The following is a 144,179-nucleotide window of genomic DNA, read 5'->3' on the forward strand; positions in this document are numbered from 1 at the left end:
ATATATGTAGCACAATCATTGGATGTCTGTGTTATGTTACTTTTTGTAATAGATTGACCTATGACCAATTGATAAAACATCTGTCAATCAAAAGTCAACAATAGTAACCACAGATTTAATACCATTACTACAGCTAATTGTGAATTTACTTTGTCCATCAATCTATGGTAAATGTTTACATTGGCAACTTAACCATATTACTCTATGCTCGTCTTATATTGTCATAAGCGTTTTTAATCTACTACTACTGTTTGAATGAGTATGTCATGTATGTTTGTGCTTAAATGCCCTTATTATTCATTTAAATGGCTGTTTTGAGGTGTTTAGTTTATATAATAAAGAATATAAAAATTCAGCTCAACACCTCTCATGGGGGAAATCCCCATAAATTGTGAAGGTTGGCAGGTCTGGTACTTTGCTATACAGTGTTTATTACTTTAATAAGTTTCAGCAAGGTTTTGATTGCAGACCGTGATATTCTCTGTTACACAATGTAAATTTATTCAGTTTTTTAGCCTTATTTAAGCCTCTGGCTATTTAGAGATTGACATATTGTTTAACCATATGTACAAAATGATGTATATTGTTGATGGTTTATCAAATAGATATAAGAAGATGTGGTATGAGTGCCAATGAGACAACTCTCCATCCAAGTCACAATTTGTAAAAGTAAACCATTATAGGTCAAAGTACGGCCTTCAACACGGATCCTTGGCTCACACCGAACAGCAAGTTATAAAGGGCCCCAAAAATGACTAGTGTAACAGTAAAACCATTCAAACAGGTAAACCAATGGTCTAATCTATATAAAAAACGAGAAACACTTATGAACCACATCAACAAACGACAACCACTGAACATCAGGTTTCCTTTATATACAGTACTGTTGACCACTAAGACCAGATGTCTTTTTTGTGTTGTTGAGTTGACGTACAATGTATACCCCATGCTAGTTAAAATTAAAATATACAAATGTAAATACATCTGTCAGAAGACAGTGTCTTAATGAAAAAAAAAAATGTACATGTATAAAAAATGAATTAACTTCTGAATATGACATGGCTTCTTTCCCTTTAGGGATTCAATTCCTTTTCATTGCTTGCAAAAGAGAAAGCACAGGCACTGGTATCTCTCTTTTTTAAAAATTAATTTACCTACATGTATATACCTTAATATAATACGGGAGCCTCGTTGGCAGAGTGGTCTAAGTAGTCGAACTACTGTGTCACTAGCCTGTATAAACTTTTGTTATGAGTTCGAATCCAGCAGGTGGACTCAACTTCAATCTTAATTGACTAGGATTGTCAGTTTTCCTTCCAAAGGTTGTGGTTCTCTCTGCGCACTTCAACTTCCTCCACTAATAAAAGCTGACTGCCACTAAATAGCACATTAGAGCTTATAGTGGCGTTTAACACCAATCAATCAATTACATGTATATGATACTGGCAAGTGTTTTATTAAGGTACATGTATTATTAGTGTATACATGTAATTTTTTTTCAGACAAGTGCCTGTGAGATGAGGCCCGGAAAAATCCTTGGAGAGACTTGATGTGTTTAAAGAAATACATTGTAAATTGATACATGTACATTTAGACCAAAAATAAAATTAAAATTGTTTGATGTTGCCTACTAACCCACATAAAAAACAGCCTACCCGAAAAAAAATTACGACATTTCAAAGTTTTTTGGGGGCTCTAATCATGTCTTTTTCTTGTCTAAAACATGTGACTTATATCATGTATATGTTGATCGATGGCAAAAAAAATCCCTACCTACCTACAATGTACCAAACCCTACAAGGCATGGGTAGGCAACATCAAACAAAGAATTTGTTAAGGGTGGCCTGTATAAAGTTCACAGAGACAAATGTAATTATTTCAATAATCTAATTTTGGTACAGGAGTCAGAAGAATTCAAGAAACCTTCATCATTTTGTGTTATTCAACAATTTATTTGAAAAAAGTTCAAGATTGACACTTGATGAATTATACTTATATATATATATATATATATATATATATACGTGTTCTTGATCAGTTGAAATTCTTGTATGATACATGTACATGTATATCTTTCTGTAAATGTTTATGTGACTATCATGACTATTCAAGTTGGTTCAAGGTACGCAAGAAATGAAAGTCACAACAGTATTTTATTTACCCTATGAATTCAGGTTTACTCAATTCAGGAGTAAACTCACTGATGAGGCAGATGGTAATGTTTTTGTATATAATTAACTATCAGAAGGCTGAATATATGTCTCTTCATTCATACTTATTCTTGTCACTCTTGCACCGTAATAGTCAATTATATAATCTGATCCGTCAGAAGGCATAACTACTTGAGCTGCAATTAGCAATATGTCTACTAGCTGTCCAAGAAAGAAAAATCCAAGTGTTGAAAATTTCAGAAGTCCTATCGCTGGATATCCAAGATAAAATCTGTCTATTCCAAACATTCCTAAAAAGACAGACAACAGAAGCGCTGTTTCAAATGAATGTCCATTTGTCCATCGACATGAGACATTCTTGTAAAATCCAGGAGTTGTTCCATTAAAAGTCACTTCAGCTCCACCATATTTTGATGATTTACAAGTCACATTCGCTGCTGGCATACATTCTACTGGAACAGTTTTTGTTGTTTTATCACAATTCTCTTCACTTTGAGTTTCTATATCTACAATTGGCTCTTTGCATACATACTGACCCAGTTGCAAATTTTCACAAGGCAAAGCTTCCTCAAAAGATATTGCATATATCACATTTGTATAAAATAGAGTCAACATGTGAATTGTCAACACACTTGTCAAATACTTTAGGACATATTTTAGGTAGTTCATCTTTATTTGTCACATAACTAGTATTACTATTAACTAGGCATACATAAGATATCACCATATGAGAAAGTACTTCCAATTTCGTTGTTGTTTGTTGACAAATTTCACAGGAAATGGTACAGAGTTGTCTAACTTGGAAAATATTACGCAAAATAATCCTGTGTGTTTTATTCCTAAAAAAGATGATTTAAAATGCATTTTCTTTTGTCTGTATCTCGAGATTTAAGGAAATGAATTTCAGGAATGCTTTTTTGCAAAACAGTCCTTTCTTCGCTATAAAATATTTATTCATTATTATTTAATCGGATATACCTACGCAGGTGTTGTTGGTCACCTTTCTAAAACGTGCATAACCAACTTTTTTCTTCGAAAAAGCAAACAAATTATGTCTTCAAGTTCAAGAAGATATTTCTTCGGATAATGATTCTGATCTTGATATACTAGCAATAGAAGCTTGTAATAAGATGAAGAAGTTGTTAGAAAAATCAAATAACACTGGGAAAAAGAAACAAATGACCCTAACTCGTGATAGGAAAATGAAATGTGACACTTTAAACGAAAGTGAGAAAGCAAAATCTAGTCAAAACCTTTTTGACTTTGTAATTGATAAAACACCTCTAAGGTATGAGAATGAAGAAGTCACCAAAACATTACAACCATCTACAGAGACTGATGACAAAACTGAAGAGAGTTCAAGTCTTGACTCAAACAAGGCAAAAAAGAAAGTGTAAGACATTTCATTACTTACCTTTAACACTTTTATTTCATTTCATTGTTAACCGAGATGCACATTGAAACGATGATATGTGACTGGATTGCTTCCCTTCAGTATTAGATACTTAGCTATATATACATGATATATATAGTCAGTCATACATGTAAGTGGTTAAGCTAAGGAAGTACTTCTTTAGCTCAGTCAGTTAAAGCACTGCCTTGTAACACAGAAGTCCCAGGTTCGAGTCCCAGTGGAGACAATGTGATTTTCTCATAAGAATCATTGAGAATCATGCTCTCCGGTTATATTTGACGCCCAACTAAAAACCCATGGTGGTTAGAGAGGTTTTCAAGCTAGGGTATGTGTTATTAGAGTCATTAATTGATAATGGTATGATGACTCTTGGGGTGGGGGAAGTTTGACAGGATTGCTTCCCTTCAGTAGTAGATACTTAGTCAGCCGTTGAGCTAAGGAAGTGCTACTTTAGCTCAGTCGGTTAAAGCGCTGCCTTGTAACACAGAAGTCCCGGTGGAGACAGTGTGATTTTCTCATAAGAATAATGCTCTCCGGATACAGATATATATGTAAATACTAAGTCTGATGTAAAAAAAGAAAAGTGGGAGATACATAATAATAATTTCACTTATTTGTTCTTCAATTTTTATCAAATTATCAGTTGTGGTTATCTGTTATTCATTTAGAAATGTTTGTGTGGTGGCTGCCAACTAAATTAATTATTATTGAACTGATCAAAACAATATTCATGACTGTCACTTTGTTTTTTAGTCAAATAGCAAACAAAAATTATATGTACGTGTATAAAACCAGTTCTGAACTCTTAAAAAACTATCTTTTTTATACTGCTGTTAATCTCAGATTTGGTGACTGACTGTCAGGACTTTCAGCTGCAGGGTCCTATGCTAAAAATTTAAAGTGGACTAATCAGGGGGAGATAATTGTAAACTGGATATAACTTTCATTAAAATTTTAGGTATTCGTTATATTATTTTGTAAAGGGGCCTGGTGTACTTTTTTCTTTGTTTTTTATATATGTTTCATTTTAATAAAGTACATGTATGTTCTTTGATTAGGAAAAATTGTACAATGAATATAGGGACATTGTCATGATTAAATGCTACTATATAGCTACATGTAATATTAATCAGTTATATTTAAATTTTAGGGGAAGTTTATCATCAAGTTTACAGACAAAAATACAAATATCTGATAATTATTTCCAAAAGACATCTGATAACAAATCAAAGAAGAAAACTAGATCCAATGTAGCAGATTTAGATGAGGTATGTATTTTACAGGGTTTTAAAAACATTTATGTGTAGTTGACAGACAATGTAATGGATGTATTGTTTGTGATATCAGTGTTCTCCCCAGGATTTTTTTAAGGCGCAAAATTCAAGGGCGCATAACTCTTTTTTTAGAGTGAACGTTTGTGATCTGAAGCAATAAGTCATAAATCATGACATGCAATATGAATTGCTTTGTGTTATGTGTTTAATAATGCAGAGTATTAATGAATTACAAGAATATATATATGAAATAAATTGATTTTAAACACAAGAGTTATTTATATTCAGTCAATTAAAGAAGTCTAAATATAAATATTCATCTCTACTCTCTGCTCCTTCTTGGGATATTGTTTCAAGATAGTGTTATTTTGTTGGACAGTCTGTTCCTCAACTTTGTCTTTATTCTCTTCAGGGTTAAAAATGAAACCCCAACTCACAATAACTTTTGCTTATACCCCATTTAACATTTCTAAGCCATGAAAACTCAGTCAGCCACTTGTCATTGAAACCAGAAACATGGTGCTTGCTTTTATCAATTGCTAAAACTTGAGCTTGGTTGGGATTAGGAGAAGCAACAAAATCTGCTCATACTGACAGTGTAGACGGAGGTGTATTCCCCTTTTCATTAGAAGTCATTGGTCTGATAAAAACTTCTACTTCCATCATCTACCTTTTGCTTATAATTCACCCCTTTGTTATTTGCAGAGAACATGTTCATTCAGAATTAATAAAATCGAATATGGTAAGATATTTGGTATACAACTTTTTAAAACAAATTTTTTTTATAAATGAACAGCTGACCAGTTTCCGTAGTTTCACATTACGCTTCCGTGCGTATTATTGTTTAATCCTATTTTTGGCAGATAGATATAAACAAAACTTTACAAATTCGTTAAAGTCAAAACCATTGAAATTATTTACCAGTGACATTATACAGAAGCTGCAGCGATTCTGTACCCGTGTTGATTGTCACATATTTCCCGACGCACGGATTCACGATCGATGTTCAATGATCATTTTATTTCTAAAAATATGACAGTTTCAGATCTAGACGAATTTACCTTGCAAGCAACATTTTTTTCACTTTCTATTAAAGTTAATCACTCCTCGTTATCTTTAATCAAACTTTATTTTAATTTGTTCAACTACTAATACTTTCATTCATAGTTTCCATCGTAAATATCTTTAGCAATGTGTATTCAACACGTTCATTGGTCGTGTTTAAATAGATTCTTCTTCTCGACCAATGAAAAAAATTTGTTATATAAATTGTCAAGTGATCACACACACGTTGCGTAAATACAATGTATTTGCGATCTATTTCTTCAATTTCTGCACTGAAGTTTTTAAAATTTTTAATTTTCTTCAAAAAATATCTATCTTCTTGATGATCATTTACGCTATTACCTGATAAGACTGAGATAAGCGTGGCTCAGGTAAAACTAATTATCAGTTATTGCGTAACACTGACCGACCCATCAGCGGTGATCAGTAACTTGACAATTTTAACCAACATTTATAATGAAAATGTGAAAATTAACTCGCTGCGGGATCAAGTATTAAGGGACAGCGGCCAATTAAGACGCTGCAGGATCTACAAAAATATTATGAAGGTGCTGCGGCACCGCAGCGTCATATCGGCCTGGGGAGAACACTGGATATCCTGATTTATTGTTATAAGTATAATAATCCAAACAAAAGACCTATTCAGATATATAGTGTTACATTTAAATACCTTCATTTTTTTAGGGAAACTTATGGATGTTGATTTCAAAATGTCTTGATTTTTAAATGCAGTTTCTTCTTTTATCATGTTTATCATGTTTATGCTAAATTCTGTTGGCCATATAATATATCAGCCAAGAAGCTTAATAACCTGATAATCAGTGTGTTTGATCTGTTTTTCATTGCTAATGCTATTTTTTGTTGTTTCATGTTAAATTCAGAGAATATATATGCTTGTATTTGTTGAAAACAATTTTATTTGATTGGACTATCCATTATTGCAGTATATGAATGGATTGAAGTTAAAACTTAACACCTTTAATAATACCTAAATGACTACCAGTCACAAAATATTGGGCACAGTGATCATGGTGATACACAAAAGCTTTTAATAACAATTTGTGAAATACAACTTGCAAATTATTGTAAGTTCAGAAATTTATGCAATATTTTGATTAAATGATGGCAAAAATTGTGACAGACTAGATTTAGCAAAAACGAAAACTTGCGTTTAAAATTGTGATGGTATAATTTCTTAGAGCATTTCCTGAAATTGCAATAATGTATCTTGCATTTTTTTATTGTTCAATAATGAGTCCTGTCGCATAGAAAAATTTAATCGAAAAAGGGGACACTTTACAAAGCAAAAAATAGAAATTTTAGAGGGTAATACAGGCCAAATACTTATTCTAAAATGAGATTGGACTAGTATAAAAGGTATTTAACTCGCTAAAATGCAGGAAAAATGACACAATGTAAGATAATCAAAATCAAGTGTTTGCAAAGGCTTTTCCGTGCAATTACTTCAAATCATCACAGAAATCATTTTGAAACGATCGGTACATATCAAAACATACATAATAATATAAAAATAGCATAACTTACAGTGTGGTGGACAATAATACGACAGAAATTGATCCAAAGTTCTCAAGCGAGCAAGCATGTGTTGTGTTAATAAAGGGAGATAATCACACAAAAAGTATCTATGGAAAGCATGTTAAAAATATGCCAGAACATGTACCAATATTCCCACAACATAATAAGTTTTTATACCCCTTTTATGGACACATTGATATTTTCATAGTTACATAAAAGAAGAATTATAACAAGTTATTAGATTAATTTGATTTTGTAATTCTTCTCTGTTGTTACAGGTGATGAAGAAAAGTGTAATAACTCTAGATTTTGTAATTCTTTACTGTTACAGATTATGAAGAAAAGTGTTATAACTCCAGATTTTGTAATTCTTCACTGTTACAGGTGATGAAGAAAAGTGTAATAACTCCAGATTTTGTAAATCTTCTCTGTTGTTACAGGTGATGAAGAAAAGTGTTATAACTCCAGATTTTGTAATTCTTCTCTGTTGTTGCAGGTGATGAAGAAAAGTGTAATAACTCAAGATTTTGTAAATCTTCTCTGTTGTTACAGGTGATGAAGAAAAGTGTAATAACTCCAGATTTTGTAATTCTTCTCTGTTGTTGCAGGTGATGAAGAAAAGTGTTTTAACTCCAGATTTTGTAATTCTTCTCTGTTGTATTAGGTGATGAAGAAAAGTGTTATAACTCCAGATTTTGTAAATCTTCTCTGTTGTCGCAGGTGATGAAGAAAAGTGTAATAACTCCAGATTTTGTAAATCTTCTCTGTTGTTACAGGTGATGAAGAAAAGTGTTATAACTCCAGATTTTGTAATTCTTCTCTGTTGTTTCAGGTGAGGAAGAAAAGTGTAATAACTCCAGATTTTGTAATTCTTCTCTGTTGTTGCAGGTGATGAAGAAAAGTGTTTTAACTCCAGATTTTGTAATTCTTCTCTTTTGTATTAGGTGATGAAGAAAAGTGTAATAACTCCAGATTTTGTAAATCTTCTCTGTTGTTAGAGGTGATGAAGAAAAGTGTTATAACTCCAGATTTTGTAATTCTTCTCTGTTGTTACAGGTGATGAAGAAAAGTGTTATAACTCCAGATTGTGTAATTCTTCTCTGTTGTTACAGGTGATGAAGAAAAGTGTTATAACTCCAGATTTTGTAATTCTTCTCTGTTGTTGCAGGTGATGAAGAAAAGTGTTATAACTCCAGATTTTGTAATTCTTCTCTGTTGTTGCAGGTGATGAAGAAAAGTGTTATAACTCCAGATTTTGTAATTCTTCTCTGTTGTTGCAGGTGATGAAGAAAAGTGTCATAACTCCAGATTTTTTAATTCTTCTTTGTTGTTGCAGGTGATGAAGAAAAGTGTTTTAACTCCAGATTTTGTAATTCTTCTCTGTTGTTACAGGTGATGAAGAAAAGTGTTATAACTCCAGATTTTGTAATTCTTCTCTGTTGTTAGAGGTGATGAAGAAAAGTGTTATAACTCCAGATTTTGTAATTCTTCTCTGTTGTTACAGGTGATGAAGAAAAGTGTAATAACTCCAGATTTTGTAAATCTTCTCTGTTGTTACAGGTGATGAAGAAAAGTGTTATAACTCCAGATTTTGTAATTCTTCTCTGTTGTTGCAGGTGATGAAGAAAAGTGTTATAACTCCAGATTTTGTAATTCTTCTCTGTTGTTGCAGGTGATGAAGAAAAGTGTCATAACTCCAGATTTTTTAATTCTTCTTTGTTGTTGCAGGTGATGAAGAAAAGTGTTTTAACTCCAGATTTTGTAATTCTTCTCTGTTGTTACAGGTGATGAAGAAAAGTGTTATAACTCCAGATTTTGTAATTCTTCTCTGTTGTTAGAGGTGATGAAGAAAAGTGTTATAACTCCAGATTGTGTAATTCTTCTCTGTTGTTACAGGTGATGAAGAAAAGTGTTATAACTCCAGATTTTGTAATTCTTCTCTGTTGTTGCAGGTGATGAAGAAAAGTGTTATAACTCAAGATTTTATAATTCTTCTCTGTTGTTGCAGGTGATGAAGAAAAGTGTTTTAACTCCAGATTTTGTAATTCTTCTCTGTTGTGTTAGGTGATGAAGAAAAGTGTTATAACTCCAGATTTTGTAAATCTTCTCTGTTGTTGCAGGTGATGAAGAAAAGTGTTTTAACCCCAGATTTTGAGAAACAGTTTTCACTGACACCTTATGAAGAAAGTGTTAGACAACAGAAAAAACAAAGACGGGTCAGTTTGTTTAATATGTATTGCAAAGACTTTAAATCACAGTTCTAGCCATTCAATATATAGTGATTGATAAAGTTCATAGAGTATCAGTCTTAAGGATGTACTTTAAAGGTGAAATTAAAAAAATCTAGAATTTAAATTTAATACTATAAGTCAGAAGAGCATTAGTTAAGGAACAAAATAAGCTAACAATATTGATAGGTTATGGAGCTCCTTTTCGAGATATTTGATTTAAAAAAAATTGTGGGAAAAGGCTGACTCAGACTTTAACTGTATATTTGCATTGGTATTATTTGGGTCTCAAATCGAAAGAAAAGAAATCTATAATCTGCTTAAATTTTGGTAAATGACCTTTTATGAGCTATTGAAGTCTTATATGAAAAAAAAATGGGTGTTATGGTGCAAAATATTTTACCCTGTATCATGAGAAAACAACCAAGGAGTCCAAACATCTGACACAAATTCCTAAACCTGACCTAAGTACATCCTTAAGACAGAAGTTGAAATATAATACAAATGAAAAAAGAAGTTCCAATTTTTAAAAATGAAATTTAAAATAAAAAAAATCAGATTTAATTCTACTGAATGTACTTGGTATTTGTTGATGACTGCAAAATGAAAAATAATTAAAAAAAAAACAACACTGCAGCTAATGAGGACTCATGTTTCTACCAAACCATGGTAAGTAGTCAAACCAAGCTCACTCCGGATTGTATTACTTACTTGGTAGACATGATAAATACAGATAATTATCTCTTTATTATTAAATTATGATAAGATTATGATACTTTTTAGGTTAATAACAATATAGGTAAACACTGTGCTCACTAAATAGAGTGGACTGGGTGGACAAAGCTAGCAGTTTCCTCCACTCTGTTCCAATTTCCACTGAGGATGAATGAAAAAGAGCACATTCAATTTTAAGCAGTAGTGTAAAATGTTCAATTAATATGAATTGATTTTTGTTGCATTCATTCAACTTTTAAAGTAACAATGTTAATCTACAGTGAAGTGAAACATTAAAATATGAAAACTAGCAAATTGATATTATTTCTCAAGATTATATATCATATATTATATCATGTCTGCATGATTTCCAAACACAACCTTTACAAATCATGTTAAATTGTGTTTTTTTTTTATATCCTGTAAACTTTCGAAAAAACTGAAATAAATTTGAAATGAAAATTAATTTGCAGAAGGAGAGAGAGAAGACAAAGGGAAAGAACTGGTATAACATGGAAGCACCTGAAATGACAGAAGAGAAAAAAAATGATTTGATGGTTGTCCATATGAGGAAAGCATTGGATCCTAAACGATTCTATAAAAATAATGATACAGTGTCAATACCTAAGTATTTCCAAGTAAGTGTAACATAATTTATTTACCTTAATTTGTTAAATTACACTTTCTGTTATCATGTTTATGGAATGCAATAAAACAATGTAGTTTCCTGATAGAATTTTGGTATTAAACATATCAATGAATTTGCTGCTTTATAGGGCTTGGGATAAATTGGAGCATGGTGGGTTTTTTAGACGGCTGTCTGCTTTTAGGGACCGTGTATAATCCTATTTTCTTCAAGATCTCTAATTTTTTGTGGCTTTACATTTCAGTCTTATCAAAATATGCTCTGCATCTACTATCATTCATATTCTTATCATATTTATCATGTCCGTCATTATAAACAGAAAATGCTCAGCGTAGTTAATTTATTTAATTTACATTTTCAGCTTGGAACAGTAGTAGAAAGTTCTGCTGATTTCTACCACTCGAGGGTTCCCAAGAAACAGAGGAAATCTAATATGGTAGAAGAACTTCTAGCTGATGCTGAATTTAGAACGTAAGTGTTGAATTTAAAGTACTTTTATTTTCCAGACAAACAAGCAGACAGATTGGAGGAACCCCTATCACTATATGTCGCCACTATAGAAACAAATAGGGATAAGGTGTATTTAAACTGAAATGAAACACTTATTCTACAAATGTATACAAAACATATAAGACATGATTAATGAAACACAGACATTTATGGAGGAATGAAAATACAAATTTATCTGACAGTATAATTAACATTTTTTTAATTTTTATTTTATAACTGAATACATATTTGTTTTTCCAATAGGTACAACAAGAGGAAGTATGTTGAGATACAAGAACAGAAAAGAAAAGCACAAGGTCCTTACAAACACATGAAAAGACTCAAGAAAAATAAAAGATGATCATTTTATATAATAGTTAAATTTTTATATGAAACTTATTGTAATATTATATATACTATGGTTATATCTGTCATTGTCCCAAGTTTAACATGAAACACATTGATATCTAGGGAGAAAATAACAAAAAGTACAATTAGAAGCTTTCAGGCTGCACTATGATGTAATTTCGTTTATTTAGAATTTGTCACATTTCTTTAAATGGAGTTTGGTTCTGGTTATGTTTCACACATTCAGGGTGGGGGGGGGGGGGAGAAAGTTCATCAAATCAGAGATCGGGTTGTCGAATCGTTTCCTTGCTCACAAATTGTTAATTATTTGCCTTACAAGTATTTGTCATATATAGCCAATTTGGAAAGGGGGTCTCACATACATTTTGTAGTTAGTCCTGTTAGTGGTCACCACACTTGTAGGAACATATTAAACAGGAAGAATTAACACCTAATGTGGCTTCCCAGATTGCAGGGATATTAAAGTGAGGGACCCACATATAATATTGCTTTTCATGTGATAAAGTATGCATTATATAATTTTATTATTTTAAAAAGCTTTCTGACCAATTTAGGTTTAATTTAAATTGTCTTATGGAAAACCACATGGTAAAACGATAAAAAGAAATTAATAATAATAAAACATATTTAGTCACAGAATTTCAAAGTCATTTCAACAAAATTAAGCCTATCTAGCAGTTCGATCATATTTGTTATGTAGAATTTTATTATATTGACTCCCCTCTTTTCCAATACAATTATGTAAAGGAATATATATATATATATATCCAGTTTTACTTTTTACTGTTTTCATACTTTAAATGGGTTTTAAGATAATGACACTTCTATCCCAGCTGTTGATCTAATATCTGTCTAATATAAATAACCAGACAATGTTGTCCGTTATTTAGGTGATCCCCAGTATTTTCCCGCGAAATGATCACATGTGTCATGGTTGTCAACAAAAGGAACATGTGGTCAGGGAATTCATTTGTTTTCTGGATTACTGCTTTTATTGATTTAGTTAGGATATAAACATTCCATTTAATGTACAGTCGAACATTTGCATTTATAGAATACCGGTAGTTTGCAAACAATTTTTACTTTTCAAAGAAACTAGGTCATGATCGTTCATTGGTCCTTGTTCAACCATGCGAGACCATGTAAATAATGTAATCAGCTGTCAGTGTACATCCCTTGAGGCAATGTTCACACCAATTAACAATAATTAGATTTCTTAATTGCCACTGACATGATATTTGGATTAGGGATATCTGAAATTTAACTTCAATCTATTGAATTTTCAAGTCTGGCGAACAGTAAAATAGGCGTGGCGCTGGGAATTTTAGTGTGGTGCTAGAAATTTAAGCGTGGTGAACCGCCACGCTTAAATAGGTCATGGTGATCCCTGGAACTTCAAATCAGAGCTTCCTGAAATTTGTTATCAGGCTTTATGTGAACATGCTTTACTGTGTTTTTCTTTTTCAGATTTAAAGGCTTTCAAATGGAAAGCATTGTCAAGAACCTTATTCCATGGGACTTTTGCCTGGGGTCTTTTTTTTTTCTGAGAAACCAATATTGTAGTAACCAACTAAAAACTGTAAGCTGCTACACCCTACACAAATGTGATGAACATTTCATATATGACCATTATGTGTTAGAATATATAAGTTTCAGAAAACAGGAGGTTGATGAGTGATGAATCATGATGACATGAAGCCTGATATTAAATTTCAGGAAGTTTTTATACGACCACAAAAGTTTGCGTATTGGTATGACATTGGTGTCCTCGTCGTCGTCATCTTATGACACATTGGTTTTCGCACTCTAACTTTAGTTTAAGTGAATGGATCTCTATGAAACTTTACCATTAGGTTCAATACCACAAAAGGAAGGTTGGGATTAATTTGGGGGTTATGGTACCAACAGTTAAGGAATAAGGGGCCAAAAGGGGCCAAAAATAAGCATTTTTGTAACTTCCAGACATAACTTGTGTGTTAGTGTATGGATCTCTCTGACATTGTACCACAAGGTTCCATATCACAAAGGGAATGCTGGGATTGATTTTGGGGGTCATTGCCTCAAAATTTTAGGAATTAGGGGCAAAAAAAAGGGTAAAAAAACAAGCATGTTTCTAGTTTCATGACAATAACTTGTGTGTAAGTGTATGGATCTTTCTGAAATTGTACTACGAGGTTCCATATCACAAAGGGAAAGCTGGGATTGAGTTTGGGGGTAATTGTCCAAAACATTTAGGAATAAGGGGCCAAAAATAAGCTTTTTTCTAGTTTCCAGACAATAACTTGTGTTCAAGTCTATGGATCTTTCTGAAATTGTACTGCAAGGTACCATACCACAAAGGGAAGGCTGGTATTGATTTTGGGGGTAATTGCCTCAAAATTTTAGGAATTAGGGGCCAACAAGGGGCAAAAAACAAGCATGTTTCTAGTTTCATGACAATAACTTGTGTGTAAGTGTATGGATCTTTCTGAAATTGTACTACAAGGTTCCATATCACAAAGGGAAAGCAGGGTTTGAGTTTGGGGGTAATTGCCTTAAACGTTTATGAATTTGGGGCCAAAAAACAAGCATTTTTACAGTTTCCAGACAATGACTTGTGTTCAAGTGTATGGATCTCTCTGAATTTGTACTGCAAGGTACCATACCACAAAGGGAAGGCTGGGATTGAGTTTGGGGTGATGAATCATAAGGGGGTTCAAAAAATTGGGGGGGGATTTTTGTTTCCTTTTTTTCCTTTTTTTTTTTAAATTTTCCATTTTAAATTGTTTTTTTCTGATTTATATATAAAAGCAAATAATAATGATATGGTTTGAATAGGTTAATTAAAAAAAATTAAGTTCTAAGACCACATTCATTCCGTGTCAGAAACCTATGCTGTGTCAAATATTTAATCACAATCCAAATTCAGTTCTGTATCAAGCTTGAATGTTGTGTCCATACTTGCCCTTACTGTTCAGGGTTCGACCTCTGTGATCATATCAAGCTTCGCCCAACGGAGCATTTTATTATTTGTAGTTCGGAAGAAACATGTAACAAAAATTTCCTACTTGACCATTATGTATAAGACTATATGAATAATCAGTAAACAGGAAGCTGACAAGCCATAAATCTGAAAACGCATCATACAGTAAAGCATGTTCACATGAAGCCTCATAACAAATTTCAGGATCCCAAAAAACAAATGAGAAGAAAAATGGCCATTTTGAGTTAGAATAAATAAGTATTTGGTAAACAGGAAGTTGACATAGTCCAATAGCACTAATTGCAAAAGTTTACAGGCTGTTTTTATTGTGAAGTATGGTTTTATTAAAATAATGCTCAAACTTAACTCTCAAGTTACATTCAGATCGTCAGTAGGTTACAATCAATAGACATTTTGATTAAAGGAAATGAAAGGTATACAGGCTCCTGACATAGGACAAGCACATAAAGAATATGGCAGGATTTAACATGTTCAGTTCACTGTTCAACTGAAAGTTCTAAAAATCAGTATACTAGTTGTTATTTTACCGCTAGCTATGAACCCTTGATAAGAAAAAGCAGGGGGTATATAGCTTTATATGTCCTTTTACGGGACGTATTATGGTATACCGTTGTCCGTCCGTCTGTTCGTCTGTCCGTCATCAACATGTCGGACAATAACGAAAAAAGGCTTTAATTAATTTGCATGAAACTTTGGTGAATTGTTTATATCTTTTGATGTGAGCTGCCTTTCGATTTTTATAAATTTTTGAATACGTTTCCGAGTTATGGGGTTTTATTCATTGAAAAATGGGGATTTTTCAGTTTTCGGACAAAAACTCGAAAAACTTTCACCAATTTGCAAGAGACTTTGATGAATTGTTTATATCTATTGATGTGAGCTCCCTTTCGATTTTTATGAACTTAAGATTCCGAGTAATTGGGTTTTATTCATTAAAAAGGGGGATTTTCCAGTATCGGACAATAACTCAAAAATGCTTTGAGCATTTTTTTATGAAACTTTGTTGAATTGTTTATATCTATTGACGTAAGCTCCCTTTCGATTTTTATAAATTTTAGATTTTACGTTTCCGAGTATGGGATTTTATTCATAAAAAAGGGTGATTTTCTAGTTTTTAGACAATAACTCAAAAGTACTTTGAGCAGTTTTCATGAAACTTTGGTGACTGGTTTATATCTATTGAAATAGCCTCCTTTTATTTTTTTTTTTATAAATTTCTGATATGACATTGAGGAGTTCTGGAACTTTATCCTTTGAAAAAGTGATGGGCGTAACATGCTCTCATGGCGCAGCTCTTTATTGACCAGCCTGTCGGTCAGTCAGTCAGTTAATTTCATTTCAAGAAGACAACTTAATGTGTTTGAGCTTTTGATTTTGGCATTTGATAATGAACTTTCCGTTTTGAGTTTTCCTTGAAGTTCGGTATTTTTGTTTTTCCACTTTTTATATGACACAATCGATAAAATTAAAGACTGTGAAAACATGCCTCTAGTGAGTTGATACACAGCTAGACACATCGTATAGGTCATCCACAACTTGCGAGTTTACTGATATAGTGTCGATTTCACTTCCTCGTATCTTTTATAGAAGAGTTTTTTTTAAGGAGAATACCCCTGTGTGAATCTAGTCCATTTAGTGCGAACATGCACGAGCGTCACGTATATTGAAATATTTTAACACAATACGATGGAACAGAGGGTATTTAACTGCAAATAACATTCACGGTACCATTTGTTTTGCATCAGTTGCGCATAACGACAATTTTAGAAAGTCTCTTCTGTGATGTTTTATGCCAACATATTTGAGCTCAATTCCGAATACAAACGCTGAAGAGTTGATAAAACCAGAAAGACCTTACGAAAAAAGCCTGACCCGGATAAGGAAAAATTTTCACTAGTCTCATAAGGACAAGGAGTGTGTATAATGATGAAAATACAAGTCGACATCAGTTCTAGACAACATCGATACATTATGTCATACATGCATAGTCGTGTAAGTAGGGGTTCACTTTAAGATGAAATTAAACCATAAACTCTACACGCATAAGCAGTTTTCATAAGGGGTAACAGTTTAAAAAAAAAAAGCGGAAGATACCAAGGGAGCCTTCAAAACTCATAAGACGAACTCGCTAGCCAATATAAAAATAATGAGATGTGGCTTGATTGTCAATGAGATAACTATCCACCAAAGTTCAAATGACCATGATGTTAGTAATTATAGGTCACCATACGGCCTTTACCAATGTGTAAAACCCATTCCATATACCGAACTATAAAAGGCCTTGACATTTAAAATGTGAAACAATTCAATCGAGAAAACTAACTGTCTAATTCAAAGCAATTTATTATAAGTAAACCAAATAGGACAGACATGCATGAACGATAAACACTGATTTACATGCTCCTGACTTTGGACAGACAAATAAAGAATGTGGCGGGGTTAAACATGTTATGAGCGCTTAATCCTCCACATAAGCTGGGCAGTGGTGTAACAGAACAAAATAAGAGCAAACTGGAAAAATCAGCTGCATATTGCTTAACTCAATAGATCGGTCCGAAGAACAAAAACAAGTTACATAAAAACAATAAATCCCACCAAAGAAGCCAGTTTTATTATTTTGTAAGCCAGGCGCTTAATTCGTCTACAAAAGACGTCCCAGTGACGCTCGAATAAAAAGTTAAAAGAACAAATAAAGTACGAAAGTAAAGAGCATTGAAGACTAACGATTCCGAAAAGTTTAGCCAAATATAGCTAAGGTAATATATTCTTGGGGAAGAAAATCCTAAGTATTCAAACAATTCAATGTCTGGTAAACACTTAATTTATTAATATTACCATAGACACAAAACACCGATATAAGAGTCCTCGCAGTTACTGAAATCTAGTTCAAAGTCAATTGCACCTTATAAACCATGTTCTCCCAGTCTCAAGTTTAATATTCACCTAAGCATATACAATTTACAGGTAGTGTTAATTTAGATCAATGGAGGGTCAGTTTATTTTTAAATCTTTTTAAAGTTTCAACATTTCACAACAACACAAAAATTAAAGGTTAATCCCGTCACTAAAAATAGAAGAGATTTTCCAGTAAACAAATGGGTATTGCATGTAGCAATTAGGAGGACAAAACACGAATACGTGTTTTAATTATACTGGCTTAGGAACGAAATAAAAATGTAGACAGAGACAGACCGATTGATTTTTTTTACAGAAACGAAAAAGACTAGGGACGAAATATAGAGTACCATCAGGAAAGTGAAGAGCAAATATTTGATATCAATGGAATAAGCTTATAAACAGAACAAAAAGGTCGACTCTGACGTGAAGAGGAAATATTTGTTAGAGAGTGGATAGACACAAGGGCGAAACAAAACGTACAGAACAGTTTTGTTGTAGAATGTGAAACAGTTTAGGTACGAAACAAAAAATTTGATAGGAACGCAAAAAGTCAATATTTGATGGAAATGGAAAAAATGAGCAGGTCTTCGAGTTTAATGTCAAAAGAGAGTTTTGAATCAGCGATTGAACTAATGCCAACTGACAGAAGCACAGATGGAAATGGTCGATGTTTTTCAGATGAGAACCAGGATTGTAAAATTAACAAAAAATCTGGTGGAAAGAATAGTCATGTATTCAAAGACCACAAATGTTGTTTGTTAATTGCTACTATCGTATTTATCATGTTTATAGTGTTTCTGAGTATCTTCATCATCATAAATTACAATCGCTGTGAGGTATATATAATTGACTACAATACAGATAATTTATTATTGTGTTTCAAATTAAATGATTCGGTAATAGCAATAGTTATATTTGTTTGTTTCAAGTAAATAAGAATATTCTTTTTTGTTTGTTTAATACTTTTTGCCAATGATTCTATTCGTGAAAATTGTAGTTTTGCAATATATATATATGAATATTTGTACTGTATATCTACGATAATCATTATTTACACTAAATTGAAATATGACAAAGCTATTTAAAACGTGGTTAAAGTATGATTCTATCCGTTTAATGAGATATTAATTTTCACATTACAGCCAACTCGTGAATATTCTTTTGTTTCCGGAAACTGCACTAACTGTACAAAAGAAAATAAAACAGAGGAAAAAGGTATTTGATTTAAAACTAAAAGCACTACTACAACATTTTTGAATTATGATGTGTATACCCCGTTTATCGATGTGTACGCATGACATAAAACATGGCATGGCCAAACAAAATATTTGGAAAAGAGAATACAAAGATTTCCTTTTACTAGTTTTACAACTTTATTTTTCATCAGATTGTATGGGTTTTGTTTCGAGTTCTTATAAAAATCACCTTAACAAGGAATATAAGATATACAGAGCGCACTTTGGATTAACCTAACATTCGAGCTTTTTAATTCTATTTCAACTTAAACGCGTTCTTATAAAAACTTCAATCTACAGCTTTGAATTAGATTTTTGTTTACTGTAAATTCAGAAATTTTTGCGATGCTTTATTTTTGCACAAATTGTGACGGAATTGGAATTGTCAAAATGTAATTTCGTATTTTAAACTTTGATACAATTATTTGTATTCTTCATTTACTGAATTGAAACAAGTTATCTCGGAATTTTGTCCAATCTTCAAAAACCGCAATAATAATTGCACGCAAAAGTTCTGAATTTCAAGGTACCTTTTGTTTTTTTATGTTTCCATCTACGATAAAGCGTCCAACAAGTCGCAATTTAACAAGTAGCAATTCTGTTTTTAAAGTCAGTTTGAAGGGATGGTTTTCATTCTGATTTATGAGAGGTTTACATTGTATGCTGTTGTAGAAAAAAGTAGCCGACAATCGCTCAATTGCATGTAAATTTGTCATTTCCCCGTCGATTTTTCACATTTAATGGATTCAAAGCTAAAAGCTATAGAAATTCAGATACACATTTGGTTGGTGTCAAATAACTCAAAAGATCGGTCCAATGCAAAAAACCAACTAACATAAAAAACAATAAAACCTATCAAAGATGTCACATTGATGAATTTGTACGCCAGACGCGCGCTTCGTCTACAAAAGACATTTCAGTGACGCTCGAATAAAAAAATGTTAAAAGACCAAATCTAGTACGACGTCAAAGAGCATTGAAAACAATGATTCCAAAATGTTTAACGAATTGTAGCTAAGGTGATCTATTCCTGGGGTAGGATATCTTAAGTATTCAAACAATTCAAAGTTTTGTAAACAGTTAACTTATTTATATTACCATAAACACAAAGAACCGATATAAGTGTCCTCGCAGTTATTGAAATCAAGTTCAAAGCCAATTACACCTAATAAATCCAAGCATACAAAATATACAGGTAGTGTTGATTTAGACCAATAAAAAGGTTCATTCTATTTTTAAATCATTTTTAAAGTTCCAACATTTCATCAGACAAAAATTAAAAGGTTAATCCCGTCACTAAAAATAGAAAAGATTTTCCAGTAAACTAATGGTATTGCATGTAGCAATCAGGAGGACAAAACACGAATACGTGTTTTGATTATACTGGCTTAGGAACGAAATAAAAATGTAGACAGAAACAGACATATTGATTTTTTTACAGAAACGAATAAGATTAAAAAAATGATTAAACATGCAAATATCCCCGAGAGGGACAAAAACTAGTTACAATTGATTGAAAAGTAACAAAGAGTGAAATAGATTTTATTAGATTGCATTTCATCAGAAATTCACACTGAGATCACCCCATTGATTGATAGAGTATTTGATCTTTTATTAACTGCTGATGGGTAACTGCCACTTTTTTGCCGCACAATGAAATCATCTATTCACGGTCTTCCATGTCATTTCATTCTTTGCTTGAATATATGTGTTACTTGTTAATAAATCAATGTATTCCATTGTTATGTTCTTTATCTTATGTTCTCTTCAGAATCACCTAGCAAAGAAGTCAAAGATACAGAATTTCAAGTTACACTTTGGGACTCATCGATGACAGTTATTATAAAAACCCATGAAACGCTATCTCTCCAACTCAGTCGATATGACGACGACACCACAATGATGATATGTAGAAATAACAGAACGTCGTATGAGCTCTTCTGTAACTCCCAAGCGAAACGTAATTGCCAGTCTGTTCCTGTTCCTGTCAATAAATCAGTTACCATCAGAAATGAAACACAAGATGAACAGATCATATTTAATATTGTGGCAAAATGTATAAATCAAAAAGTTGGTATCAAATGGATAAATATTTAGCCTGTAATTGGCATGTATTTTCAAAAACGTTATTAGGTTTCGTCATCTTTCTGATTTGAAAAGAACTAAGCAATGTTACTTTAGAATAGTTTTTAATGATGCATGAATAGGTGAAGATGTTAAACTTCTCGGAAAATCTATTTTACTTAATATTGAACTAGTTGTGGGATCCCAATTTAGATCACTCCATACTTGTCTGTCTTTACCCAAACTTGTGAGTTTATCATATACGCATGCTTGCTTTTCCCTGTGTGGATGAATAAAACCAACCAAGAGGGGAGGAATTCATTAAGAAGACACATGCGTCTAGTTAGTTGTACGAAGATATTTTCATAAAACATGTTTTCGAGGTTCGGATATTTTTTTGTGAATTAATCTCGGAGTACATTTGTTTTTGAATTGTAAACATCCTATCTGATACTACTACTTAGTTTATAACTGCATGCAGCTGGTGGTATATTTGTAATTTCCAGCTTATATCAATTGGCCAGTATCCAGTGTTTTCGTCGAGACATTATGAAAATTCTAAGTTTTTATTAAAACTTTTAATTTAGAAATTTATTATTTTTACTATAACCAGAGTTACAAATGTTTGCAGTGTTTAGTCCCTGTTCCTTAAATGTTTTGTTTCACAGAAATGTTTTGTATCGAGCGTACCTGTCGGAGGTAATCTGAGAAAAATTTTCATGCGCATGAAATTCAATATGATACTTTTTTGATTTTCTTTGACATGTTGTTCTAAGGGAGTTTTCCTGATTGTGTGACCGTTTACAAATTAAAAAAATAATTAAATCATTCTTCTATCCTGTATTCTTTTCTTTTTTCATTGAGAATTTCGTTGGAAAAACTCCAATTCGTACTTATACTAAATTTGTTTTGCTGTTTCACAAAAAAAAAATCACCTAAATCGTGTTGATAATTTATATCACAACTGCTTAAATTAAAAGGTTTACTTAACTAAAGTGTGTCTAGCGAATTATTGCGTGAATCTTTATTAACTATAACAGGAGTATATGACACTAGATATAGTGATGAAGTTTCAGTGACCGGATCAATTCACTTTCAAACTGATAAACATCAAATTGTTATAAATTTGGTTCACGCCTAGACAGATTGAACAAACATTCGAAAAAAGGAATTATTGCCAGAGTGCAAAGCAAATGCATGAACGGATTGATAGTGTTGTTAGCCTAACACATTTGAAAATATTTGATCAGAGACACTTAAAGACAACAACACATTGAAAGAGTATATACATCCAAGTATTCATACCAAATCTGAAGGATTGGTTATACTTGGATGATGTATGTCATTTTATATTATCGTCTCATATGTTAATTTAAAACTATATTTAAAATAGTTTGAAACGGAATCTAATCAAAGGGATGAAGGTGTAAAAAAATGCTAGAAACAAAAATCATCGAAGGTATAAAAGAAATGTGTTGTTGCTTGTCGTTTTCAAATGAAACAAAAGACGAATATTAATATTTTTGTAGTCTTTGACTACACTGTTACCTTATTTGCAAGTAGAAGACCGTTACACTTTTTCGTGAATATATTACTTTTATTTTCCTTCACAAATTATGCTATAATGTGGAAACAACTTTTAATGCCCAATTTATTTCACAGGGTCATTGAAATGTAAATATAATGTAAAACTGTCAACACTAATTTTGCAAATTATAAACCTATCTGTATTAGTATTTTCTTTTTGTGTTTTGTACATCTGTCATGTTGCTTTTGCTTAGTATCGGCTGAAAACTGTTGTAATGTTTTAAAAGATAAATTTGGTATTTTTTTCTAAAATCAAGCTTAAAATCCTTCAGGCAAACCGACCTTAGATGAATTTTGCAACCTTTTTAATGCTCTTCTAAGTGTGAACCTCTTAAATATTTTGTTTTGTTTTTAATCTGGCGCCCCAAATTTAAATATCCTAGGTTATTGAAGTAACACGTTACGTTTAAGTTTACATAGTTGTTTTGTTATCTTCTATCCAGAATTTTGTTAGCACTTTTTGTCTTGAACATGCACATATACAGATACGTTTATTCCTTGAATTGAAATCTATCGTTTGAACTTGAAGTATAGATAATACAGGATGAAAGGTCTGCTTCATCTTTTGTTTATATTCCTCTTTATTCGAACGAACTGTCAAAGCATATGGTTTTACCTACCTTTATTAAAAATATAAAAATCTACTAACGGAAGCTTTATCCTACCAAAACACTACTACAGAAGGTTACGAGGACGAACGACATAATTCTCGAATACTGTAACATCATAAATTGTTGGATCGCTACAATATCTACAATATCTATATATCAACCTATAAGTAACATTTTAGCTCTGTAATATCAATCTGACATGATTAACGGTTTTGTAGTGTTCCTGGCTTAGACAATTGCTTTACCTATTCCAAGATAGTTCTGATAAATAACGGCTTTTGGGGGATTTGCTTGGACCATGGAAATTGCCGATCCAGACTTCGGCAAGTTAAAGTCTCCGAATTGTAATACATCCAAGTCAAACACATAAATCAAACACCATTTAATTCCTTATCAAATTTCCATACCTTTTATTCACAATTATGAAAAACAAAACAATCGAGGGTTCGATGAAATTAGCTTTTGTTACGGAAACGAATGTTGTATGATTTATCTGCTTGCTAATGGATTTGTAACGATTTAGACAGGAACATGCGGACCCAGGTTTATGGTAGGCAAGTTTGATGTTTTCTATGAGCAATGCGTTCAAAGGCTGCGTCAGAAGTCAGACCAAATTTGATGATGCATATATAAAAGGAAATGATTACCTCCACATTACCCTTCCGGAGTACTTGAGATCAATTCGGATTTTTGTGGTGTTCCTTTTGCTCTTTAGTTTTCTGTGTTGTGTTTTGTGTATTGTTGTATGTCTTTTTGTCTTTTTTTATTTTTTGCCATGGATTGTCGGTTTGTCTTCAACTTATGAGTTTGAATGTCCCTTTTGTATCTTTCGCCTATTTTTTAGACATACCAGTTTTATAACTAAGTATTTGTAATACAACAACTACCTCTTCTTATATTTCATGGAAAAATATCTAGGAAAAATACTAGACTGCAAAGTTGGATAGAAACCATACACAGTGAGGACTTTATTAACTTTTGTATCTCAGCTTGTGTTATTATAATGCACATAGGTGCGTGTGGATTAAATCATATACTAAAATTTTTGTACTTGCATATTACTTAATACTAGCCTCACCTGAATATATAGAAAAAGAAGATGTTGTATGATTACCAATGAGACAACTCTCCATAATAGACCAAATCACACAGAAATTAACAACTATAGGTCACCGTACGGCTTTAGCATAGTATAATAGTATGAATACATTGAAAATTGAAATTGAACAAATGAAACGATATCAGGTTCATGTTTATGAAACATCAACATAGGGCGAATATATCAAGGGTAATAAAACGCAGTAGTAGGGAATAGGTTATATCACCATGACCAAAGGAGAAAAGTAGAACAATAGTTAGCTGAACACTAGATAGAAAACAAGAGATGAAGAAACATGGAGGTTAAATCAACCGCCCGTGAAGGAACTTCTAGTAATGACAGCAATCGTATAACTCGTCTTAAAATTCGAAAATATTCCATGTGCCATAACAAAGATAGATGACAGGTCTCTTGTCTAACCGTTATATATTTCCTAATTTATAAACTATCGGTAGATGCAAGTTTTGTAACCCTTTTACATGTTTGAAATAAAAATAACCTTTTTTTGGACAAATGTTAAACAAGACCAATACATATAGAAACAACATATACATTGAAAAATAAAGTAGCCCAAATGCTATACAGAAAACTAAAGCAAAAGCAACAAAACCCCTTTAAGTGGGATCAGGCTTCCCCTAATAAGTTTTGGCTCCACCAGTTGTGAAGATCGGTATCTATGATGCGTTTGCTTGCTCATTTCAAGAAAAATCCGTCTAAAAGTCTCATTCGGTGATGTTACAATCAAAGAAAAGAGGCCTGGATGGCTTTTGAAAAATATCAGTGTTCAGCTGTGACATATCAAACAGAAATCCTGAAATATCGTAACAACTGATAATTATTACTCCATATGCTGGGTTTCTTGAATGTGAGTACCCAACAAGTAAACTTCGAGATGGAAAATCAAAGTCATCTCTTTTATATCAACCGACCTTTATTTTCGACTTTTAGATTCAAGTCAATGTATGAAGCTGACTGAAGATTTCTGATTTCTTTATTTTAAGTTCATTTAAATAGATGCGATTAACCTTAATATACAAAGTAAATTAAAATTACATTTTATAGATTTGGTGCGTCCGAAGCGCATTTCTAAATATACCTTCATCAAGAACGTAAAAGCTTACATAATTAAAAGCAAAGGCTATATTGCAAAACAAAAGATAGCAACATTAAGATCAACATTGAGGGAGTCCTAACCAAAGATTTTTAATAATTTCTCAATTTTCAAATTTCTGATTTTGAGAAAGGTATGTTAAAAAATCATTTCAGAACCGAAGCACAGACTAATAAGCTGACGATGTCATTTGTGACTTGGAGGACTAAAGAGCTGAATCAGCAGCGGTATCGACCCGGTAATAGAAAATGAAAATAAACACCACTGTCCAAAGTGTAGGGCGCCCACTAACATGTTTAACCCCGCCACATTCTCTATGTGCCTGGCCCATGTCAGGAACCTGTAATTCAGTGGTTGTCATTTGTTGCTGTGTTACATATTTGTTTTTCGTCATTATTTTGTACATAAGTTAGGCTGTCAGTTTTCTTGTATGATTTTTTTTACATTTGTCATTTCGGGGCCTTGTATAGCTGACTATGCGGTATGGGCTTTGCTCATTGTTGAAGACCGTACAGTGACCTATAGTTGTTAATTTCTGTGTCATTTGGTCTTATCATTGGCAATCATACCACATCTTCTTTTGATGCGTCCGATGCTTTCTTCTTGATAAACTGTGAACAAAAAAAACCCGCTCCATTGCAAGAATTTGAAATTCAAGAAAGTACAAGTACTTGAATACATTAGGAGCTTTGTGACCAAAAGTGACATATAATGATTTGAAAAAAGTTAATCAACCGTAAAGTTCATGCTCTTTACCTGTATCGTTTCAATATGTAATTGACGTACACCTAAAATATCATCCCCATGATATTTTTGACCCCAAATTATAGCTGATTTTATATCCACTTTTTTAGCCGACCTTCATTTCAGAATAAAGAAGTACATGTCATATTTTTGAGGCAATAGGTTTGTTAAATTGGTTATGTACAATTCATCTTCAAGTTCTTAATAAAGGCTTCATAGCTATTTGAAAATCTGCGACACTTGACCTGAGAATTTGGGAGACTGGAACCATTAAAGTCTTAAAACAGTCAATTATCTTTATGGCATCAACAATTTTATTTATTGTGACTTCAACATTTTACTGGAACCTTTGTAATCTCTAGTAATGGCGGACAAATATCAATAAGGTATATTCAAACTGAGATGAAACACACATTCTATAGTTGTGTACAAAACATATAAAACATAATAAATGAAGCACAGACATTTATGGTGGAATGAAAATACAATTTTATCAGCATAACATTTTTTTCACTGAAAACATATTTGTTTCTTAACAGGTACAACAAGAGGAAGTATGTTGAAATACAAGAACAGAAAAGGAAAGCTAAAGGTCTATACAAACACATGAAAAGACTGAAGAAAAATAAAAGATGATCATTTTATATAATAGTTAAATTTTTATATGAAACTTATTGTAATATTAAATGTACTATGGTTATATCTGTCATTGTCCCAAGTTTAACATGAAGCACATTGATATATAAGGAGAAAATAACAAACAGTACAATTAAATTTATAGCTTTCAGGCTGCACCGTTATGTGATTTCATTATTTAGAATTTGTCACATTCCTTTAAATGGAGTTTGGTTCTGGTCATGTTACAGACATTCAAAATTGTCTGTCATTTATATTTCACTCTCATATCCATTCAGTAATGTAGAACATGGTTTGTAAAACCCGGTTTGAGAATATCTGTTCTATGCTTGAGTGACTAAAGATAGAAAAACATAGATGAAAATTATCATAGGATACCCTACTGCCTTCGACAATGAGCTAAACCTATGCTATATAGTAAGCAATAAAAGATCCCTGTATGCACAATGTAAAACAATTAAAAAGAGAAAACCAACATCTTGATTTTTATATCCCTGTCTGGTGGAGGGGTATACTGTTTTACCTCTGTCCATCTGTCCTTATGTCAATCTGTCCCTTGAATTTAGTCACATTTTTCTGAGTAACTATAAATTATAGTTTTCTTCAAATTGATATCAGTCTTCATTGGAACATACTTTACAGTATGATGTGATTTCAGATTCATCGATCCTAAATTTCCTGTTTTCCAAATACTTCTATATTCTAACACATAATGACCATGAAATTTTACCACCCTCATTAGAGCGTCCTGAAATGTGTTATGAGGATTCATGCGAACATTTGCTTCACTGTAAGATGCGTTTTCAGATTTATGGCTCATCAACTTCTGTTTACCGATTATTCATATAGTCTTATTGTCGAGCCTGCAACTTCTGTTGCAGATAGCTTGGCATAGGGATAGTGATCTGGCAGCGTCAACAGCGGCGTTAACTAACTATTTAAAAGCTTTATATTTTAGAAGGTGGAAGACCTGGATGCTTCATACTTTGTATATAGATGCCTTATGTTATGGAGTTTCCGTCTGTCATATGTCCAATGTCCTTTACCTCATTTTCATGGTTCATGACTACTTGAAAGATTTTTTTTAATGTTAATTTCTCTCTTATTATGAGTAATACGATAACTATATTTACAATATGCGTACCTTGCAAGGTCCTTCTGCCCGTCAGACAGTTTTCATCTGACCTCAACCTCATTTCATGGATCAGTGAACAAGGTTAAGTTTTCGTGGTCAAGTCCATATCTCAGATTCTATAAGCAATAGGTCTACTATATTAGGTGTATGGAATGATTGTAAGCTGTATATGTCCAACTGGCAGGTGTCACCTGACCTTGACCTCATTTTCATGGTTCAGTGGTTAAAGTTAAGTTTTTGTGTTTTGGTCTTTTTTTTTAATACTATATGCAATAGATCAACTATATTTGGTGTATGGAAATATTTGATGATGTACATGTCAGTCTGGCAGGTTTTATTTGACCTTGACCTCATTTTCACGGTTCATTGCTCAGTGTTAAGTTTTTATATGACCGCAAAAATATTTTGCAGTCGTATATTGGTATGAAGATGGCGTCATTGTCGTTGTCGTCGTCGTCGTCGTCCGAAGACACATTAGTTTTCCCACTCTAACTTTAGTTTAAGTGAATGGATCTCTATGAAATTTTACCATAAGGTTCAATACCACAAAAGGAAGGTTGGGATTGATTTTGGGGGTTATGGTACTAACAGTTAAGGAATGAGGGTCCAAAAAGGGGCCAAAAATAAGCATTTTTGTAACTTCCAGACATAACTTGTGTGTTAGTGTATGGATCTCTCTGACATTGTACCTCAAGGTTCCATATCACAAAGGGAATGCTAGGATTGATTTTGGAGGGTATTTGCCTCAAAATTTTAGGAATTAGAGGCCAAAAAAGGGGCAAAAAACAAGCATTTTTCTAGTTTCATGACAATAACTTGTGTGTTAGTGTATGGATCTTTCTGAAATTGTACTACAAGGTTCCATATCACAAAGGGAAAGCTGGAATTGAGTTTGGGAGTAATTGCCCCAAACGTTTAGGAAAAAGGGGCCAAAAATAAGCATTTTTCTAGTTTTCAGACAATAACTTGTGTTCAAGTGTATGGATCTCTCTGAAATTGTACTGCAAGGTATCATACCACAAAGGGAAGGCTGGGATTGATTTTGGGGGTAATTGCCTCAAAATTTTAGGAATTTGGCTCCAAAAAGGGGCAAAAAACAAGCATTTTTCTAGTTTCATGACAATAACTTGTGTGTAAGTGTATGGATCTTTATGAAATTGTACTACAAGGTTCCATATCACAAAGGGAAAGCTGGGTTAGAGTTTGGGGTAATTGCCCTAAACGTTTAGGAATTTGGGCCAAAAAGGGGCAAAAAAAACCAAGCATTTTTCTAGTTTCCAGACAATAACTTGTGTTCAAGTGTATGGATCTCTCTGAAATTGTACTGCAAGGTACCATACCACAAAGGGAAGGCTGGGATTGAGTTTGGGGGTGATGAATCATAAGGGAGTTCAAAAAATTTGGGGGTGATTTTTTTTTTCCCCTTTTTTTTTCTTTAAAATTTTCCATTTTAAATTGGCTATTTCTGATTTATATATAAAAGCAAATAATAATGATATGGTTTGAATAGGTAAATTAAAATTTTTTAAGTTCTTAGACCACCTTTATTCTGTGCCAGAAACCTATGCTGTGTCAAATATTTAATCACAATCCAAATTCAGAGCTGTTTCAAGCTTGAATGTTGTGTCCATACTTGCCCCAACTGTTCATGGTTCAACCTCTGCGGTCGTATCAAGCTGCGCCCAGCGGAGCATTTTATATGTTTTGGTATGTTTTTCTTAAACTATAAGCAATAGGTCAACTATATTTGGTGTATGGAACGATTGTAATGTGTATATGTCTGTATGGCAGGTATCATTTGACCTTGACCTCATTTTCATGGTTCATTGGTCAATGTTAAGTTTTCATGGTTAAGTTTGTTTCTTAGATACTATAAGCAATATATTTCAACTATATTTAATGCATAGATTGATTGTAAGGTGTACATGTCTGTCTGGCCTGGTTCACCTGACCTTGACCTCATTTTCATGGTTCATTTATCAATGTTAAGTTTTCCAGGTTAAGTTCTTTTCTAAGAAACTATAAGCAATAGGTCAACTATATTTGGTGTATGGAATGATTGTAAGGTGTACATGTATTTCCGGTTTGGTTTATCTGACCTTGACCTCATTTTCTTGGATCATGTTAAGTTTATGCGATCTTGTAGTAAAGCTTTATATTTAGGACTATCAACATAAAATCAATGGCCAGTAAAGCAGGCAAGACATTTCAGCGTATGCACTCTTGTACATAATACATAATGCTCAAGAGTGAAATTTTTGTCACATGTTTCTACAAATAAAAACTTCTTGAAATTTAATATTAGGCTTCATGTCATCATGATTCATCACTCATCAACTTCCTGTTTTCTGACTTCTTATATATTCTAACACATAATGGTCATATATGAAATGTTCGTCACATTTGTCTAGAGGGTAGCAGATTACTGTTTTTAGTTGGTCACTACAATATTGGTTTTTGGGAAAAAAAGACCGCAGGCAAAAATCCCATAGAGAAAAGCTCCTAGACAAGCTAGACAAAAGCTCTCCGTTTGAAAGCTGGTCTTTTTATTTAGTAACATAGTCCTATAGCACTAATAAACTGCAAAAGTTTACAGGGTGTTTTTATTGTTAAATATGGTTTTATTAAAATAATGCTCAAATTTTACTCTTAAGGTTGCACTTTGTAAATACAGCTGTTTCTCAAACCACGCCTCTTTTGTGGAGATATATAATATATATAGATATTTTGGTTTTGTTTACTTACTTGTTCCCAGATATGATCTCTATTTTTCATCTCATAGAGACATAACTTGGAATGTTACCAGTATAAATACACAAGGATAGCGGCTAAATTAAATTCTGAGGAAGACCCAAAGTGAAGGGAAGGGGTAGTACAGAATTTTAGTATAAGTTTAAACTCTTGGAAGTTTGGGGAATATAAATGTTGAAAATATGCCGCACAGCCCTATGTTTTGACCTTTGAAAAAAATAGTAGTGCATATGAACTTTCCATTCTAGGATATAATTTTTTACGAAATGTCATAGTAAAAGTGGCACAGTTTTAGCTGTACAAGGAGTTCCTTTGGGAAATTGCATTGTCTATATTTACAGAAGTGCAACCTTTAGTTATATTCAGTTTTTCAGTTCAGTAGGTTACAAGCAATTGAAATATTTATTTAAAGAAATGAAAGGTATACAGGCTTCTGACATAGAACAAGCACATACAGAATATAGCAGGTTTAAACATGGTCAGTTCACTGTTCAACTGAAAGTTCTAAAAATCAGTTATCTAGTTGTTATTTTTCCCCTAGATATGAACCCTTGATAAGAAGAAGCAGGGAGTATATAGTTTTTGACCAGTCTGTCAGTCAGTCATTCAGTCATTTTCGTTTCTGCATGCCAACTCAGATGCTTTATGTAAGATAGGAATCTTATATGAATGTTTTGTCACATATAATGAAAGTAAGTTCTCTATAAATTTTGGTCAATATGTCAAAGGTCAAGGTAATAGTTACTAAAAATAGACTGAATTTTTTGAAAAATTGGTTTCTGGATGCTTAATCAAATAATGGAATTGCAGCCTAACTTTGATATGTTGTCACATATAATGAAAGGAAAATCCCTTTGGATTTTATGATACAATGTATACTATGGTGAAGTCAAAGATGCTAAAAAACCCTAAAAAAAGTGGATTTAAGATGTATTATATGGGATTGCATCCTTACTAAGATGTAGACACATATACTTAGAAGAATGAAGAGAAAGCTCCCTTCGGATTTTCAATTACCTTAGTCTAAGGTCAAGGTCATACAAAAAAAAGATTTGTATGAGACAATATTGATGTCTAAAATCATGATTTATATTAGGGTGAGGGCTACATGTATGTGAACTGCCTGAAATACTGGTAATTCTTTGAATTTCTTTAGACTTATTTTTTCTTTGTTGACTGCATAGTAAATAAGAAAAAAGATATGAATTAATGAAGTTCTTTATTTGTTTTTAGCTCACCGGGCCAGAAGGGCCCCATGTGAGCTTATGCAATCACTTGGCGTCCGTCGTATGTTTCGTCGTCGTTGTCGTAAACTAATTCAAGAATCTTCTCCTCTGAAACTACTAGACCAAATACCTTCAAACTTTAACTGAATGTTTCTTAGGGTATTAGTTTATAAATTGTAACCGAAGTTTTGATCCATCAACAAACATGGCCACCATGGCTGAAAATAGAACATAGGGGACAAAAGCAGTTTTTGGCTTATATCTCAAAAACTACAGCAGCTAGCGCAAAAGTGAAAGGGAGTTAAAGAGATAAATGGGTCATGATCTATATGTTATGAAATTTTCAGACAAGTTCGACAACCCATTGTTGGGTTATTGTTGGACATTTTAATTAAATTTTACTGTTTTTTGTTATTTTCTTTAATATTATAATAGATAGAGAGAAAGTATAAATGGCAATAAATGTCAGCTAAGTAAGATCTACAAATAAGTCAACATGATCAAAATAGTCAATTGACCCCTTAAGGAGTTATTGCCCTTTTACATTTTTTGTGAAAGTCTAATTACTTCGTTTTTCAAAAATCTTCTCTTTAACTACTTTGCCAAATACTGAAAAAAACTTTAATTGAATGTTCCTAGTTATAGATTGTATTCGGGAATTGATCCATTCAAAAACATGGCGGCAGCTTCTAAAATAGAACATAAGGGTCAAATGAAGTTATTGGCTTTCATCTCAAAAACTAAAGCAGTAAAAGCAAAACTGACATGGGTGAAAGTGTTAAAGAGGTTTAGATCTACCTATCAAGTAATATTCAGACCAACAGGACAACTTGTTGTTGGGTTACTGTCCAGAAATAGTTAATTTTTCGGAAATTTTACAGTTTTGGGTTATGTATTATCTTTAATATTATTATAGAAAGAGAGAAATTGTAAATGGCAAAATTGTTCAGCAAAGTAAGATCTTCAAATAAGTTTATGCCTGAAACTGAAATTTCAGGTGAGCGATATCAGGCTCTCATGAGCCTCTTGTCTTGTTTATCGTCATGTTAATATACATATTTGATTTACCATCCTTAAACAACTTTTTTTCAAAACGTTTGCTCTCCTTTTAGTAATTCTGATTTTGACCTTAGATGAAATGACCTGAAGCAATTGAGAAAGTCCTATAATTAAATGTAAGATAACCGTCTCTTATATAGTATTGTATTTGGCATTTGGAAAACCCTTTATGCACAAAGAAAAATATCAAGTGTGTTGGAATGTTGATAACATGAGACTTCCAAAGGCCATATCACTACATGATCCTACATAACGCAGATGTTCGCAACATTTTACTGCATAATAGGATTTTCCATGCTTTATCTTTTATCTTTTTTAGCTCACTTGGCCCTAAGCCAAGTGAGCTTTTCTCATCACTTGGCGTCCGTCGTAGTTGTCCGTTAACTTTTACAATAATTTTCTGCTCTGAAACTACTGGGCCAAATTTAACCAAACTTGGCAACAATCATCATTAGGGTATCTAGTTTAAAAAATGTGTCCGATGACCCGGCTTTGTGCCAAGATGGTCGCCATGGCTAAAACTAGAACATAGGGGTAAAATGTAGATTTTGGCTTATTTCTCTGAAACTAAAGCATTTCGAGCAAATCTGACTTGGTAAAATTGTTTATCAGGTCAAGATCTATCTGCCTTGAAATTTTCAGACAAATCAGACAACCCGTTGTTGGGTTGCTGCCCTTGAATTGGTAATTTTAAGAAAATTTTGCAGTTTTTGGTTATTATCTTCAATATTATTATAGATAGCGATAAACTGTAAACAGCAAAAATGTACAGCAAAGTAAGATCTACAAATAAGTCAACATGGTCAATTGACCCCTTAAGGAGTTATTGCCCTTTATAGTCAATTTTTAACATTTTTTTGTAAATTTAATTAAATTTTTTATAAAAATCTTCTTCTCTAAAACTACTGATACAAATTTAACCAAACTTGGCCATAATCATCATTAGAGTATCTATTTAACAAAAATATGTCCGATGACCCCGCCTACCAACCAACATGGCCGACATGGCTAGAAATAGAACATAGGTGTAAAATGCAAGTTTTGTCTATTATTTTTTGAACCGTTATGAATAGAGAAAATCTGCAAGGAGCAAAAATGATCAGAAAAATGAGCTCTACTAATTGTCCATATACGTCAAAACTGTTAGACAAATTCTTATAGGAGTTATTGCCCATAAATGACAAATTTTACCATTTCTTTTTCATTTCTGCCTATTATGAAAACTATGATATTTAGAGAGAAACATTTTTTTCCGTTATGCCTTATATGATTTAAATTATAATAGATAAATAAACACTTTAAATCACAAAAATGATCAGCAAGGCAAGATCTATTAAAAAGTCAAATTTTGCCGATATAGTTAGTAGACTGTCACTCTTCATAGGAGTGATTGCCCTTAAATGAGGATTTTTTTTAACCTCTTTTGTGTTTTCAGCAAAAACTAAAGGAGATAGAGAGAAACTAAACAAACTAAAAGATCAGTAATACAAGATCAACAAAATAGAGATTTTTGTCATGAAGTCTATTCTCGTCTACAATGTTGGAGAGTGTCCTTTGTTTGATATGAACATAGACCAAGGTGAGCGACACAGGTTCTTTAGATCTTCTGGTTTTTATTATTATCATCATTTAATGCTGAGGTTGCTAATAGCCATAATACTACCAAGCAAATTCGTAGATTGTGATCTTCATGCTGGGGATGAGACCCATATGCATATCCTTCGATGCAAACTTTTATAAAGAATGTTTAATTCAACATATTGTATTGATAATATTAATCAATTTACTGCACATGATGCGTATTTCGACAAATCTTGTCTCTGAAGTAATGCTAGAGGCAAACATTTTTGAAAATCCGAAACTTAATGCAAAAGTTGAAGAGCTATTTAAACAAAACAAAAAATACGAAGAGTAATGCCAAACCAGCAGCAATTCAAAGCGATGAATACCATTCTGATAATATAGATATGTGTAAAGGGCATGAAGTATATAAATAAAGGCAACAGTAGTATACCGCTGTTCAATAGTCATAAATCGATTAAGCGAAAACAAATTCAGGTCACAAACCAAAACCGAGGGAAACACATCAACTATAAGAGGAAAACAACGGAATAACAGAAACATTGAACTTCTACAAAAACAATTTAAACGCCAACAAACATAGAAACGGACTCTTCAATATTTAAATTCCATTAGGTTTAACCAACGTTTATTTGTTTTTGAAAAAAATAAAACATATCCTGATATATATTGCTTTATATGAACTGTTGTGCGTTCTCATAATCATACAGGGGCCTCGGTCGCCGAGTGGTCTAAGTAGTTACTACTGTAATCACTAGCCAGTCAACACTGAGGTTGTGAGTTCGAACCCCGCTCGTGCGGATGCACTCGACTCCAATCTTAATTGACTAGGATTGTCAGTTGTCCTATCGAATGTCGGTGGTTTTCTCCGGGCACTCCGTCTTCCTCCACCAATAAAAACTGGCCGCCACGAAATAGCACAAAAGCGGTGCTTAAAAGTGGCGTTAAAACACCAAAAATCAAAAATCATAATCATACATCCTGTCGATACTGTTTATTTATATTTTGGCATTGTACAAGGTCATGCATGTGGTTCTAAGACTGTTCATGACGTCTTTACACTAAATCTGTGAGATGTCTACTGAACGTAATTTACGCAAAGAAATGAGAAAAGTAGTTTTCCGAAGTTCAAAATATAAATCGGCTAAAAAGATATTAATCAAGGTAATACACAAAAACTGAGGGAATGGCATACATTTCCAAATAGGAAGGAGATCGAATGCGTCGACATGATAAACGTCTCTTGATATGCATGCTCCCAAACTCAGTCAGAATAAATGTCACAATCGGGAATATTTGTATTCTTTTCTTTCATTTTTGCTTATGTGCTTTGTCTATTTAGTGTCTATATGCCTTTTTAGTTTTCTTTGTGACTGCTGTACCACAATTTGTGACTTTTTCACCAATTATGTTTGTTTTTTTTTGCTTACACATTGTTGCTTATATAAAGGAAATCTATGCGACTGTCATACATGTAAGAGGTTTAGCTAGCTATAAAACCAGGTTTAATCCACCATTTTCGACATAAGGAATGCATGTACCAAGTCAGGAATATGACAGTTGTTTTCCATTCGTTTGATGTGTTTGAGCTTATGAATTTGCCATTCGATAAGGGACTTTCCGTTTTGAATTTTCCTTCGAGTTTGTTATTTTTGTTAATTTACTTTTTTTGACACAATCGATAAATTTAAAGACTGCGAAAACATAACGCTAATGAGTTGAGACGCAAACACGTCGTATTGATCATCCAAAACTTACGAGTTTACTGCTTTAGTATCGATTTTACTCGCGCTTCCTCGCATCGTTTTTAGAACAATTTTTTTTTAAGGAGAACACCCTGTGAATGTAGTCCATTTAGTGTGAACATGCACGAGTGTCACGTATATTGAAATATTTTATCCCAAAACGATGGGACAGAGAGTATATAACTGCAAATAAGATTCACGGTACCAATTTTGTTTCATCAGTTGCGCATTTCGACAATTAATGTCTCTTCTGTGATGTTTTATGCCAACATATTTGAGATCAATTCCGAATACAGACGCTGAAGAGTTGATAAAACCAAAACGACCTTACGAAAAAAGCCTGACCCGGACAAGGACAAAATTTCACTATTCCCATAAGGACTAGGAGTGTGTAGAAGGATGAAAATACAAATTGTCATCAGTTCTAGACTAGATCGCTACATACATGCATAGTCGTGTAAGCAGGTGTTCACTATAAGATATAAAATTAAACCATATTCTCTACACGCATAAGCAGTTTTCATCAGGGGTAACAGTTTAAAAAACAGGCGGAAGATACCAAGGGAGCCTTCAAAACTCATAAGACGAACTCGCGAGCCAATATAAAAATAAGGAGATGTGGCTTGATTGTCAATGAGATAACTATCCACCAGAGTTCAAATGACCATGATGTAAGCAATTATAGGTCACTACACGGCCTTTACCAATGTGTAAAACCCATTCCATATATCGAACTATAAAAGGCCTTGACATTTAAAATGTAAAACAATTCAATCAAGAAAACTAACTGTCTAATTCAAAGCAATTTTTTATAAGTAAACCAAATAGGACAGACATGCATGAACGATAAACACTGATTTACATGCTCCTGATTTGGGACAGACAAATAAAAAATGTGGCGGGGTTAAACATGCTATGAGCGCTTAACCCTCCACATAAGCTGGGCAGTGGTGTAGTAGAACAAAATAAGAGCAAACTGTAAAAATCAGCTGCAAGTTGCTTAACTCAATAGATCGGTCCGCAGAACAAAAACAAGTTACATAAAAACAATAAATCCCATCAAAGAAACCAGTTTTATTATTTGTAAGCCAGGCGCTCAATTCGTCTACAAAAGACGTCCCAGTGACGCTCGAATAAAAAGTTAAAAGAACAAATAAAGTACGAAAGTAAAGAGCATTGAAGACTAACGATTCCGAAAAGTTTAGCTAAATATAGCTAAGGTAATATATTCCCGGGGAAGAAAATCCTAAGTATTCAAACAATTCAAAGTCTGGTAAACTCTTAGTTTATTAATATTACCATAGACACAAAACACCGATATAAGAGTCCTCGCAGTTACTGAAATCTAGTTCAAAGTCAATTGCACCTATTAGATAAACCATGTTCTCCCAGCCTCAAGTTTAATATTCACCTAAGCATATGAAATATACAGGTAGTGTTAATTTAGATCAATAGAGGGTCAGTTTATTTTTAAATCTTTTTTTTTAAAGTTGCAACATTTCACAACAACACAAAAATTAAAGGTTAATCCCGTCACTAAAAATAGAGGAGATTTTCCAGTTAACAAATGGGTATTGCATGTAGCAATCAGGAGGACAAAACACGAATACGTGTTTTAATTATACTGGCTTAGGGACGAAATAAAAATGTAGACAGAAACAGACCGATTGATATTTTTACAGAAACGAAAAAGACTAGGGACGAAATATAGAGTAACATCAGAAAAGTGAAGAGCAAATATTTGATGTTAATGGAAAAAGCTTATAAACAGAACAAAAAGGTCGACTCCGAGTGACGTGAAGAGAAAATATTTGTTAGAGAGTGGATAGACACAAGGGCGAAACAAAACGTACAGAACAGTTTTGTTATAGAATGTGAAACAGTTTAGGTACGAAACAAAAAAGTTGATAGGAACGCAAAAAGTCAATATTTGATGGAAACGAAAAACATAAGCAGGTCTTCTAGTTTAACGTCAAAAGAGAGTTTTGAATCAGCGATTGAACTAATAACAACTGACAGAAGCACAGATGGAAATGGTCGACATTTTTTAGATGAGAACCAGGATATTAAAGTTAAACAAAAATCTGATGGAAAGAATAGTAATGTATTCAAAGACCACAAATGTTGTTTGTTAATTGCTACTATCGTATTTATAGTGTTTCTGAGTATCTTCATCATCACAAATTACAATCGCTGTGAGGTATATATAATTGACTACAATACAGATAATTTATTATTGTGTTTCAAATTAAATGATGCGGTAATAGCAATAGTTATATTTGTTTGTTTCAAGTAAATAAGAATATTCCTTTTTTTTTTTTTATACTTTTTGCCAATGATTCTATTCGTAAAAATGATAGTTTTGCAATATTCAATATTTGTACTGTATATCTACGATAATCATTATTTACACTAAATTGAAATATGACAAAGCTATTTAAAACGTGGCTAAAGTATGATTCTATCCGTTTAATGAGATATAAATTTTCACATTACAGCCAACTCGTGAATATTCTTTTGTTTCCGGAAACTGCGCTAACTGTACAAAAGAAAATAAAACAGAGGAAAAAGGTATTTGATTTAAAACTAAAAGCACGACTACAACATTTCTGTATTATGATGTGTATACACCGTTTATCGATGTGTACGCATGACATAAAACATGACATGGTCAAACAAAATATTTGGAAAAGAGAATACAAACATTTCTTTTTACTAGTTTTACAACTTTATTTTTCATCAGATTGTGTGGTTTTTGTTTCGAGTTTTTATAAAAATCACCTTAACAAGGAATATAAGATATACAGAGCGCACTTTGGATCAACCTAACATTCGAGCTTTTTAGATCTATTTCAACTTAAAAGCGTTCTTATGAAAACTTCAATCTTCAGCTTTGAATTAGAGTTTTGTTTACTGTAAATTCAGAAATATTTGCGATGCTTTATTTTTGCACAAATTGTAACGGAATTGGAATTGTCAAAATGTAATTTCGCATTTTAAACTTTGATACAATTATTTGTATTCTTCATTTACTGAATTGAAACAACTTATCTCGGAATTTTTTCCAATCTTCAAAAACCGCAATAATAATTGCACGCGAAAGTTCTGAATTTCAAGGTACCTTTTGTTTTTTTTATGTTTCAATCTACGATAAAGCGGCCAACAAGTCGCAATTTAACAAGTAGCAATTCTGTTTTTAAAGTCAGTTTGAAGGGATGGTTTTCATTCCGAATAATAAGAGGTTTACATTGTATGCTGTTGTAGACAAAAGTAGTCGACAATCGCTCAATGACATGTAAATTTGTCGTTTCCCGTCGATTTTTTCACATTTGATGGATTCAAAGCTAAAAGCTATAGAAATTTAGATACACATTTGGTTGGTGTCAAATAACTCAAAAGATCGGTCCAATGCAAAAAACCAACTAACATAAAAGACAATAAAACCTATCAAAGATATCACATTGATGAATTTTTACACCAGACTCGCGCTTCGTCTACAAAAGACGTCTCAGTAGCGCTCGAATAAAAAAATGTTAAAAGACCAAATCTAGTACGACGTCAAAGAGCATTGAAAACCAGGATTCCGAAATGTTTAACTAATTGTAGCTAAGGTGATCTATTCCTGGTGTAGGAAATCTTAAGTATTCAAAGTTAAGATATTGTAAACAGTTAACTTATTAATAATATTACCATAAACACAAAGCACGGATATAAGTGTCCTCGCAGTTACTGAAGTCAAGTTCGAAGCCAATTACACCTAATAAATCCAAGCATACAAAATATACAGGTAGTGTTGATTTAGACCATCGAAGGTTCATTCTATTTTTAAATCATTTTTAAAGTTCCAACATTTCATCAGACAAAAATTAAAAGGTTAATCCCGTTACTAAAAATAGAAAAGATTTTCCAGTAAACTAATGATATTGCATGTAGCAATTAGGAGTACAAAACACGAATAAGAATACGTGTTTTGATTATACTGGCTTAGGGACGTAATAAGAATGTAGACAGATTTTTTTTAAGAAACGAATAAGATTAAAAAAATGATTAAAAATGCAAATATCTCCGAGAGGGACAAAAAACTAGTTACAATTGATTGAAAAGTAACAAAGAGTGAAATAGATTTTATAAGATTGCATTTCATCAGAAATTCACACTGAGATCACCCCGTTGATTGATAGAGTATTTGATCTTTTATCCACTGCTGATGGATAACTCCACTTTTTTTGCCGCACAATGAAATCATCTATTCACGGTCTTCCATGTCATTTCATTCTTAGCTTGAATATATGTGTTACTTGTTAATAAATCAATGTATTCCATTGTTATGTTCTTTATATGTTCTCTTCAGAATATCCTAGCAAAGAAGTCAAAGATACAGAATTTCAAGTTACACTTTGGGACACATCGATGACAGTTATTATACAAACCCATGAAACGCTATCTCTCCACCTCAGTCGATATGACGACAACACTACAATGATGATATGTAGAAATAACAGAACGTCGTATGAGCTCTTCTGTAACTCCCAAGCAAAACGTAATTGCCAGTCTGTTCCTGTTCCTGTCAATAAATCAGTTACCATCAGAAATGAAACACAAGATGAACAGATCATATTTAACATTGTGGCAAAATGTATAAATCAAAAAGTTGGTATCAAATGGATAAATATTTAGCCTGTAATTTGCATGTATTTTCAAAAACTTTATTAGGTTTCGTCATCTTTCTGATTTGAAAAGAACTAAGCAATGTTACTTTAGAATAGTTTTTAATGATGCATGAATAGGTGAAGATGTTAAACTTCTCGGAAAATCTATTTTACTTAATATTGAACTAGTTGTGGGATCCCAATTTAGATCACTCCAAACTTGTCTGTCTTTACCCAAACTTGTGAGTTTATCATATACGCATGCTTGCTTTTCCCTGTGTGGATGAATAAAACCAACCAAGAGGGGAGGAATTCACTAAGAAGACACATGCGTCTAGTTAGTTGTACGAAGATATTTTCATAAAACATGTTTTCGAGGTTCGGATATATTTTTGTGAATTAATCTCGGAGTAGATTTTTTTTTAATTGTAAACATCCTATCTGATACTACTACTTAGTTTATAACTGCAGCTGGTGGTATATTTGTAATTTCCAGCTTATATAAATTGGCCAGTATCCAGTGTTTTCGTCGAGACAGTATGAAAATTCTAAGTTTTTATGAAAACTTTTAATTTAGAAATTTATTATTTTTACTATAACCAGAGTAAAAAATGTTTGCAGTGTTTAGTCCCTGGTCCTTAAATCTGAGAAAAATTTTCATGCGCATGAAATTCAATATGATACTTTTTTGATTTTCTTTGACATGTTGTTCTAAGGGAGTTTTCCTGATTGTGTGACCGTTTACAAATTAAAAAAATAATTAAATCATTCTTCTATCCTGTATTCTCTTCTTTTTTCATTGAGAATTTCGTTGGAAAAACTCCAATTCGTACTTATACTAAATTTGTTTTGCTGTTTCACAAAAGTTTGTAAAAATTACCTAAATCGTGTTGATAATTTATATCACAACTGCTTTAATTAAAAGGTTTACTTAACTAAAGTGTGTCTAGCGAATTATTGCGTGAATCTTTATTAACTATAACAGGAGTATATGACACTAGATATAGTGTTGAAGTTTCAGTGACCGGATCAATTCACTTTCAAACTGATAAACATCAAATTGTTATAAATTTGGTTCACGCCTAGACAGATTGAACAAACATTCGAAAAAAGGAATTATTGCCAGAGTGCAAAGCAAATGCATAAACGGATTGATAGTGTTGTTAGCCTAACACATTTGAAAATACTTGATCAGAGACACTTAATGCCAACAACACACTGAAAGAGTATATACATCCAAGTATTCATATCAAATCTGAAGGATTGTTTATGCTTGGATGATGTATGTCATTTTATATTATCGTCTCATATGTTAATCTAAAACTATATTTAAAATAGTTTGAAACGGAATCTATAGAAATGTACTAACGGAAGCTTTATCCTACCAAAACACTACTACAGAAGGTTACGAGGACGAACGACATAATTCTCGAATATTGCAACATCATAAATTGTTGGATCGCTACAATATCTACAATATCTATATATCAACCTATAAGTAACATTTTAGCTCTGTAATATCAATCTGACATGATTAACGGTTTTGTAGTGTTCCTGGCTTAGACAATTGCTTTACCTATTCCAAGATAGTTCTAATATATAACGGCTTTTGGGGGATTTGCTTGGACCATGGAAATTGCCGATCCAGACTTCGGAAAGTTTAAGTCTCCGAATTGTAATACATCCAAGTCAAATACATAAATCAAACACCATTTAATTCCTTATCAAATTCCCATACCTTTTATTCACAATTATGAAAAACAAAACAATCGATGGTTCGATGAAATTAGCTTTTGTTACGGAAACGAATGTTGTATGATTTATCTGTTTGCTAATGGATTTGTAAAGATTTAGACAGAAACATGCGGACCCAGGTTTATTGACGGCAAGTTTTATGTTTTCTATGAGCAAAGCGTTCAACGGTCTGCGTCAGAAGTCAGACCAAATTTGATGATGCATATATAAAAGGAAATGATTACCTCCACATTACCCTTCCGGAGTACTTGAGATCAATTCGGATTTTTGTGGTGTTCCTTTTGCTCTTTAGTTTTCTGTGTTTTGTTTTGTGTATTGTTGTATGTCTTTTCGTCTTTTTTTATTTTTTGCCATGGATTGTCGGTTTGTCTTCAACTTATGAGTTTGAATGTCCCTTTTGTATCTTTTGCCTATTTTTTTTAGACATACTAGTTTTATAACTAAGTATTTGTAATACAACAACTACCTCTTCTTATGTTTCATGGAAAAATATCTAGGAAAAATACTAGACTGCCAAGTTGGATAGAAACCATACACAGTGAGGACTTTATTAACTTTCGTATCTCAGCTTATGTTATTATAATGTACATAGGTGCGTGTGTATTAAATCATATACTAAATTTTTTTTACTTGCATATTACTTAATACTAGCCTCACCTGAATATATAGAAAAAGAAGATGTTGTATGATTGCCAATGAGACAACTCTCTCTCTCCATAATAGACCAAATCACACAGAAATTAACACCTATAGGTCACCGTACGGCTTTAGAATAGTATAATAGTATGAATACATTGAAAATTGAAATTGAACAAATGAAACGATATCAGGTTCATGTTTATGAAACATCAACATAGGGCGAATATATCAAGGGTAATAAAAACGCATTAGTCGGGAATAGGTTGATATCACCATGACCAAAGGAGAAAAGTAGAACAATAGTTAGCTGAACACTAGATAGAAAACAAGAGATGAAGAAACATGGAGGTTAAATCAACCGCCCGTGAAGGAACTTTTAGTAATGACAGCAATCGTATAACTCGTCTTAAAATTCGAAAATATTCCATGTGCCATAACAAAGATAGATGACAGGTCTCTTGTCTAACCGTTAAACATTTCCTAATTTATAAACTATCGGTAGATGCAAGTTTTGTAACCCTTTTACATGTTTGAAATAAAAATAACCTTTTTTTAGACAAATGTTAAACAAGACAAATACATATGGAAGCAACATATACATTGAAAAATAAAGTAGCCCAAATGCTATACAGAAAACTAAAGCAAAAGCAACAAAACCCCTTTAAGTTGAATCAGACTTCCCCTAATAAGTTTTGGCTCCACCAGTTGTGACGATCGGTATCTATGATGCGTTTGCTTGCTCATTTCAAGAAAAATCCGTCTAAAAGTCTCATTTGGTGATATTACAATCAAAGAAAAGAGGCCTGGATGGCTTTTGAAAAATATCAGTGTTCAGCTGTGACATATCAAACAGAAATCCTGAAATATCGTAACAACTGGGAATTATTACTCCATATGCTGGGTTTCTTGAATGTGAGTACCCAACAAGTAAACTTCGAGATGGAAAATCAAAATCATCTCTTTTATATCAACCGACCTTTATTTTCGACTTTTAGATTCAAGTCAATGTATGAAGCTGACTGAAGATTTCTGATTTCTTTATTTTAAGTTCATTTAAATAGATGCGATTAACCTAAATATGCAAAGTAAATTAAAATTACATTTTATAGATTTTGTGCGTCCGAAGCGCATTTCTAAATATACCTTCATCAAGAACGTAAAAGCTTACATAATTGAAAGCAAAGGCTATATTGCAAAAAAAAGATAGCAACATTAAGATCAACATTGAGGGAGTCCTATCCAAAGAGTTTTAATAATCTCTCAATTTTTTTGATTTTGAGAAAGGCATGTTAAAAAATCATTTCAGAACCGAAGCACAGACTAATAAGCTGACGATGTCATATGTGACTTGGAGGACTAAAGAGCTGAATCAGCAGCGGTATCGACCCAGTGATAGAAAATGAAAATAAACACCACTGTCTAAAGTGTAGGTTGCCCACTAACATGTTTAACCCCGCCACATTCTGTATGTGCCTGTCCCATGTCAGGAACCTGTAATTCAGTGGTTGTCATTTGTTGCTGTGTTACATATTTGTTTTTCGTTTATTATTTTGTTCATAAATTAGGCCGTTAGTTTTCTTGTTTGAATTGTTTTATATTTGTCATTTCGGGGCCTTGTATAGCTGACTATGCGGTATGGGCTTTGCTCATTGTTGAAGACCGTACAGTGACCTATAGTTGTTAATTTCTGTGTCATTTGGTCTTATCATTGGCAATCATACCAGATCTTCTTTTTTATATTTATCAATATGATGCGTCCGATGCTTTCTTCTTGATAAACTGTTAACAAAAAAAAAAAACCGCTCCATTGCAAGAATTTGAAATTCAAGAAAGTACAAGTACTTGAATACATTAGGAGCTTTGTGACCAAAAGTGACATATAATAATTTGAAAAAATTAATCAACCGTAAAGTTCATGCTCTTTACCTGTATCGTTACAATATGTAATTGACGTACGCCTAAAATATCATCCCCATTTGGCAGTTTTGGCTTAGACCACTTATATAGCGTATAAGTATGATTCATTAAACTAGCGAATTGAGTATTGTGTTTTCATGACCAAGTCTAAATACGTCAAGAGCAAATTGTTCTATGAGAAAGTAAATGACACTATCCTGATTTGCAACGTTTAAGTTGTATTTTGCCAAAATGTATTGCTAAGCTCTTCATGTGTATCCTTTCAAACATTTTAAAGTATACATGTATCCATGATTTTTATTTCAGGCGTTTCTGATGAGGATTATATCACAAACTATAAAGATTATCATAACACACGTTTTTATATTCCCTTTGGATAGTTTTATATGTTTACATTAGTAAGACCACAAAAACAGCACAATCTACTTTATTTTTATCATTATCAATACTATAACTATGATTATATTATTCATCATCATCATTGTTATCATAATTATCATGATACAGAATGAAATAATAAATGGGGAATGTGTCCATGGGACATAGATGTTGATGCCCCCTGGCCCAATTGCATATAACTTTATAAAGGGACATACCTTATGAACAGTAAAAGTGACGCTAGCCAAATTCGTACTTGGTCTGAGTTTTTTGGTAATAAGCATTGTGTATAAGTTTCATAGCATTTGGTTGAGACAAACTTAAGTAAGAAAACAGAAACGAAAAATTCAGCATTTTTTCCATTTGTAAAGGGCATAACTCTAGAACGGCAACAGTGACGCCACCAAAATTTATACTTGATCTGTGTTTTGTGGTTATTAGCATCGTGTATAAGTTTCATAACATTTGGTTGAGGCAAACTTAAGTTAGAGAACGGAAACGAAACATTCAGCAATTTTTCCATTTTTAAAGGGGCATAACTCTAGAAAGTTAGAAGTGACGCACCCAAATTCAAACTTGATCTGTTTTTTTGTGATAATAAGCATTGTGTATAAGTTTCATAGCATTTGATTGAAGCAAACTAAATAGAGAACGTAAACCAATTTCGGGACGTACGGACGTACAGACGGACAAGGGTAAAAATTAATGCCCCCTCTGCTACGGTGAGGGCATAAAAAACATCAACGATAATTAAGTAACTATTCACTTTAAAAATAATCTCGTTTTTGGTAAGCGATGCAATTACTTTAGAAGATCGTGATTTTCATTCGCATGAAATGTAATGATAACAAAGGTAAGAAACATAATATTACCAACAATAAGTATCTTGAAGTTCTACCAAGGGTAAATGGCAAAACATTGTGTCTCAGTCTCATTTTCTAATAAAGTTGATTTTACCTGTTTTCGTTGTAGTTAAGTTTTTTCCTGGTTATATTTTATTTTTAGCTATTGGAGTCATTAAAAAACTCATCATAGAGACTTTCAAATGAGATCATGATAAGTCCTCTTTGAAATACGATTATATACCTATATGGAGTCATTTTCTTTCAGAAAGATATGTCTTTCTTTTGGAGAAACAACCCGAATAATACCAATTTTCACTTAAATGTGCTTCAATGACTACTTATGTAGGATATTATTTTTCCTGATAAGATGCAAACTAAAGATTACTGAAACATTAAAATAATTTGATACTTATCGCGTGTTGTTGACAATTGAGTATTACTTTTTAATTTTCCATCTCTAAAACAGGCTTTAGACAAAAACAATCTTTCCACTGAAATACTTGAAAACGCAACGTCAACGCACATTTTAACTTTGGAAACAATATAATGTGAAGTTTTGTTAAATTATTGCTACAATTAAGGGACATTATGTGAGATAATAACGCAAAACTTTTCATAACACTTTTCAACAATCCAAATTTTATTACATTCGGGTGTAGGATTTTTAAAACTTATCGATTCATAATGTATTGGAAATTGTACTTTGATATATGGATGTCCGTTTTTCCTGTTACATGCCTTTTACGATTTTGTGACCTCTTCATGCCAGTTTTTGATTTTTTTACTTTTATACATACACTTTTTTCTCCATCAAATGACCAAATATTCTTATTTTCAATAGTGAAACAGCCACGTACTTTATAATGGGGGTAATAATATTTTATCCGGATTCTCTATTTTTGACGAGAAAAAAATGTATGGCCGGACAAAACAGGAAAAAAAATACTTAGAAAAGTTCTTTAGAAATTGTTGAAACATTAATTTCCACCTTTTCATGTGCCTGTCCAAAGCCAGAATCATCGTCCGTAGAACGTTATAATACGTCATAACTCAAAGGCACATATATCCTCGAATTCGTTCCGTAAACACATCATTCAAAAACTACCAGTACAATATGATGTCGTACATATACAAATAAATAAAGATTAAAAAAAACCGTCCTAATTTGTCTGTTTGTTAGCTGGTATTTTGACGGATATATTTGTCATCTGTAGGAGATTATTAATCAACTTTATATCTTCTAGTGAATATTGCTAATAGCCGACGCCATTGTTCGTCAGGGCATTTTGGAAATAACATTAACTGTACTTTCGTGAGGAATGCAGGTTTGTTTTCCAATGCATCAAACTGGAATAAAAAAAATAAATAAAAGATAAATAAAAGAGAATTGGGAACAGTTTTGAATCTTTGTGTATTAATTACAATTTTCAGTTTTTAAGTTCAATTATGAAGCAGATTTCGTAAGATTAGATAGTATACTTTAGCCGTAATATCCATATGCAAACAATTTAACGAATTAGTTCTTCATCAAATGCACTATGACTGCTAGTATCTATACTTGAGACAGATAAATACAGCTGAAAAAGTCAGTACAACCATGTTTACTGTTCTTATGTTCTAGTAGATAGATGAAGGCATATATACAATTTATCTGTACATTATAAGAGAGAATGAGTGATAAATCATATTTGGTAAAATTCTTGCATTTAAAGATTTTTCTTTGCCTAAAGACTAAGAAATAGAAACATATGATACCAAGCGTTTACTTAATAGAATAACAGTCACAGAAAAGCAGTCAATGCCATGGACCGAAAAAAAAGATGAAAAGACAAAAAACAGTTCAATACACAACATAGAAAACTAACGACTGAGCAACACTATCCCAACCAAATACCGGATTTAATTTCAGGTACTCCGCAGGAGTAAGCCAAAAAAATGCTGAACGAGAGAAACTTTTGTCTTGCTATAACAGCCCACTCTGTTAAGTTTTAACATTTTTATCAATTTATTTACATTCTGCTCAAACAATTTTGAAGGCAATGCTAAACTTTCTGTTTGATTTTATGGCGAGTTACAAAATTTTGGAAGTTATTTTAAAATTAGGAATACATCTCCCTCATGCAAAGTTCTGATTCCTTGCCCGACTTTGGCTATACTTTTTTGTCCTTTTTAGTTTATAGCTCTTCATCTTTTAATAAGCTTTGGATTTTCATATACGTTGGCCTCGAGCATTACCGAAGAGACATTGTTTGTCAAAATGCGCATCTGGTGCAGAAAAATTGGTACCGTTTATGTTATTAGTGAACCTGAACTGCTAGATGTGGTCATTGGGCGTAATTTTAAAAGTAGAAAGCAAGTCAAATAAAAGAAAGTTTAATTAGATATTTGATATTAACATATTCATAAAATCTCAATCATATCCGTATTAAATTACAATCATGTCGAAATATATTTATGGGTTCAAATCAGATATGAGGTCAATTACTTTTGAAAGTAATTAATTACATTCAATTACAATTCAAAATCTTCATTTAAATTACACATTACATTTGACTTTTTTTACCAATGTAATTAATTACTTTCCAATTTGTTGTAATGTAATACATATCATACATTGCTTAATAGTAATAACAAATGAGATCTACAGTGAGTATTTTCAAATTCAGCCAGTATCAAAGAGGAGTAAAAGTTAGATACCTGGTGTGTTATGGGAAGAAAGAAAAAACATTCATTAAATGACATTAATCTAAAGTGCACATAATACTTTGTTCATTAGGACTAGAGGTATGGTTTAGCTTAATTCTCAAAATGATAAAAAGCCTTACTTAATATTTTGAAAATATAGAAAATTTTGTTTTAATTACCTATTGAAATTTTATATTTTAATGTATTCATTGAAAATGATACAAAAAGAGAGCCATAATTTTAATATTTTGAAATGATTTTTTATCTTGATCACAACTTATTAAAATTATTTATTCTAAAGAAATGATTTAGAGAGCCTGACTTTTAAAAAAAATATACACTAGTTTTAATCACAATTAATTAATTTAAAAAAATCATGTACCAAGAGGTAAATTTATCTCTCTGTAATTGGCTTAGCACCTGTTTGACATGCAAACATAACTGTTGTAAAAACAGTCATTATATAGTTTATAATAAAACAAATAGCCAGAGGTTATATTTATTGATTAACTGTGTCTGAATATACATTCAGAATATAGCAAAATGCTCTCGACCAATGAAATTGTAGGAATTGATGCTTCTTGATTGTAAGGAATGAATGTAAATCATTTTCTTAGTAAGGGATTATCCTATTGTTTAGGCCTATTTACAGTTCAAATCAAAGAGTTTCTATAAATAAGTTACAACTGCCTCGAAGCACATTTATCAGCTTGAAAGGATTTGTGATTGAAACTGATTAATAAAACATTAATTATGAAAAAAAAATAACAAAATAAATAATTAAGAATATTTTAAAATAACTTTATATTACTAAAAAATAAACTATACCAGAGCAATGCAAAAAAAGTAAAAAAAAAATTTGGAAATTAAATAGAACTAAATATTTAGCTAATATGCTTGCCAGAACTCAGATTTCTGGATCCGCGTTTGGTAAAAAAAGTAATTTCAAGTATTCTGATAAAAAAGTAGATAATCTCTTTCTTTATGATTAAGGACGAGCGTTAGTGTTTTGTTTTCACGAAGAAAGGGATAATCAGTCTCTTATAAACTTAGAACTTAGAATATTGTAAAGTGCTCAAGGCTCAAATGATCTCTTGATTGGTTTTATTCAATAATTTGTTTCATTGTCAGTGCAATGTTTATAATTAATGGATGACTCCCTTTGTAGGTATTTCAATTATATATTAGTCTTACTGATGTGAGGACTAACTTTTAGTTTTTGAAATTCAAATAAATTGTGTTTTAGACTTAAGTTGACAAAACAGTACAATGAAATGGTAGAAATTTTCGTCATTGTGAGTATAAGTGTAAATTATGTTTTGAAATTTTCCTCGGAGTTCGGTAATTTTGTTATTCTACTTTTTAATTAGGAATAATTGTTTAGTTTATTTACAGTTCTATTTAATTAATTCAAAATTAGAGTTACAACTAAGTTCCATTCCACAAACAATTTTATTCCAGCGTTTTACATCAAATACAACTTAATTAACTAAAATTTAACAATTATAAGAAAATGTTTTTTTTTTAGAAATTTAAAAGTTACATTTGTTATTCGATTTCATGTATGTACCGGTATACTGGAAATGACTATTCCTACTAACTGCGGATACAGTAATCTGATTTTTGGGAAGCGTATCAGCTAAAGATTTAGGTTAAATCTAGTTTTAAAAGTTTTTTGTTTTCCTTTTCTTCTTTCACACTCCTTTTTTAATGTTTTGTTTTGTAACTTCGAAGTTCTAAATATTCACATACTAACACAAACGATACCAATTATACTGCACACGCAAACTTCAAACGTATTTTGATTCTTTTTGTTTGTTTCAAAATTCGCTTTTCAATTGATCATTCTGTAATTTTGATAAATGTGCTTAAGGCAGTTGTGACTGATCTATATACATTCTTTGTTTTGAACTGTAAGTAGGCCTAAACAATAGGATAATCCCTTACTAAGAACATGTTTACATTCATTCTTCACAATTAAGAAACACAAAATTCAACACTTTCATTGGTCGAGAGCACTTTGCTATATTCTAACATCAACTAATTCATAAATGAAATAAACAAAAAATAAGTCATGCATTTCTCATAAACATTGCACTAACGATGGAACTAATTCTTGAATACAACCAATCAATATTCTAAGTTTGTAAGAGAATAAGTATCCCTTTCATCATCTCGCTAACGCTCGTACTTAATCATAAAGAAAGGGATTATCATTCTCTTACATATACGTAGCTAACAAGCTAATTAAGGTATAAGACAGTGAATTACTAATGGTTTCTTTTAAACACAAATTATGGCATGTTTCTACAATCTTTTTTTCCTTCTTTTTTTGTTGTTCATTCAATACAAAATAAATAATCTCCCATGGTTGTGTAATTACAGAAAGTATACTGTGTAGGCTTTGCTTAGTCAGCTAACTACATTTACTAAGGTCATGGCTTTTCATCATTTTTTGAGAAAACACAAGATTCAATCTTTCTGATCCAAAATTTCAAATGTAATTGAGTTGTAATTGAGTTGTAATTGTCAATTACAGACAATTTTGGTTTTGTAATTCATTTCTTTCTATTACTTGTAATTGGAAAATGCTCAGTTACACATTACATTCAATTACTTGAGAAATTGTAATTAATTACGGTCAATTACAATTACATATTTCAATTACCCCATGTCTGGTTCAAATTTACGGGTATTATATCATAGTTAAATGAGAAATATTCCCAGAAGATGTATAAAGTATTCCTTGTTTGTTGAGCGAATTTAACCGTAGAGCATGTTTTTGTTTCGAAGTTATTTTTGTGTTTTAATATGATTTATTGAATCTTTGAAATTAATCGGTGTTTTGTTTCGACGTTATTTTTGTGTTTTAATATAATTCCTTTAGTCTTTGAAATGAATCGCTCTTTTGCCTTTCTTTATATGAAACTGTAGTGCGTTAAAAATGATTTTTTTCTCCAACTCCATAATGCATTTTATTTGAAAAGAAGTAAATGTCTGCATTATTTATAAATAATGGAAGTCGAAAGTTTTATGAGAATCGTATTCTAGTCCCAAATTAGGTATAGAGTCTCGCTTAAGTCAAATATTGATATTATATATAAAATATATAAATAAACATATAAATAACCGATAACCATCAAATACCCCATTTCTAAAAATAGCTTTTATATTATGTAAACTTTCACTTTTATATAGCACCCGGAATTAAACTGGTAAGCAAATTCTTCTTGACAAATCTGGAATTTATTGTACAGATTAGTTTCAAAATTGATTCAGTACCATTTAAAAAGAAGTAAAAAGGAGCGATTGACAAAGACCATATACAAGAAATTATTAACTTGCGTGTGATGGCTTCTCCTTTGGACGATATGACAGATCAACCGAAAGAGGATGATGAACATTCGTTAGAAAATTATACGACAGAACCCGAAAGTCATATTTCACAGAAAGGATATGATGTATTATCAAGTGATATAGCAGAAAACAATAAACTTCTACCACAAACTGAACCGGACAAAGAAGCAGAAGTTGAAAAACATACAAGCTTTCTCTGGAAATACATGAATAACCATGCAACCCATGATCGAAGTAATGAACCACAACCAGAAAATAATTCAGAGTCAGATATTTGTAGCAAACCTTTGCGGATTGTTAATAGGAGCGAAGCCAGTTCTGTTACTGTTCAAAAGAACTTGGAACCTGAAAAAACACGACCTTATATGAAATACTTTATTTGGTCAATCATCTGTGTCTTTGTAGTAGTGGTATTGGTAATAGCAACGGTCTTTATAACAATTTTAATTTATAAAGAGGTAGGACTTTACCTTTATGTATAAACTAACTGTATGACAAAGCAACATAGTCAGCGACAGTCAGACATTCATTATTTTCTTTTTTAATGATACCCCGTTACAAAAAAAAAGATAATTGAAACTGTGGACATGTAGAAAACTATCATAGTGCTTGCTTTTATGATTAACAATGATGTGATGATTGGTTGTACACCCCGTTACAAATATTTATAAATGGAAAAATTTCAATAGCTAATACTTTCACTTTAATGATATTGGGATAATTAGATGGTTTGTTATTGTTTTCTATTTATTTTGCTTCATTTATTTATTGTTTTATAATTTTTATTATTATCATATATATTTTTCTACTAAATGTGATATAATTTTTTTTTATTTATCTTTTTTTTTAAACAAAATGAAAACTTCGTTTGATTGGAACATTTGTCTGTAAATATGAGAAATTGCTCGTACTTTTTCAGTGTTGTCAGGAAACGCACTTAGCGGAAGGTACTCGGGAAGGACCAGTTTGCCAAGACCTAAATAGTACGTATATATATATGGTTTATCGGTTTCGCGTTTTATTTAAAAACATATATGTCTGAATGAATCTTAAAACATTTTACATAGAAAGAGATACAAGGAAAATTTTTAAAAAGTTCATTCATATTGTAATGTAAATCAAAATCTTATGAATGAAACAAAAATATTGAAAATGTATTGATTATGGCCAGAGCGTCTTTTTCCATTATTTTCCATTCCAAAACTAATATTTTTTGTCGCTGTTGGACGAAATCGTTTTTTTTTATGTTCATATGAACAAATGCAAGATCAACGAAAATAGCACTCTAAGATTTGGTGTGCCCGAAATGCTTTACTGGATTCAACTTCACCAGGAACACTAAAACCAAATAGAATGAAAGCCAATTATGTATAAGCGTTAAATACTTGAGGTGCTGAAAGACAAAAAGAGACCAGGAAGATAGGTTGTTCATGATAATACTTCTCTATCTATTTTTTGACTGGGAAATTGAAACTTCAAAGGTGGTGAATCCTGTAAAATAAGAATAACAAACAGTACGAATAATATTCATAAACGATTTATAATTTTTAACACATACATTCATAAAATGTTTTAAAAAACTACAAATTGCTCAGTAAACGTTTCCTTTCTCTTTTGTCTAAGACTAGAATGTTAATCGGTGCACACCCAACAGATTTCGCACAAGTTTGAATTCTAAGTTCACAAATTCAAACCTTTTGAGAAGAATTTTAAGAATTAAACAGATAACACACAATTCTGAATCTTGTGTTCACAATAGTTATTGAAATACGTATACATCAAACATTTAAAATTCATGTGGAAGATAGATTTTGACAGTACAATCTATTAATCATAAAATGATGGCGATAACATGGGAGATATTCAGTTTTGATTTTTTTTAATAATCTTTGGAGAAAATCTTTTAATCTTATGTACACTAAAATATGTTATAATTTTTCTGTTGCAGTCCGTTTTTAGTTCCTCAACAAAATCTGATTGGAATGAATGTGTGATGAAAATAAATGTTTTTTGACTTTTACCCGCTTTTTGTTACTTTTTGTGGTCATATGAGCTAAATGTATCCCCTGTTACATATCGTCCGTTAACTTTCACGTTTCCGTCTTTTGCACAATTTAAGCTTGACAGGATTTGCTAGTAGTGTTCGTAGCCAATGCATTGAAAATATTAAGTTAAAAAGTTCTATTATGCTTTATTACTATTTTTGTGACAATATGTTTGGACAAACAACGTTTTGCATCGAACGATGTATTGTGAGAAATAACGTCACCTACAGATTTATGAATTGCATATGCATTCCAATTAAACTACTGTGATGTTATAATAAATAGTTATTCACCTAAAGCGCTGTATTTTTTAAGTGACCATGTGTGGTTCTTTTCGGCGTACCGGTCATCAGCTGACTGTGTCAATTCGCTTTTATATTACTACACCGATGCCTCATAGATATAAAACAAACAAATTACATGTATATTTTAAAAAGCGAAAATATCTGTAATTAATATTAATTGTTTAAACAATACCGTTGCACACAATAAATTGCAGGATAAAGACAATAAGTGTATAGTGTCTTTAAATATCAGATGTATTTGTACTCAGCTCAATTCTATCCACACATAAAGATACGGCTCACTTTAACATGGAACATATAACACAGGCTGGCTGATATCTTCCGTGATTCTTTTTTCTAGTATAATAGACAAATATGGTTAAGAAAAATAACTAGAATTTATGAAGATTGTGAAGTCATATCGCGTGCATATGTGTAACCAATGAAAATGGGTTAAGAGCTAGAATGACTCGATTGACGAATTATCTTGGGCCTGTAGCTTTTTGAGATAGGGCGATGCATAAGATGTACGGAAGGCATACTTTTGATAAAAACATATCTATATACATGTATCTCGAAATTGAGAAAAATACATTTGTCTATGCAGCAACAATATTCTCGACAATTGTATGTAAACCGGGAGGAAACCAAGCTCGTGCAATAACTTATAAGAATATTTGGGTAGGCGTTCCAGATATAGGTAATCCAATTAAGCGCTTCAGACGCCTGCAGTTTATAGAGTGTTTTCCTTTAAGGTGGCTGAAGCGTCTTTATTAAAATCCATAGAATTTTTTAATAATTTGTCAAAATGAAGTTTTTGTCATGCTTTTTTCAAAAATAATATAAAAAATTATGGGTCACCGGACTTTTTTTCACGCTACAGGTTGTGCAAAACTGTCAGATTTGTATAGATTATGCATGGAAAATCCAATTTTGTGTGATAAAAAGAAAACTACATGATAGAATTTTAAGATAAAATGTGAGAAGATAGCTCTTGTAACATGCTTTCAGATAAGAAAAAGAAAGAATGGGGTCACCGAACTTGTTTTCTTGCTACATATTAAAATAGGTAGATTCACAACACTTTGTATTATAAAATTACTGTATCTGAGTTATCTCCCCTATTTTGGCAAAGTTGAAAAAAAATGAATCAAACACAAATATGGTGTTTTTTTTTAAATTACAGCCGTAAATATGATGAAACACAGAATTTTCTAAATTTACATCAAAAGTCTTACACATGATTTACAAACTACTCTCAAAATTTGCACATTTCATTTAAGATCTAGACCATCTGTTATCTGCTAATTCAAAATCAAAGATGGAAGAAGACACCCGAGCCACCTTAAAGAACACATTATATGAAAATAGTAGACAATGTTTATGACATAGTATACGACGGTCTTGAAGGATCATACAATCGATGTATAATGAATAAAAGTTCAACGTTATTAAAATTGACAATTTAAAGACGATATTACCTTGCTTTCACTTGCACTAATAATTCTTATCAAATGAAGGGCCTCAGTAATCGATTATAATGATCATTAGTTTGTCAACCCAGAGGTTTTGAGTTTGAACCCCGCTCGTGGCAGGTGCGTCCGAATTCAATCTTAATTGACTCGAATTGTCATTTTTCCTGCCGTCGGTCAACACTTCTCTCCATGTACTCTGACTTCCTCCACAAGTTGAAAAACAATCCACAGCATAGCCAAGAGTGCGGAAAGTTGCGTCAAACACCGACAATATATTAATTGGCGATTTTTTCAAATATAATTAGATTCGTTTAAATCCCTTAATCATAGTTTGAATCAATAGTTTATTCCTGTCAATTAAATTCTTATTAACGAATACATTGAAAAGCAAAATTGAGGATATACTCATTTTTATCGTACAACGTGGCACTACAACGGTACAAGTAGTAACGTCACTGAGGATACAAGTATCGTCAGTAAAAAGTTTGACGTTTTTCGAACTTGAACAAGATTCAGCATGTTATCAAGCACGTTTGCTTAGGACTTTTTATGTATCAGTAGGTTGGTCTTTCATTTTTCAATCATATATCAATTTAAAGAAAAACTATGTAACTAATGAACAAGAAGAATCTAATGTCGTAAAATTCTTTTTTTATTTTTATGATTTTTATTAACAAATTTAGTTTTGTTTTAAGCATCATGTTAAAAATGTCTTGTATCTAAAAAAAATTAACAACTATCCTCATTTAAAAAAAGTGATCTATCAACAAGCAGTATTCACATTTGAAATGAAAACAATCTGTTGAGTAGTTTATAATGTACAGTTTGCCTGAATAATTGTTACCCCAAACAAGAGCATATTTCTTGCTATATTTCTGCATTACCTTGATGTTTAAAAAAATCAATAATAAAATGTTATCATTTTGAAGTTTACCGCGAATATCCCGACAATCCTTAAAACGGAAATTGTTGTGTAAATTAATTAAACTGCCCGTTAAAAGTGAGATTAAATTTGTTTTCTCTTTTATAGTTGTTTTATCATTTTGGAACGACAAATTGAATATAAGTTTTCAAGGGAAGAATGAAATATCAGTCTACCAGATTGACTATGAAGGAAATGGAGCCAGCAAAAAAAAAGTATTGTGTAAACATGGAAAAAGAGCCTTTAGTATCTCGTGTGGTGAAGAGGAAAACAATTCATGTGTTTCGATCCCTGAATTTCCTGAAGAAAATTCAACAACATTTTTTTGCACATTATATTTACGGCATCGATATGCAATGCATACAGAAGAAAGCGGATTTAAGATTTAACATCCCAAAAAAAAATTTCACCCAGACAACATCGAAAAAGGCGCAAATGAAATAGTTACAGTATTGGCTTGTGTGTGACTTTCTGCAATTTGTGATTATATTATCACTTTTCGTAAACAATGCAATAATCAGAAAATCATATGTAATAGGTATATCAAAGATGGCTAATCGAAAATAACTTAAACTTACTCGATCGCTAGTAGCGCTAACAGAAATCAATCATAAAGGTAACTGTTTGAATTGTTCATGTACTCTGTGGATCCATTACTAATTGAAAATGTTCAGTGTTATAAGGTGAGGTAAAATTTTAATTGTATCAGTATTAATTGTAAATATTTCGAAATAGAAAAAAATGTCTGCATAGGATTAAAAGATGTGAGTTATTTTCGTTTGGGCACAACTTTTGCATTATACTGTGAAGTGATTAAAAGTATCACCCATAACCTATTGCAGTTCCATTGACCAAAAATTCTTCCAAATTTCCATAGAAGAACCAGAGACAAGTCATAATTGTTAGAGGTGCAAAGCGGAAAAATAGATCATACTTACAATCCTTCTAACATTTTAAGTCTAATTATCCATACGTTTTCTTTTAAAATGTCTTCTATATTAGCGAAAAACAGAAACCAATTAAATGTTCAGTAATATATATGTGGAGTTGTCTCATTGGCAATCATACCACATCTTCATTTTTATATTGGTATATGTTGTCAATAAGTTTCGATAGGAGATAATCTTATATCATCAAACTCTCATTTCATATGAGAAAGATTGGAGATAGATAAGACTGTCTCTGTAAAAATGTACAGATATTTGTAATCAGCGCTTAAATAATAACAGCGTTCCATTCAAACCTATTAGGATTGTAAGTATGCTTTAGTTATAACATTCCGCAACTAACATTGATGGTTTGACTGTTGTTCTTCTACAGCAGTATGGTGAAAGTTCTGACCAGTTTCCAATTACATTCAGCGTTTCAAACTTCAATAAATGGAGAGGAACACTTATAATCAAGTCACTGCAATAACAAATTGACAAAGAGGTAAGAGGTACAGGTAAAAATGTTTAAGCCAGAGTCAAAATTGACAAGCTGCTTATTCCCTCTAGACTGATAAGAATATACCCAAAAATGAAATAATATTCTATAAAGGTTTTTCAATGATTTGAAATGTATCCATTACATCGAAAGGCTATTAAGTTCTAAATAATGTTGTAAAAGACAATCTGAATAAATTGAAACTTGTAATTTGTGTAATTTTTAGCTTGCATGTGTAAAAACTAGTTTTATCCGACATATGTTCATAATTAGTAACATCGTCAGAGGGTGTCGGTTGTCAAATTCTAATTTTGTTTTGTGGCTTCATATTGCGTCACTCAATAGATATAGATATACCAACAAGAATGGATAGTTTTTGGTTAAGGGTTATTTGCTGTAATCAACCAAAAACTCTAATAATATGAATTTTTGACAGCCAAGGTTCCTCAAGATGATGTTCAACAAACCTATAGGGAGGCTGAGCTAAGTTTGCTGTTAATATAAAACTCAAGTTGAGCAAAATGTCATTTATTCAAAATTGATCATTAATTAAGAATGACATATTGACAATAGCAATAGTAGCAAATAAATGACAATGACTTTAAAAAGCAAAGGTGGGGTTTAGAAAAATGCCCCAACCAGTATATCATATATTACAGTAACAAATAGTTAGAAATGGTATACCGACTTTGGAACATCCAGAAGAGAAACCGACTATTAGATCTTTTAAACGAATATATAAAAAAAAAGAAGTTCATTGTCTTTGATTTTCAAAATTGTGTGAGATTCTTTTCATTTAGAACAACAAATACACAGCTGCTGATAGAACGTGGATTGTGGGCAAATATAGAAAGGTACAACCAATTATGTAACTTATGTACTAAAATACAAAGTTTGTGATGAGCCTACTACATATTTTAATGCATAGCTTTCGGTAAAGAACAAAAGATACACATCAATAATTATTTTACTAACAGATAGAACGCAATTGAATTTCTAGAAATAATGTCATGTAATCAACTATCAATTTTAAAGGAAATTTGTATGTATTTCAAATAGTAAAATAACAAAAATACTGAACTCCAAGAAAAATTCAAAACAGAAAGTCCCTTAACAAATGGCAAAATCAAAAGCTCAAATACATCAAACGAATGGAAAACAACTTGCATATTCCTGACTTGGTACATGCATGTCCTTTTGTAGCAAATGGTGGATTAAAAAATACACTAATCTTTTTTTTCTCAAAAAAATGATGAAAAGCCATGACCTTAGTAAATGTATTATTATATATCTTAATATATGTGAGAGAATTATAATCCCTTTCTTCATGATTAAGTACGAGCGTTAGCGAGTACTTATCAGGAAGAAAAGGATAATCATTCTCTTACAAACTTAGAATATTTTAAAGTGCTCAAGGCTCAAATGATCTCTTGATTGGTTTTATTCAAGAATTTGTTTCATTGTCAGTGGAATGTTAATAGTTAATGGATGACTCCCTTTGTAGGTATTTCAATTATATATTAGTCTTATTCATGTGAGGACTTACTTTTAGTTTTTGAAATTCAAATAAATTGTGTTTTAGACTTAAGTTGACACAACAGTCCAATGAAATGGTAGAAATTTTCGTAATGCGAGTATAAGTGTAAATTATGTAATAATTTAATTAGGAATTATTGTTTTGTTTATTTAACAGTTCAATTTAATTAATTCAAAATCAGAGTTACAACTAAGTTCCATTCCACAAACAATTTTATTCCAGCGTTTTGCATCAAATACTATTTAATTAACTAGAATTTAACAATTATAAGAAAATGTTTTTTTTTTTATGAAATTCAAAAGTTACATTTGTAATTCGATTTCATGTATTCAGGGGTTCAAATTAACATTTAGTACTGGAAGGTCCAAGACCTTTGAAACTCCAAACTGAAAGGTCCACAACATAAATCCCAGGTCCTACTTTATTTGAAATATTTCATAACTCAGTAAGATTAATGTGTTTTGGTCTTAGGTTACCTTGTTTAATTATATTTGAACTGCATGCAATATGTTGTTAAGTTTACAAATATATTGCCAGGCAACCATATAAATGTAGCACTAAACTGTCAGTGTCACTGTGGTATAACATGTATAATAATAAATGATGTAATTGTCTTACAAGTATATTATGAATTCAAATAATTTTTTTTTTTTTGGTATTGGGGAGGGTGTCACTGTGGGTGGGTGTGTTGTTTCAATTATTGGTAATTATACCATTATCTCAGGGCTTAGACTACTTCAGAATCATAGGGGGAAGTGACTGATAGGGAGAAGTGATGAGATTTGAAAGAGAAGTGCTCACTCAAGGCGCTACAATGTTTGATGTTTACTATAATATAAAGGGCTATGTGTATCTTTTTGTATATTGTTCAATTCATAACCGAGTATTCAATTAAAGTAACAGTTCAAATTCAAAGCTGTTTAAGTTCATCATATGTTGCACAATTATATTAGTTCCTCTCTTGTTAGAAACTACCAACTAAATATCTAGCACTAATAAAGAAAGAACTTTTTTTACATCAAAAAAGAAAAGAAAGTGTGGAATGCTTAATTTTTCCCTTTGGGATCAATATTCTGCTGTCAGATGTGCCATTCATTGGTCCGTAGTCATTATCCTTAGAATCCGGATTTCTTTCATAGCTGGTCCGTTTCCCGACTCCAATCAGTAGTTTGTACAAATATTTCAATGGCTGACGAAAAAATGTACAAAAATAAACGATGTTTGAAACGCTATTTGGAAGGGAATATTACGTTTTTAATGAAACGAATGGATTACAAATTTACTTAAGGCAACTTTCATCACTTCTAATGGGTTAACAAACTTATTTTGCCGACAGTTAAAATGGTTCAAGGTACGGTCTTAAGGGGTATACCATGACAATAGTAATATGGCTTTGAAATGACGATACTGATGGTTCAAAAGGTCGGCAAAGTTAATTTTTATTTTCTTTCAAATCGAAGGTCCGTCGGGCGTAGCAAGTAACCAAAATGAAAGTCCGATTGCAATAGTGGAAGGTCACGGACCTCGGACCACCGCTAATTTGAACCCCTGATACCGTATGCACCGGTTTATTGGAAATTACTATTCCTACTTACTGCGGATACAGTAATCTGATTTTTGGGAAGCGTATGAGCTAAAAATTAAGGTTAAATCTAATTTTAAAAGTTTTTTTTTCTTCTTTTTCTTCTTTCACACTCATTTTTAATGCTTTTTGTTTGGTAATTTCGAAGTTCTAAATATTCACATACTAACACAAACGATACCAATTATACTGCACACGTAAATTTCAAACGTATTTTGATTCTTTTGTTTGTTTCAAAATTCGACTTTCAATTAATCATCCTGTCATTTTGATAAATGTGCTTATGGCAGTTGTGACTGATCTATATACATTCTTTGTTTTGAACTGTAAATAGGCCTAAACAATAGGATAATCCCTTACTAAGAACATGTTTACATTCATTCTTCATAATTAAGAAACACCAAATTCAACACTTTCATTGGTCGAGAGCACTTTGCTATATTCTAACATCAACTAATTCATAAATGAAATACACAAAAATGACGTCATGCATTTCACATAAACATTGCACTAACAATGGAACTAATTCTTGAATACAACCATTCAAGAGATCATTTGAGCCTTCAGCACTTTACAATATTCTAAGTTTGTAAGAGAATGATAATCCCTTTCATCATGATAAGTACTCGCTAACGCTCGTACTTAATCATGAAGAAAGGGATTATCATTCTCTTACATATACATAACAAGCTAATTAAGGTATAAGATACAAGATTACTAATGGTTTCTTTTAAACACAAATTATTGCATGTTTCTACAATCTTTTTTTCCTTCTTTTTTTGTTGTTCATTCAATACAAAATAAAGAATCTCCCATGGTTGTGTTATTACAGAATTACTGTGTATGCTTTGCTTAGTCAGCTTACTACATTTACTAAGGTCATGGTTTTTCTTCATTTTTTCAGAAAACACAAGATTCAATCTTTCTGATCCAAAATTTTAAATTTAATTGAGTGGTAATTGAAAAGTAATTGTCAATTACAGACAATTTTTGCTTTGTAATTCATTTCTTTCTATTAATTGTAATTAAAAAATGCTCAGTTACACATTACATTCAATTACTTGAGAAATTGTAATTAATTACGGTCAATTACAATTACATATTTCAATTACCCCATGTCTGGTTCAAATTTACGGGTATTATATCATAGTTAAATGAAAAATATTCCAAGAAGATGTATAAAGTATTCCTTGTTTGTTGAGCGAATTTAACCGTAGAGCATGTTTTTGTTTCGATGTACTTTTTGTGTTTTAATATTATTCCTTCAGTCTTTGAAATGAATCGGTGTTTTGTTTTTTTTATTTTATATGAAATTGTAGTGCGTTAAAAATGTTTATTTTCTTCATCTCCATAATGCATTTTATTTAAAAAGAAGTAAATGTCTGCATTATTTATAAATAATGGAAGTCGAAAGTTTTATGAGTCTCGTATTCTGGTTCCAAAGTAGGAATAGAGTCTCGCTTTAGTCAAATATTGATATTATTTATTAATATATAAATAGACATATAAATAACGATAACCATCAAATACCCCATTTCTAAAAATAGCTTTTATATTATGTAAACTTTCACTTTTATATAGCACCCGGAATTAAACTGGTAAGAAAATTCTTCTTGACAAATTCTGGAATTAATTGTACAGATTTGTTTAAACATTGATTCAGTACCATTTAAAAAGAAGTAAAAAGGAGCGATTGACAAGGATCATATACAAGAAATTATATATTAACTTGCGTGTGATGGCTTCTCCTTTGGACGAAATGACAGATCAACCGAAAGAGGATGAACATTCGTTACAAAATGATACGACAGAACCCGAAAGTCATATGTCACAGAAAGGATATGATGTATTTTCAAGTGATACAGCAGAAAACGATCAACTTCTACCACAAACTGAACCGGACAAAGAAGCCGAAGTTGAAAAACCGACTGCAAAAAGCTTTCTCTGGAATTACATGTATAACCATGCTACCCATGATCGAAGTATTGAACCACAACCAGAAAATAATTCAGAGTCAGATATTTGTAACAAATCTTTGCGGAATGTTAATGAGAGCGAAGCCAGTCTGGTTACTGTTCACAACAGCAGTCAGTCAAGTATTTCTAAGAAATCTTTGCAAAACGATAATTGGAGCCAATCCAGTTCGGTTGCTGTTCAAAACAACTTGGTACCTGAAAAAACACGACCTTATATGAAATACTTTATTGGGTTAGTAGTGGCATTGGTAATAGCGACGGTCATAATAACAATTTCAGTTTGTAAAAAGGTAGGGCTTTACCTTTATGTATAAACTAACTGTATGACAAAGCAACATAAGGCGACAGTCAGAAATTCATTATTTTCTTTTTGATTGATACCCCGTTACAAAAAAAAGATAATTAAAACTGTGGACATGTAGAATATCATAGTGCTTTGATGATTAACAATGATGTGATGATTGGTTGTACACCCCGTTACAAATATATAAAAATGGAAAAATTTCAATAGCTAATACTTTCACTTGAATGATATTGGAATAATTAGATGGTTTGTTATTGTTTTGTATTTCTTTTGCTTCATTTATATATTGTTTTTTAATTTTTATTATTATCACATATATTTTTCTACTAAATTTAATATGATTTATTTTATGCATGTATTTTATTTGTCCTTTTTTAAACAAAATGAAAACTTCGTTTGATTGGAACATTTGTCTGTTAATATGAGGAATTGCTCGTACTTTTTCAGTATTGCCAGGAAGCGCACTTAGCGGAAGGGACTCGAGAAGGACCAGTTTGCCAAGACCTAAATAGTACGTATATATATATGGTTTATCGGTGTCTAACATTTTTAGATTTTGCGGCTTCGCGTTTTATTTAGAAACATATATGTCTGAATGAATCTTAACACATGTTACATAGAAAGAGATACAAGGAAATTTTTTAAAAAGTTCATGCGTATTGTAATGATAATCACAATCTAAGGAATGAAACAAAAATATTGGAAATGTATTGATTATGGCCAGAGCGTCTTTTTCCATTATTTTCCATTCCAAAACTTATATTTTTTGTCGCTGGCGGATGAAATCGTTTTTTTTTATGTTTATATGAACAAATGCAAGATCAACGAAAAATAGCACTCTAAGATTTGGTGTGCCCGAAATGCTTTACTGGATTCAACTTCACCAGGAACACTAAAACCAAATAAAATGAAAGCCAATTATGTATAAGCGTTAAATACTTGAGGTGCTGAAAGAAAAAAAGAGACTAAGAAGATAGGTTGTTCATGATAATACTTCTCTATCTATTTTTTGACTGGAAAATTGCAAGGTGGTGCATCCTTGTAAAATAAGAATAACAAACACAACGAATAATATTCATAAACGATTTTTTAACACATACACAAATTGCTCAGTAAACGTTTCCTTTCTCTTTTGTCTAAGATTAGAATGTTAATCGGTAAATTCATGTGGAAGATCGTTTTTGACAGTACAATCTTTTAATCATAAAATGATGGCGATAACATGGGAGATATTCAGTTTTGATTTCTTTTTAATATTTCTTTGGAGAAAATCATTAAATCTTATGTACACTAAAATATATAATAATTTTTCTGTTGCAGTCAGTTGTTAGTTCCTCAACAAAATCTGATTGGAATGAATGTGTGATGAAAATAAATGTTTCTTTGACTTTTACCCGCTTTTTGTTACTTTTTGTGGTCATGTGAACTAAATGTATCCCTTGTTACATATCGTCCGTTAACTTTCACATTTCCGTCTTCTGCACAATTTAAGCTTGACATGATTTGCTAGTAGCGTTCGTAGCCAATGCATTGAAAATATTAAGTTAAAAAGTTCTATTATGCTTTATTACGATTTTTGTGACAATTTGTTTGGACAAACAACGTTTTGCATCGAACGATGTATTGCGAGAAATAACGTCACCTACATATTTATGAATTGCATATGCATTCTAATTAAACTACTTGGGATGTTATAATAAATAGTTATTCACCTAAAGCGCTGTATTTTTTACGTGACCATCTGTGGTTCTTTTCGACGTACCGGTCATCAGTTGACTGTGTCAATTCCCTTTTATATCACTACACCGATGCTTTATAGATATAAAAACAAACACATTATATTTAAAAAGCGAAAATATCTGTATTTAATATTAATTGTTTAAGCAATACCGTTGCACAAAATAAATTGCAGGTTAAAGACAATAAGTGTATAGTGTCTTTAAATATCAGATGTATTTGTACTCAGCTCAATTCTATCCACACATAGAGATACGGCTCGATTTAACATGGAACATATAACACAGGCTGACTGATATCTTCCGTGATTCTTTTTTTTATAGTATAATAGACAAATATGGTTAAGAAAAATAACTAGAATTTATGAAGATTGTGAAGTCATATCGCATGCATATGTGTAACCAGTGAAAGTGGGTTAAGAGCTAGAATGACTCGATTGACTAATTATCTTAGGCCTGTAGCTTTTTGAAATGGGGCGATGCAGAAGATGTATGGAAAGGCATACTTTTAATAAAACAATCTATATCTACATGTATCTCGAGATTGAGAAAAATACATATGTCTATGCAGCAACAATATTCTCGACAATTGTATGTAAACCGGGACGAGACCAAGCTCGTGCAATAACTTATAAGAATATTTCGGTGGGCGTTCCAGATATAGGTAATCCAATAAAGCGCTTCAGACGCATTAAGTTTATAGAGTGTTTTTCTTTAAAGAACAAATTTGTATTTATCATTAACTATGTGAAAATAGTAGACAAGGTTTACGACATAGTGTACGACGGTCTTGAAGGATCACACAATCGATTAATAATGAATACATATAAAAGTTCAACATTATTAAAATTGACAATATAAAGACGATATTACCTTGCTTTCACTTGGACTAATAATTCCTACCAAAGGGAGGGCCCAAGTGATCGATTATAATGATCACTAGTTTGTCAACACAGAGGTTCTGAGTTTGAACCCCGCTCTTGGCAGATGCGTCCGAATTCAATCTTAATTGACTCGAATAGTCATTTTTCCTGCTGTCGGTCAATAATTCTCATCATGTACTCCAACTTCCTCCACCAATTGAAAAACCATCTACGACATAGTCAAGAGTGCGGAAAGTTGCGTCAAACACCTACAATATATTAATTGGCGATTTTTTAAAATATAATTTGATTCGTTTTAATCCCTAAATCATAATTTGAATCAATAATTTATTCCTGTCAATTGAATTCTTATTAACGAATAGATTGATAAGCAAAATTGAGGATACACTCATTTTTATCGTACAACGTGGCAGTACAACGGTACAAGTAGTGACGTCACTGTAGATACAAATATTGTCAGTGAAAAGTTTGACGTTTTTCAAACTTTAACAAGATAAAGCATGTTATCAAGCACGTTTGCTTAGGACTTTTTATGCATCAGTAGTTTGGTCTTTCATTTTTCCATCATATATCAATTTAAAGAAAAACTATGTGAACTAATTAACTAGAATCTAATGTTGTAAAATTCTTTTTTATTTTTATGATTTTTATTAACAAATTTAGTTTTATTTTAGTATCATGTTAAAAAATGTCTTGTATCTAAAAAATTTAACAAATATCCTCATTTAAAAAAAGTGATCTATCAACAAGCACTATTCACATTTGAAATGAAAAGAATCTGTGGAGTAGTTTATAATGTACAGTTCGCCTGAATAATTGTTTCCCCAAACAAGCGCATATTTCTTGCTATATTTCTGCATTACCTTGATGTTTAAAAAAATCAGTAATAAAATGTTATCATTTTGAAGTTTACCGCGAATATCCCGACAATCCTTTAAAACGGAAATTGTTGTGTAAATTAATTAAACTGCCCGTTAAAAGTGAGATTAAATTTGTTTTCTCTTTTATAGTTGTTTTATCATTTTGGAACGACAAATTGAATATAAGTTTTCAAGGGAAGAATGAAATATCAGTCTACCAGATTGACTATGAAGGAAATGGAGCCAGCAAAAAAAAAAAAGTATTGTGTAAACATGGAAAAGGAGCCTTTAGTATCTCGTGTGGTGAAGAGGAAAACAATTTATGTGTTCCGATCCCTGAATTTCCAAAAGAAAATTCAACAACATCTTTGGCAGATTATATTTACGACATCGATAAGCAATGCATACAGAAGAAAGCGGATTTAAGATGGGAAACATCCCACAGAAAAATTTCACCCAGACATCATCGAAAAAGGCGCAAATGAAATAGTTTTCGTTACAGTATTGACTTGTGTGTGACTTTCTGCAATATTTGTGATTATATAATCTCTTTTCGTGAACAATGCCATAATCAGAAAATCATATGTAATAGGTATATCAAAGATGGCTAATCAAAAATAAATTAAATTTACACGATCGCTAGTAGCGCTAACAGAAATCAATCATAAAGGTAACTTTTTAAATTGTTCATGTACTCTGTAGATCCATTACTAATTGAAAATTTCAGTGTAATAAGGTGAGGTGAATTTTAAATTGTACCAGTATTCATTGTAAATATTTCGAAATAGAAAAAAATGTCTGTATAGGATTTTAAAAATATGAGGTATTTTCCTTTGGGCACAAATTTTGCATTATACTGTGACTTGATTACAAGTATCCCCCATAACCTATTGCAGTTCCATTAACCACAAATTCTACCAAATTTCCATAGAAGAACCATAGATAAGTCATAAATGTTAGTAGTGCAATGCGGAAAATAGATCATACAATCCTTTAAACATATCAAGTGTAATTATCAATACGTTTTTTTTTATATATGTCTTCTATATTAGCGAGAAACCTAAACCAATTAAATGTTCAGTAATATATATGTGGAGTTGTCTCATTGGCAATCATACCACATCTTCATTTTTATATTGGTATATGTTGTCAATAAGTTTCGATAGGAGATAATCTTATATCATCAAACTCTCATTTCATATGAGAAAGATTGGAGATAGATAAGACTGTCTTATCTCCCTATAAAACGTAAAAATGTATCAGCACTTAAATAATAACAGCGTTCTATTCAAACCTATTAGGATTGTAAATATGCTTTAGTTATAACATTCCGCTACTAGCATTGATGGTTTGACTGTTGTTCTTCTACAGCAGTATGGTGAAAGTTCTGACCAGTTTCCAATTACATTCAACGTTTCGAACTTCAATAGATGGAGAGGAACACTTATAATCAAGTCACTGCAATAACAAATTGACAAAGAGGTAAGAGGTACAGGTAAAAATGTTTAAGCCAAAGAGTCAAAATTGACAAGCTGCTTACTCCCTCTAGACTGATTAGAATATACCCAAAAAAAATGAAATAATATTCTATAAAGGTTTTCCAATGATTTGAAATGTATCCATTACATCGAAAGGCTATTAAGTTCTGAATAATGTTGTAAAAGACAATCTGAATAACTTGAAACTTGTAATTTGTGTAATTTGAGTCTGTAAAATTTTGCATCGAGGACCTGATCAACATAAATGTATTAATTAGTATTTGAAGGACAATACATAGTTTTATCTCCGACAGGATTTTAATTTTAATTTACGATGTCTTCATTGAAAAAAAACATATTTTGAATTTATCAAATTCATCAAAAATGTAATTTCCAGCAATCTGTAGAAAGATTTGTTTCACATGATCAGACATGCGTCTAAATATTGCGGGGAACCCAAGCTATACAGTTGAATCCGTGATGCTGTGTATTTTAATAAAAATTGGAAGTCTTTTGTTAATAACACTGGTTTGAAATTCAGCTAAGAAAATTGGCATTTTCTAATCATTTCAAGAATCTGAAAATTGATCATAACAATATTGATGGAGAAAACTTTTTTTTATGCCAAATTGCATTTTCTTTATATACGTTTAATGATGATAAGTAATAGAACTTTTATATTTGTTTTGAAATTGTGATTGCTTTAATAGATTGGCTTAAATCTCATAGCACTTCTTATTTTAACTTCAACAATAGCATTGTAATTGACAATGCAAATCATTTCTGATTACGTCATGGAAATTTGGTGATTTAAATAAATAGTATTTTTCTAAGGAAAACCGAGAATGTACAAGTTGATTGGTGATGAATCTGATAGAAAATTGCAAAACAGTTCCTTGGTTTTACAAATTGTGATACAACTACGTTGACTTCATAAAATTCATAAAATACCCAAACCGTTACAGAAACCATATTTGATGCACCATGGATAAATTCTTACACAATGACATGCAGTCCTCTTTTTACTCTTTATGAAATAATTTTAAGAAGAAATAAACTATCGATTTATTAATCAGAAAGTATGTCAAAGAATTTTTTAGCTTGCATGTGTGAAAACCAGTTTTATCCGACATATGTTCATTATTAGTAACATCGTCAGGGGTTGTCTGTTGTCATATTCTAATTTTGTTTTGCGGCTTCATATTGTGTTACCCAATAGATATAGATAACAACAAGAATGGATAGTTTTTGGTTAGGGGTTATTTGTTGTTATCAAACAAAAACTCTAATAATGTGAATTGATTTTGATATCATATGGCTAACAATCAAACTGTAAAATTATCACATTCTTAATATCAGTAAAGCAAATATCTTATGCCTGTTGTTACAATGTTATGTGGGAGAGTTATTAATATATGATCGAAAGCCATTACGAACATGCTCTAGTTTATTTAGAAATGGTATACCGACTTTGGAACATCCAGAAGATAAACCGACTATTAGATCTTTTGAACGAATATAAAAAAAGAAGTTCATCTTCTTTGATTTTCAAAACTGTGAGATTCTATTCATTTAGAACAACAAATACACAACTGCTGATAGAACGTGGATTGTGGACATATATAGAAAGGGACAACCAATTATGTAACTTATGTACTAAAATACAAAGTTTGTGATGAGTTTACTACATATTTTAATGCATAGCTTTCGGTAAAGAACAAAAGATCAATAATTATTTTACTAACATACAGAACGCAATTAAATTTCTAGAACTGATGTCATGTAAAAAATGGGCGAAAGATACCATTTCGAGAAACATTCAAACTCATATGTCGAAAATAAACAGACAACACCATGGCTAAAAAAGAAAAAGACCAATAGGCAATGCAATAGTACACAAAACACAGTATATATAGAAACTAAAGACTGAGCAACACGAACCCCACCAAAAACGGGGGGTGATCTATTGTGCTGCAGAAGGGTAAGCAGATCCTGTCGTGTTGCTCATGTTATTACAAACCCGATACTAAGTCAAAATTCGGTAGGTCACAATCAACTAGCAATTCTAAAGGAAATTTGTATGTATTTCAAAGAGTAAAATAACAAAAATACCGGACTCCAAAAAAAAATTCAAAACGGAAAGTCCCTTAACAAATTGCAAAATCAAATGCTCAACACATTTAACGCATGGAAAACAACTGTCATATTCCTGACTTGGTACAGGCATGTCGTTTTGTAGAAAATGGTGGATTAAACCTGGTTTTAATGTGTATATAACTGTCTTTGTTCTGCCAGCTAAACTTTGTTATATCAGTTTTGTTTTGTTTATATTGTACCCCTTCAATCATTGTATATACATTTTGTTTACGGTAAATGTGATTGTGTTCCGTCTTTTGATGAACTGGGGTTTTCGTTTTAATTTCAATAAGTCATGTACAATACAATAAGCTGTACATTTAATTGAGATTAACATTAATGGTTCAGGATGTATGGAATTGAATGTATTGCGATAGCAGATAACTATTTGTACGTAACAATTGAGCTTATCGCCTTTGAAGTGAATTGAATTCATGTAGAAAAAGCAGAAAGGCGTTAAAAATTGTCAAGACAAGGTAAAATAAATCTTCCTATAACTAAATAAATCTGTAAGGCAACCCTGTGTTCTGTACAGGTGTGACATATTGAATAACATGATAACTCACGATATTGCTACTTTGAACCGCTTTCATTATTTCATAATGAAATATATTCAGGACTTCAAAACTTCGACGCGATCTTAAATGTACAAAAGTATTCGTAAATGTGGTATTCATCCGGTTACAGGAGTCAGGATATATTGACCAAAGAAAAGTCATCTTCCTACAAAAACTACATACAATAGACAGGTTATGCCTTTCTAAGATGATATTCCATGTTTGACTGTTTCATTTCCAGATAAACATTAGACGAAACACTTTGGTTTAATTACTGTTCTGCATAAGTTTAGATTCATTTATTGCTTTTTTTAATATATCGAAGATGAGTTTTCAAATTCATTTAATTTGGGCTTCCACCTACATGTTTTTTTTATTTTGATTAAAGCCACTGATGAGTCTTGTAAAAAAAGAACGCGCGTTTTGCATACACGATTATAAACCTGTATATTTAAAGAGGTTTTATGCGCTACCATATAATACATTTAAAAAAAAATAGGCATGCAAAGTTATTTATGAAAAACATTACCGTACCCAACTTACAAGTGTTTCATGCCTTATTTCAGGCCCGAGGAAGAGGATTATCGCTAGAACTGCTTACTCTATTTTAGTTTTTTTTTCTACTTATCTTTATTACATTACTCAAATGTTGCTTTCTTTTGTTTACATTCGTTAGACTATTTCATTCTATGTGGTGTCTCTCCGTTGATTTAAGAAAACTGGTACTTGAATTCTACCAACACTAATTTGTATTTCCATAATTAACCAAATTTAGTCCCAAATTATTTTATTTTTTCAGAATTGAGAAATGTTGAAAGATAAATATTAATATTAAGGTCAAGGAACAGTTGATACAAAATTTACGTTTTAATGATGCAAAATAATGATAGGGTTATCGACTTCGTTTTTACGGTACACATCATTCAAAGTGGTGTTTTGATTTGATTCTAGGATTTTAGTACTATTTACGAACTTTGGAGGGAATTCTACGTAATTGATTTTAATTTCTTGTTGTGTAATTGCCCAATAGATCTAAGGGGTTTCCTCTGTCTGGTGTGATCTACTGGTAGAGAGCAGAGACCCAAATAGAGACGTACATGGACTGGTAGAGAGCAGAGAGTCCCGAATGGAGACATGACACAAGAGTCACGCCTGACCACGCTCAGCCTCTTCTTGACCCGTAACGTCATCGCGTTGAACTCCGTAAAACATCAATTGTTGACTTTTATCACTACCCAGTAGGTAACAGATTGATTATTAGACAAAAAACGAAGTCGGTGACCATATGATTATAATTTATCATTAAAACGGATATTTATGTATTAACAACATATAGTTTTTCCAAAAAAAATCTATGTATTCGAAATTGAAGATTTGATGATTTTTTTGAGAAATTTATCGTTTTTTCGCCGATTTTATGTGCTTTCTAAACAAATTTTTACCTTTTTTGAAAGAATTCAATCAATAATATTTCAGATAATAAAAGAGATAAATGTATTACTTTTTCGACTTTCAGTCATAATTAAACGGGCCAAAATTGTATGTAAAATTTTTGCAAAATCTGTGACATAGCCCATTTACTGTAACTTGACCATAAACGAAGTTTGTTGGACAATTGTGGGTAAGTTTATGTCAATAACTTAGTATGGTTCATGCGTTAAATTAATTTTATTTAAGTTCAATGATTATAATTTGCATAATTGAGAACCGTGAAGACATACTCATATTTACAGTAGAAAGTTTCAATTCTGTTCTCGAGCAATCCATGCTGTTCAACAAAATGTCAATAAATATGAATCCAAATTCTAAGAAAAAGTATTTCATATACAGTTACAAAAAAACGTGAAAATTATTTGAAGTAATCAATGAACGTTTTTTTTTCTATATAGTTGTCTGAATTAAAGACTGTAATGAATACTGAATTTAACACTCCTTCAAAACACATAACATACAACTGAAAAACTAAATTACTCGTTTAATTCCTAACTTGTTTGATAACTTATTTGTCAAGCTCCTTTTGAAAATCTTGCAATTCCCTAAGTTTATGTTTTTTACCTTGTTTTGTCAATTGGTGTCCTTTTTTGAATGAATAACACGATGGGTACCTCTTGTTGGGACTTTTACTCATTGAGTTTAACGGGGTTCGTGTGACTCTATCGTTAGTTATCTATGAAGTGTTAGTGAAACAGTTTTTGGGTTATCTTCTTTTTTGTGACTGTGGTTTTACCTGTCTTTCTTTGACTAAAGGTTTCTTTTTAATATCTTAATAGGTTTTGTTTTTATTCCTAAATAAGTGTTAACATCAGATTTCTGCAAGTCCAGGGGCGCTTTTGAGTTTGTACTTGTTTATTCTTTGAAATCATATGTTGACATCTAGAGGTATTTTTGTGTTTGATTTGCTTTTTTTGTTGCTGTAGTGTTTAAACAATTGACAATTAGAGTACTAGTGACATATAATCAAGTAGTAGTTTGGTTACACCACCTAACCAACTCTGAAACATATACTCAATTGAAAGATCAGGTTAAGTCCTTTCTGTGTGCATCCCATTGTCTATTCTTTCTCTGATTTAATATACCAAATGAAAATATGTTAAGTATAGTAAATTTCATAGTAAGTACAAGAATTTTTTCCCTTTACAATACAATGGCAATGAATAAAATAAATCAAGATGGGATGAAAACGTATATGCAGCTTTATCAGAGGATTAATGTATTCCTACTGACCTTTTGGCACTGTCCCAACAAAATATTTACAAGTTATTTAAAGCAATAACACCTTTTAACACAAAAGCTGAAGATACGAAAAACTTTCCTCAGAGGAACGATGTACATGCAAAGTCATTTATGTATTATTTGACTGCCTCATAAATATATCATACTGTACAGAACGAGCATATTCCCTCATTCAACAGGGTCGGATGTGTAAGAATTATTTGACACAGTAGGAAACTCCTGTGAAAATTGTGAAACAGCATTGTGAAGCTAGATGAATAGTTTAAGGCAAGAAACATGTCAGGTTTGACAGACAAATGTTAGAAAAAACAAAACATGGCTAAACATGGGAACAAGGAGGAGAAATTAAAGATGCAATACTAAAAGAATTGTAGGCGAGTGACAGTTTTCAAAAAGACGCTTAGTTAGCTTTCGTAAATTATACGGACGCCATCACGAGTTGGTTGACCGTTATGGAATAACCGTTTCACAGATGATATCGGATATGTTCCTTATGTCGTAACTACAATACCCTTCCCTTTTCACGAATGTGACTTACCGAATTAGACTATTTACTGGATTTGTAATAACATAAGCAACACGACGGGTGCCACATGTGGAGCAGGATCTGCTTACCCTTCCGGAGCACCTGATATCACCCCCAGTTTTTGGTGGGGTTCGTGTTGCTTAGTCTTTAGTTTTCTATGTTGTGTCATCTGTACTATTGTTTGTCTGTTTGTCTTTTTATTATTGTCCATGGCGTTGTCAGTTTGTTTTCGATCTATGAGTTAGACTGTCCCTCTGGTATCTTTCGTCCCTCTTTTAGTTAACGACTTTAATGCACCCACCTAACATACGGCTATATTATATATCATTCGAAAGCTTATTAACTGTACTTTCTGTTTTGCCCGGTCGTCAATAATTCGTACGGTGCAATTTTCGTGAAATCAAGGTCAAAGGTCAAAACTGAACATTCCTAAATTTTGCTAGAATTAAACAAAATGCCATTTTCTGGTACATGTATGGTACTTTTTTTTCTAAAAGTGATCTAATGCTTATAAACAAATTACCATAATTCCAAATCAAATGCAAACTTAACTGTTGATTGCGCAATATTTACAGAAAATTGCATTTCTTGAAAAAACTTCCAAAAATGATAAAATTGCAATAAAATCTAAAAATTTTCTGAGGTTTGAATATTTATATGTCAAAAATAGAATTGATTTATCGTTTATAGGCCAAGGGAGTTTTTTTATCATTTTAAACTGCAAATTATATAACAAAGGTCAAGATGCAGCCTTCTAATAAAGCTTTTGCAGTTGCCCTAAATACACCATCTGCGAATAGGGATCATTTTGCATTTACTGGCAAAATAATATTGTCAATATCGCCAGATAATGATCAACCATCTTTGAAAAAAGGGTAATGGCAGAACTTTAAGGAACAAACAAGATATATTTGAAAAAAAATTAGCTTTCCGACTTTGAAAGACAGGTTACGAAGTCCATTCTCGTTGAATATTTGAATGGAAACTGTTTGTAACATGCGCTTTTCAATAACAAATCCGGCGAATTCCTTTTAACGTTAGGCCATTATTATATACTTAATCAGTTGTATTATCAAATATGACTGAAAATTAATGATTAAGATTAATTACGATTGAATACCCTTCCTGAGCAACTGTAAACACCATACGGGTTTAGGCAGTGTATGCACATTTCGTGTTTTAAGGAGTGTAGTTTGCCAGTCATACTGTTTCGCTTTGTTTATGCTGTCATATGGTTTTCTTTGACTATGGATTGAGACTGCCTCCTTGTTATTTTCTCCCTATTTCAAACCAAAGAAAAGAAAACCATAAGGTTCAAAGCTGAGCGAATAAAAGACATCAGAACTTAAAACGCAGATATCGGTGCAAAATATAAAAAGTAAAACAACAAAAATACCGAACTCCAAGTGAAAATTTAAAACGGAAAGTCCCTTATCAAATGACAAAACCAAAAGCTGAAACACATCAAACGAATGGAAAACAATTGTCATAAACCTCGTTCTTCTCCCTCCCTTTCTCTCTCTCTCTTAATATGATATAGCGGTAATGTAGGAATCATCTTGTCCCTACGTCATTTTTTCTTTGTCCTTCCATTCATATATCCATCTGTTAGTCTAAATTAATTTGTAATGAACATTGCTTGGTAGATTTTAGTGAAGTTAAAAGTGCACATATGGAGGTTAATTTGTACATGAAGGGATTTGTTTCATAATAGACATATTTAAATAGAGTTAAAAATAGTAAGCGCTTTAACTTACCATAACATACCTGCTTTTAAGCTATCTCATAAAGTAAACCCCAAACTAATTAAAAGGTAGATCTCTGATTTCGTTATCCTCATTCGATATATGAGCATGCGAGTTGTTATAGATCTGAATTTTAACCCATGTTTTTTTACAAAAAAAGAAGATGTGGTATGATTGCCAATGAGACACCTCTCCACAAGAGACCAAATGACACAGAAGTTAACAGCTTTAGGTCACCGAACAATGAGCAAAGCCCATACCGCATAGTCAGCTATAAAAGGCCCCGAAATCACAAAATTAATGTAAAACAATCCAGACGAGAAAACTAACGGCCTAATTAATGTACAAAAAAATGAACGACAAACAAATATGTAACACAGCAACAAACGACAACCACTGAATTACAGGCTAAACACTTATACATACCATTTTGTACGGGTTTTCTTATGTCAACTTATATCACTTATCATTGTTGTGTGATATTCGCACCGTTTGAAACCCAAACGAAACCCAAACGAAAAAATTTGAAAATTAGGTGAGAAAATCACCAAACGAATTTTTTTTCAAAATCATGGCCAATTTAATTTGAAATAAAAGTGGTTCAAATATATTTACATTCCTGTTTCATGTAGGCAAATAGATTTGTAACATGTAGCTTAAGTAAACATCAATATCAAAACTACTTTATTTGGGAAGGGGTTGCCTACTTTTACAAAAGGCGATTGATGCTGATTGGTAGATTTTTGTTGTGAAACCTACACAGAAATTCGCCCTTGGTACTAATAGATATAACTAATGTATTGTTGACGGGGATTGCCAGTTTTCCTGCCGACGGTCGGTGGCTCCATGGCCACTCCGTAGGCCTAAACCAATAAAAACTGATCGCCGCAAAATATTTTAGTAGCAAAAAGTGCTGAAAATGCGTCAAACACCAACAATCACTCAATCATCTTGATATTACAATGTATTTATATGTAAACTATTCAGGAAGTGTATGAATTGTTATTGCGGATGGTAGAATTTCAACTAAAAAATAAAGATAATTGCAACATGTCTCAATTGTTTTACTAGACATTACGTAGTTTGATAGGATTAAATACCTCGGCCTGGCATGAGGAACATTTTAAATGGTAGCTTATAATAATTTTCACTTCCTTTGTCAATGCACGATGCAGTATAAGCAACCAAGAAAACATATAAATATTGAACTATTGAAATACCAAAGTTTCGCTCCCAAACTTTCCCCTAAAAGCATGAATTTCCTGTGTATTATATCCTTTAACATTATTGCACTTTTAAGATTTGTGTTTTTCAACCTAATATTGACTTCATACAAATTGTCTTAACATAGAACAGCTAAAAAGGCTATCTATTTGCAGATGATGGTATTTTGGGAAACTGCATGGGTTGTTATAATTGGCTGTTTAATTAACAAGAAGCGTAATTACAGTAATTTGATGATGTCAAAAACATCCTTAGCACTATATAAGATATGTTATTTGGTTTTATGGTGAATAAAAATTTAATCATAGACAAAATTTTGGTTTTCACGCATTTTTGTCATTTTCACTGGAATTTCTGGAAAACGGTGCTCTTTATTAAAAATCCGACATTAATATTTCAAAATGCTTTTGATAAATTACTATTAACACCTGTGCTAACAGATTTTCATATTTTCATAAAAATATAATAATTCAGTATACAGAATGTGCAAAATTGCTAACATCTTGTAAAATTAGAAATTGTCTGTTCTTGACCTTTCATTGTGATTTGACGGAAACTGCACCATACGAATTTTTGACGACCGGGCAAAAAAGAAAGTACAGATGATGTGCTTTCGAATGATATATGATTTAGCCGTATGTTAGGTGGGTGCATTAAAAATTAAATTTTATAGTTTATGTCACTCGTCTATTGGCCGAAATATGTGATAACAGTATGAGAGATCAAGTGTTGGACAAATGTAAATCTTCAAAATTAAGGCGGGTGTTTCTCCGTGAACAAGACTGAACTTTGAAAACTTTGCTTATAATTGCTGGAGCTAGTGAAATTACATACAAACTAGCAGTTATTCATGCTAAACAGCCAACTCCATTCAGAAATGCTTAATGCACTGAAAATAAAAAGTTAGTCGACTTTTGGCCGATGGAATTGCGCTACAAACAAGAAGTCTGTAGAATGCTATCGATGTGGCAATACCGGATATTTTGCTTAGGTTGTATTAAAAAAATGATAAGGTATTCACCGATGTGAGAATAGAGGACATTTAAAAAAACTGTTCAAAACACAAGCCAGTTTCAAACCACAAAAAAGTAAAGAAAAATGTAAGTTCCCAAGGTCGAGGCAAGTGATTCATCAGGTAGATGTGTGTTTGTGGTAGGAAATAAAAATTAAAGTGGAATTGTCAATGTATTATTAAACGGGGTATATATATACATGTTCATTAAGCAAGTCGAAATGTTGTGAGTTCAAATGTATGGAATGATAAAAATGAGTGCCAATTCCTAATCCTTGGTGTTAAAGTGTTGTGGAACTGTAACGGTATTTTGTATCAAGAAAAGTTTAATCACGAAATTGATAATTCATGTCATTTAACCGACTGTACGATTTGCAACTTAAAATTGAATTGTTAAAATTCCAAAATGAATACCATAACTTTTGTTTTTCGGTGTCATTTACAACGCTCCTTTTGATAAATTGTAGGAATTTACCGTAACAACAAAAGTGTCATCCAAATATATGTACGTGTAAGAAAAGCATTTGAACTAGATCTGTACACACGAAAATTGTTTAAGATAATTGAAATTTATAATGTCACGAAAATCGGTCAGAAACCTCTTAATGGTAAAGAGTATGTAAAATAATGATAAAAGGGAAATAAGCAACATTTCAAACAAGTTCGACGTGTGACATTTTTCGAACGATATTTCTAAAGGATGCATATAATCAACAATTATCATACTAATTATCAACAAACATGCATGAGAATTCTAGATAAATCTTAACTACCTGTATCAACTCGTCTTTTTTTAAATGCTGAATAATTATTTTCAATTTTACACAACAAAACAAACTAAGGGGTAGTCCAACATAGAATGTAGTAAACGAAAAAAAAGTTAAAACGAAGCAATGAGAAATTAAGGCAACAGTAGTTCACTGTAGCTCAAATCAAGGTAACAAACAAAAAACCGAGGGAATTGGATAAAAAAAGGGACCAAAGCGCCGACTGGGTAAGCGCCTCCAGCAATGCATGCATCACATTCGGGTTTACGACACAATCTTTAAATTTACTGATCGGACGACTATTCTGGTATCTAAGATTTAAAACCGCGAAAACATGTCGCTAGTGAGTTGAGACTAATTCGATTGGACAGGGATATGTTACTATTCGGAAATTGGATATTGACAATTGGGAAGTTGAAATCATTACGTTTGGCATAGATGTAAGATGCAAGCACTCACTGAAATGTGGGTTATTGGGTTATTTGACATCACCAATATATCTGAGAACCTTGTAATATATGCCTTTATGTCATTGGTTAGGTTCTTAGGAAGTCAGTAATCGAATATGTGTTACGAATGTACTTGCTTTGGGATGGAGTAAAACAAGTGGGCATGAAATCTGAAAAAAACCATATCCCGCAATGGTGGTAAGTCGTGCATTTTTTCTATTTTATTTTCCTGTAGACTTAGTTTTGTTTTTTTATTACTGTGTATTGTCAAGCTTGGTTACTCATAATTGTTTCTCAGTCACTGAATGTACGATGTTGTTCCATACGGGAGCAGCTGACCCGGTTTGTTTACATTCAAATTCTAATGGCTTCAAAACCACGTGACACATTGAATCGTTATATCCAATCAAATTGCTCTACTGTCAATTAGGTGATTTTTTAGTACAAGGCAATTATATTATTTGTTTGTATGATATTGCTTTGAAATAGTTTGCAATAAATTGAGGGTTTATTCAATAGGAAAACTCATTATTAGCCATGAAATTTGACATCAATGGAATTTTATATGAATATTTACTTATGGTCAGAATATCGATCTCTTTATATTAAACCAAATTTTTTTTTAATGAAAAATATATGTATATTGTTTTTTCTTAACCTACTCTATATTCCTAAACAAAAACATGGCATGATTATCGTTTGTTTCCCAAAGTTTTTCTTTAAATTTGGATGTTTTTTTTTTCGCGGGAAAATCGCGTAAGACGTAAGGTGCTTGCCATTTTGAAATTCTTAAAAATACGATTTGCTTGGCCTGTTTGGTCTGCCATTAAGATTGATGACGCTCAATAGAATGTAAACAAAGCAATGGAGGCCGGAAGAGGGGTTTTCTTAAGTTCTGAAATGCTTTTAGGCATTCGGAAGTCAGGTTTGAAATGGCCATTAGAAAATCTGCATTTTTGTACAATACTTAAGAATAATAATGAAAACATATCTTTAGAAATATCATTTTATTTAGAAGTGAAGAAAAAATGTATTCTGCACTAATTTTATACGCTGGTATTAGCGTAGTGACGTCAATGCGGAGTTTTCCCGTATGATAAGTACAATAACAAAATCCGAACGAACCAACGTTATGACCGATTATAGACTACGGTAGGATATATATTATATAGAAACGAAATGACGAGCAGATCTTCAAGTGAAGCGTCAATCAAGAGTTGAACCAGATACTACAAAGCAGCAAATAAGGACATTTTCTTAAGGGTTCAAGTGCAGATGGAAATGGTCAATTTATTTAAGATATGGAAAGACACAATCAGAATTTGCACATGTATTTGAACATGTTGAATAAAACATAATAAGATGGTTTATTCAAACATGTCACACAACCACGTTGGTCCCAGGGGCGGATCCAGGATAATTGAAAGCAGGGCGTAATTCCATAAAAGTGAAGAAATATGCAAAAAAATATATTTTTTCGAATCAAAAAGAAGGGGGGCGTTCGCCCTCTACGCCCTCCTGAATACGCTACTGGGCCCGTCCATTTCAAACGATATTTCAACCTTTATTAGAATTTACAATATGAAAATCTCATGAATGTGTGTGCTTCCAGCATCACCAGTTTTTACACCAAATTGTCGTATTTCTTATACTGTATTAATAAATAACAAAATTCTCATCAACAACAATTCATTCCTAAATACTGTTTTGTTTCTATGGACATGAGAAAAGTTGTTAAGAGGTCTATTAAGATCTTTTATATCAAAATTTCATTAGTACCATAATGATCATGATCATGAGTGTGCAGAACAAAGAAAATACAAATAGACATCAGTTTTAGACAGGATCCATGCATAGATTCATTGTTGTGTAAACAACGAAATTTTCGTCTAAAAACTTTCTATATGACGCCATAATTTACAAGTGTTAACAATTTAACTTGCTAATGCGTACCTAACAATACAAATCACACAGGTAGTGTTTTGATTGAGGATAGAGGGTCATCTATTTTTAGATCTTTTTAAATGTTCCAAAATTATACAAAAAATAAGGTTAATACTGTCACTAAAAAAAGAATGTACGATTTTCCAGTAAAGTAAAGGGTATTGTATATAGCAATTAAGAAGACAGAACAAGGATACGTGTTTTTATTTTATTAGCTTAGGAATGGAATAAAAATGTAGACAGGAACACAAAGATCGAATTTCTTGTATGGAAACGAAAAAGACCAGATACGAAAAATAAAGTAAAAAAATACCCAGCAAAGCGAAGTGGTAATATTTGTAAGAAACGAAAATAAATTTAAAAAAGTACAACGGAAGGTAAAGAGCATTTTTTTTATGAAATCAGCAAAACTTAAGGGACGGAATACAATAGTGAATATTAACGTAAAGAGCAAATATTTGATAAAGGAAAAATGAACAGGTCTTCAAGTGAAGCGTCAAACAACAGCTTTGAATCAGGAATGGAGACTATTGACAGCAAAACATTGAATGATCAAAATACAGATGGAAATTGTCCATGTCTTTTGGATGGGAACAAGGATAATTCGATGATATCAAAATCTGAACGAAAGAATAATTGGAAAAGACAAAGTTGTAAAGACCACAAATGCTGTATTTTAATTGGTACTATTGTATTTATAGTGATTCTGAGTATTTTCATCATCATATATTTCAAGCCTTGTGAGGTATACTTGATTAAAATATAGATACATTTATCATTTTGTTTCAAAATCAAATTTGCTGTTAAATAACAACAATAGTTTTGGCTTTAATTTTTAAGTCCTTTTCAGTCATATAGCTCTTCAACTGTCTCGGTTCCTATACATCTGTGGCTTTCAAATATTAGGCTTTGAGCATATCTGATTAAGGTTAATCCAGAAAAGAGTTTTGCACGCATGCAATTTATAAAGTGTTGTTTTCATTTTTAAAGCCATACTTGTACTCGGCTTTGAGCATTTCTGATTAGTGTTAATCCAGAAAAGCGCTTTGGACGCATGCAATTTATAAAGTTCTGTTTTCATTTTTAAAGTAATACTTGTATTTGTATATAAAAAAAATATTTGAACTACCTTTGTTCAATGAAGTATTATAATTCTTGAAAATAACAATTTTCCCTATAATATTTGTACTTTATATATATATATATGATAATTATTATGTACACTAAATTGAAATTTAACAAGCTTTTCCAAAAGGTGATTTAATCATACCACATCTTCTTATTTTCATATTTTGGTATGCTACTTTCAGTTTAATGTGTTTTTTATTTTCACATTACAGCCAACTGGTGAATATCGTTTAGTTTCGGCGAACTGTACTAACTGTACAAAAGAAGATAAAGAAAATGAAGAAGGTATTTGTTGCTGAAATTGTACGGCTACACAATTCTGTATAATGCTGTGTTTAAACCGTTTTCCTTATAACGTTTAATCCTCTTGAGGATCCATGCATATGACATAAAAAGCAACATGGTATTGAAAAAAATCTTTGAAAAAGAGGCAATAAGAACATGTCATTTAACTAGTTTGACAACATTATGTCTCATCAGATTTTCTGCTTCTTGTTTCGGGTTTTTATAAACAACACCATTTACACTATATCAGCAACATCAATACAGTATAAGGAATACAAAATATAAAGTTACCGTAAAATTTGAACTATGAAAACTACCAGCTTCAGTTTTTAATTAGATTTTTGTTTACTGTAAATTCCTAAATAATGCGATGTTTTATTTTTGCAAAAAATGCAACGGAATAGAAATAGCAAAATCAAAATCTCATTTTATATTTTGATACATTTATTTGTATTCTTCATTTACTGTAATCGCAATAATTTAGCTAGCAATTTTTTCCAATCTTAAAAAATTGCAATAAGAGATGCACACAATAACTCCGAATTTACGCGTATCCTTTGTTTTTATCTATAAATATAGATATACTCTTTTCCCCGAATGTGACCTACCGAATTATACTTATCACCGGGTTTGTACTTGTATGAGTAACACGACGGATGTCACATCTGGATCAGGCTCTGATTACCGTTCCGGAGCACCTGAGATCAACTCCGTTTTTGGTTGGGTTCGTTTTGCTCAGTCTTTAGTTTTCTATGTTGTGTTTTGTGGACTTTTGTTTGTCTTTTGGTCTTTTCTTTTTTTGCCATAGCGTTGTCAGTTTATTTTCGACTTATGAGTTTAAATAGTTCTTTGGTATCTTTTGTCTCTCTTCTACAATGATATTCAGTTAATATCGCAGGGGTCCATATATAAATTATTGGCAACAGTAGATTAAGGGAGTTCAAACCTGGAAAATCCATTTCGAATAAACAAATCAAGTAAAAAAAATGAATATTTTTTGTAAAATATACAAACATGAATGTAAACTCAATCAGAATTGCATGTTGATCGTTAAACAGAGTAAGATCAGGTAAGTCGACATGGTAATCATCTCTTTATTCTAGTATGCGTGCATCGTCGTCACAAAAGTCACATCCAATAGCAGTCGAAGCCCAAACGTAATAAAACTGGTAAAACTGTCACAGTTGTATCAATCTTTACATGAGGACTGTGGTAGAGTTAAAATACATAACTTAAAATGAGCTGATAACGCTGTAACAGTCAATCAAACGATGATGACAATCGTATCAGGGCTTAAAGGGTCAACAAATTGCGATGTAACAAGTAACAATTATGTTTTATTTGATCTTTTTAACTTTTTTTACTACAGCGTCACTGATGGATCTTTTGTAGACAAAACGCGCGTCTGGCGTACCTAATCTAATCCTAGTATCTTTGATGAGATAGTTTAAAGACAGTTTGAAGGGATGTTTTTCAATCTGATCTATGCGAAGTTTTACATTGCATGCTGTATAGACAAAAAGAGCCGACACTCACTCAATTTACATGTTGTAAATTTGTCATTTCCCGTCGATTTTTCACATTCAATTGTTTCAAACCTGAAAGCAATAGAAATTTCAATTTACATTTGCATGGGTGAGAAATAAAATACATCTTGCATAGAACTGTTTATAATGTATTGTTCGTGATAAACACATTATTGTATAAAGTATAATGCATTTCAATAGTGCTAACATGCTTTTAATATGACAAACAAACAACAATGATGATATGTACAAATAACAGAACATCGTATGAGCTCTTTTGTAACTCCCAAACGAAACATAATTGTCAGTCTGTTCCTGTTCCTGTAAGTAAATCAGTTACCGTCAGAAATGAAACACAAGACGAACAGATCATATTTAATATTGTGACAAAATGTATAAACCAAAGAGTTGGTATTAAATTGATAACTATTTAGCCTGTAATTTGCATTTATTATATTTTTAAAGAACGTTATCCCGATTTTGTAATCTTTCTTGTTTGAAAAGAACTATGCAATGTTACTTTTAAATGAATAGGTGAAGATGTTTACCTTGTCGGAAGATCTATTTCACTCAGTATGGAACTGGTTGCGGAATCCCAATTTGCAGATCACTCCAACTTGTCTGTCTTTATCCGGACGTGTGAGTTTATCAAACGAACGCATGCTCGATCTGTTCTTTGTGGATGAATAAATCCAATCAAGAGGGGAGGGATTTATTAAGAAGACACATGCGTCTAGTTAATTATACGAAGATATTTTCATAAAAACCTGTTCTGAATTTTTTCGACGTACGGATATGTTTTTGTGAATTAATCTTGGAGTATACATTCTTTTATAATTGGAAACATCCTAACTGATACTACTACTAAGTTAAACTGCAGCTGGTGATATATTTGTAATTTACAGCTGATATCAACTGGCCAGTATCCAGTGCTTTCGTTGAGACCGATTGAAAATTCTAAATTTTTATTAAAACTTTTAATTTAGAAATTTATTATTTTTACTACAAGAATCGCATTCAATCCAATCTGTCTCCTTTTTGATTTTGTCTTCTCCACAACCAATACAAATTTCATACGGTTTAAAATCAAATTTCAAACAGCTGATCACGAGCAGCGCCACCCATCCTCCTCCAGTATGTCAGTAGCTCTTGTGTGTTTTGTATGCTTGCTTGGTTTTAAACTTGTGTTTGTTTTGAATCTTTTGTTTGTAATAAGAAGACATAAAGCTTACTGTCAAAATGAACTTATGAGACATCTTTCGAAATTCTTAATTGTTCTTCAGACATATTTGTATTAGATAAAAGTTATATGGCAGATGTTTTTCACTTGTTCCGTTTATTGATAGCGTTTGCTTTTGTCAGTTTTTATGGACTTCCCCTTTTTGAATTTGTCTTAGAGTTCCGTATTCTTGTTATACTTTTTTATATGTGAAGAATAAAATCAAGTCGTCAAGGTTCACATTTTTGTCCATTGTCTGTGATTTCTAACAAATGGGATTGTTACTTACCGTTTTCAATGAAAAGGTTCAACAGCACCCATACAAATGAATTGTCAATAATGCTCAACGGAATTTCTAAAAACAAAAAGATTAGGCCCTATATTCTCCGTTTCCAACGTCGAAGAGGTCTCATTCATGGATTTTTTTATTGCGGGAAAAATCCTTACTCACTATCGGATTTTATGTAACAACATTATATAGACGTTCATTTAACAATCTGCCAGTGTCTTCTATTCTTCTGATATATAGTTTCAGCTTCATTTAAAATTGAATATTACATCAGGATTAATATATTACCTTTAGAGTAGCTGCACTGAGGAATTACATTTCAGCGGAGGAACTGCATTTACAGTTATGTTGTGTAAATCTTAGGGATCACCTCAGTCATTCCACCAATCAGCGGAATTTTAACTTTGGGAATATCTATTTTTAATGCAGTTTTTTGCACACTTAAATAGGAATTATTAAACGGAATGCTTACGTAGATATAATACAGGGAATAATAAACTGTTTTTATAAACGATGGATTGGATCGGGGTTCTGTGTATTCACAGTATTTGTACAACTTTCCTTACTGATGGTATATTTTGGAATTTCCGAGACCTAAATGGTTCGCGAAAATTAATATTTTTATATAAAGTATAGTAATAACCAGAGTTAAAAATGTTTGCTGTAATGATTAGTCCCTGGTCCTAAAATGTTTTATTTCAGCAAAATGTTTTGTATCGAGCGTACCTGATCGAGGTAATTGGAGGAAAGTCCCGTGTGGATGAAATTCAGTATGATACTTTTTATTTTCTTTGAGATGTTATTCTATGGAGATTTCCTGATTGTGTGACCGTTTACAAATATAAAAATAAATCATATTTCAATCCTGTATTCGTTTCTCTTTTCCCGCAAGTTTCATGGGAAGAACTCCCATTCCTACTTGTACTAATTTTTTTTTGCTGTTTCGAAAAGTATGTAAAAATCACCTTTATCGTGTTAATAAGTTATATCACAACTGCTTAAATTATAAGGGTTTACCTACGTGTGTTTACTCTGACGCTTCATCTCAAAATATAACAGCAACCAGGATAATATCATTAAAACTCATCAAAGATACAAGGCTTATAATTTGGTACGGCAGACGCGCGTTTTGTTTACTTTAGCCACACCAATGGCGCTCGAATCAAAACAATTGGAAGGCAAAATGAAATATAAACTTGAAGAGCATTTAAAACCGTATTCCCAAACAATTGTGCCAAATACATACCGCAAATGCAATCTATTTCTGTGGGTAGAGAACAATCTTAAAGTTTTGTACAATTAAACATTTTATAAAAATAAATTTACAAAAATGATAGTAACGTTACAAAATGAATATATCAGTGATATTGCATGTCAACAGAAAAGTACTGACTACTGCATGGGCTTGTGATATCCTCGTAGACGAAAACTTCACCAGAGGTGGCATCAATCAAGTGTTTGTTAAAACTCATAAAATCTTCGAGGTTCAATTGGTTTGATTTGACTGCCACTGATAAGTCTTATTCGAACGAATTGCGCGTCTAGCGCACTAAATAATAAGCTGATATCAATTTACACGTATCAATGATGATGTTACTCCCATTGATGTTTTAAAGTGTACGTTTGATATTCTATTTTTTAAAGGGCATTAGCTGTCAAATTCATGTTCACCGATTTGACTTAAATTCTCATATTTGATTGATAACATACTAAAACGTATCTCCAAATTATAAAAAGTCTAAAATAAGCAATTTACAATGCATAGGCTTGATAATATGTATCAGCATTTAGTGTGTATTTTAATCTAGACGCCATCGAGGTGACCCCTGAAGTCTGCCGACGGTAATATAACCCGATTTAAACATAAATATAGATATAAATAGATAGCGTACTCGTGCAATTGGATTTTTATTGGTCTGTTTGATTTCATATTATAGGTTAAAATGTATGTTAATCATCGTTTTTACCTGTATAAGAATGAGTTTTTGTGGATCGAATCAGTCAATCAAATGGTTTACCCTTGTTTCACTTTCAATGTTGACATTCTTTTCCTTTTAATAACTGGACACGCCTAATTCATGTGTAACCCATCTCTAGCTAAGGGGTTTAATTGAAGGTCACACGAATACGGATTCAGTGAGGTCGAATTATTCACTTGCAAGTGAATAATTCATCAACGATGTTTCTTATCTTATTTTGACAAAATTGAACCAAGCTGTCTTCTAAAAGTGCATTATTATTTCACTATTTCACTTTCATTAATGATTGAACAAAAAAAATCATATTTCATTTTTTTCTTATATCTCGTAGCTAAAGCCCCTTTAAGTAATATAAAAAAAAAACGAAGATTCAAATATTACCTGGCAAATTCACCAAAAGCCATTTGGTTTTACCTTTAAGGTCCTTCTACGTTAAATGTATTTATCATTTGAGCTGAAACGTTTGGATATGAGAGTTTCTGGTTAATATTTAATCAAGAAATCTTTATCATGAAGCAGTCCATTGTGTATGCTTGGCGTAGACATCTAAGTTGCATTACAATAGCAAGTACATTTTAATTTTCTATACGATGAATAAATATGTAAAATTGTAATTTCATGATTTTAATTTTGTAAGATAAATCTAGTTTTGTATGTTCAACCGGAAACTTTTTCCACACAAGTTGTACTAATTTTTTCCAATATTTTTTGTGGAATGTATCTGATGATTATCTTTCATTAAAAAGTCAAATTCATAAGTTTGAAAATTTCAAATTACACGGGTAAAAGAAATGAAAATGAAGTTTTAAAAAATAACTGATAACGACTTTAATAGATCATGAATTGTAAGATAAAATAAAAATAGAATTCTTCATTAATAATAGACATGAAGTATTGCCCGTTGGAAAATTTTAAGACGAATTCATCTGCAATAAAAACCTTGTTTTTCAAAATTTAGATATTTTATTTAATACTAAACGTAGTCATTAGCAGAGATAAATTTCAATACCTTTGTAAGGATCAGTAGAAGAACAAAATCAAAATTAAAAAAAATCATCAAAACTGATATTTATATCTTTAAGTGTTTTCTAAATAATCTAAAACGGTAAATGTTTAGGATTAACAATTAAAAAGATTAACAGACACGTAAATCACGCTAAAAGTGTGATGTTACCACATATATTACTATAGAAACGTCGAGCAATTTCTTTTCACTTGAGTGCCATTGAAAAAATCTTTATCTTGGATTTAAAATTGAATATATATATATATACTTATATAATCTTTACATTTATTTTTACCAGAAATGTAAATACCGTCTTCACTTAAACCTAAACTCAGGGTCAAGTCAGTTTTGTTACAGTTGCTACAATTTCACCATGTATGTAAGTATATTGAAGAAGTTAGAAAATGACCAGACAACTTAATGTCTTTGTAATCAAGTTATAGAGAAAGTGCCCATGGAAATATCCTAAAGGGCAAAACGTCCGGATGAATGAAGACGAACAATAGAAAATAACTCTCCATTCCTGAAAAATAATGGAGAGTTTGAACAAAAGATTTACGTCACAGCTGTATTTTAAGTTATAGAGAAAGTCCAAATAACTTTCCATTCCTGGGAAATAATGGAGCGGAGGCCCATAGGGAATGGACAGTTATTTGGACTTTCGCTTACTTAAAATACACCTTAAATATTAAAAACGAATCTTCAGATTATAACATTTTAAAGAATTTTATTTAATTTTGTAATGGTTTTCTTTTCATTTTCCCCGTGTTGTACCCAAGAATCCGCAGGCAAAATTTAAGATCAAGCTGACCATCTACTCACTTAACGAAGTATTCATGAACAGTAGAATAATTACTATAAAAAGATCTTCAATAAAGTTTATTCTAATAACGGTGTGCTCGATTTAAAGTCATATCGAAAACAAAATGTGATTCTATATTTCAAACCATTTTATTCGATGAAATAAAATGAAACAAGAAAACAGTATTTCATGCACAACCCAACATTTCGTCTTTCCTTTTGCTAATTACAACGAACAAAACTTTTATGCATTTTTTTTAATAGCAATACAAGCAAACTGAAAGCATTTTTCATTCTTTCCTATTATCAGACAGGATCCAAAAAAGGTTTAGAAAAAAAAACCCGCATGGATAATTACCTTTTAATTTCATTTAAACAATTATTTCAAGATTAACGCCGTTCATTTGCACTGCCGATATAACTGTTACATTTGCCACTGGACATATAACAACAGTGAATGAATTCGATTATGTTACGCGTTTCTGTTGAAAATTGAATAAAAAACCCGTCCAAAATTAAACACAAGACTTATTCAAATGTTATACATACCCCCTCAAATTGTATTCATTAGTACTATATATTTAAATTATAACAACGAAGAATAAAAAAAATACCGAATACGCCATTTTTACTATTTCAGTTTCTTGGACTATTTATTCTATTAAACCACAATATTATTGTAGAAACTATCCGAGTAATTTGTGTGTTTTTAACAAACGATTTTTGCTTTACAAAATCAAAATATTTCAAGGAAATGATATCTTAAACGGTAAAATTAAAATCAAACCTTTATCTGTTTATGTGAAATATATTTTTCTCTTTACTTTCATTATTGAATAATGTTATTGTGTTCAATATTACAATAGAATTCACTTACTCACACACAGTTAACACATTTGATATTTTGTAGATGCACAGAAGAGGAAAGGGACTCAATGGAAAATATTCGTTTTTACCCACTTGAATACTATCCGTGACAAAATTTCAGCCAAGATTTGCATCGGAAAACAAATTGTGGATTATTTTGTTGAATTTTAGTGAATACGATACTATATTTAACACGATGGAATTACGACTCGCAAATAAAAGCTGTTTGTTAATAATGAGATATTTAGTGTTCATTGTATTTATAATACTATGATCCCAATTTAAAAAAATCCAGTATCAGTCGTTTTAGTAAGAATTCATCTTCATTCAATATCACGTTACGTCCTTTAGAATTATTCCCATGGGTGAACACTTTTTAAGAAAGTGCCCATGGAAATATCCTAAGGGCAAAACGTCCGGATGAATAAAGACGAACAATAGAAAATAACTCTCCATTCCTGAAAAATAATGGAGAGTTTGAACAAAAGATTAATGTCACAGGTGTATTTTAATATATATTTGTTGTTGGCTTCAATTTATTTTAGTATTTACAAGAAATTCGCATGATGTGCTGATTGCACATAAAACCCTTAAAAATTGCTAAATTTTTTATTTCACGAATAGGAAGATTGAGATTTTTCCATTATGTATTTGATATGCGTTCAATTAAAAGTGGTATTATAATTCTGAATACGAAACAAATATGTAATTCAAAATTTATGATTAACATTTTTTTTAATTTTTACAAAAGGAAAATGTTATTTTCCTGTATTTGCGAATTTTTTTTCTGACTTTGAATAATTAATCGGAAATAAAACCAAATACAGTAAATTACATATCTCAAGGACAGTAACTCTATTTTCAAATATAAATGAATTATTGTCAAATTGCAAAGCAAATGAATGAGTGGATTTATATTGCGTTAGCCAAACTAATTGAAAAATATGTGATTAATCTGAGCTGATATTACTGGTTTAATTAAAATAAAACATTGAAAAAAGGAAAAACAGTGAAATTACCATTTTATATATGAACGATAAAATATGTATAAAGAGAGTACCCTGACTTGATCCTTGCTTATTGTGCTACGAATATACTAGATTTCGTGTAATAATGGTGAGCATCGTAGACGAACAACTGAACATTTAATGTAAATTCTTTTTATTGTATTACTGTTTTCTGTTGAACATCATAAGGAAATGTAGATAGATAAATATACGTATATTAAAATGTATAAGTGCCTGAGAATGTAGCCTTAACAAATTTTAATATACTTAGATCTGCTTATTCTCTTTAAGTGTAACATACGCTTAAAAAGTTTTAACTCATCATTCGTGTTATCAGCAGCTGAGCTTTGCACCTAATGAAGCTAGTTTGTCTATCAAACTATTTCATGAATCTTGATAAAATATGACAAGAGTTTTATTTTTATAGCATTTAATAACGTGTTAAAATTTCATTCTTAGGCTTTTCTAATTCAGTGACCGGATTAACGTTAGTTTATTTTCAAACTTATCTAAGCTTATATAGATTAAACAACCATTTGATAAATATAGATTCTACCACTGCATCGAGTGTGATACGATTTTTATCCACTTGAAACAGTTAAATTTTCAAATTTAAAAAACGAGGCTCGCCGAGCGTTTTTAATATTTAAAATTTAACTGTCGAGAGTAGATAAATGCAGACAATCTTAATCATTCTTTTCGAACGACCTGCATAAAGATGTGTTCTTTCTACGTGACGTCATTAGGCATGGTCGCCTTTTTTCGTGACGTCACAATAGGAAAGCAAGAAAAATTTGACGTCATAATCGAATTTTGAATAAAGGGTTAAATGGAGTAAGAATTAGAGAAATTAAATTATCGTCGAACTTCAAAGCAAATGAATGAACGGAATGACGTTGTTGCTAGCCTTACTCATTGGAACATATTCCTTCAGTCTGAATGCGGATTTTGCTGATTTTACGATAACTACACGCTGTAAAAAGCGAATACAGTCAAATAACCATTTTAAATCTGAAGGATTATGCATGTTATAGAATTAGAATGATGTATATTACCTTCTAGTATAATAATTTATAATTATATTCAAAATAGTTTATATTGCTGCCTCATTTTTCTAGAAGTTTAAATTATAAAATATTTCTCGAAACAAACCGTCGAATAGGTTACGAAAGAAACTTTTTGTCGTTTTCAACTGAAACCAAAGACAGATATTCATATTTTTCTGAGTCTTTGGATACCTTATTACAGCATTTGCAGACAGGAGACTGTTAATTTTTTTTCAGAACACATCCCTTTTAATTACCTTCAAAATATCACATTATTATGTTGGAACAACTTCTTAAGGATGTACACCTCTGAGGAGCCAAACATTTCTAGAATTAAACTTTTTTTCTTAACCTGATTTTTTGTGTTCATATGACTGTAAGAAAGTAATTGATGAAGAATTAATCATATGGTGGTGCACCTCTTTTTTTTTTGCTACGGCTATTTGAAAATACCCCATTTTTAATGATTTTCCAATTTTGCATCAATTTTTACCCATTTTTTGGATATTATCATGAAAAAAAATCACAGTTTCACAATTAAACTTTTTTTCATACTTTCACTAAAGATAAAGTGGACCAATCTGAATAAAGTTAACCTAAAAAAACTATAGGTTGGTGTTAATCTTTGAAAGTGTTATAAGATTTTGTTGCTTTTTCGTGTCAAATTGACCATGCTGGCAATTTTGTAAATTTGGGATTTTTCTCATTTTATTTTTGAACAAAAAGCATATTATTTCAATTTCTTTGTTATAAATGATTGAAAAAATACATATCTAAGAATGTTGAAAAGAAAAAATTGATATGGGATGTACATATTTTTCGATAATTTCTTTGTACCCCTCACCCATTTTCTCAACATTTTTGCTGATGGCACTGACTGGATTGGTTATAAAATTTGAAAATTTTATTACTCAAAAACTACTTATTGTAAGTACACAATTTTTTCACAGAGTTTCGTTTGATTGTAATATTTTTTAAATACATTGATATTTTCCACTTGTATTACATGTTTTGGAAAAAATTCTCGAACGAGATTTCAACGAGATTGAAACATCAGAAGAATACATCGATAATGAACAATGTAGAATATTTTTTAAATGCACATAAACAATTTAACGCATACTCTTTAGTGTTTTTATTTACTCAATCATAAAAATATAAATTTAATGTGAAGTTATCAAGTCATTTATAATTCTCTGAAACTGACATTATCAAGATCCTTGATTTCTTGATTGACAACATATTTGTTACGTTTGGAGGACGTGTTTTTCAACAGACTGTCGGAATTCCAAAGGGAACCAATTGTGCCCCTCTTCTTGCCGACTTGTTTCTTTATTATTATGAGGCTGACTTCATACAGGAACTTCTTAGGAAGAAAGATAAGAAGTTAGCAATATCCTTTAACTTTACGTTCCGCTATATAGAAGATGTTCTCTCACTAAATAATACAAAATTTGGTGACTATGTTGAAAGAATCTATCCCATCGAACTAGAGATAAAAGATACTACAGATACAGTTAAGTCTGCCTCATATCTTGACTTACATCTAGAAATTGACAATGTGGGTCGGTTGAAAACAAAACTTTACGACAAAAGAGATGATTTCAGCTTCCCAATTGTGAACTTTCTATTTCTATGTAGCAACATTCCAGCAGCGCCTGCATACGGAGTATATATGTCTCTTAATTGATACGATATTCCAGGGCTTGTATTTCCTATAATGATTTCCTTGTTAGAGGATTGCTACTCATAAGGAAGCTATTAAACCAAGAGTTCCAAATGGTGAAGTTGAAATCATCCCTTCGTAAATTTTACGAACGCTATCACGAGTTGGTTGACCGTTATGGAATAACCGTTTCATAGATGATATCGGATATGTTCCTTATGTCGTAACTACAATACCCTTCCCTTTTCACGAATGTCACCTACCGAATTAGACTATTTACCGGATTTGTAATAACATAAGCAACACGACGGGTGCAACATGTGGATCAGGATCTGCTTACCCTTCCGGAGCACCTGAGATCACCCCCAGTTTTTGGTGGGGTTCGTGTTGCTTAGTCTTTAGTTTTCTATGTTGTGTCATCTGTACTATTATTTGTCTGTTTGTCTATTATTTTTAGCCATGGCGTTGTCAGTTTGTTTTCGATCTATGAGTTTGACTGTCCCTCTGGTATTTTTCGTCCCTCTTTTATAAAAATCTCTAAAATTTTATTATAAGAATCACCGTCCAGTAGTTAGTAAGTACATGCATGACTTAAAAGAAACGTTTTCTCATTTTCATTTGATATATTTGGTTATTGTTTTAAAACTAAGTTGTAATCTATCAGACAAAGCCAACATTGTTCAGGACCGTGTAAGTTTGAACCTCTTGAATGTTTTTTTTTTCTTTTTGCATCCCAACTTTGATCTTGATCGAACATGTTACATGTTATTGAAGCAACATGGGTCGTTTCAAATGAAATCGATATGATTCATTAAAATCAACATCGTTGTTTCGATATCGTCTATCTAGAATTTAGCTAGCACTTTTTGTCTTGAACATACACATTAACAGATACGTTTATACATCACAAAGCTTCCATAATATTTTGTATTTACACAGCACATGTCCTTTTAAATTTGAATTTATAGATACTACAGAACGAAATTGTCTGCTTCATGTCTATCGTTTTTTATAAAAAGTAAAATAAAAAAAAAAAAAAATACCCAACTCCAAAGAATATTCAAATCGGAAAGTCCCTAATCAAATGGCAAAATCAGAAGCTCAAACACATCAAACGAATGGAAAACAACTGTCATATTCCTGACTTGGTACAGGCATATAAACGGGGATTGATAGGTAGAAACTATGGTTGATGACACACATGATGATATAAGTTTTGATTTTGTCATGTTCCACTTCTTGCATAGTATGTGTCAAGCATATGGATTTACCTATTTTTAAAAATTAAAAATAAAATGCTTAAGTTACTAGTAGCTCTCATTATGACGATTGCACAAATAAAGAAAAATATAACTAAAAAAGTATTCAAGAAAGATTACAAGAAGAACTACAGAAATTAACAATTCTCGAAATATATGGCCCACATCATGAATTGTTTGATCACTACAGTATCTCAATGTCAACATATACGACGATACATTCTAACTCTGTAATAAATTCCTCATCCTCACTTTGGTCAATATGACATGTTGAATGGGTTGGTCATGTTTCTGACTTAGACACTTAATTTGGTTAGTACGATATATCATCTACATATGACGACTTTTTTTGGGGATTTGCAGGAGCCGTAGATCGTCAGAGAGCACCGTATATAAACACTATGAAAATTGCTTCCCATGCTTTAACAAGTTTAAATCTTGGAATCGTAATTGGGGCTTAATTTTCGTGTTTTTATATGCATTGCCCTCTGAAGTCAATAGCCTCAGCAAGTCCAGAAAAGGTCCAAGACGTCAGATCAATTTCGTACTAACTTTGATGGATGATGCATACATAACAGACAGAGTTCACCTTTAAGAATAACCAGTTTTAAAACTCCGTATTTGTGATATATAACGGAAAACTCTTCTTATGTGTCATGGTAAAATATCTAGGAGATATACTTATCCGTCAAGTTTGATATACTGTGGATTTATTATTATCTTGGGGTACCAATTTTCATGAATTTCGTGTGTAAAGTTAAATATGGATTTTAATGTTCAACGAAGTATTAATTTTCTATATGCTTGTATGCAGACTTAAGCAAACCCACGACGTAAAATACCCACGAATACAAATCATTTCCTGAATCCACGAAAATTGGAACTCACAAAAATAAATGAATCCACAGTAAACCATGCAAAGTGAGGACTCTATTCACTATTGTATATCACCTTAACTTGTTCACATGTATATAGATTCGTGTATATTAAATCGTTTAAAAATAATTTGTGTGGATACACATTGCGGATACTTGCCTCACTTCTTTTATACTTGTATTGACAACATTAACAATTTTGATTAATAAAACAAAAATGAAACGTATCATGTACATGTTTATGAAATATCAGCAAAGGGCGACTATATCAAGGGGAATGAAAAATCAATACTCAGAAAAGGTTGGCAACACCATGGACAAAAACAAATGAACAATAGATAACAGAACATTAGACCGAACACCAATGATTGGGAACTTGGACTCCACAAAAATAGGAGAAGGACTGAACTATGAGTGTTTTTCTAAATAATTAGAAATATAAGATGTCTAGGATTATAAAATAAAAAGAATAAATTTACCTTAAACTCACCGAAAAGATGTGATATAACAACATCATAATGTTCCCTGAATGTAGTGAAGTAATAATTGATGCAGTTCTACTAAAAAGACGCTGACAAAGTTTATTCGTAGTTGCTTCGTTTACATTTATAAACATAGAACTCAATTGACATCAAGTATTATTTACCTTAAACCCTTTGCTTTCACCATTTCAAGTAAGGTAGGGATATGAGTTTTCAAGTACCGTTTTGTAAAACAAATATAAATATAAAAACGTTAAGATATATCAGTTCATCTTTGCATAAACAAAGAAAAAAATGTCAAAGTAGTATTCAAAATTAAACATGTTTATCAAATGTGTACATTTATTTACCACAAATAAAAACACCACAACTTCTTCACTTTAACCTTGATTCAGGGTCAAGTCAATTCTCCTCGAACGGTTGCTACAACTTCATCAATTATATAAATATATTCAAGCGGTTAGAAAAATATCATACAACCTGAATCAAACTTAATTGTCAAGTTTGATATAAACCATACACAGTGAGGACGTCAAACCCTTTTGTATCTCAGCTTATCTTTTTATAATGTATATACATAGATGCGTGTAGATTAAATCATATAATGACTTTTTTGTACTTGATGATATTACTTAATACTAGCCTCACCACCATTATAGTAGTATTGAAATGATATCAGGTAAATGTTTATGATACAATAAAGGCAAATATATCAAAGGGAAATAAAAACTAATTAGTCGGAAATAGGTTGGACACCATGGACAAAGAAAAAAAGTAAAAAAAAAATAGATAGCAGAACATTAGATAGAAAACTTAAGATGGTGAAGGAACTACTTGTAATGACATCAGTCGTATGATGTATCATACAATTCGAAAATTGTTCATGTCATAAGGCATAACAAGAATAGCGGATGGATTTATTGTCCAACCGTTTTACATTTCCGAATTTTCGGTAGATGCAAGATTTGTAACCCTTATAAATAAACGGTTCTTAAGGTTTGGAATGAAAATAGCTTTTTCTGGACAAGTGATACACAAGACCGATACGTTTAAGAAAAACGCATACTTTGAAAAATAAAGTAGCTCAAATGCTACACAGAAAACTAAAGCAAAAGCAACACAAATCCCTTAAAGTTGAATCATTAAAGGGAAATCCTGAAATATCGTATCAACTGGGAGTTATTACTCCATATGCAGGACTTCTTGAATAGGAATACCGAACATGAAAACTTCGAGATGGAAAATTAAAATCATCTCTTTTATATCAACCGACCTTTACTTTCGAATTTTATATTCTAGTCAAGTTATGAAGCTGACTGAAGAGAATTTCTAATGTCTTTATTTTAAGTTCGTTTAAATAGATGCGATTAACCTAGATATACAAAGTAAATTAGAATAACATTTTATAAATTTGGTGCGTCCGAAGCGCATTTCTAGATTGACCTTCATCAAGAACGTAAAAGCATACAAAATTGAAACCAAGGGCTGTATCAGTATTTGAGTACGTGAGCTGTATTGCCAAAAACAAAAAAGGATAGCAACATTAATCTAAGGTCAACATTGCTTGAGGGAGTCTATACCGTAGATTTTTAAATAATTTCAAAATTTTTAAATCTCTGATTTTGTTAAAAGTATGTTAAAAACATTTCAGTACCGAAGCAGTGACTGCTAGCTGACGATACCCTTTTGGACTAGCTGTTCCAAATAACCATATCAACTGCGGTATCAACCCTGTTTTAGAAAGTGAAAATAACACTCTATCAATATGGAGCGTTCAATGCTTTCTTCTTTATTTACCTTTCACAAAAAAACGCTCCATTGCAAGAATTTCAAACGATCAATTTTGGCTAAGTGAGTTAAAGCCCTAGTTTCCATATGATAATTTGAAAAGTTAATCAAACCCTTAAGCCCATGCTCTTTATTTGTATCATTACAATATGTAATTGGTGTAAACCTAAGAATATTGCAACCACTTTAGGCTTTCATGTTATGCACGTTGTTTGTATGCTTTCAAACATTTTAAAGTATGTCCATGCTTTTTATTTAAGGCGTTATCATCATCATCATTGCAATTATTATTATCATGATACATGACCATCAACATGAACTGGAACCTCAGTTTTTAGTTTAATTATTAAGCAGATTTCGCAAGTTTGGATAGCATACTTTGTTTGTAACATCCACATGCCAAAACTTTAATTCATTTTATCTTGATTAAATACATTTTGATTATCTAAACTTGATACAGAGTAAAACAGCTGAACAAGCCAGTGCAACAATGTTCACTGCTCCTATATTATCATAGAAAGACGAAGACAAATATACAATGTATTTGTACATTATAAGGAGGATGAGTGATACATCATATTTGGTAAAATTATTGCATTTTCAAATTTTCCTTTACCTGTAGATTAATAAAAAAGAAACATATGATACCAGAGAAAAGCAGACTATACCATGGCAAACGAGGAGACACAAACATTTAAAACAAATCGATGAAACAATTTAAAAACACGACACAAAAAACTAACGACTGCATTAGGAACACGATCCCTACCAAAATCCGGATGTGATTTTAGGTATCCCGGAAGAGTAAGCCAAAACTACCAAACAAGAGAAATTCTAGTCTTGCTATAACAGTAGAAAACAATCTCCTCTCGAAAACATTCTGTCTAGTTTCAATATAAACTTTCTGTTCGTTTTTATGGCGGGTTAGTACACATTAACTGTCAAATAAGGTCATTAGGAAAATATATTAATAGGAGAATGAAATTCAAATAAAAGGTAGTTTTATTAAATATTTGATAAGAATGTATTGATAAAATCTTCAATATTTTCAGTATCAAATTACATTCAAGTTAATTTTTTATATTTATGGTTCAGTTTGACGGGTAATCTATCATAGTTCAATGAGAAATTCCACCGATGATGTATACAGTATTTCTTTTTTGTCAAGCGAGTTTGACCGTAGAGCAAGTTTTGGTTTCGATGTTATTTTTGTGTTGCAATAAAAAAGTAAAATAACAAAAATACCGAACTCCAAGGAAAATTTGAAATAAGTCCCTTATCAAATTACAAAATCAAAAGCTCAAACACATTAAACAAATGGAAATAAATTGTCATATTACTGACTTGGTACAGGCATTTCCTTATGTAGACAATGGTGGATTAAACCTTACTTTATAGCCAGAATATTATTCCTTCAACCTGCAATGAATCGGTGTTTTGTCATTTTTATTAATGGAATGGAAATGCGTTTAACACATTTTTCTATTTATATCTTCAAATTATATTTAACATAGAAAGAAGAAAACGTCTGCAGCATTTTAAAAAGTGGAAGTCGAAAATTATCGTGTTCTGGGGTCAAAGTAGATAAAGAGTCACGCTTTAGTCAAATATGGATAAATGATATGTAAAGAAACATTTAACATAACCGATAAATACCCAGTTTCTAAAAATAGATCTTATGATATGGAAACATGGTAAATTTACACTTTAATATATCACTCGGAATTTACCTGGTAAGGAAATTCCACTTGACAAATTATGGAATCAATTTTAAAGACATATATTCAAGATCTATTCAGTTCCATTTAAAAAATAAAAAAGGATCGACTGACAAAGATCATATACATGAAACTATTAACTTTGATCAATGGCTTCTCCGTTGATCTTAGAGTTGTCAGATAAAACGAAAGAGGATGAACATTCATTGCAAAATGAAAACACAGAATCTAAAACTCATATGTCACATGAAACGGATGAAGTACCATCAAGTGATATAACAGAAAAAGAAAAACTTCTACCACAAATTGAACTGGACAAAGAAGAAGGAAGCATTGAACCACAATCAGAAAATAGTTCAGAACATTCTAAAAACAGCAGTCAGTCAGATGTTTGTAACATATCTTTGCGAAACAATAATGGGAGCGAAGCCAGTCCGGATATTGTTCAAAGCAACAGTCAGTCAGATATTTATAATAAATCTTTGCCAAACGAAGCCAGTCGAGTTACTGTTGAAGAGAAATGTTTAGCGAACTGTGGACCTGCAAAAGTACAACCATATATGAAATGTTTGATTGGGTCAATTGTATGCTTCTTTGTAGCAGTGATATTGGTAATAGTGACGGTCTTTATAACAATTTCAATTGTTGAAAGGGTAGGACTTTACCTTTATATATAAACTGAGATTCTATAACTAAGCCATTTAGGCGACAGTCAGACATTCATATTTTTATTTTGAATGATACCCCGTTACGAATAAGACAATTGAATCTGCCGACATGTAGAAAACTGTCATAGTGCTTTTATGTTTACCAATGATGGGATAATTGGTTGTACTACCCGTTAAAAATATATTTAAAGATTGTAGATAGCAAGTACTTTCACTTTTAATTATATAACTAGATGTTTTGTTTCAATTTTGCTTCTTTTTATTCTTTTTATCATGATTATTATTATCACTTATATTATTACTACCAATATGATTAGTTTTATGCATCTTTTAGACTTGTCTGGGGTTTTTTTTCAAACGAAAACTGCATCTGATAAGAACAGATGTCTGTAAATAGTATATTTTGTATTTACTGTTTTTCAGTCATGCCAAAAAGGGCCCTTAGCTGAAAGGATTCGGGAAGGATCAGTTGTCAAAGACCTAAATAGTACGTATACATGGTTTGTCGTTATCTTACATCTTTATATTTCGTGGATCTACGTTTTATTTCAAAAGAAATAGGTCTGAATAAATTTCAACAAATGCTACAAAGAGATACAGGGACAAATTTTGCGTACTTTTAAACAGTTCATGCATATTGTTATAATATTCAAAATCTCAAAAATGAAAAATAAATGTGGAAAATGAATTGATTGTGGCCATTTTCATTACCAAACTTATATTTGCTCATTTACTGACTGGCGGATGAGATCGTCTTTATATGATGTTCATATCAACAAATACAAAATCAATAAAAATAGTACTCTATAGATTCGATGTGCACAGATTGCTTTTCTAGATTCATCCTCATCAAGAACACTGAAACCAAGCAGTTACTACAACTCAACAAAGTCTTTAATTTTAACGTATCGTGTATCTTAAAATTTAAACAAATATCCCTATTTGAAAAACAAATTATGTGTATATATTTACAAGCACTTTTTATATGTGAAACAAAAAAAAAAGTCTGTTGAGTAGTTCATTATTTTGTACAGTTCGCCTGAATGATTGTAACTCCAAACTAACGCACATTTCTTTGTTATAATTTTGCATAACGCTAAAATTTATTGCATTTTAAGAGAAAATAAAATCAACATTAACGGAAATTATTGTATAGATTAAGTAAACTGCATGTAAAAATAAGAAATATATAATTATTTTTTCTGTTACAGTTGTTTTATCAATTTGGGACGATCAGTTGAATATAAGTTTTCAAATGAAGAATGATATATCACTCTACCAGATTGACTATCAAGGAAATGGAGCCAGCAAAAAAATAGTATTGTGTCAACATGGAAAAGGAGCATTTAGTATCTCGTGTGGTGAGGAGGAAAACAATTTATGTGTACCGATCCCTGAATATCCAAAAGAAAATTCAGAAACATTTCTTAAACATTTCAATTACGGCATCGATAAGCAATGCATACAGAAGAAAGCGGAATTAAAATGGGAAACATCCCACAGAAAAATCTCACCTGTAAGACATCGAAAAAGGCCCAAATAAAAATGTTTTCGTAACAGTATTGACATGTGTGTGACTTTGTTCAATATATGTGATTACATAACCACTTTTCGTGAACAAATTCATAATCAGAAATCATATGTAGTAGGTATGTAATAGTTATCCCATGAGGACGCGGTGTGTCACTGTAAGATCACCCCGATGGCCGGAGGGCGGAGGGTTATCTTACACTGACACACCAAGTTCGAGTGGGATAACTATTTTACATCCCAGCTCTTCCAGACTATATGAAAAAAAAAACATTTACGCTTCATAACATCTAGTTCAGAATGCCATACAATAATTAGGTCTTTCCACTTTTCTGTGGAAAGACCTATTGATTTTGTTTTGATTATCATTTTACTTCTTCCGCCACATTTGTGTCTTGCGGTTTATAGTGGTTTCGCAAGATGTCGCTTAGAATTTTTGCATATGATATCGAACAGTTATTGCGCTTTTGAAACTGACCCTATTTAACCGAATTTTTTTTATTGTAAGAGTTATCTCCCCAAACACTGTTTGTCTTGTGTGCGCATCCTCTTGGCAATCGTAAAAGATTATGTCAAAACTATTTCAACTATTTGCTCGTTATATCCTCAGGATCTTAAGAATAATTTTGACCGAAGCGGTCCGGGGACTCCATATGAGAGTTATTTCCCCTTTTGTATTTTTTTTAAAAGTTTTTGTCTCAACCCAGACGGGGATCGAACCCAAGACCTACCACACTCCATCCGAGCATGACACCATGATTCTACCAACGCGATAAATCATTAAAGTCCTTTGTTGAATCAACACTAAACACCTACTCTTTTACATTATCGAATGATCAGACAGACTACGAGAAACTTCAACAACAAACTGTAAAGTTTGACATGGCAGATGGAAATGTGATTTCAGTTTTTCATCCAACCCCGAGCTGACTATACTGAATGGGGTTTTCTCATTTTTGAAGGTCGTACGGTGATCTTTAGTTGCTTGCATCCATTTCATTTGAACCCTGGTGGATAGTTGCCTCATTGGCAATCATACCACATCTCCTTATTTTTATATCATTCAAGCGTTTCAAATTTAAACGAGTTAAATTCCTCCAAACGGACCGGCTTATTTTTTACAGTCATCGCCAATTGTTCCCACGATGATCTAAAAAGAGCAATCTATTTTTTAATGTTTTACCTTGCAGTCTACTACAAATTATGTATGCTCTTTTCTTCTGTCAACTAACAGTCTTGCCCCTTGCAAACCCTCCCATTTAGAGTGTTAAAGATTTTTGAGTGTTTACATTGTACTTAAAATTGATGTTCATAAATAATATTAGGTTTTCCAAAATAAAGAAAACTGGTATTTTTCTATATATTCAAAAAGAAAGTACTTTTGTTGTTGTAGATTATGTAATTTCCCGTTATAAATCATATTGTATCATGACAAGGCATATATGTTATATCTTCCGTATGTGACAAAACAATCCTACAACTTTGTCCAAAAAACACTTATTAAAAAATGGCAAATGCCACTGAAACAAAATGCCCCAGACCTGAAGACAGAGAAATGAGTGGAAACGATATTGAATCTATTGAAGGATCGTCAAGCGATACTCATGATGATGGAACAGAAATTTTTGAAAGCCGCCAGTATGACAATGCCAAAGAAAATGGCGACGGACAGCCTGAAAATGGTGATACTGGTGTTAACACTAGAATAAAGTCCTTTAATTACATATCCGTGCAACCTCAAAAAGAATTCGAGCCGCCTCAGGAACAATCCGGACAATCTCAAGATCAATCCAAGCCGCATCAGGAACAATCCGGACAATCTCAAGATCAATCGGAGCCGCCTCAGGAACAATCCGGGCAATCTCAAAATCAATCCGAGCCGCCTCAGGATCAATCCGGACAATCTCAAGATCAATCAGAGCCGCCTCAGGAACAAACCGGGCAATCTCAAGATCAATCCGAGCCGCCTCTGGAACAATTCGGACAATCTCCGGAAAATGTACCGTTAATCAACATATCACAAAACAACGAGAAACAAGAAATCGTAGAAATAGAGACACAAAATGATGTACGATATACAAAACTGTGCAATTCTGTAAGGACAATTATGATAATAAACATCATTTTGAGCGTGGTAATATTTATTTTAACTGCAGCATTGATCGCCGTAATTGTGCATTTTACATCAAAGGTAAGACACAGTTTATTTTAATCATGTCTCTGACTGTCTCTCGTTTTGTTTCTCTCTTTAATTGTTAACACATGAATGTAAAAGTTTAAACCGATATACAGGAAAACTCTTTTTTAATAAACTTGTCAAATGTATTAATTCTATCTGTCGTATTTACGACACTAACAAGGAATCTTCAAAAAAGAGAATAAAGGAAAACATCTTGAATGTCTGTTTTCGTTTTCATCTGAAGAAATTCATATAAATGCCATTGCAAGCAATTATATATTACCATGTATATTAACCTTTCCAACTTTCAAAATATTTACACAGTGAAGAAATTTAGAAGACCCACATATTTACGACTATTGTCGTTTTTTTGTTTGTTCGAGATACAATGAAAATTAGATTTCCTAAAAATTATGCATTTTTAAAATTCTTATTGACCCATTTATTATTGATAGGAATTTATATTTATATTTATATGTATATCAAAGGAAAACAAAATTATTCTAACATGTACGGTTATTTTCAAATAATTACATTAGATAGAAGCGTAATTTTGATTGGCTGACACATTCCAGAAGTTAAATTTTATTTCCGCACTGAATGCAATAGGCCATAGACCACAATAAAGTTCTCCTATTTGTTCTTTTATATTACGTTTTGTCATACTTACAATATCCCACCAGTGGTTTCCGCCAATTTTGTTTTTTAGTATGTGCAATGTTCCGTACAAGTCCCAAAATACTTTAATAATCATTTTACCACAAAAATATTTTTAGTAATAGTGAACTTGGCCTTTGACCTTTTGGCCCCAAACCCAAAAGACTACTTTCCCTTCCCTATATCTTCAATTCGTATAAGTAATATTCCTATCAAGCATGGATACTCAAGTGATCATCCGATTGTAATTCGGACGGAAACACAAAACGATTAAGATATGATTCTGAAAAATTTTCGGAGTATGCAAACGTATTGCAGACCCGTAACTTGTTTTGATTGAAGCAGAGTAAAGTGACCAGATTTTCAGACTTTTTTTTTGTCGATAGGCATTATAGTGTTGTTGCCACAGACACCTAATTGTATCTGAAAAAATACCTATATACCTTTATATAACACAAGGTACGTACCAATCTTGCATTTTTTAGAAATGACAATCAGAGCAAAATTTAGCTATATTTCAAATCCGCAAAAACATGTTTGTCGTAAATCTGCATCTTCAAAATGGTGTATGACCCTCCTATCTTTGTTGTCGGAACCAATCGTAGCAGGCCATCCAAGTAGGTCAACCGCAAATAATTTCTTCTTCTCACTCTCGATATTTACATGGAGATATTACAAGATATAAGGCAAAAAGATCCCAATGCTGTAAATTATGCACATTATATATTTAACTTTTCCGGTTGGTGCAATAAATTTTATTAAGTTAAATATTTCATCACTTGAAAACATAATATATTTAACTATAGCGCGCTGTTGACCGTCGCAAAGAAAAACCCCAACAAATGCGTACCTTATGCACAACTACAACCACTTAGTCTAGACACATTGCCCCGGCCATAATGAATCATAAGGCATTATGTAAATGTTATTGAGATAAAAGTTCGATAGTTTAAGTGAAGAAAGATATTACTAAAGGACAATACGAAAGGAAACAATTATTTTTTATTATCAACACAATGTGTGGCTACACTGTAGCTTGGAAGGGGGATTTTCATAATCCAGACAAAATATAAAAACACCTTATATTTGAGAATTTGTTTTTAATACATCAATATATGTGAATTCATTTTTGCGGTTATTATATAATTTTGCAAATTAAAATATGAAAGGAAATTTTTTCTCAATAAATATTAGATTTTAATTGTGTGATAGTGTGGATTTTTATCATATTAATCATTTATATATCTATTATGTTTATAGGTTATTCCGAGACACCATTAATTATATTCTTTCATTTGCAGAGTAGTTTACTTAAGTTTACCTTTATTCTATTGATTGCCTATTGATTATTCATTGATCCATAAAATCTAACTGTTTACCTTGTAGCATTTACCTATTATTGATTTTACTATCAGTACTCACTGTTCACTAGAGTGTATAGGTTTTCTTGTATTCTGATTGGTTTATAAAGTCTTGCCCCCAGTTTGGTGGTAGTTTTAAAAACAGTAATGGAGGCTTGATGTCTTTGTTGTGATCTTGATATATTTGTATGTTTTGATGCATTTTGTGCTCATAGACTTTATATTGTGTTTGATTAGTAGTTCCATAAGTTCTATGGATTAGTATAGTGATGGAATTCATCCTGGAACAGGACATCATGACTTTATATTGTAAGTTACATTTTGTACTCTTTGAGGTGTCTTGGATGAACTGGATCCTTAACTTTGAAATGTATGTGTATTACATTCATTTGGTAAGATTCCCAGCCCAATGAATGAGTGTGCTTTGAGTGATGATTGAATCTGATTTATTTGAGAGATTTTAGTATAAATGTTGGAAAGGGAGATTTAGTCGATTTTTATGAATGACCTTGACCTTTTGTCATGCAGTCATGAAATGACAGTGGTATATCCAATGTGATGTCATTAACAGTACAATTGTAATTGTACTTAATGTGTTAGTATTGAAATAAGATTAATTATTTATAATTGTAAATTCGAGATGAAAGATAAAGATTAAAAATAGTTTAAATATGAATTGTATAATGTCTTTAAGAATATTAAAGTCAGATTACTTATTATTGTCATATATTGTTTACAGAACCATATTTGATGTGAACCTCTGTTACCATTACTGTAGACGCATGAAGATCGTTACTGTTAATATTATGTAGACTGTCGATGTTAGTTATTAAACTCAGTTCCACAGACTGGTGAGTTTATGTATACTTAAAATAGCATAATATATATATTGTTCATGTAAGACAGTGAAGAGCATTTGATATTATGTAGAGTTATCTACCGTTGATATATATGTTATGGTTATTTGTAGAATATGGATTTACATATATCTATTTAGTTAATTCAAATAGTGTTATATGATCTTGACATTATAATAGTATGTTTAATTGTCAAAGCTGATGATTTTATATGAACGATGAATGAATATTTGCAAGTGTTAAATATCATCATGTCACCTTGTGTATTGATATTATAGAAGAACTATAAACATTCAATGTTCTTATATTTATGTTGATCTGCAGTAATGTTATAATAATAGTAACACAGTACGATATAGTAATTATAGATTAATCTGTTTTAAATGTATTTTGTTATATTTTGTAGGGTTTATAATTATATGATTACATCATTGTTGAATAAAGAACCCTAGGAAAAGATGAAATGGACTTGTTGTTATTTGATTGTTCAGAAATTCACCTTTTACATTGGCGCCCAACGTTTTGAAGAACCTGGCATGTACAGCAAATATGAATGAAGTTATCGAAAAGATGATGAGCAGTACTAGATATTGACTATTTGTACTTGGTTCGATATGTGAAAAAAAAAATATATAAAGTTTTTACCTGTATTGATTAATCACATACGATTATAAAGACTAACTGTATTTAGTGATAAATATTAATACATAGATAAAATATATTGTATAGATATATAATTACCTACACTGTGTACATTAAATTATCGTCAGTGTATTTTATTGCACTTGGAATACGTTGTGTATTTATTTGGAAAATAGTTTTGTAATTACAACCTTATTGGGTATTAACAGATACAGATAAAGACTGTTTGATGAACATATAGACTACATGTTTTAATTTCTGTGTGTATGATATATTGACAAGTTTCATTTGATTGTTTATTTTTTTTGTGAATCAATTTTCTGAAAAGTGTGGACACAGATTGGTGTATATTTTTGTATTATTTTTTTTTATTCAAAAGAGGAAAAGTTTCTTTAATTTTTTTCTTTAAATTTCATTTCCATTAATTTTTTTAATTCAAAATTTGAGCCTATTCATTTCTTTTAAATTCTATTATATATTATTTGGAGTAATACTGTACTATTTACGAGGTGAAGCTATATTGTATTTACATTGTGTCATATATATATATATATCTGAAATTACTTGATGTGTCAATATAGATATAGATTGATATTTCTGTAATTGTGTAATAAAGAATACTACATATATGTACAAGTGAGCGAAAGCGAGTCCCACTTAGCATTATATAGTCTTTTTGAGAATACCATCAGGTAAAAGGGACATTAAAGCAGAACACTAGAAGTATACATTAGAAGTTTAATAGGCAATATTAATCATGAAGCACTATATGATTTGAGATATCCTAATACAACAGGTTAGTAATCAGGAAGCCATACCCAGTTGTAGTTGTCCTTTCGGTTTAGTGTTCATCTGACATATATTTTAGCCTATAGTGGAAATAGGTATCCACATTAAGTAAGTATAAACTTAAGTTCACATAAACCAGGATTACTTGTGATTAGCAACCAGAAGTTGTAAAAAACAGGTAATTATTGATTTCGTTTGGTTAACTGTTGTCCTTGGTTATTGTTGACTGGTGTTTGAGACTGAGTTGTATAGTTGTACATCTTTGTAGTTTCTAGTTTTTTGCTACTAGGTATAACTTTTGGTTGTTCATATATTGGTGTATTGTGATCACACATAGGTAAGATAGTGAATGTGTGATTGAAGACACAGATGAATTACAAAGGAAGGGTGAGTAATTAGTTTTTTTTTTTACTTTGTCATATTAGTTTTATATTTGAGGATAAGTAGTTCGGTATAAAAGATTTCGTATATAAGCTACATATTACATAGTATTTATTGATATGCATATATAGTTAATCAGGCAATTTTTATTTCAGGTTACTGACATTGCTTTTACCATTCTAATTTTTATTTTACTTTAATTGTAGGTACTTAATAACATATTTTGGTATTCATTGTAGCATTAATTCTCATGAATTTTGAGTATATTACTTTCAGATTATTTTTTCTTACACTCAATTTATATCAGTTGTCTATTATCATGGATACGTCAGTTGATTTAACAGAAGAGGAAGTTCGGAACATCATTGCTGCCTTCAAAGATATGCATATGAGGCCAAATGCAGAATCTCCAGATGCATTTAAAGATTGGATAAAGGAGTTTTTCAACACAAAAATTATTATACACTGGATATATACCAAGGATTCCTACTTTCTCCGGAGACAATAAAGGAGACAACACATATGAAGTATGGAGATATCAAGTGTTATGTCTTATTATAGAGAACTACGCACACGAAGTTATTGCTCAGGCCATTAGACGTTCACTTAGAGGAGAACCGAGCAAAGTAGTCATGCGATTAGGCCCTAAAGCTACTGTCGACGACATCATCGACAAAATGGATAGCATTTATGGAATTGTAGATCCAAAGGAAGCGTTATTGGCACAATTTTACACAGCTAGACAAGAACAAGATGAAGATGTTTCCACCTGGGGATGTCGCCTAGAAGACATTTTTAACAAAGCTCGCAGACAAGGAAAGATTTATGAGGAAGATGTAGAGGATATGCTACGATCAAAATTTTGGAAAGGATTAAAACCGGAACTCAAGAGAATTTCAGGATTCAAGTTTGATACTATCAAGGATTACAACCATCTTTTATTGGCGATGCGAGAATTGGAACATCAACAGAAGGATATACCAAAGAGAACACACCTCCAATTAAAAAGAAACCAATACCAGCTAAGAGAACAAATGCACCAAGAAAAAAGGATAAGAACGAACTGGAGACCGTAGTTAAGCAATTGATTTCACAGATTGAACTTCTAGAGAAACGACAAGAGCAATTAATCAACAACAGTAAGCATAACAGGACAGATCTGACACACCAAACACCTGATGAAACTATAGCATATAGACCATTGGATATGAGTAAGAGAAGAGAAAAACATCAGAAAATATGTTGGAGATGCGGAAAACCTGGTCATATTGCCATCGGATGTAAAGTAAGACTGGATAACTGTAGGAAATTTGATCGAGCCATGAATTATCAACTAGTCACAAATGACAATCAACCAACACCAACTACATACAACGAAGAAGAGAGAATATGCGGACCGGCCAATGAAGTTTCAATCAGCATAAATGGAATAGATACAAAAGCATTGCTGGATACAGGATCATCGGTTTCAACAATCAGTGAGTCATTTTACAACAGACACTTGAGATCTACACCGATTGAATCACTTACCCGTATATTGAAGATAGAATGTGCAGACGGACAATCAATGCCTTATCTTGGTTACATCGAAGCAGACCTTCAGCTACATGGAATATCTTCTATAAGATCATTATATCCAGGCATATTTCTAGTAATACCGGACAGCGAATACAACACAACTGTACCATTATTGATAGGAACAAACATCATGTCAGGAATAATGCAGGAGGTAGAACTGAACACTGGACCAAGGTATCTACAAGAAGCTAATCTACATACTCCATGGTATTTGGCATTCCGATGCATGAATCTTAGAAACAAGGAATTGGAAAAATACCATAACCGATTAGCAGTTGTGAAATCCGCTGAAACACACTCGATTACAATACCAGCTAACTCACAAGTTGTAATCAATGGATATTTAGATAAACAGCTTCAACAACAACAGATGTGTGCTATACTACAGCCAACTTTTAATTCAGCTTTACCAGAAGATTTAGATATAATGCCAACAGTAATTACTTATGATTATCAGCATCGAGGAAGTATACCTATACATATATCAAACGTTACAACAAGAACCGTTACACTACAACCACGAGCTCTTATTTGCGAAATTCAACCAGTTGACATTGAAGATATTGTTACACCAGAGGACAAAGAATTTAAAGATATCATAAAGGACATTAAATTACCGATTGATAATTTAACTGATGAAGACTATGAAAGAGGAAAAGAGCTCATACACAGGTACCAAGATATATTTTCAACTGGAGACGACGATATTGGACACACTTCAGCAGTACGTCACCGTATCGACTTGATAGACAATGTTCCATTTAAGCAGCGTCACAGACGAATACCACCATCTATGCTGGAAGAAGTCCGTAACCATTTACAACAACTGTTATCAGCAGGAGTGATAAGACGATCCCATTCTCCCTGGTCATCGAATGTAGTATTGGTACGGAAAAAGGATGGAAAGCTTAGAATGTGTGTAGACTACCGTCAGCTTAACCTAAAGACCATCAAAGACTCTTATGCGCTTCCCCGCATTGAAGAGATTCTGGATTCCTTAGGAGGCAACACATATTATACAGTGCTAGATATGAAGAGCGGTTACCATCAAGTGGAGATCGAAGAAGAACATAAACAACGCACCGCCTTCACCGTTGGACCATTAGGATTTTTCGAGTTCAACAGACTTCCATTTGGACTCTCCAACGCACCAGCTACGTACCAAAGACTCATGGAAGAATGCTTAGGCGATTTACACACACGTATATGTTACATTTACCTGGACGACCTTATTATCTTCTCGAAGTCCATAGATGAACACCTTGTACGCCTAGAAAGAGTTTTCCAGCGACTTCGTGATGTAGGACTTAAGCTATCACCTAAGAAATGTTCATTCTTACAGAGAAGGGTAAAGTATATTGGACACATTGTTTCTGCTGATGGTGTAGAGCCAGATCATGAGAAAGTGGAAAAAGTAGCCAACTGGCCAAGACCAAAGACTCCAGAAGAAGTCCGTCAGTTCCTGGGATTTGTTGGCTATTACAGGAAATTTATCAGGGATTTTTCAAAGATAGCACGACCATTAACAGATTTGATGCCAACGACTAGTAAGAAGAAAACCAGAGGAAAGAAGAAACCAATAAAAACAACATCTTGGCACTGGAACAAAGAACAGAATGAAGCCTTTGAGACATTGAAATCGCACTTGTCATCACCGCCAATTCTTGGTTTTCCTGACTACAAGCAGCCTTTCGAAGTGCACACCGATGCATGTCAGACAGGAATTGGAGCCGTTTTATACCAGCAACAGGGAGAACACAAGAGAGTTATAGCTTATGCCAGCCGAGGTCTCTCAAAGACAGAACGGAATTACCCAGTCCATGAACAGGAATTCCTAGCACTAAAGTGGGCAGTTACAGAGAAGTTTGGAGATTATCTTCAGGGAAACAAGTTCACCGTCTATACAGATAATAATCCATTGACATACGTATTGACGTCTGCGAAGCTTGATGCGACAGGTCACAGATGGATTGCTGCTTTAGCTGCCTTCGATTTCAACATCATATACAGACCAGGCCGTAACAATGCCGACGCTGATGGGTTATCAAGATTGCCAGCTATTACCAGTCAACAAGATTGCATACCAGATGTACAAGAGCATATTAAAGATCCAACAAACATCTCAACAGAAAGTGTGAAAGCTATTTGTGGTTCGATACAACGACAACCATATGTAGAATGTCTTGCAGTAACTGCAAAGGATCTTACTAGTAAAGTGGATACAGCATCAACCAAAAAGATCGACATCAGAGAAGAGCAACTACGTGATCCAGTGATAAGAACTTGGATAAATTATCTATCGCATGGACAGAGACCACGAAAGGAAGATATACCGTCTTCACCTGCTCATAACCAGCTCTTCAACAACTTTGACAAATTGGTTATACAGAATGGAATCCTTTACCGTAGAACAACTGTTAATGGAGACATTAAAGATCAGCTTGTCTTACCATACTCACAGATACCATCAATACTCCGTTCTCTTCACAACGACATGGGTCATCAAGGTCGTGATAGGACAACATCATTAATGAAGGACAGATTTTATTGGCATGGAATGACAAAGGATATAGATGAATGGATTCAAAAATGCCCAAGATGTTTAAAAAGAAAACAGTTACCCAACCAAAGAGCTCCATTGACGAACATCCGAACAACACAACCAATGGAAATAGTTTGTATGGATTTCCTTACACTAGAACTTTCTAAAGGTGGTTTCCAGCACATCTTGGTGATAACCGACCATTTTACAAGATACGCCCAGGCGATACCAACTAAGAACATGAGTGCAAGAACAACAGCAGAAGCGTTTTTTAACAACTACGTGATACACTATGGTCTACCAGAACGCATACACTCGGACCAAGGAGGAAACTTTGAAAGCCGTCTGATGAAAGAACTTTGTAACATAACTGGTGTCAAGAAGTCAAGAACAACACCATACCATCCCATGGGTAATGGCCAATGCGAACGTTTTAATCGCACATTATTGAATATGCTTGGCACACTACAGAATCATCAGAAAGCCGATTGGAAATCATACCTTGGTCCAATTGTTCACGCATACAACAGCACGAAACAGGAAACAACTGGATTTTCACCATTTGCTCTGATGTTTGGCAGAGAACCACGCCTGCCTATAGATCTTGCACTAGGATTAGAAACATCGAAAGGACAGAAGACAAATACGAAGGATATTGAAAACTTAAAAGAAAGACTGAAGAAATCTTATGCGTTAGCTACGAATTCAGCAAAGATAGCTCAAGGACGTCAGAAGAAACATTATGACAGCAAAGTGCGTGGAGCCATATTACACCCAGGCGACCGAGTACTCGTAAAGATTCTGAGTTTTGATGGGAAGCACAAGCTATCTGATAAATGGGAGAATGACAGCTACGTCATATTAGATCAGCCTAACTCAACTATCCCAGTCTTCATAGTAAGGAAGGAAAACGGACATGGAAGAAAGAGAACCTTACATAGGAACCTTCTTTTGCCTATTGGTTCAGTCTCAATCGATGAAGAGGAAGAAAAGGAGAAGCCTAGACCTACTCCTGCACCACGATTAAGACCAAGGAAGAATAGAGAAACAGATCCACAACCAACGCCTAGTCTTCATGATAGCACTCTGACAAGTTCTGACGAAGAAAGTGATGACGATTATTTGGTTTATGTGGTTAGAGAACCTGATGTTGATGACTTAAGTGCTCCACACAGTGCTATTGATGAGTTAGAAACTCAGGATGATGATGATACCGTTCAGGACGAGGCTGATGACGATCAGGAACACGTTGCTGAACAGCAAGATACTGGAATTGAGGGTGACGACCGTCCATCTGAAGAGAGTGATACAGTTGATCCAGTACTTGAGCTTGATGAAGTGTCAGAGACCGGTCATCAAGTAGCTGACACTACATTATCTGATGATACAGAGGAACCTGGGCAAGATACCACTGTTGATGAAACAGTAGATAATGTCCCTCAACCGGACATTGAAGCACCTTGGATAGAACCAAGAAGATCTGTACGTGCCAGAACATCGACGGCTTCCACGAAGTATAAGGACTTTATAGTTTCCAAGAAGAGCCAGCCACAGCCTGATTGGAAGAGTAGAGCCGACTATCTGAAGGAGATTGCTTCTAGCGGTGCTTTCAAAGGCATGGAGGACCAGATTCTAGCAGGTCTTTTGAAGATTGCCACTGAGAAGTGATGTTATATTTTACAGACGATCATTATTGATTACGAGGACGTCATATTTTTCTCAGGAGGAGGAGAGATATTTGTGATGTCATGGAAGACATTCTCCAACAGAGGGGAGGATGTGATAGTGTGGATTTTTATCATATTAATCATTTATATATCTATTATGTTTATAGGTTATTCCGAGACACCATTAATTATATTCTTTCATTTGCAGAGTAGTTTACTTAAGTTTACCTTTATTCTATTGATTGCCTATTGATTATTCATTGATCCATAAAATCTAACTGTTTACCTTGTAGCATTTACCTATTATTGATTTTACTATCAGTACTCACTGTTCACTAGAGTGTATAGGTTTTCTTGTATTCTGATTGGTTTATAAAGCCTTGCCCCCAGTTTGGTGGTTGTTTTAAAAACAGTAATGGAGGCTTGATGTCTTTGTTGTGATCTTGATATATTTGTATGTTTTGATGCACTTTGTGCTCATAGACTTTATATTGTGTTTGATTAGTAGTTCCATAAGTTCTGTGGATTAGTATAGTGATGGAATTCATCCTGGAACAGGACATCATGACTTTATATGGTAAGTTACATTTTGTACTCTTTGAGGTGTCTTGGATGAACTGGATCCTTAACTTTGAAATGTATGTGTATTACATTCATTTGGTAAGATTCCCAGCCCAATGAATGAGTGTGCTTTGAGTGATGATTGAATCTGATTTATTTGAGAGATTTTAGTATAAATGTTGGAAAGGGAGATTTAGTCGATTTTTATGAATGACCTTGACCTTTTGTCATGCAGTCATGAAATGACAGTGGTATATCCAATGTGATGTCATTAACAGTACAATTGTACTTGTACTTAATGTGTTAGTATTGAAATAAGATTAATTATTTATAATTGTAAATTCGAGATGAAAGATAAAGATTAAAAATAGTTTAAATATGAATTGTATAATGTCTTTAAGAATATTAAAGTCAGATTACTTATTATTGTCATATATTGTTTACAGAACCATATTTGATGTGAACCTCTGTTACCATTACTGTAGACGCATGAAGATCGTTACTGTTAATATTATGTAGACTGTCGATGTTAGTTATTAAACTCAGTTCCACAGACTGGTGAGTTTATGTATACTTAAAATAGCATAATATATATATTGTTCATGTAAGACAGTGAAGAGCATTTGATATTATGTAGAGTTATCTACCGTTGATATATATGTTATGGTTATTTGTAGAATATGGATTTACATATATCTATTCAGTTAATTCAAATAGTGTTACATGATCTTGACATTATAATAGTATGTTTAATTGTCAAAGCTGATGATTTTATATGAACGATGAATGAATATTTGCAAGTGTTAAATATCATCATGTCACCTTGTGTATTGATATTATAGAAGAACTATAAACATTCAATGTTCTTATATTTATGTTGATCTGCAGTAATGTTATAATAATAGTAACACAGTACGATATAGTAATTATAGATTAATCTGTTTTAAATGTATTTTGTTATATTTTGTAGGGTTTATAATTATATGATTACATCATTGTTGAATAAAGAACCCTAGGAAAAGATGAAATGGACTTGTTGTTATTTGATTGTTCAGAAATTCACCTTTTACAATTGCATTACTTTTTTAGCAACAAGAAATTGGCGAGGAAAAACAGCTTATTAGTCCTCAAAATTATCGTAAGTATTGATTATGAACATAACTTCACATAAGGTTTCTGATAAAAGTTTGTTGTCAATAGTAGTTTCTGTTTAGTGTTCCAATTAAACGAAATATAACCCTACCTTTTATCGATTTAATCAAACCGCATGAAACAAAGTTGTGGAGAGTATAATGTTGCGTCCATCCGTCAGTCCGTCCGTCATCACTTTGTTGTCGCAATATTTAAATGTCAAGCTATTGCTAATATCTAAATGTACCAAAACCTATGTAAAATGGCAATTTGTGGTCAAATATGTCAAATATGACGTGTTAATGGCTTTACAGAGCAATTCTAAAAATCAGAAGGTGACAAAAATTAAAGCATCTAATAGTCTAATAGCCTAGTAAATAGTCAGTGTCCTCTCTCATTTTCACTTTTAAAAAAATTGCTTTTGACAAAATAAAGGAAGGGGGATATATTTTGCCAAATCAAAACAAAACAAAACATAGTTTTGCCCCTTTTGCTTCTCTTACCCACCGACTTCTACGCCCTTATTTATTCTGACGGATTGAAGAATTATAAAACATGTGATTTTCGGGCTATGTAATGGCTCTTCAGTAAAGTGACAAAATATTACCTTCCCTGTAAACACTTAAAAATTGATCTTTTCAGTGTTGTCCCGTTTCAGCAAGGACGCTATCAATTATAAATTTATGAGAAAACATTCAAGTAAAAAGTAAAAATAAAACGAATCGAAATGAAATGAAAAAAAATCCATTTAATGGTTCCATTTCCCTCCTTAAATACCAAACGACGAGTACAGGATGCTATCGATAGGCGCTTTGTGTAAAATTGGTTTAAAATGTTGCTGTGCGAATAAATTCCTAGAGTACCAACTTCAATTAATTTTTTCTACTGGCTGTATACGTCTCTGGAACATGCCAATTATTCGTATATGTATGCAGCTAGATCAGATAAGATCAGGGGGAAAATCAAATTAAAGAAATCGATATATATTCAACAAAGATTAACACTTTTGATTTTAAGTTACTAAGAAAATTCAAACGGACGTAAGCATTGAAGGTAAATAGATCGAGAAGACCGCAAATACATGTATAGAAATCGAGGCGACTTTTTCTTGAAATTGTTTGAAAAAAAGTACAAATCTTTTAAAGGGGCACTAACTACGAGATATATGAAAAATGTAAAATATGATTTTCTTTGTTCAAACAATAATGAAAGTGAAACAGTGAAATGATAATTCTCTTTTAGTAGTCAGTATGATTCATTTTTGTCAAAATAAGATAAGAAACGCTGATGATGAATTATTCACTTGCAAGTGAATAATTCGACATCATTTAATCCGTATTCATGTGAACTTCAATTTAACCCTTTAGCTAGAAATGGATAACGCATGAATTGTGCGTGTTCGGTTATTTAAAGGAAAAGAATGTCAACATTGAAAGTGAAAGAAAGGTAAATCATTTGATTGACTGATTCGATCCACAAAAATCATTCTTATACAGGTAAAAACGATGATTAACATGTAGTTTTAATCTATAATATGAAATGAAACAGACCTAGAAAAATTCAACTGCACGAGTTCACTGTCTATTTATATCTATATTTATGTTTATATAGCTTATATTACCATCAGAGGTCTTCAGAGGTCAACTCGATAGTTAATTAGATGGCGTCTAGACTAAAATACACACGAAACAAAGCTACATACTATCAAGCCCATACCCTGTTAATTGATTATTCATAGACTTTTTATAATTTGGATAAATGTTTAGCATTGTTATAAATCAAATATGAGAATTTGAGTCAAATCGGTGAACATGAATTTGACAGTTAGTGCCCCTTTAACGGATAACATACTTTATAAAAATATTTATCTTTAATTTTGCTCAGACACAACTTTTAAATTGTTATACTCACGAAAAGACAATACTTCTACATTCATTGTGAATGTTCAAATGACAAGAGCAGACCAGTGTACTCCAAAACTTAGACGCAAAAAATATGTATATGTAACATGCTAAGGACTATGTGGAACACGCCAAAAATAGGTGACCTGAAAGATCTTTAGATTTTGTATGTATATGAATTTTCTCAATTTTTTTTTATCAATATGCAGCAAAGATTAATATTTTTTAGATTTCACAAGCTTTTAATGCAATTATCTCGATAAATAATGAACATAAAACATCGTGTATTTGTATGTATATATTTCTAATAACACAGTTTTAACATATAATTTCTTTAAAATGTACGAATGTTGTTTAGACATATCTTTTAATCAGTATTGTTTTTAATTGATTATGTCGACTTTTTCATAAGAAGAGTGAATTTTCTATTGTTCTCTGTCATCGGTTTTGCAATATTTGATGACGAAGAATGCAATGCATGGATAGCATGATAAGTGTTATGGTTCCATATTTCTCTATGCATGTTATTCTCGTTTCAGCATTTTTCTCGGCAGCATTCCCCCAAAAAGGATCTACGGTGATCATAAAGTGCCTCCTGACATTTAAAGGGACATATTCAATTCACACAATTTTCGAGGAGGAAAACAAAGATAGAAATCTTACCGGTATATGTATTGGAGACACAAATTACCATTACAAACTATATTGCGATAAAGATCACAGAACGTGTGAAGATACTCTTTGTAGTAACAAATGTACAAAGTTCGATATAAGTCTTTCTGAAATGCAATTATTGATCTTACTTGAACTGGATGACAGTTGTCTCGCTTTACACGGAAGGATTGAAATATGGAATTCAACAATAAAAGTTATTCGATAAACGGTAAAATACAGTGTGCATTAAACATAACATTTTATGACAAATCCCTTTTGCAACGGAGAATAAACATTGTGTATAATTTTGTTAAATGTTCGAGTGTTTAATCTTAGTAACTGCAACGTACTTAATAATTGATCAAAAATGCACACCTATATTTTACACATAACATAAGTTTTTAAAATAAAATGCTAAATAGACATTTTTTTTCATGTGCATATTATGTATGTAGTAAAGTAAAATTGTGATATAATCGAAAACAAAGTGGGTCATGCCATGAAGAATAAAAAGTTATGCAACCCTGAAGGCAAAACTATTTTTTTCTACTTTCTGTTTGCTGTTTTTACAAGGCCGCACCACTTCCAGTAAACATGATATCCTTCCACTTTCCTGGTTTGATATCCCCAAAAAAATGCAAGATTTTTTAAAAATATATATACATGTTTCAATTCAGCATAAACTTTTAATCAAACAAACAAAAAATGAGTCCAGAAAAAAATTAAGAAAAAAATGGACTACTTTAAATCACGCCATGTGCACCGGAAACTGGAGTTGTATTACAAGACTGGTACCATAACCGACATGTGCATGTATGATTTCATAGGGACGTTGGTTTCACCTGCTTAAAGAAAATGTTTTTTCTGAATTTCTATTTTCGTAATTACAATCATGTCCTCTTGTTGACATCAAAAGTTAGTTCATTATATACTTATCAGTTACTTTTGGATATTCACTGTTTAGTGTTATGGTTTTAATATGTGAAGTTGCCGTCTTATTGTTAGAACCATACACCTGATTCTAGTAATCTTGTATATCTATTAAAAATGTTTTATCATTTGCCTCCTGGTACCTCGTATTTTCAATATACCTAAAAGGGCGTTATCAACTACTATCGCCCTTTTTAAACGAAATAAAATGGAAATAACAAACACGAATTTGTCTTAAAGTTATCAACAATTTCTGCAAGTAATATTTACCTAATCGATTGCAGGAATAGACTGGCACTTTTGATTTTTCCGAATTTCAGTAATTTCAGTAAAATTCATATTTAAAATTAGTTTTGTATATATAACTCTGCTGTGCAAAATGTTCAAAAACTAAACTTTCTCAAAATTTTGGTTATTTGTATTGCTGTGTCGCTTTCTGTTTGGCGTATACCCCACATAGACTTTTATTCGTATCAAATGCTACTGCATAGATAAACTGGACAGACCGACGTGCTAAGACTATCTGTTTAACACATGAATTGATCAAATCCGATTTGCATTAATTTGAATTAATTTTGGTTTGAAAAAGTCCTTCTCATTCATTTTTCTGGTAATAATTCTACAAAAATGCAGTTTTGAGCCATATTAAGTCATTCTGAATCAAATTATATGTTTAGAAAATGCACCATATTGCTGTTAGAACCTCAAAGTTCCCATAAAAGTATGTTTTACTTTCAATTCTAGTAATGGTTTGGAGGCTTTTGAAAATAACCCATTTGGAAAATAAATTCAGGCAAAATTGACCCTATTTCTTTGGTCATATTTTGCCGCAAACTTAAGAGTTTGGTGTGAGGTAATCGACTGAATCTTGCATCGTCAAAATATATTTGTCAATGATATTAAATTTCAGTAGATTAAAAAAATGAAAAAAACTTTAAAAAAAATGTTTGATATTTTTCTGATACAACTTTTCCAATGTTGCTTAATTTTTTGTGGGACTTTATTTAATTTTGATTGATTTATTTAAAATTTTAGCAACAGACACATATACATTACAAACATAAACGCAGTGAAGTTTTTCTTCTTATTGAAGAACTTTTGTTATTTGTACATTATTGTACAAAAGCTTTGCTGAACTCTTGGAAATAAAACAAGTATTCAGTGAATTTTAACATATTAAGGACCAAGATTTTAAAATATTCTTATAAGAATAAATAAAAAAAATCTTATTCTTTGATGGTCTTACATTTTATTCATGCAATTATTGAGTTCTTTTCAATTTGCTGTTTTGCAAGAAATCTAGCATTTTTTAAGTTTTCGTGAAACTGTACAATGAAATAATAGTATTTTAAGATTGGTTGCATAAAGTCCAGTAGCAAATATGTAATGCATGTTTAGGACGAGAACAAATTAACAATTTAACAATTTAACAACAAAAGGTAGGTTCTGTAATAGAATCCGTTCGAGGTGTGGGTCATGGGAAATTTTGACTGCACTGGAAAGTGAGGGTATATTGGATAGAGATAGAAATTTGGCATCGCAATAGGGCACCTAAGGACATCCCACACAGCCAAATTGACGCCCCGCTTCAGCAAGGGGTTTTACTGCTGGTCGGAAGTAGATTTAAGTGACCATATGTCTATTCACCTGTAACACTAAGGGATTGTATTTTAAGAGAGAAATAATATTCATTAAAAACATTGAAAAAAAACTTTATCATGCAGAAAAAGAAAATAAAAAAATCTTACAACATTCTTTGTTACATGAAAATGAATAAAAGATATTTGGATTTACGTTTTTCTACCATCAACTTTCTTAAGACATGCATTTTAATTATGACCATATGATACTTCTATAGCAGGAGATGTTTACAAATGAATGTATCTTGTTTTACTTTTTGTGGATCGGAGATTATTCCATTCTCATTGTTTGCCTTCCCATATTTGTCTTTTATACCAAAACTTATAGACACTTATTCTGTATATTTTCCGATTGTGTCGTATTCCCGATTGTGACATTTTGAATGAGTGTGGATTGGCTTGGCGGATTATACATACATTGTTAGAGGCTGCTACCCTGTCGACGCACCAGATCTCGCTCATTTTGGGATTGTGCTATTCCCCCAGGTTTTGTTTTTAATCTTGATTAGTATCTTCCTTAATGAATTCAGGAGAATTGAACATCAGTAAACTGTAGTGTTGTCAAAATGTATGCCAATGTACAACCGGCATACTACCTTCGTATTCAACCCATATACATGGGCAAATGTTAGTGCCAGTTCCAAGTCGGGAACTTTATCCGTTATATTGCTTGTCTTCATTAAGAATTAACTGTTAGTGACACATCAGCAGTGATATCATTCAAATTCATAAACAACATTTACAGACAGATCGAATAAATACAAATACATCGACCAATTTATGAATCGAATATTTTATGTCATGCTTAAAAAGGTAAAACAAAATTACAGAACTCCAAGGTAAATTCAAAAAGGGGAAGTCCATAAAAACTGACAAAATCAAACATTAGACTTTTTGAACCATGGAACGAATGGTAACCAACTGTCATATTCCTAACTTGGTACGGGCATTTTTCGATGAAAATGGTAGGTTAATCCTGGATTTATAGCTATATAAAAAGGTCCCTTTTTATTTTAACCTCAGATTTTTCGGTTTTTCAATGGAATGTGTCTAGTGATAATGTCATTATAAAATAATGCATGTAACAGTTTTAACGACTTAAACAGAATATTCAGTAGCTTTAAATAGTCTAGCTTCACGGATTGATACGAAAATGCTTGTTTAAGGTTTTACCTCCAGGTTTTCTTCGCTTTAAATATCTTTTTATTGTTAAAATAATGATTCATTTCAATCTATTTCTGAATGGCTTAAAAATAACATTTCTGTTTAACTGCCATAAAATACGCAACCTTTTTTTATATCATCGAAAACGAGATTGGAAAAAATCGAGTAATCAAGGTTCCTTAAAAAAGATTAACATCTAAACAATTTTGGCGTTCTGATATTTTTCAACATAACGCCTGGTTCCATTTCACAAATTAATCAAAAGTTTATAAATATAAAATTTGAAAGATCTCTGTTATTTTTTTTTATATCTACACCTAAAGTAAAGATCATATCCGAAATTCCAGTTTTAAATTCAATCAGAAATTTTGGTAACCAGCATAATACATTTAGCATATATTCAAGAAATATATTTTTGATGAAATTATACAATTTCCCCCTTTGACAAACATTTTATTTTAACTGACCAAACTGCAAACAATGAAATAATCTGTCCATCGACTTAAACAGAAACTCACCAGCAAAGTTTGCTCGTCTAGTCTCACGTTTTCCATTGTGAGATGCTCTTAACTTTAGTTAAAGCTAGCCGCTATGGAATCTTATGATTTCAGTGAAATAATATTAAACACTAGTTTTGCACTACGGCTCTGTCCAACACTGTTTAATGGTACTAGTTACAGTTAACAGAAGGAAAATAGAAACTACTTGAAGTGAAATAAGACACTCTCAAAACATACAAGTACAGTTACGAGCATCTCCAATTTTCTGTAACGCTCATCCTTGAGAAACCATAAATTTCAGTCACGAGCATCATAGCATATTTTTTCGGTCTATGGAATATTGTGCATTGTACATCTGGGAATAATAACAATTAACATTAAGAGGACAATCATTTAAAAGAAAAATGGGTGGAGGGGTGCGGGGAGGGGGGGCAGGCGTTTTTTGGCGGATTGACCATTCATTTTCATCTGTTCCTACACATGCTGATTTTTTTCAGCTCTGACAAGACCAGGATATTCATTTTCAAAATCCTCCTGCCGCCAGACAATCAAATGGTCTTACCCTGATTAATAATATGTTATATAAGTCGTTATGAGTTTACAAATCAATGAAATAGAAATACAATATTAACCGATGCACGCGTTTTCTATGTTGAGATGTTTGTATCTTAAGTTACAGACATCTGCTTTCCCCCAGTGACCTTCAGATGCTTGTATGATTTTGCTATTTGGTAATTATATTCTTTTTAAAATAATTGATGGTTTATAAGTTCAACATGTTGAAAATCTTAAAGACGTGTCTGGCATGTAGGTTATCACGATAGAGTCTTACTGGAATGCCTTTATTTGACACAATATCTATTCCTCGAATGACAACATGAAATGAATAGATGTTGTTTCAGTGAATGGTTGATGTTTTAGAACAAAATTAAATTATAATGAAAAAGGTAGTTAAAAGGTAAAAACTATTTTATACCTAAAAAGTTTATTTTTTTTTCAATAAAAGATAAATTGAAATGGAATAGAATAATATGAAGAGGAGTGTCAAAACTTCACATAAAAAAATAGAAAAAAATAAATGAAATACGTTGCATTATAGATGTTTTTAAAATTACAGGAAATGGACTTTTACTAAAAAAAAAAAGCTTTGTGAAATGTGACCATTTATGTTGTAAATTTTAAATATATGCATACTTAGTTTATATTTGATTGTGACATTATAGATGATAATTCCTGTACACTTAAGAATACTTCGTGTATTGTGATTAGATGTCCTTGTTTAATACCTACGAGAAGGTAACACCTCCCGAAACTAAAGCTGATTTTATCAGCTATAATTAGAGGAGGTGGTAAGGCGTCTGCGAAATGCTAATCGGTGTTGTGGTAGAAGTGAGAAATGAAAAGTACAGGTTCCAGCATCAGTTGGGGAGGAAGTAAAGAATCAGATCTTGTCTTACATTGTTAGGTTGATTTTTAAGATACCTTATATATATATATAACAAATTAACAATACATACAATAGGTAGGACCTGTAATAGGGCTCGACCGGGATGAAGGGCGGAAAATTTGGAATGCCACTGGAAAATTGGATAGGGAATGAATTTTTGCCTTGTAAAGGACCACCAAATGACCCCTCAAAGAGTTACTGCATGGGTTCTTAATGTGCAGGGAGCGTTGCATGCTTTCTCTACACGAGGCATCGTACTTCATACTTTCCACACAACCAAACGGTTGCCCCACTTTAGTCCGGGTTTTACTGCCGGTCGGAAGAAGACCAGAGGTGACCATATTTCCCAGTCACCCAAGGGGTGTCCTTATTCTTGTTATCTTTCATATGCTTTCACAAAGCAATCAACAAGAACTAAACGTTTTTTTTTTATCAATCTTTTAAAAGAAAAGATTTCCTCATTTCAAACTTTAAGTAGAATATATTTTAAATAGAAAAAATGGTGATATTCTACCATGCATTTTGATAGGAAAACTAAGCTTACCTGCACACATTATAATAACTATTTGTTTGACTAAACTTAATTTTAATCAGACGCTATTCCTTGAATGCCAACATGTTTTTGCCGGCAGACGAAAGAATGTATGCTTTCAAGGAATAAACTATCACGGTATCTTCCGCAATACAGACATTCAAAAAGTGAAAACAAATGTGAGGTTCAATGTGCGGATGACTTAAACCCGCGACAATAGACATGTTGTACAACCTTTATCTCTGATGTTTTTACTACAATTCATACCTATCAATTTTATTAGTTTATGCCTGTCAATACAGGCCATAACTAAGTACGGTTTATTATACGAATTTGCAATATGACGATATTCAAAACAAATAAAAAGATAAGCATTAAACCGATACTGTTTGCATAACGTTTACCATGATAAACTATTTGGATGTTCTTTCAAATGTTAGTTTACTCAAGGAGGTTATATAACCTCCTTGGTTACTGTACATAAAGTTTTTAAAACTATATAAAAATACAAATTTGTTGACGTTTTTACGTGTCAAACGGTTATAATTAAGAATACAACTTTTGATGTAAAATATCATTTAATCCCCCCAAATAACATACAAAAAATAACAACAAAAAACGCAAAGATTTATTTATTTTATAAACTTTAAAATACGATATCCCTTGGTAAATTTTGTTGTTGTGTTGCTGTCTCATTGACATATTTATTATGTACAATCATTAGAAGAAAAAAAGATTCAGAACATATAACTTGCATTTGAAAACGCACTTTTGTGTTGTCAAGACATAATGTTTATTTTTTTGTATTTTTTGTATTAGGAGAGGACGTCTCTAATGTTGTTACGACTTGTATCAAATCCCCTTTTGTTATTCCTCCAAATAGAATATTTTAAAACGGAAAAAGACATACACTCCAACGTCTACTTTTGGTTTAAACAAAAAGGATATTAATAGTAAATTGTAATTACATTTGGAAATTTAAGATATGATGCAGGATAGGGAATTTCAATTTAAATTAGATAAAATACACACATTAATCAGAATGTCGATTTTTACATTAAACAAGGAAACACTATTATATTATTCTCAAAATGACCGAAAAAGAAAAAAAGTGAAGAAAAAGAAAGGAAATCCACGGATGATGGAAACCTTAATGAAACCCTCCTATCCGACGGAAGTGAAAAGACGGAAGTATCTTTAAAATCTAATAATGAAAGCAGATTGATTCCTCATTTCAAAGATTGTCCATGCTGCCGTTATGTTATTATATCCTTATCTATATTACTGATAATATCTATCATCATAAACATTCACTGCATGTCTAAAAAGGTAAGCCAAATAGGTTATATCTATTTATTTCATTAAATCAGAAATATTCTCTCCTTGAGGAAACTCGTTTGACGATTTATTGCTATATTAAAAGTACAAAATTTCATATAACAATCAATTTAAAGTTTCATAAATGATACTAAAAGTGAATAGGGAACACTGTAATTCAGTGGTTGTCGTAGGTCACTGTCTGTCAAACTTTTTTTAAGTTGTTTTTTTTTGTTATGAATCAGGCTTTTGAGTTATTTCGTCATACCATGTATTTTATACTTTTCCTGAAAGTTTAATTTATTTTTTGGATAGAAATAAATCTTCGATAAAAATTTCGTCTTCAATTCAAGTGCAGTATTTTTTAAAACACTTTTACAGAAACAGGGTTGTATTCATGATGAAAGCTGTCAAAATATAACTAGCCCACAAATGATCATATACCCAGATGGTTACAACTGTTCAAGAAAAGTAGCAGGCAATGGTATTACCAACGTCGGTAAGTGATGAATAAATAGTACGACACACTAAGAGAAGTTAATATACACCTTTAATAATATTTTCAGTAAGCATAAAAAACGTGATTCTGGAGTAATTTTCATCAGTTCTATGCTAAGCTCAACAAGGTCTCTCGAGAGACCAAATGTAAATTTGACAAGATGTGATAGATATATAAGACCTCCAAAGGGCTAATTATTGATCACACAAAATAAAGCCATTCTAGATTATGACTATAAGGAAATGTGAGGTATACGTCAATGAGAAAACTAACCAAAAGACATATAGGAGGCAACATTTTCCTTCAAGACCTTAGTTTTATTAATTATATTACTATTACAAATATTCAATTCATTAACAAAAACAATAAACAAAAGTAAGTCTTTTAAATGGTATCATTCTAAATGATTAAATCGAAAGTGAAAATAGCACAATTGCAAAAACTGTTCAACATGCATGCATTTAAGTTTATATGAAGAGGATAAATCTAAATACAATTTTAGAAAAAAAAAAACAAAAAAAAAACAAAAAAACAAAAAAACAAAACAAAACAAAAAAAACAACACAGGTATTACAGAAGTATTGTATTCTCCTTTCTGTAATAAAATCAAATGATTGGTGAGTAATCCTTCACTTTAATATTGATCTTTTTTTTCTTTTACTTTTATCTTAGATTGATAATTTGTGGTTTACTATTTTATTTTACTTAGAGAAATATAAATACTAAGTTATTAACAGGTACATGAATTAACATGTTCATGTATACAACATTAGTTATTATTATAATAAGATAATTGGATAACTCACAAATAAAAATAAGTGTTCATTTATTGTAGAAAGAATTTTAAAACTTGAATTATGGGAAGAAGAGTTGAAAATAGTAGTGCAACTTCCAACCAATTTTATTTTACATAAAATTCAATACGATGATGAGAGAGAAATTGTGATGTGTAGAAAGGACAGAAATTATTACTATATTTCTTGTTACAAACCTTATAACGACAACTGCACTATCATTCATAGAGCGGAAGAAAATAAAACTATTCAGGAAGCAGTTGATAAAATGCTGACGTATGAAATATCTACCAAGTGCATTGATCAAAGAGCTGGACTTAAATGGATTCAACCACAAAAGTACAGGTCACCAAAACCAAAAAATCAGATTTGCAATAGTTTGATTTTAACATAAAGTATCTAAATATCTTGAAAAAGAGAAACGAAAGAAACCAAAAGGACACTCAAACTCACAAGTCGAAAAATAAACTAGCAACGCCATAGTTAAAAAAGAAAAAGACAAACAGACAAACAGCAGCACATAAAACACAACATAGAAAACTGAAGACTGAGCAACACGAACCCCACCAAAAACTTGGGGTGATCTCAGGTGCTCCGGAAAGGTAAGCAGATCCTGTTCCACATGTGGCACCCGTCGTGTTCATATGCTAGTATACACCCGGTAATAAGTGTAATTTGGTAGGTCACATGCGGGAAAAGGGGAAGGGATTGTAGGGACATTATGAACACATCCGCTATCATCTGTGAAACGGATATTCCATTACGGTCAACCAACTCGTGATGGCGTCCGTAAAACTTACGAAGGGATGATTTCAACTTCACCAGTTGGAACTCTTGGTTTAATAGCTTCCTTGTGAGCAGCAACCCTCTATCAAGGAAATCATGATAAGAAATACAAGCCCTGGAATATCAATTGGGAAGCTGAAATCATCTCTTTTGTCGTAAAGTTTTGTTTTCAACCGACCCTCATTGTCAATTTCTAGATGCACAGTGTGGGTTTCATATCGTTTTGACAAAACAAGAATATTTAATTTCTCTTTATTTTGTTGGTGTTCAGTGAACCAATGAGAGAAAATGCAGGTGTCATAGATGGATACCTCATATGTTTTCTTTTCTATAATATTAATAATAATAATAATAATAATGATAATAATTATAATAATAATAATAACAATAAAAAAATAATAATAATGATAATAATAATAAAAAATAAAATAAAAAATAAAATAAAATAATAATAATAATAAAAATAATAATAATAATAATAATAATAAGATCAATAATAATAACATTTTAATCTTTTTATATAAATGACCGTGTTATGATATAATAATAATAATAATAATAATAATAATAATAATAATAATTATAATAATAATAATATCAATAAGAATAACATTTTAATCTTTTTATATAAATGAACGTGTTATGACGGGCATAAGTTCCTTTTTTAATTTTTTATTTTATAACATTTGATTTTGAAAAAGGACGAGAGTTACCGAAAGAATTATTTAAACCCAAAAATATTTTAAGTGCATAAACTCATACTATCTTGTACATAAGTTGCTTTGTGATGTTTTTCTTTGTGTATTGTTTTTTTCTTAATGTTTGTAATTGCACTTTGTTGTAATGCCTAGTATTTTATTATCATTCTTTTTATCTTTCATATTTATTGTTATCGGTAGTAAATGCATACTTCATGGCGCATCAGAACAATCAAATTTCTTTATAAAACAACATTTTTTTCACAGATGTTCATGTAGAATGAACATGCATGTCCACATTGGTTAGTTCGTGCATCTCTTTATTATTGTCTGTTCAGATTTTTGGTATTTTCGTTAAGATACAAAGCTTTCCGTCCACGTTTAACCTGGGAAATATCATACTTGTTTCTTAGCATGGGTTTGTTCGAATCATTTCGAAAAAAGGAGATGATGTTAGGGTATACGCCAATGAGACAGCAACTAGACTGTAGCGGTTCATGCGATTTCCTTAATTTTTTGTTCAATATTGCAATAAAACCATTCGAACCAAACTTCAATTATTATTATAAGAGTTAGAAAGATTTTACCCATCAGATTTAAAAATCAACGATGTTTTATTTACGTTTCAATTTTATATGTTTTTACGATTCTCGTATCATGTCATAGCTAGATACGGTGTACCATATAATTTTCATTCACGATCCCCTCCTCCCCCAACAAAACATAATAAGAAAGGCAACTTGTAAAACTGCTACTGTATGTTAAACTTCATCATAATAAAAATAAAACAATGAAGCTAAATTAAAGGTTAAACTCTTTCAAAAGATATGACTGTGTCCTTTGAATGTTCATAATATTATATGCTTAAATATAAAATACACACTTTGATGAGTGTTTTTTTTTTTGTTCTAATCAAGGATAAAAACATTAATAAAATAGAAGTATACAAACAACGCAAACATTACATATTTTATGGTCTGTATGAAAATAAACTACTTATGCTTAAGTGTAGATATTTTAGTAAGAAAATGGTATGGCTACGAGACAAAATGATTTACTGTCTTGTGTAAAAGACTTTCCTCTGCCCTTTATATGTTTTTCTTTAATATATGTATCTACGTTGTATTTGAGATTTCCAATAAAATGACATACGTACGTAACTCGACGTACGGACCTAATGGGACAAGTTATTGGCAACCATTGAATTTGATTAAATACGTCTCTCAAGCTCAAACAAAGTATTCTTAGACTTTTAAAATCATACACTGGAATGTTCTCCCATATTAAATAATTTTTACATGATAAAAAATGATAGATATCATGCAGTTTTATTTATCACGTGGTTATCCATATTCCCGCCTTAATTTTCACTGACATAAGATCACGTTTAAACACACGTATCCCCTACCTATCATACGATCGATTTGAGTAATTTTTCAATATACTTTGCATATGCACGCTCCATTATTCTATATTTTACATGCTTAGTGTTTCGTTATCCGATGTTCTTTTCTCCTTTCTTGATCTATATATCGATTTATTTATTTTTTTTGTTGGGGAAACATTGTTTATGTAAAAAAAATTCAGACAATTTCAGAAATGTAAAAATCAGTGTTTGTCAGCATATCGCTCCTTAATAAAACAAAATATTAATCTCTAAATAAAAATACTTGCCGTTTATTATAAAATGTATAGATAAACAATTCTTTTCATAGGTTCTATTGTAAAAGGTGTGTTCGATTAAGGATTTAATTGTGTTGTTTTGGTTAACGGGAATGCTATATGAGTCCAAATACAAAAGACATTTCCAGGCAAAATATTTAATATCCCTTGAAGTACATTAACCTTCCCTCCCCCCTTCCCCATAATCCGCCTCTGTATGTGCTATGCAGTCAAAACAGCACGCTTGTTTTTCTCTTTTCGATGTTTTATTCCAAATCCAGTGCAGAAGATCAAGATGTTGCGCAACGCTAATATATAAGTATTAACAGGATGGAGGACAATATATATAAGTGTTCATTGCAAATGTTGTTTGGATATGCATATTCAGGACGAGAAGACGAATCCCGCAATAAAAGAAGAGAGATAAAGAGAAAAATATACCGTGTGTTTCATAGTATATAGTACAGAGTGACGATGGTTTCAAACGTTGACTTCTTTACACGCTCAATCCTCATGATTAACTTAAAAAGTCAAAATTCAAATTTCTTAAATAGATACAACTATCTTTTTTAAGGAACAGACAAAAAAAAAAACTGATTCAAACAAGAGGTCATATTAACTGTGAAACTGACATGATGCTTGATTATTTCTTGACAACGAACTCGTTACTTTTGGTGGACGTAGTTTTCAACAGACACTTGGCTTTCCTATAGAACAAACAGCGGTCCTCTTCCTTCTGACATGTAGTTTGATTAGAAAAAGCAAGACTTCATAGTTCGCATAGTTATTTTAATCCATGCATTTTAATATAAGCACCTAAACGTATAAAGTTAAAAGACATAGTGGATCTTAAACTTAAATAACACCAATCTGTACAAAGGCATTATAGAGGAGGTCATATATTACAAGACCCTATTCAACAGTATAACCCATGATTAAAAGGGTGGTCCCTTTGGTTGTCTGGGATGTATAAATACTCAGCCACGTCCAGTCGCAATGGGACGTTCAATCAAATGTAGGGAAAGTGAAATAATAAGCTCTACAAAACAAATATTACAGGGACCCATAGGGGCTTGTTACAGACAAAATGTCTGCCATATCAAACATGCTCCCATTTTTCAGTAGCAGTTGAAATTCATGCTGTTTTCATGGTCAACCCAAGCTACATTTCTATGTGATTATTGTTTTTTCTTGTCCTGAATATGCATGCAGATTTTGTCATTTGATTTCAGGCAACAACAATCAATCGAACCTAATTGAAATTGAAAGTCCGTTTTCCATACGTATTTGTATAAGTTAAACGCCAATCATTTCATAAAAACAAGTTGTGAGCAATGACTTTAAGGTCAACAAGGTCAAGGAACAGTAAATGTTTAAAAAATTCAGACTATAAAAGAGATAAAAGCGATTTTCAGTAACTGTTATAGTTCAAGGAGCCACAGTTGTATGCAAAACTTAATCGAAATCTGTGACATAACCCATTTACTGTTACTTGACCTTAATTAAATTACGCATACATTTGTACAGACTCTTGCTAAAAGCGATGCATCGTTATAATTGAAGACAAGAAGTAAGAAACAACTGATTTAGTAAAGTGTATAGATTTTTTTCTTGACGATGCACCCTCATAAATTCCATTTTATAAAATTCTACGGAAAAATGACAAAGTACTATCAGATAGATGCATCAGTGATCTGAATTTTTACTTCTGATAAAAGTATCTTAAAATAAATTATAGAAGTGTGTCAAAAAGAAGTAAGTCGTGCACACCTTTTATATTCCGGCGTGTTTGAAACTCCTGTTTTTTCCTTATAACATATAAATTAAAATTGAGAATTTATCTTGCTTCAGATTTCGTTATTTTTATTTTTTCAAACTTAATTTTTAAATCGATTAAAGTGCAAGTCAAGGTAACAAACACAAACTGCAGGAATCGCTTAAACGCCAAAAGGAGCGAGACCTGGTGCGTCGACAGGGCAAGCGCCTTTTGTAATGCATGCATCACCGGCCATGCGAATCCAAACCCAGTCAAAATGTCACACGGTAAGATTACCGATCAAACGACTATACTGATATCTAATGATTTAAGACCGCGCTAGTGTGTTGAGACACAGAAACATTGTATCGGTCAGCCAATTCATTATGGTGACCGTAAAACTTGTGGATATTGTATCGATTTCAGTAGTTCTTTCTCATAACTCTGTTGGAGTAACTTTTGTGTACGGAGTAGAACCCCTGTTTATGAAATTCGTACAGTATGAACATACCAGAGCGTAAAGCATTAACTAATATATGTATACGCCTTTCGATGGAGCAGAGGATTTTTTTACTAATGAGAAATTGAAAGTTGATAATTGAAACGTTGAATTTATCACGTTTGTCATAGATACTAGTTTGAAGTCGTCCATCTAACTCAATATCAAGGAATATTTCAGACATGAAGCAGACCTTCTCCGTTCGATAGTTACCTTAATCTCAAGTTCACGGGAATATATGTAATCACTCGTTGACACTTGGGTTATTGAGTGACAGGACATCAGAAATATATGCGAAAGTGAAATAAAGAACTTTGCAAGATGATGTTTCTTTTTTGTCCTTGAGAAGCTTCTGTGTGAATTCTGCTTCATATGAGTATAAAAACAAGTAGTGGTTCTAACATAAGTACCCATTGGAATACCGACCCGCCAATATATCTTATTTTTGTGAAGTGTAGGTATCCAGCATAATGAAAAACTGTTGGCCTGTATGGCGACAGAAGACGATTGACCTCGAAATTTGCAGGCTTTAGATGAAAACTTGTTTAGTATAGAACAATATGTTGTATTTGTTAGTACTCTTTGTCATGAACAATTAAAGCAGCATAAACTAGAATAAACAAAATCCTTTCTTTATGCGTTAAACCTTATCTAGTAGGATGAAATGAGTTAATTGAAAGAAAATCTGAACTTGTTTAATTTTTTCATTCCCGATCTTCACTTCATTGGCACCCATTTTGCGGTATCGATGATACACAATGTACAAGGCAATAAGCGTTGATGAATTTATCGTTGTTCTTTTGAAATGACATAAAGGATATATGCCGTAGAACAACACAGGTATATATGAAAGTGTAAAGTTCCTCTCGTTAAACAAAGCAGAATAAACATCGATATCAAGTCTAGATAATAACATCATAAGTATAGATTATTTGGTATTCTGCACTTTGATAGCGTAAAATATCAGCCGTTAGCCACAATGTAACTTATTTTGGCGAGTAATCACATCATGGAGTCGAGCGGCTGATAGTCTCAGATATCTTAACGCAGAAAACCCGATGATTAGGTCTTTTCACTTTCATGTGGAGACCCCTTTTGATTTTCTTCTAATTTTGTTGATTTTCGCAAGATATCAACAGATGTTTATCACATTCATATGATATCGAACAGTGAAAACTCTTTCGAAATTGACATTGTGTAACCGTACACTCTTCTTCTGAGACTTATCTCCCCGTAAAGTAATTTTCTATTTATCGTTACTCCTTTTAAATCGTAACCGAAATTGACAATTTTTCCACAATTTGCTCGATATATCTTTTAGATGTTATGTTCAATTTTGACCGAAGCTGTATGATAATTTTCCTTTCTGTATTTGACAACAAGGATATTTAAGTATAACTCATGAACTGTAAGTGATAGATATCGAGGGTCTGTTGATTTGAGGTCATTGGTGTATCAAAACAAATTTTGAGTTAAGGTCAAAGGTCAAGGTCACATTCTAAATTTAAAAGTTTGCTTTTTATCGCTTACCATTAGAAACCTTTAAAGTTATCGACAAAAGATTTAAATCAACTTGTTTGTAACGAGATGTCTCAACTTCAAACATTCAGGTTGAAGTGATTTGGTGACTTTTTATAGTTTCTGCCCTTGAATATTTGAAAGGAGATGTGTGGCAGTTTAATCATAACCTATAAATTATAGGGAATAAAACTCTTTTGGTTTGATATCTATGTGACATTGAATTTGATGTCAAGGTAAGAGATATATTTGATGTTGATATCTTTTGACCTCTGCTTCAACTTCAATCTATTATATGATCAAACTATAGGATCTGTTGCATTTAGTTGGAAAATACATTACTATGAAAACTGTTAATCTGTAGCCATCTTATGTAAACCAGATTTAACTATATTTTGCACATACTTCAGGTATAAGAACCTACAAACTATATTGTTTTAAAACCAGAGCAAAATTACCATTCATATTAAACCGGAAGTGACATTTTTTACCAGACAATTGCAAAGTATCTCCGTTATTTCAAGCAAAATTGCATAGAAACCATATATTGTTTTTAACTATTGGTAAATAATGAAACCGAAATTGACTTTCTTCAACCGAAAATTAGTAATTATCTTCATCATTTCATGAAAAGTACCCAAATATATGTATCTTTGGAATCAGTGGGACATAATTATTTTCCAACAATGGAACTTACTTTGTTTAAACGGAAGCTATTATTTTTCATCAAACTTTATTATCAGAGAGTGGTGAGACCTTAAATTTTTCAATGAATTTCCAGCTTTTAATCTCTTTGATACCAGGCTTCAAATGTTGTACTCCAGACGCGCGTTTCTTCTACATAAGACTCAAAAGTGATCATACTATTTCTGGTTTTCACGGGTAGTAACGTCGTCATATCGAGGAGCGTTTAGTACCGTAAATATGTCATAGTTTGGTTCAGTTGAACATGATTGTGTTAAGTGTTTTTGATGAAAAACAATAAAACACTATAAACATTCTTTGCAAAAGAAACTTCCGAACATGAATTCAAGCTGGTAAATATCTTTGTTTATAGCTATTATGTTAGTAAATTTGAATTTGTATTTTATACTTAATAATATGACACAGAACAATGCTACGTATGTCAAAATTTAAAAGTTACTTACTCGTTTACTAACCATGAAAATAGATTTGTATACTGTCTGTTACATCACATATCTCGTTATAATATACAGTTGCCGTCAATATTTCCAAAACAAAGCTAATTTTGCACATAATTCAGGATTACTGACATTTCAGTGTCATGGTTTGGTTCAGTAGACTTGGTTTGGTTCATGTTCGACATGGTTCAGTTGTGTGATTCTTGTCGTGAATTAAGGAAAAATAACGATGAAAGTAAACATACATTATATAACTATTGAAAAACTGTAAAAAAATTCTTTCACGAACATTCTTTTTCGCGTTTAAACTTTTTTACCCTTTTTCGCGGAAATATATTGTCGTTATTTTTCTAATGTTTTTGTTTTGTTCATATACGAACAGATCCAAGTTTCACATAATTAAGTTGAGTTTCTACTCGCGAAAATTATATTTTAGGAAATAAGTCGTAAACAGTAAATTTAAGATATAAGCGTAACGGTCATAGGATACGCGTTAATAAAGAAATCATGAGGATAATATGTTCAAGGCGTTTCATTGGTACTTTTCTTTAAAAAATATTTTATTAGGAATTTAAAAAAAGGGCCTTACAAATAACATAGTAATATATAATATTGATTCAGCATGATTTCCAACGAGACCAAATGACGTAGATGTGAGCAATTATAGGTCGCCGTACGACTTTCAACAATAAGCAAACCCATACCTCATAGCAAGCTATAAAGGTCCTCAACAAAATTAAATGTAAAACAATTCAAATGAGAAAACCAAATACCTGACTTATGTACAAAACAACGAACGAAAAACAAACATGATAAACAGTAACAAACGACAGCCACTTAAACATTACAGGCTATATTTATATAACGTGTATCTTGGAATTAAATTTTTTTTTTTCAACCATTGTACAATTTTTATCATACTAAATACTAGATCGACAGAGCTTTTTTTATTATCGAAACTATATTGCTTAAAAGAAAAAACGGCCGACGGATTAAGTGATACTACACAATACATTTATACAATATGACCGTTTTTATTCATTCGTGAATATAATTGATAACCATGGATATTATATCGACCTTATTCTACTTCTAAAAAGTGATCTTGCATATATTTGAAATCGATTCTTCGTAAGTAATTGAGAATTTATTAAAGTTCTTCGAAAATCTGAGGTAGTCTTTCAAATTAATTTCAGTTATAATCTATTAAAGAAAAAACCGTTTTAACTGTTGTCCATGTTAAAATTTTGTTCCGTGCAGAGACGGTTAAATAACCTTAATGTCATAACTTTCATTTGACGTCACATCAGGTTAATACTGTGGCTTTGTTTCGCGTCCGCTGGCGAAAATGTTTTTGCTGTTTGATGTTTCGTAACGAGGTATTACGAGCCCAGGTCAGTAGTCAACACTCCTATACTGACGTTAAATATCATTCATGCAGTCAAGTTCTGTCCATCTACCGTTAATAAAATGTTGTTCTGCTCCCATGCACAACTTTATGGAATATTTGGTTTTCATGGCTCTTCATCCTAATCATATTTTAGACTTCCAAATATTTAGATGCGAGCCACAAAAGTAGTTCATTTTTGTTTTAGATATTCACGAAATAAGGATTTTGAGGGAGACCTCACATTAGTCTTATGTTTGTCTTCAACCATTTTGATTGTATGTTTTTAATTTAAACTAGACTTTGGGCGATTAAGGTCGAGATTGACATGTTGTAAAGACAGCTGCTTTGTGTTGAAAACTGTATGGTGCCACCTCGATATCGGTTTGTTAGTTGTTGTTTGGTTACTGTTTCATAGGCGTTTAACCAAAACATCTCCTTTTATTTATCAAAGACATAATCTGGTTCAAAATAAAAACAACAGATGTATAATTTGATAGAACACAATGTAAAAAAAAGAAGACTAATGCTACGTTTTGCAACTTTAAATAGACGTCTTTAACCATTTGACTAGTGATGCCGCTCACGATATCTGTAACTCCCCGACAGAGTTCAACATTGACATACGGAGAAAAGGTTCAAGGTGGAACAGAAGTTACGCTTTCTGTGTTTATATTGTTTGTTTTACCGAATGCCAGTTCAAAAGAGCTATGGCTATATAAATGCTATCTAAGGAAACCCACGAAAAGTGAAATTGTCTAAGTGTACGGTTTGCTTATTACACCCACCAAATTTGCTTTAAAAAGCTTATTTACTTTTAGCATGTAATTTCGTTTTTTTCACAAACAAACTAACAATATTAAGGTGAAACAAATATGTATAAATTTGGATCTAAACCATGACATATTCTGCGTTAATTACTTAAAACAACTATTTCAATGTACATCATTTGACGTAGAATATAGATTCAAACATCTTATTTGCTTTTTATTTGCTTATTTGAAAAGAACTGAAGCAATCGTTCTGAGAAGTAACCTAACCAAACCATGACCAACTTAACCAACCTATGACAAAATCACTGTACTAAACGTTCCTCGATATGACGACGTGGTTTTCCTTCCCTCAATTGATAACCCCTCTTTACAAATTGATAAGTTATCTGTACGTCTCAAAGCTGTGATAGGGAAATTACGTAGCGATTGAGCAGAATGGTATAGACAGAAGGAAGTACGAATATATCATAATCGGAACAAATACCCATGTGAGGAGAAGTTTATGACATACAAATAAACGTTTAAACGAATGTTACGTAGGTGTTAGCCTACTGTTTAATTGGGAAGGAGAAGGTGTGTAAAAAGAGTCTGACTCAGATGCTGTTTTTTTTTTTTTATTAATTTCCATTGTTAAAATTCTTTAAATGAATAGGTATATGCAAGTTGATGCTAAAATAAAGTTTAAAAGCTAAACAAAAAAAAATCTTTTTTTAAACATAAAATCCTACAACTTCAGCCAAGAAATGTATCTTGAAAATTATGAAATAACAAATTAATATCTGAAGATGCCTCAAATTAAAAATGATATTCTTGTTACACACACAAATTTATTATGAAACTACCTTTTCTAGAGGTGGCGTTAATCAAATGTGGATACTAAAATATCTAAAGATCTGTGAGTCTACATACAATCTCTTTCATCATGCAATAATTTGACTTCTCTACACTTTATACAAGTATTCCTCATTCCAAGCTAAAAGACAAGTTGAAAGAGTTGATCCTGCTTTGTTTCAGAAAAAAAAGGATGGCCAACGTAGATACAAGTATCTTGTCTTAAGGAAGGATAAATCGTGGTTTGTAAAAAATCACTCCTATTTAAACAAAAAATTGTCTGAAACTGACATTATCAAGATGCTTGATTTCTTGATTGACAATATATTTGTTTCGATTGGAGGACGCAATTTTCAACAAACAATCGACATTCCAATGGGAACCAACTGTGCTCCTCTTCTTGCAGACTTATTCCTTTATTCATATGATGCCGACTTCATACCGGAGCTTCTTAGGAAGAAAGAAAAGAAGTTAACATTATACTTAAACTTCACTATCCGCTTTATTTATGATGTCCTCTCACTGAATAATTAAACTTTGGTGACTATGTTAAACGCATCTATCCTACCGAGCCTGAAATAAAGGATACAACAGATACAGTTACGTCTGCCTCATATCTTGACTTACATCCAGAAATTGACAATGAGGGTCGGTTAAAAATTACTTTACGACAAAATAGATGATTTCAATTGTGAACTTTCCATTTCTATGTAGCAACATTCCAGAAGCGCCTACATATGGAGTATATAGATATAAAAAGATGTGGTGTGAGTGCCAATGAGACAACTCTCCATCCAAGTAAAAATTTATAAAAGTAAACCATTATAGGTCACAGTACGGTCTTCTACACGGAGCCTACGCTCACACCGAACAGTAAGCTATAAAGGGCCCCAAAAAATTACTAGTGTAAAACCATTCAAACGGGAAAACTAACGGTCTAATCTATATAAAAAACGAGAAACGAGAAACACCCACGAACCACATCAACAAACGACAATATATATCTCCCAGTTGATAATATAATCCAGGACTTGTATTTCCTATCATAATTTCCTTGATAGAGGGTTGCTGTTCACAAGAAGGCTATTAAACCAAAAGTTCCAAGTGATGAAGTTGAAATCATCCCTCCGTTAATTTTACGGACGCCATCACGAGTTAGTAGACCGTTATAGAATATCTGTTCCACAGAAAACACGGATATGTTCCAATAGTCGTAATTTTAATCCTGTTCTTTTCCCCCGAATGTGACCTAACGAATTATACTTAGCACCCGGTTTGTACTTACATGAGCAACATGACGGGTGCCACATGTGGAGCAGGATCTGCTTACCCTTCCAGAGCAGATGAGATCACCCCCAGTGTTTTGGTGGGGTTTGTGTTGCTCCGTCTTAAGAGTTTGAATTTCCCTTTGGTATCCTTCATCTTTGTTTTTCTATAAACAAAATGCATTACGACTACATTTAATAACAGTAGACATTTAAAGCCAACTATACATGGTGCATATTATGAATACATTTTTATAACTAATCCATTTAAAATATTTAACACATTAAACAATAAATTTGGTTTCGAGAGTCATTAAAATATTTATAATATATTCATAATATCTGCTTATAATTTTATAAAAAACAACAATAGAATATAAAGATACTAACCAGCCACCAAACAGATTAAAAAATCATTACATTTATGCATACACATGTATAAACAACATGACATTTATCTATGTGAAAATCTCACTTCAATTTCCATTTTAGTTTTTCTAGGGATTTAGGTCAGTATATATTGTTGGGCAATTATCTAAATCTAAACCATTGTCGTGACGCCAGACTATTTATTTAACGTGGTTTGTTTTTTTCTAGAATCGACAACTCCAAAATCTGTCACTGAAATGAACTCACCAAATTATATTCTATTGTTTCCTTTCTGTGCTTAATTTCATTACGTTTGAATAAGCTTATTTACCGATTTCTGTTCACTAATGGAATTAAACTAAAAACTTAACTTTAACTGTAGTAATTTTTATTTGTCTTCACTAGTTATCGAACCCTCTCCAAACACATCGCCGAAACCTCTCTGCTGGAAATGGATTGTAATTACGATATCTATTTCATATACATCAATGAACATAAATTAATTTCAAAATATGATACACTAGGTAGGAACAAATTTCTGTTCATTACTGGTTGATTCAATTTGTCATTTTCTTTTATAAATATAGGGTGATTTCATATGTTTTAATACATGAATTTGCATATTGGCAGAAAGTAATTCCTGATTTGCCTAGATTTAGGTGTCTTGATAGAAATTCGGTAACATATGTATTATATAAATATACGTAGAAATTAGTTCGAATATGCCTTATTTTGTAAATTACAGATATAATTCATAATTGAATGGAAAATTGTCAGTACAGTATACAAAACTTTTTCAATCATTATTTCGTGATTTTAATCCAACACCTGTATACTTAAATTATTGATTGTTTCTTGCAACCCATTAAAGATAATAAGGTGGTTATTTAATCTCACTGATAGTAGGGCATAATTAATGAAAGGACTTTGATTTGATTAGAATATAGTAAAGTACACTCGACCAATGCAATTGTAAGATTTGATGTGTCTTAATTGTGAAGAATGAATGTAAATCATGTTCTAAGTAAGAGGTTATCCTATTGTTTAGGCAATGAATTTTGAAAATAAAAAACAAAAACTATAAGTTTACTACATTAAATTGGTACCGTTAATAATGTGAATATTAAGAACTTCAAAATTACTAAAAAATCAAAAAAAATAAACAATATCATATATATGTAGCTAATACGCTTACCAAAACTAAAATTACTGTCATTTTATTTTGACATTTGAATTTCAGTTGATTATCACACACAATGAAGTAGTTTTTGATTTTTAAAGGCATAGGATAAAATATTGGCTGTTAAAAAGTTTGAACTGTAAATAAACAAAAACAAAAAAAGAATTCCTTTGTAAATGTAACATAATTTACATTCATACTTATATTCAGGAACTTATACATTTTATTATCATGTTTTGTCATCTTATGTTTAAAACACTTTACAATATTCTGAGTGTATAAGAGAATAATAATCTCTTTCTTCGTGATAAGTATTCGCTAACGCTCGTATTTAATCATTAAGAAAGGGATTATCATTCTCTTACATATACATATTTAATAGACACGTTGTCAATAGATAAGAGTTTGATCGTTAAACGATATCTTTTTTAACGAACCGACTATAGTATGAATTGATGTTTAACTTCACAATTCCTTTACATTTTTAGAGAAATTTGTTTTGTTATAATAGACAGCTTTTATATTGTCGAAGATATTGACGTTTTAAATGAAACCTTCGAAAACCATATCGACCAAAAAATGTATTGATGCATTCTTTAGCAAAAGGAATAATTTATTCACCAATATTCATCCAATAATCCTTTAATTGTAAAGCGAAGCTTGAAAATCTATCTTAAAACAAATTGTTGTTTTTAATGACGTCGATAATGAAGAAATATTTGCACAAGTGCAATATCACATAATATTGCAGGATAACTTTTCGTTACGCTCTGTAGGAAATATTACGGTGCTATACAATGATAACGAGTATTGTATATTATGGTTGTCAAAAACTTTCAAAATCATGTATGCCAGTACATCTGTTGAAGAAATAAATCATCTTATAAATGCTACATGTATGTTATTTAACGACTTTATTCTGAGCTTCGAGAATGAGGGCACCTTATAGTTTTATATAGTTTTTTGGAAATTTAGAATTTTTTTTTGGAAAATACCATTTTTTGGAAGAACCAATTTTTGTGTACCAAAAACCTAAAAAAAAAAAAGGTGAGAATGGGACGCTATTTCATAAAGTTGATAAGTTACTGTGCTTCATATATAGATGTGCATATTATCTTTTTGTTGATATTGAAGAAAAACAGTGCGTTTCAACGATACGTTTTTCAATATATCACACACCTTAAGAAACATCTTTCTGTTCTAGTATTTCAACGATAATCCATAAAAAGGTATAATTTGTTATTCCAAATTGAT

General features: G+C 31.9%; 5 protein-coding genes and 4 long non-coding RNA genes across 10 annotated transcripts; 7 read left to right on the forward strand and 2 right to left on the reverse strand.

Moving 5' to 3' along the window:
- Positions 1–1,870: 1,870 nt before the first annotated feature.
- Positions 1,871–2,993, reverse strand: LOC127729641 (TM2 domain-containing protein 1-like). Its single transcript, XM_052237496.1, has one exon. The coding sequence runs from the start codon at positions 2,838–2,840 to the stop codon at positions 2,235–2,237; it is 606 nt and encodes a 201-aa protein (XP_052093456.1). The 5' UTR covers positions 2,841–2,993; the 3' UTR covers positions 1,871–2,234.
- Positions 2,994–3,151: 158 nt separating this feature from the next.
- LOC127729638 (deoxynucleotidyltransferase terminal-interacting protein 2-like) lies at positions 3,152–12,587 on the forward strand. Its single transcript, XM_052237494.1, has 6 exons — positions 3,152–3,564; positions 4,736–4,853; positions 9,581–9,676; positions 10,876–11,040; positions 11,410–11,519; positions 11,802–12,587. The coding sequence occupies exons 1-6, from the start codon at positions 3,302–3,304 to the stop codon at positions 11,896–11,898; spliced, it is 849 nt and encodes a 282-aa protein (XP_052093454.1). The 5' UTR covers positions 3,152–3,301; the 3' UTR covers positions 11,899–12,587.
- LOC127729644 (uncharacterized) lies at positions 8,304–9,457 on the forward strand. Its single transcript, XR_007994748.1, has 4 exons — positions 8,304–8,348; positions 8,573–8,740; positions 9,021–9,132; positions 9,357–9,457. It is a non-coding gene; the product is annotated as an uncharacterized LOC127729644 (long non-coding RNA).
- Positions 12,588–18,158: 5,571 nt separating the features above from the next.
- Positions 18,159–41,055, forward strand: LOC127729642 (uncharacterized). Its single transcript, XR_007994746.1, has 4 exons — positions 18,159–18,302; positions 38,260–38,571; positions 38,870–38,942; positions 40,723–41,055. It is a non-coding gene; the product is annotated as an uncharacterized LOC127729642 (long non-coding RNA).
- On the forward strand, positions 18,302–41,600 carry LOC127729640 (uncharacterized). 2 transcript variants are annotated; one of them, XR_007994745.1, is made up of 4 exons: positions 18,302–18,623; positions 18,930–19,002; positions 20,794–21,207; positions 41,138–41,600. XR_007994745.1 is itself a non-coding variant. In XM_052237495.1 (3 exons), the coding sequence occupies exons 1-3, from the start codon at positions 18,348–18,350 to the stop codon at positions 21,117–21,119; spliced, it is 675 nt and encodes a 224-aa protein (XP_052093455.1). In that variant the 5' UTR covers positions 18,302–18,347; the 3' UTR covers positions 21,120–21,929. The 2 variants fall into 2 exon arrangements, 1 of the variants encoding a protein (XP_052093455.1); XM_052237495.1 differs by lacking the exon at positions 41,138–41,600 and having other exon boundaries at positions 20,794–21,929.
- Positions 22,316–43,380, reverse strand: LOC127729643 (uncharacterized). The gene is made up of 2 exons (XR_007994747.1): positions 43,242–43,380; positions 22,316–24,171 (listed from the first exon to the last, which is right to left on the reverse strand). It is a non-coding gene; the product is annotated as an uncharacterized LOC127729643 (long non-coding RNA).
- Positions 43,381–52,445: 9,065 nt separating this feature from the next.
- Positions 52,446–58,957, forward strand: LOC127729646 (uncharacterized). The gene is made up of 3 exons (XR_007994749.1): positions 52,446–53,054; positions 53,516–53,579; positions 57,431–58,957. It is a non-coding gene; the product is annotated as an uncharacterized LOC127729646 (long non-coding RNA).
- Positions 58,958–63,131: 4,174 nt separating this feature from the next.
- Positions 63,132–70,462, forward strand: LOC127729645 (uncharacterized). Its single transcript, XM_052237498.1, has 3 exons — positions 63,132–64,132; positions 64,594–64,657; positions 67,777–70,462. Exons 1-3 carry the CDS (start codon positions 63,605–63,607, stop codon positions 68,109–68,111), a joined length of 927 nt encoding a protein of 308 aa, XP_052093458.1. The 5' UTR covers positions 63,132–63,604; the 3' UTR covers positions 68,112–70,462.
- A 30,663-nt stretch (positions 70,463–101,125) lies between these two features.
- LOC127729649 (uncharacterized) lies at positions 101,126–103,410 on the forward strand. Its single transcript, XM_052237501.1, has 3 exons — positions 101,126–101,791; positions 102,230–102,293; positions 103,018–103,410. Exons 1-3 carry the CDS (start codon positions 101,288–101,290, stop codon positions 103,347–103,349), a joined length of 900 nt encoding a protein of 299 aa, XP_052093461.1. The 5' UTR covers positions 101,126–101,287; the 3' UTR covers positions 103,350–103,410.
- Positions 103,411–144,179: the final 40,769 nt, after the last annotated feature.

Source organism: Mytilus californianus, unplaced genomic scaffold, assembly GCF_021869535.1.
Source record: "Mytilus californianus isolate M0D057914Y unplaced genomic scaffold, xbMytCali1.0.p SCAF_2, whole genome shotgun sequence".
Taxonomy (NCBI): Eukaryota; Metazoa; Mollusca; class Bivalvia; order Mytilida; family Mytilidae; genus Mytilus; species Mytilus californianus.

What these genes read in the sequence shown, in the direction of transcription:
- LOC127729649 (XM_052237501.1), top strand. Translation starts at nt 101,288, where the DNA reads ATGGCTTCTCCGTTGATCTTAGAGTTGTCAGATAAAACGAAAGAGGAT. An exon ending in CAATTTCAATTGTTGAAAGG is followed by an intron (nt 101,792 to 102,229) that starts GTAGGACTTTAC and finishes ACTGTTTTTCAG; the next exon opens with TCATGCCAAAAAGGGCCCTT. An exon ending in AGTTGTCAAAGACCTAAATA is followed by an intron (nt 102,294 to 103,017) that starts GTACGTATACAT and finishes TTTCTGTTACAG; the next exon opens with TTGTTTTATCAATTTGGGAC.
- LOC127729638 (XM_052237494.1), top strand. Translation starts at nt 3,302, where the DNA reads ATGAAGAAGTTGTTAGAAAAATCAAATAACACTGGGAAAAAGAAACAA. An exon ending in AACAAGGCAAAAAAGAAAGT is followed by an intron (nt 3,565 to 4,735) that starts GTAAGACATTTC and finishes TTTAAATTTTAG; the next exon opens with GGGAAGTTTATCATCAAGTT. An exon ending in AACAGAAAAAACAAAGACGG is followed by an intron (nt 9,677 to 10,875) that starts GTCAGTTTGTTT and finishes ATTAATTTGCAG; the next exon opens with AAGGAGAGAGAGAAGACAAA.
- LOC127729641 (XM_052237496.1), bottom strand. Translation starts at nt 2,840, where the DNA reads ATGAACTACCTAAAATATGTCCTAAAGTATTTGACAAGTGTGTTGACA.
- LOC127729645 (XM_052237498.1), top strand. Translation starts at nt 63,605, where the DNA reads ATGGCTTCTCCTTTGGACGAAATGACAGATCAACCGAAAGAGGATGAA. An exon ending in CAATTTCAGTTTGTAAAAAG is followed by an intron (nt 64,133 to 64,593) that starts GTAGGGCTTTAC and finishes GTACTTTTTCAG; the next exon opens with TATTGCCAGGAAGCGCACTT. An exon ending in AGTTTGCCAAGACCTAAATA is followed by an intron (nt 64,658 to 67,776) that starts GTACGTATATAT and finishes TCTCTTTTATAG; the next exon opens with TTGTTTTATCATTTTGGAAC.
- LOC127729640 (XM_052237495.1), top strand. Translation starts at nt 18,348, where the DNA reads ATGGAAATGGAAAAAATGAGCAGGTCTTCGAGTTTAATGTCAAAAGAG. An exon ending in TAAATTACAATCGCTGTGAG is followed by an intron (nt 18,624 to 18,929) that starts GTATATATAATT and finishes TTCACATTACAG; the next exon opens with CCAACTCGTGAATATTCTTT. An exon ending in AAATAAAACAGAGGAAAAAG is followed by an intron (nt 19,003 to 20,793) that starts GTATTTGATTTA and finishes TGTTCTCTTCAG; the next exon opens with AATCACCTAGCAAAGAAGTC.